Source organism: Aythya ferina, assembly GCF_964211825.1.
Source record: "Aythya ferina genome assembly, chromosome: 16".
In the NCBI taxonomy this organism is placed as follows: domain Eukaryota; kingdom Metazoa; phylum Chordata; class Aves; order Anseriformes; family Anatidae; genus Aythya; species Aythya ferina.
In genome coordinates this window covers 9,851,108-9,993,495 of record NC_140315.1, presented here as the reverse complement: position 1 = coordinate 9,993,495, position 142,388 = coordinate 9,851,108, and the positions used below count along the sequence as shown (strand labels likewise).

General features: G+C 47.4%; 3 protein-coding genes and 1 long non-coding RNA gene across 5 annotated transcripts; 1 reads left to right on the top strand and 3 right to left on the bottom strand.

The window, feature by feature from the left end:
* Positions 1 to 53,089: 53,089 nt before the first annotated feature.
* Positions 53,090 to 58,437, bottom strand: LOC311445865. Its single transcript, XR_014698656.1, has 2 exons — positions 58,132 to 58,437; positions 53,090 to 53,487 (listed from the first exon to the last, which is right to left on the bottom strand). It is a non-coding gene; the product is annotated as an uncharacterized lncRNA (long non-coding RNA).
* Positions 58,438 to 59,425: 988 nt separating this feature from the next.
* Positions 59,426 to 109,907, top strand: MMP24 (matrix metallopeptidase 24). Of its 2 annotated transcripts, XM_084538327.1 has the most exons (9): positions 59,435 to 60,245; positions 62,112 to 62,260; positions 65,987 to 66,103; positions 68,033 to 68,337; positions 84,183 to 84,344; positions 97,480 to 97,694; positions 99,353 to 99,491; positions 101,412 to 101,678; positions 103,905 to 109,907. In XM_084538327.1, exons 1-9 carry the CDS (start codon positions 60,153 to 60,155, stop codon positions 104,240 to 104,242), a joined length of 1,785 nt encoding a protein of 594 aa, XP_084394453.1. In that variant the 5' UTR covers positions 59,435 to 60,152; the 3' UTR covers positions 104,243 to 109,907. The 2 variants fall into 2 exon arrangements, with proteins under 2 accessions (XP_084394454.1, XP_084394453.1); XM_084538328.1 differs by lacking the exon at positions 62,112 to 62,260 and having other exon boundaries at positions 59,426 to 60,245.
* Positions 108,823 to 115,078, bottom strand: EIF6 (eukaryotic translation initiation factor 6). Its single transcript, XM_084538329.1, has 6 exons — positions 114,877 to 115,078; positions 114,697 to 114,782; positions 113,458 to 113,633; positions 112,013 to 112,189; positions 111,206 to 111,387; positions 108,823 to 110,095 (listed from the first exon to the last, which is right to left on the bottom strand). Exons 1-6 carry the CDS (start codon positions 114,981 to 114,983, stop codon positions 110,086 to 110,088), a joined length of 738 nt encoding a protein of 245 aa, XP_084394455.1. The 5' UTR covers positions 114,984 to 115,078; the 3' UTR covers positions 108,823 to 110,085.
* A 1,010-nt stretch (positions 115,079 to 116,088) lies between these two features.
* On the bottom strand, positions 116,089 to 140,771 carry FAM83C (family with sequence similarity 83 member C; the record flags this gene model as incomplete). Its single annotated transcript, XM_084537779.1, is given in 5 exon segments — positions 116,089 to 117,485; positions 127,011 to 127,135; positions 131,102 to 131,269; positions 140,090 to 140,716; positions 140,718 to 140,771. Coding segments are annotated over 5 exon segments (1,893 nt in total). The 3' UTR covers positions 116,089 to 116,566.
* Positions 140,772 to 142,388: the final 1,617 nt, after the last annotated feature.

Below are 142,388 nucleotides of genomic sequence, written 5' to 3'. Positions count from 1 at the left end.
GAGGCAAGAGTAAGCTAAAACCTGCTGTTCCCTTTCAGGAAAAGCTTCAGCAACAGCTCGGCAACTTGACGCAAGACTGATGGCAGGGAGTGACCGTTCTCGCCAGAGCTCCTCTAATAACGTGTACTTGGTCACGAAAGAGAAAGGCAGCCTACTGCAGCCTCAAAAACCAGCTGGCGCACCTTCCCGCAAAAGCAGAAGAAACTTTCTCCACTCTTGCCACTACAGAGGGCTGAAAGTGACTCCCTCCAGCGTTGAGTTTGGCAGGGAAGATGCCAAGCTCCCTGGCAGCATCCATCCTGTGAGGGAGCCTGAGAGACACCCGTCCCCGCAGACGGTGTATTCAAAGCTGCCTCGGAAGAACAGGCTGCTCGAGAAAACCAGAGGATTGAAGAGGTGGCTCGGGTTGTGGTGCAGCAAGTGTTTGAGAGGGTGGAGGCACTGGACCAGTCTGTCTGCATCTTCAAGAGGTCTCCCCATGGGATCCAAGAAAGACCATGTGCAAGTGCTGAAAGCGAGATGCCTTCAGAGGCATCTCCTCTTGACAAAGAGCAGCAAATTGCACTTCTGGCTAAGAAGGTTATGGTAAATGTGATGAAGGTCTTTGAGAAGTCCTGGGAACCTGGCACGCCCAGTGCATCTGAGCCAAGGCCAGAAGCCAGGCAGAAGGAGCAGCCCTTGGCCAGGAGAGCGTCCCAAGTGGGGAAGCCAAAAGAAAAGAAACTGAGGGAAGCCCTTGAGAGAGCATTCTCACAGGCTTCCCTTGACAAGGTCACCAAAGGAGCTCTTGGAAGTGTCTGCAACACTTTGGAATCCTTCGTGGCTTCCCAGTTTGAGCAAGACTTGAACTGCAACTATTCTGAAATCTTGGCACTTCCCGCTGTCAGTCCCTCTAACAGGCAGGCACAGCCATCCCAGGTGCCTCTCTCAAGGGAGGGCATGAGGGAAGGACGGGGACTACAAAGAGGACCAGAAGAGCAGAGCCCAGAAGCAAGGCCGAGAGACAAGCTGCCCATGATCCCACCAGTGCCAGACACTGATGAGGTCTCACACCTGAGTCACAGGATTGTGAGGATTGATTGCATCCAAAAGGCTGTCTCCGAAGTTCAGCGTCTGCACGCAGAACTGCAGGCCTATGCCAGAACCATCGTCCTTAATGTGACTGAAGAAGTGAAGGACAAGATGGAAATGAAAGCAAAGGCCTTAGACGCCACTTCAAGCAGCAAAACCATGGCAAGCAGGATGACACGCTCCTTATCGGAGCAGAGCTCTCAGTCCGCAACTGCACGGAAGATGAAGAAAAACTTGGGAAGGCATGTCAGCCAGCAGCCTGTCCCAAGAAACGGGAAGGAGAGCTGTCCCTCGGAGCACCTCCAAAGAGGCTGTGAGCAAAGTGCTCCCCTGGCAGGCTCTTCTGCCTGCAGAGGGCAATTCCAGACCCAGCTGAGGTCCGAGAGCACCACAGGCACCATCCCTCCCACAGGCCCACAGTTTCTCAGGCAGCCGGCTCCTCCATCTGTTGTGAAGCACCGTGTCCAGAGCGGAGCACGGAGCCTACGCGTGTGTGTCAGGCCGATGCCATTCAAGCCTCAGTAGCCTGAGGCGGAAGCAGAAAATAAAGAGCTTACATCCAAGTGCTTGCTTGTGCCTCCATTTCCTCAAGCCAAGCCGTGCTGTGCTTGGGGCTTTTCCCTACACCGTGTGGTGGTGTCACCCAGCTGGGCAGCTGAACTCCACCACAACTCTGGCCACTACAGAAGGCTGAAAGTGACTCCCTCCAGCCTTGAATTGGGCAGGGAAAATGCCAAGCTCCCTGGCAGCATCCATTCTGTGAGGGAGTCAGAGAGAAAGTCACCCATCCCAGCAGACGGTGTATTCAAAGCTGCCTCAGAAGATCAGGCGGCTAGAGAAAGCCAGAAGATTGAAGAGGTGGCTTGGGTTGTGGTGTGGCAAGTTGGGACGCCAGAAGAAATGACACCAAGGAAGCCCTTGAGGGAGCATCCTCGCAGGCTTCCTTTGACAAAGCTATCGAAGAAGCTGTTGGAAGTATCTGCAACGTTTTGAAATCCTTTGCAGCTTCCCGGGTTGAGCAGAAATTCAACTGCAAATATTCTGAAATCGTGGCGCTTCCCACTGTCGATCCCTCTAACAGGCAGCCACAGCCATCCCAGGGGCCTCTCTCAAGGGAGTGCGTGAGGGAAGGGCGGGGACTACAAAGAGCATCAGAAGAGCAGAGCCCAGAAGCAAGGCCGAGAGAAACATTGCCTGTGACCCCACCAGTGCCAGACACTGATGAGCTCTCACGCCTGAGTCGCAGGATTGTGAGGGAGAACATCCAAAAGGCTGTCTCAGAGGTTCAGCAGCTGCACACAGAACTGCAGCCCTATGCCTAAACTAAAGAAACTGGGAAAATTCAACTGCTTAAATTCCCATTGTAAAGACAGGTAGAGCATTGAAGAGGTTTTCAGGGCAGGGTGCAGCTGCATGAGCTGAGTGTTCCCCAGGCTTTTAACCTTTGATGCTACCACGCCAGGGGACCAGGGGAAGGTGGTGCGCTAACTCTAAGAAACAATAGGGAGTGTAGAGTGGAGTGGAGACACTGTGGCTAGGCTCTGTGACAAGAGGGGGACTCGGTTGTTCTTGTGCACAGCGAAACTGATAAAGTGCACCTTTGCCACTCTGAGCCAACAACCTGTCATGTTTTTGGACAAAATGCTGTACCCTAGTGCACTTTTGCTCATTCTAGTATCATTATGATACCAAAACACACCTCCATCCCAAAAGCTACCCGCCTCCAGGTGCGACCACCCTCACTGAGCATGCTCTCTGAATTTCTCAGATCCTATACCTTTAAGCAAAGGCAAGACAGCTTTTCAGCCATCACAAGTAAGATCTGCTTGACTACAGTCACTCAAGCTCCACCTCAAGGCTAGAAACTAATCAATTGGCTTAAGAGAGAGGGGACGTTAGGGAAGATGCCATCACAAAGGAAGATACCAGATAGCATCCTGACTTCTGGAGCAGTCTATGGGCTGAGCCTCCCTTCCCCTCCCTCCATCGGGATGCCTTTGGGTGAGACTGTCTGCCTCTGGAGTGAGAGGTGCTAGCAGAGGGTTGCAGCTCCCGCAGAGCTCTTGGAAGGAGCCATGGAGCAGCATGTCACTGCGGGTTTCCAAAACCCAGACGCACTGCTGGGCATAGCTGAGAAGTACGGAGAGGTGAGCACTGTGCCCGAGGAGAGGGCTCAGAGTGCCAGAGTGTCCCCGTCTTTCTAGCTCTGGCCCAGATGGGGACTTGGAGAAGGAGGTAGCGGGCTGCTGGAGCTCCCAGTCGGAGTCCAAATCCCTCTGCTGCCAGGCACCAAGCCTGTCTTCTGCAGACAAAGCTGGGGGAAAAGGTAAGAGAAGGAGGAAGGGGTGGAAGGGGTGGCAAAGGTCTCTTGTGTCACAGGCTCCCCCCCCATCGTTCCAAGAAGGCCTTGTGGCCACCTGTGCTATGGTTGGAGCTCCAGCACTTTGGTCCAAGTGGGTTGAGGAGTCAGGGACGGATGCTCGCGGCTCCGCAGCACAGAGACAAAGGAGGAGGCGCCTACAGCAGTGGCCTGCGCTGGCCAGAAGTCAGGAGAGGGTGTTCCACAGCTGGGCTCTCCACAGGGACATGCTTGCCAGCACCAGGCTGGGGGGCTCTTAGGGGAGGGTGCAACCTTCTCCTGCTTTCCCTCTCAGATGTAGAACTGTAGAAAATCCCAGGCTTCTCTGCTTGGGATCCGCATGCAGTGTCCTCTTCCTCTTCCCCCAGCCTGGGGGAGGGAGCACTGCTCCCGAGGCAGAGACTTCCTGGAGGCAGAGGAAGGAGGGAGGCAGGCTACCCGCCCCTTAGGCCTGCCTAACCCTGAGGAGGCCGTTTTCTGTGGATTTTCCGCTGTTGACGTGTGAAGCAGCGGGCTTGAAGTTTTCCATCTGAAGGTTCATTTCTGGCATGGAAAGCTCTTGCATTTCTAGCCGGTGGCCCAAGATGCCTACTTTGCTGGTGGGGTTTGGCCTTCTCTCCCCAGCCCAGGCCGGACCCTCAGCCCAGGCCTGGTGGGGGTGTTTTTGATGGCTTCAGAAGGAAGGTCCAGCCGGGAAGTAAGCCTGGAATCAGAAACCTCTAGCAGCAGCCTACGTGTGCGTGTCAAACCGATCCCATTCAAGCCTCAGTAGCCTGAGGCGGAAGCAGAAAATAAAGAGCTTACATCCAAGTGCTTGCTTGTGCCTCCATTTCTTCAAGCCAGGCCGTGCTGTGCTTGGGGCTTTTCCCTACACCGTGTGGTGGTGTCACCCAGCTGGGCAGCTGAACTCCAGCACGAGCACTCTCTCACTCGCCCCCCTCAAGCAGAAAGGGGGAGAAAATAGGATAAAACGGGCTCAAGGGTTGCGATAAGGACAGGGAGACCACTCACCAATTAGCATCACGGTCAAAACACTCAGCATAGGGAGATTAATATAATTTATTACCTATTAAAAGGGGCTAGAGCAGTGAGATACTAAAAGCAAACTAAAATCACCTTCTCCCTTCCACCCACTTCTACATCCACCCTCCCCCCAAGTGGCTCAGAGGAACATGGGAGTGGGGGCTATGGGATGAGGCTTAACAAGGCCAAGTGCCAGGTCTTGCACTTCGGCCACAATAACCCCCTGCAGTGCCATAGGCTTGGGGCAGAGTGGCTAGACGACTGTGAAGAGGAAAGGGACCTGGGAGTGTTGATCGATGCTTGGCTGAACATGAGCCGGCAGTGTGCTCAGGTGGCCAAGAAGGCCCATGGCATCCCGGCCTGTATTAGAAAAAGAGTAGCCAGCAGGAGCAGGGAGGTGATCGTCCCCCTGCACTCAGCTTTGGTGAGGCCGCACCTCGAGTGCTGTGTTCAGTTTTGGGCCCCTCAGTCCAAGAAGGGCATCGAGGCCCTGGAACTTGTCCGGAGAAGGGCTACAAAGCTGGTGAAGGGCCTAGAAGAAAAGTCCTCTGAGGAGCGGCTGAGGGAACTGGGGTTGTTTAGTCAGGAGAAGAGGAGGCTCAGGGGAGACCTTCTTGCTCTCTACAACTCCCAGCAAGGAAATTGTGGGGAGCCGGGGGTCAGCCTCTTCTTGCAGATGACTAGGGATAGGACTAGAGGGAATGGGCTCAAGTTGCGCCGGGGACGTTTAGGTTGAAAACTAGGAGCCATTTCTTCTGAGAAAGAGTAGTCAGGCCTTGCAACGCGTTGCCCAGGGGAGTGGTGGAGTCACCGTCCCTGGGGGTGTTTAAGGAAAGCTTGGAGCTGGTGCTTAGCGACATGGTGTCTAGTGACATTGGTAGTAGGGTGGTGGTTGGAGCAGATGATCTTGAAGGTCTTTTCCAAGCCTGCTGATTCTATGATTGCCAGCGCGCTTGCTGCAGCCGCTTGTTGCTGGTGGGGGGCACAGGGCTGCTGCGCTGCCTTCCATGGGAGCAGACGTCACCCCAGCGCCCTGCTGGCAGTGCCCACTCCTGCTCTTCTCAGGCTGCCTCGCGCTGCCTGTGCATTGAGGAGGCAGCCGCTGTGGGGCCTGGTGCAGAGCGAGGAGTCCACTCGGCCCTGGCTCGGAGGGAGGCAGCGTCCCCAGCGCTGGGGAGGGGAGAGGATGGAGAGGAGCTGCTCCCCTGCAACTGCGCAGCTACCTCGACAGTTCTCGGGAGCTTTCTGCCCTTGTCTCTCCATAGGTGGTCTGCTCTCTGAAGCAGTTCAATAAGTACAGGCAGTACTCATTGGGCGGCAGGAAACCTCAGCACGCAGGGACGCGAGGCATTTCTGAGGCAAGAGTAAGCTAAAACCTGCTGTTCCCTTTCAGGAAAAGCTTCAGCAACGGCTCGGCAACTTGACGCAAGACTGATGGCAGGGAGTGACCGTTCTCGCCAGAGCTCCTCTAATAACGTGTACTTGGTCACGAAAGAGAAAGGCAGCCTACTGCAGCCTCAAAAACCAGCTGGCGCACCTTCCCGCAAAAGCAGAAGAAACTTTCTCCACTCTTGCCACTACAGAGGGCTGAAAGTGACTCCCTCCAGCGTTGAGTTTGGCAGGGAAGATGCCAAGCTCCCTGGCAGCATCCATCCTGTGAGGGAGCCTGAGAGACACCCGTCCCCGCAGACGGTGTATTCAAAGCTGCCTCGGAAGAACAGGCTGCTCGAGAAAACCAGAGGATTGAAGAGGTGGCTCGGGTTGTGGTGCAGCAAGTGTTTGAGAGGGTGGAGGCACTGGACCAGTCTGTCTGCATCTTCAAGAGGTCTCCCCATGGGATCCAAGAAAGACCATGTGCAAGTGCTGAAAGCGAGATGCCTTCAGAGGCATCTCCTCTTGACAAAGAGCAGCAAATTGCACTTCTGGCTAAGAAGGTTATGGTAAATGTGATGAAGGTCTTTGAGAAGTCCTGGGAACCTGGCACGCCCAGTGCATCTGAGCCAAGGCCAGAAGCCAGGCAGAAGGAGCAGCCCTTGGCCAGGAGAGCGTCCCAAGTGGGGAAGCCAAAAGAAAAGAAACTGAGGGAAGCCCTTGAGAGAGCATTCTCACAGGCTTCCCTTGACAAGGTCACCAAAGGAGCTCTTGGAAGTGTCTGCAACACTTTGGAATCCTTCGTGGCTTCCCAGTTTGAGCAAGACTTGAACTGCAACTATTCTGAAATCTTGGCACTTCCCGCTGTCAGTCCCTCTAACAGGCAGGCACAGCCATCCCAGGTGCCTCTCTCAAGGGAGGGCATGAGGGAAGGACGGGGACTACAAAGAGGACCAGAAGAGCAGAGCCCAGAAGCAAGGCCGAGAGACAAGCTGCCCATGATCCCACCAGTGCCAGACACTGATGAGGTCTCACACCTGAGTCACAGGATTGTGAGGATTGATTGCATCCAAAAGGCTGTCTCCGAAGTTCAGCGTCTGCACGCAGAACTGCAGGCCTATGCCAGAACCATCGTCCTTAATGTGACTGAAGAAGTGAAGGACAAGATGGAAATGAAAGCAAAGGCCTTAGACGCCACTTCAAGCAGCAAAACCATGGCAAGCAGGATGACACGCTCCTTATCGGAGCAGAGCTCTCAGTCCGCAACTGCACGGAAGATGAAGAAAAACTTGGGAAGGCATGTTAGCCAGCAGCCTGTCCCAAGAAACGGGAAGGAGAGCTGTCCCTCGGAGCACCTCCAAAGAGGCTGTGAGCAAAGTGCTCCCCTGGCAGGCTCTTCTGCCTGCAGAGGGCAATTCCAGACCCAGCTGAGGTCCGAGAGCACCACAGGCACCATCCCTCCCACAGGCCCACAGCTTCTCAGGCAGCCGGCTCCTCCATCTGTTGTGAAGCACCGTGTCCAGAGCGGAGCACGGAGCCTACGCGTGTGTGTCAGGCCGATGCCATTCAAGCCTCAGTAGCCTGAGGCGGAAGCAGAAAATAAAGAGCTTACATCCAAGTGCTTGCTTGTGCCTCCATTTCCTCAAGCCAAGCCGTGCTGTGCTTGGGGCTTTTCCCTACACCGTGTGGTGGTGTCACCCAGCTGGGCAGCTGAACTCCACCACAACTCTGGCCACTACAGAAGGCTGAAAGTGACTCCCTCCAGCCTTGAATTGGGCAGGGAAAATGCCAAGCTCCCTGGCAGCATCCATTCTGTGAGGGAGTCAGAGAGAAAGTCACCCATCCCAGCAGACGGTGTATTCAAAGCTGCCTCAGAAGATCAGGCGGCTAGAGAAAGCCAGAAGATTGAAGAGGTGGCTTGGGTTGTGGTGTGGCAAGTTGGGACGCCAGAAGAAATGACACCAAGGAAGCCCTTGAGGGAGCATCCTCGCAGGCTTCCTTTGACAAAGCTATCGAAGAAGCTGTTGGAAGTGTCTGCAACGTTTTGAAATCCTTTGCAGCTTCCCGGGTTGAGCAGAAATTCAACTGCAAATATTCTGAAATCGTGGCGCTTCCCACTGTCGATCCCTCTAACAGGCAGCCACAGCCATCCCAGGGGCCTCTCTCAAGGGAGTGCGTGAGGGAAGGGCGGGGACTACAAAGAGCATCAGAAGAGCAGAGCCCAGAAGCAAGGCCGAGAGAAACATTGCCTGTGACCCCACCAGTGCCAGACACTGATGAGCTCTCACGCCTGAGTCGCAGGATTGTGAGGGAGAACATCCAAAAGGCTGTCTCAGAGGTTCAGCAGCTGCACACAGAACTGCAGCCCTATGCCTAAACTAAAGAAACTGGGAAAATTCAACTGCTTAAATTCCCATTGTAAAGACAGGTAGAGCATTGAAGAGGTTTTCAGGGCAGGGTGCAGCTGCATGAGCTGAGTGTTCCCCAGGCTTTTAACCTTTGATGCTACCACGCCAGGGGACCAGGGGAAGGTGGTGCGCTAACTCTAAGAAACAATAGGGAGTGTAGAGTGGAGTGGAGACACTGTGGCTAGGCTCTGTGACAAGAGGGGGACTCGGTTGTTCTTGTGCACAGCGAAACTGATAAAGTGCACCTTTGCCACTCTGAGCCAACAACCTGTCATGTTTTTGGACAAAATGCTGTACCCTAGTGCACTTTTGCTCATTCTAGTATCATTATGATACCAAAACACACCTCCATCCCAAAAGCTACCCGCCTCCAGGTGCGACCACCCTCACTGAGCATGCTCTCTGAATTTCTCAGATCCTATACCTTTAAGCAAAGGCAAGACAGCTTTTCAGCCATCACAAGTAAGATCTGCTTGACTACAGTCACTCAAGCTCCACCTCAAGGCTAGAAACTAATCAATTGGCTTAAGAGAGAGGGGACGTTAGGGAAGATGCCATCACAAAGGAAGATACCAGATAGCATCCTGACTTCTGGAGCAGTCTATGGGCTGAGCCTCCCTTCCCCTCCCTCCATCGGGATGCCTTTGGGTGAGATTGTCTGCCTCTGGAGTGAGAGGTGCTAGCAGAGGGTTGCAGCTCCCGCAGAGCTCTTGGAAGGAGCCATGGAGCAGCATGTCACTGCGGGTTTCCAAAACCCAGACGCACTGCTGGGCATAGCTGAGAAGTACGGAGAGGTGAGCACTGTGCCCGAGGAGAGGGCTCAGAGTGCCAGAGTGTCCCCGTCTTTCTAGCTCTGGCCCAGATGGGGACTTGGAGAAGGAGGTAGCGGGCTGCTGGAGCTCCCAGTCGGAGTCCAAATCCCTCTGCTGCCAGGCACCAAGCCTGTCTTCTGCAGACAAAGCTGGGGGAAAAGGTAAGAGAAGGAGGAAGGGGTGGAAGGGGTGGCAAAGGTCTCTTGTGTCACAGGCTCCCCCCCCATCGTTCCAAGAAGGCCTTGTGGCCACCTGTGCTATGGTTGGAGCTCCAGCACTTTGGTCCAAGTGGGTTGAGGAGTCAGGGACGGATGCTCGCGGCTCCGCAGCACAGAGACAAAGGAGGAGGCGCCTACAGCAGTGGCCTGCGCTGGCCAGAAGTCAGGAGAGGGTGTTCCACAGCTGGGCTCTCCACAGGGACATGCTTGCCAGCACCAGGCTGGGGGGCTCTTAGGGGAGGGTGCAACCTTCTCCTGCTTTCCCTCTCAGATGTAGAACTGTAGAAAATCCCAGGCTTCTCTGCTTGGGATCCGCATGCAGTGTCCTCTTCCTCTTCCCCCAGCCTGGGGGAGGGAGCACTGCTCCCGAGGCAGAGACTTCCTGGAGGCAGAGGAAGGAGGGAGGCAGGCTACCCGCCCCTTAGGCCTGCCTAACCCTGAGGAGGCCGTTTTCTGTGGATTTTCCGCTGTTGACGTGTGAAGCAGCGGGCTTGAAGTTTTCCATCTGAAGGTTCATTTCTGGCATGGAAAGCTCTTGCATTTCTAGCCGGTGGCCCAAGATGCCTACTTTGCTGGTGGGGTTTGGCCTTCTCTCCCCAGCCCAGGCCGGACCCTCAGCCCAGGCCTGGTGGGGGTGTTTTTGATGGCTTCAGAAGGAAGGTCCAGCCGGGAAGTAAGCCTGGAATCAGAAACCTCTAGCAGCAGCCTACGTGTGCGTGTCAAACCGATCCCATTCAAGCCTCAGTAGCCTGAGGCGGAAGCAGAAAATAAAGAGCTTACATCCAAGTGCTTGCTTGTGCCTCCATTTCTTCAAGCCAGGCCGTGCTGTGCTTGGGGCTTTTCCCTACACCGTGTGGTGGTGTCACCCAGCTGGGCAGCTGAACTCCAGCACGAGCACTCTCTCACTCGCCCCCCTCAAGCAGAAAGGGGGAGAAAATAGGATAAAACGGGCTCAAGGGTTGCGATAAGGACAGGGAGACCACTCACCAATTAGCATCACGGTCAAAACACTCAGCATAGGGAGATTAATATAATTTATTACCTATTAAAAGGGGCTAGAGCAGTGAGATACTAAAAGCAAACTAAAATCACCTTCTCCCTTCTACCCACTTCTACATCCACCCTCCCCCCAAGTGGCTCAGAGGAACATGGGAGTGGGGGCTATGGGATGAGGCTTAACAAGGCCAAGTGCCAGGTCTTGCACTTCGGCCACAATAACCCCCTGCAGTGCCATAGGCTTGGGGCAGAGTGGCTAGACGACTGTGAAGAGGAAAGGGACCTGGGAGTGTTGATCGATGCTTGGCTGAACATGAGCCGGCAGTGTGCTCAGGTGGCCAAGAAGGCCCATGGCATCCCGGCCTGTATTAGAAAAAGAGTAGCCAGCAGGAGCAGGGAGGTGATCGTCCCCCTGCACTCAGCTTTGGTGAGGCCGCACCTCGAGTGCTGTGTTCAGTTTTGGGCCCCTCAGTCCAAGAAGGGCATCGAGGCCCTGGAACTTGTCCGGAGAAGGGCTACAAAGCTGGTGAAGGGCCTAGAAGAAAAGTCCTCTGAGGAGCGGCTGAGGGAACTGGGGTTGTTTAGTCAGGAGAAGAGGAGGCTCAGGGGAGACCTTCTTGCTCTCTACAACTCCCAGCACGGAAATTGTGGGGAGCCGGGGGTCAGCCTCTTCTTGCAGATGACTAGGGATAGGACTAGAGGGAATGGGCTCAAGTTGCGCCGGGGACGTTTAGGTTGAAAACTAGGAGCCATTTCTTCTGAGAAAGAGTAGTCAGGCCTTGCAACGGGTTGCCCAGGGGAGTGGTGGAGTCACCGTCCCTGGGGGTGTTTAAGGAAAGCTTGGAGCTGGTGCTTAGCGACATGGTGTCTAGTGACATTGGTAGTAGGGTGGTGGTTGGAGCAGATGATCTTGAAGGTCTTTTCCAAGCCTGCTGATTCTATGATTGCCAGCGCGCTTGCTGCAGCCGCTTGTTGCTGGTGGGGGGCACAGGGCTGCTGCGCTGCCTTCCATGGGAGCAGACGTCACCCCAGCGCCCTGCTGGCAGTGCCCACTCCTGCTCTTCTCAGGCTGCCTCGCGCTGCCTGTGCATTGAGGAGGCAGCCGCTGTGGGGCCTGGTGCAGAGCGAGGAGTCCACTCGGCCCTGGCTCGGAGGGAGGCAGCGTCCCCAGCGCTGGGGAGGGGAGAGGATGGAGAGGAGCTGCTCCCCTGCAACTGCGCAGCTACCTCGACAGTTCTCGGGAGCTTTCTGCCCTTGTCTCTCCATAGGTGGTCTGCTCTCTGAAGCAGTTCAATAAGTACAGGCAGTACTCATTGGGCGGCAGGAAACCTCAGCACGCAGGGACGCGAGGCATTTCTGAGGCAAGAGTAAGCTAAAACCTGCTGTTCCCTTTCAGGAAAAGCTTCAGCAACAGCTCGGCAACTTGACGCAAGACTGATGGCAGGGAGTGACCGTTCTCGCCAGAGCTCCTCTAATAACGTGTACTTGGTCACGAAAGAGAAAGGCAGCCTACTGCAGCCTCAAAAACCAGCTGGCGCACCTTCCCGCAAAAGCAGAAGAAACTTTCTCCACTCTTGCCACTACAGAGGGCTGAAAGTGACTCCCTCCAGCGTTGAGTTTGGCAGGGAAGATGCCAAGCTCCCTGGCAGCATCCATCCTGTGAGGGAGTCTGAGAGACACCCGTCCCCGCAGACGGTGTATTCAAAGCTGCCTCGGAAGAACAGGCTGCTCGAGAAAACCAGAGGATTGAAGAGGTGGCTCGGGTTGTGGTGCAGCAAGTGTTTGAGAGGGTGGAGGCACTGGACCAGTCTGTCTGCATCTTCAAGAGGTCTCCCCATGGGATCCAAGAAAGACCATGTGCAAGTGCTGAAAGCGAGATGCCTTCAGAGGCATCTCCTCTTGACAAAGAGCAGCAAATTGCACTTCTGGCTAAGAAGGTTATGGTAAATGTGATGAAGGTCTTTGAGAAGTCCTGGGAACCTGGCACGCCCAGTGCATCTGAGCCAAGGCCAGAAGCCAGGCAGAAGGAGCAGCCCTTGGCCAGGAGAGCGTCCCAAGTGGGGAAGCCAAAAGAAAAGAAACTGAGGGAAGCCCTTGAGAGAGCATTCTCACAGGCTTCCCTTGACAAGGTCACCAAAGGAGCTCTTGGAAGTGTCTGCAACACTTTGGAATCCTTCGTGGCTTCCCAGTTTGAGCAAGACTTGAACTGCAACTATTCTGAAATCTTGGCACTTCCCGCTGTCAGTCCCTCTAACAGGCAGGCACAGCCATCCCAGGTGCCTCTCTCAAGGGAGGGCATGAGGGAAGGACGGGGACTACAAAGAGGACCAGAAGAGCAGAGCCCAGAAGCAAGGCCGAGAGACAAGCTGCCCATGATCCCACCAGTGCCAGACACTGATGAGGTCTCACACCTGAGTCACAGGATTGTGAGGATTGATTGCATCCAAAAGGCTGTCTCCGAAGTTCAGCGTCTGCACGCAGAACTGCAGGCCTATGCCAGAACCATCGTCCTTAATGTGACTGAAGAAGTGAAGGACAAGATGGAAATGAAAGCAAAGGCCTTAGACGCCACTTCAAGCAGCAAAACCATGGCAAGCAGGATGACACGCTCCTTATCGGAGCAGAGCTCTCAGTCCGCAACTGCACGGAAGATGAAGAAAAACTTGGGAAGGCATGTCAGCCAGCAGCCTGTCCCAAGAAACGGGAAGGAGAGCTGTCCCTCGGAGCACCTCCAAAGAGGCTGTGAGCAAAGTGCTCCCCTGGCAGGCTCTTCTGCCTGCAGAGGGCAATTCCAGACCCAGCTGAGGTCCGAGAGCACCACAGGCACCATCCCTCCCACAGGCCCACAGTTTCTCAGGCAGCCGGCTCCTCCATCTGTTGTGAAGCACCGTGTCCAGAGCGGAGCACGGAGCCTACGCGTGTGTGTCAGGCCGATGCCATTCAAGCCTCAGTAGCCTGAGGCGGAAGCAGAAAATAAAGAGCTTACATCCAAGTGCTTGCTTGTGCCTCCATTTCCTCAAGCCAAGCCGTGCTGTGCTTCGGGCTTTTCCCTACACCGTGTGGTGGTGTCACCCAGCTGGGCAGCTGAACTCCACCACAACTCTGGCCACTACAGAAGGCTGAAAGTGACTCCCTCCAGCCTTGAATTGGGCAGGGAAAATGCCAAGCTCCCTGGCAGCATCCATTCTGTGAGGGAGTCAGAGAGAAAGTCACCCATCCCAGCAGACGGTGTATTCAAAGCTGCCTCAGAAGATCAGGCGGCTAGAGAAAGCCAGAAGATTGAAGAGGTGGCTTGGGTTGTGGTGTGGCAAGTTGGGACGCCAGAAGAAATGACACCAAGGAAGCCCTTGAGGGAGCATCCTCGCAGGCTTCCTTTGACAAAGCTATCGAAGAAGCTGTTGGAAGTGTCTGCAACGTTTTGAAATCCTTTGCAGCTTCCCGGGTTGAGCAGAAATTCAACTGCAAATATTCTGAAATCGTGGCGCTTCCCACTGTCGATCCCTCTAACAGGCAGCCACAGCCATCCCAGGGGCCTCTCTCAAGGGAGTGCGTGAGGGAAGGGCGGGGACTACAAAGAGCATCAGAAGAGCAGAGCCCAGAAGCAAGGCCGAGAGAAACATTGCCTGTGACCCCACCAGTGCCAGACACTGATGAGCTCTCACGCCTGAGTCGCAGGATTGTGAGGGAGAACATCCAAAAGGCTGTCTCAGAGGTTCAGCAGCTGCACACAGAACTGCAGCCCTATGCCTAAACTAAAGAAACTGGGAAAATTCAACTGCTTAAATTCCCATTGTAAAGACAGGTAGAGCATTGAAGAGGTTTTCAGGGCAGGGTGCAGCTGCATGAGCTGAGTGTTCCCCAGGCTTTTAACCTTTGATGCTACCACGCCAGGGGACCAGGGGAAGGTGGTGCGCTAACTCTAAGAAACAATAGGGAGTGTAGAGTGGAGTGGAGACACTGTGGCTAGGCTCTGTGACAAGAGGGGGACTTGGTTGTTCTTGTGCACAGCGAAACTGATAAAGTGCACCTTTGCCACTCTGAGCCAACAACCTGTCATGTTTTTGGACAAAATGCTGTACCCTAGTGCACTTTTGCTCATTCTAGTATCATTATGATACCAAAACACACCTCCATCCCAAAAGCTACCCGCCTCCAGGTGCGACCACCCTCACTGAGCATGCTCTCTGAATTTCTCAGATCCTATACCTTTAAGCAAAGGCAAGACAGCTTTTCAGCCATCACAAGTAAGATCTGCTTGACTACAGTCACTCAAGCTCCACCTCAAGGCTAGAAACTAATCAATTGGCTTAAGAGAGAGGGGACGTTAGGGAAGATGCCATCACAAAGGAAGATACCAGATAGCATCCTGACTTCTGGAGCAGTCTATGGGCTGAGCCTCCCTTCCCCTCCCTCCATTGGGATGCCTTTGGGTGAGATTGTCTGCCTCTGGAGTGAGAGGTGCTAGCAGAGGGTTGCAGCTCCCGCAGAGCTCTTGGAAGGAGCCATGGAGCAGCATGTCACTGCGGGTTTCCAAAACCCAGACGCACTGCTGGGCATAGCTGAGAAGTACGGAGAGGTGAGCACTGTGCCCGAGGAGAGGGCTCAGAGTGCCAGAGTGTCCCCGTCTTTCTAGCTCTGGCCCAGATGGGGACTTGGAGAAGGAGGTAGCGGGCTGCTGGACCTCCCACTCGGAGTCCAAATCCCTCTGCTGCCAGGCACCAAGCCTGTCTTCTGCAGACAAAGCTGGGGGAAAAGGTAAGAGAAGGAGGAAGGGGTGGAAGGGGTGGCAAAGGTCTCTTGTGTCACAGGCTCCCCCCCCATCGTTCCAAGAAGGCCTTGTGGCCACCTGTGCTATGGTTGGAGCTCCAGCACTTTGGTCCAAGTGGGTTGAGGAGTCAGGGACGGATGCTCGCGGCTCCGCAGCACAGAGACAAAGGAGGAGGCGCCTACAGCAGTGGCCTGCGCTGGCCAGAAGTCAGGAGAGGGTGTTCCACAGCTGGGCTCTCCACAGGGACATGCTTGCCAGCACCAGGCTGGGGGGCTCTTAGGGGAGGGTGCAACCTTCTCCTGCTTTCCCTCTCAGATGTAGAACTGTAGAAAATCCCAGGCTTCTCTGCTTGGGATCCGCATGCAGTGTCCTCTTCCTCTTCCCCCAGCCTGGGGGAGGGAGCACTGCTCCCGAGGCAGAGACTTCCTGGAGGCAGAGGAAGGAGGGAGGCAGGCTACCCGCCCCTTAGGCCTGCCTAACCCTGAGGAGGCCGTTTTCTGTGGATTTTCCGCTGTTGACGTGTGAAGCAGCGGGCTTGAAGTTTTCCATCTGAAGGTTCATTTCTGGCATGGAAAGCTCTTGCATTTCTAGCCGGTGGCCCAAGATGCCTACTTTGCTGGTGGGGTTTGGCCTTCTCTCCCCAGCCCAGGCCGGACCCTCAGCCCAGGCCTGGTGGGGGTGTTTTTGATGGCTTCAGAAGGAAGGTCCAGCCGGGAAGTAAGCCTGGAATCAGAAACCTCTAGCAGCAGCCTACGTGTGCGTGTCAAACCGATCCCATTCAAGCCTCAGTAGCCTGAGGCGGAAGCAGAAAATAAAGAGCTTACATCCAAGTGCTTGCTTGTGCCTCCATTTCTTCAAGCCAGGCCGTGCTGTGCTTGGGGCTTTTCCCTACACCGTGTGGTGGTGTCACCCAGCTGGGCAGCTGAACTCCAGCACGAGCACTCTCTCACTCGCCCCCCTCAAGCAGAAAGGGGGAGAAAATAGGATAAAACGGGCTCAAGGGTTGCGATAAGGACATGGAGACCACTCACCAATTAGCATCACGGTCAAAACACTCAGCATAGGGAGATTAATATAATTTATTACCTATTAAAAGGGGCTAGAGCAGTGAGATACTAAAAGCAAACTAAAATCACCTTCTCCCTTCTACCCACTTCTACATCCACCCTCCCCCCAAGTGGCTCAGAGGAACATGGGAGTGGGGGCTATGGGATGAGGCTTAACAAGGCCAAGTGCCAGGTCTTGCACTTCGGCCACAATAACCCCCTGCAGTGCCATAGGCTTGGGGCAGAGTGGCTAGACGACTGTGAAGAGGAAAGGGACCTGGGAGTGTTGATCGATGCTTGGCTGAACATGAGCCGGCAGTGTGCTCAGGTGGCCAAGAAGGCCCATGGCATCCCGGCCTGTATTAGAAAAAGAGTAGCCAGCAGGAGCAGGGAGGTGATCGTCCCCCTGCACTCAGCTTTGGTGAGGCCGCACCTCGAGTGCTGTGTTCAGTTTTGGGCCCCTCAGTCCAAGAAGGGCATCGAGGCCCTGGAACTTGTCCGGAGAAGGGCTACAAAGCTGGTGAAGGGCCTAGAAGAAAAGTCCTCTGAGGAGCGGCTGAGGGAACTGGGGTTGTTTAGTCAGGAGAAGAGGAGGCTCAGGGGAGACCTTCTTGCTCTCTACAACTCCCAGCACGGAAATTGTGGGGAGCCGGGGGTCAGCCTCTTCTTGCAGATGACTAGGGATAGGACTAGAGGGAATGGGCTCAAGTTGCGCCGGGGACGTTTAGGTTGAAAACTAGGAGCCATTTCTTCTGAGAAAGAGTAGTCAGGCCTTGCAACGGGTTGCCCAGGGGAGTGGTGGAGTCACCGTCCCTGGGGGTGTTTAAGGAAAGCTTGGAGCTGGTGCTTAGCGACATGGTGTCTAGTGACATTGGTAGTAGGGTGGTGGTTGGAGCAGATGATCTTGAAGGTCTTTTCCAAGCCTGCTGATTCTATGATTGCCAGCGCGCTTGCTGCAGCCGCTTGTTGCTGGTGGGGGGCACAGGGCTGCTGCGCTGCCTTCCATGGGAGCAGACGTCACCCCAGCGCCCTGCTGGCAGTGCCCACTCCTGCTCTTCTCAGGCTGCCTCGCGCTGCCTGTGCATTGAGGAGGCAGCCGCTGTGGGGCCTGGTGCAGAGCGAGGAGTCCACTCGGCCCTGGCTCGGAGGGAGGCAGCGTCCCCAGCGCTGGGGAGGGGAGAGGATGGAGAGGAGCTGCTCCCCTGCAACTGCGCAGCTACCTCGACAGTTCTCGGGAGCTTTCTGCCCTTGTCTCTCCATAGGTGGTCTGCTCTCTGAAGCAGTTCAATAAGTACAGGCAGTACTCATTGGGCGGCAGGAAACCTCAGCACGCAGGGACGCGAGGCATTTCTGAGGCAAGAGTAAGCTAAAACCTGCTGTTCCCTTTCAGGAAAAGCTTCAGCAACAGCTCGGCAACTTGACGCAAGACTGATGGCAGGGAGTGACCGTTCTCGCCAGAGCTCCTCTAATAACGTGTACTTGGTCACGAAAGAGAAAGGCAGCCTACTGCAGCCTCAAAAACCAGCTGGCGCACCTTCCCGCAAAAGCAGAAGAAACTTTCTCCACTCTTGCCACTACAGAGGGCTGAAAGTGACTCCCTCCAGCGTTGAGTTTGGCAGGGAAGATGCCAAGCTCCCTGGCAGCATCCATCCTGTGAGGGAGTCTGAGAGACACCCGTCCCCGCAGACGGTGTATTCAAAGCTGCCTCGGAAGAACAGGCTGCTCGAGAAAACCAGAGGATTGAAGAGGTGGCTCGGGTTGTGGTGCAGCAAGTGTTTGAGAGGGTGGAGGCACTGGACCAGTCTGTCTGCATCTTCAAGAGGTCTCCCCATGGGATCCAAGAAAGACCATGTGCAAGTGCTGAAAGCGAGATGCCTTCAGAGGCATCTCCTCTTGACAAAGAGCAGCAAATTGCACTTCTGGCTAAGAAGGTTATGGTAAATGTGATGAAGGTCTTTGAGAAGTCCTGGGAACCTGGCACGCCCAGTGCATCTGAGCCAAGGCCAGAAGCCAGGCAGAAGGAGCCGCCCTTGGCCAGGAGAGCGTCCCAAGTGGGGAAGCCAAAAGAAAAGAAACTGAGGGAAGCCCTTGAGAGAGCATTCTCACAGGCTTCCCTTGACAAGGTCACCAAAGGAGCTCTTGGAAGTGTCTGCAACACTTTGGAATCCTTCGTGGCTTCCCAGTTTGAGCAAGACTTGAACTGCAACTATTCTGAAATCTTGGCACTTCCCGCTGTCAGTCCCTCTAACAGGCAGGCACAGCCATCCCAGGTGCCTCTCTCAAGGGAGGGCATGAGGGAAGGACAGGGACTACAAAGAGGACCAGAAGAGCAGAGCCCAGAAGCAAGGCCGAGAGACAAGCTGCCCATGATCCCACCAGTGCCAGACACTGATGAGGTCTCACACCTGAGTCACAGGATTGTGAGGATTGATTGCATCCAAAAGGCTGTCTCCGAAGTTCAGCGTCTGCACGCAGAACTGCAGGCCTATGCCAGAACCATCGTCCTTAATGTGACTGAAGAAGTGAAGGACAAGATGGAAATGAAAGCAAAGGCCTTAGACGCCACTTCAAGCAGCAAAACCATGGCAAGCAGGATGACACGCTCCTTATCGGAGCAGAGCTCTCAGTCCGCAACTGCACGGAAGATGAAGAAAAACTTGGGAAGGCATGTTAGCCAGCAGCCTGTCCCAAGAAACGGGAAGGAGAGCTGTCCCTCGGAGCACCTCCAAAGAGGCTGTGAGCAAAGTGCTCCCCTGGCAGGCTCTTCTGCCTGCAGAGGGCAATTCCAGACCCAGCTGAGGTCCGAGAGCACCACAGGCACCATCCCTCCCACAGGCCCACAGCTTCTCAGGCAGCCGGCTCCTCCATCTGTTGTGAAGCACCGTGTCCAGAGCGGAGCACGGAGCCTACGCGTGTGTGTCAGGCCGATGCCATTCAAGCCTCAGTAGCCTGAGGCGGAAGCAGAAAATAAAGAGCTTACATCCAAGTGCTTGCTTGTGCCTCCATTTCCTCAAGCCAAGCCGTGCTGTGCTTGGGGCTTTTCCCTACACCGTGTGGTGGTGTCACCCAGCTGGGCAGCTGAACTCCACCACAACTCTGGCCACTACAGAAGGCTGAAAGTGACTCCCTCCAGCCTTGAATTGGGCAGGGAAAATGCCAAGCTCCCTGGCAGCATCCATTCTGTGAGGGAGTCAGAGAGAAAGTCACCCATCCCAGCAGACGGTGTATTCAAAGCTGCCTCAGAAGATCAGGCGGCTAGAGAAAGCCAGAAGATTGAAGAGGTGGCTTGGGTTGTGGTGTGGCAAGTTGGGACGCCAGAAGAAATGACACCAAGGAAGCCCTTGAGGGAGCATCCTCGCAGGCTTCCTTTGACAAAGCTATCGAAGAAGCTGTTGGAAGTGTCTGCAACGTTTTGAAATCCTTTGCAGCTTCCCGGGTTGAGCAGAAATTCAACTGCAAATATTCTGAAATCGTGGCGCTTCCCACTGTCGATCCCTCTAACAGGCAGCCACAGCCATCCCAGGGGCCTCTCTCAAGGGAGTGCGTGAGGGAAGGGCGGGGACTACAAAGAGCATCAGAAGAGCAGAGCCCAGAAGCAAGGCCGAGAGAAACATTGCCTGTGACCCCACCAGTGCCAGACACTGATGAGCTCTCACGCCTGAGTCGCAGGATTGTGAGGGAGAACATCCAAAAGGCTGTCTCAGAGGTTCAGCAGCTGCACACAGAACTGCAGCCCTATGCCTAAACTAAAGAAACTGGGAAAATTCAACTGCTTAAATTCCCATTGTAAAGACAGGTAGAGCATTGAAGAGGTTTTCAGGGCAGGGTGCAGCTGCATGAGCTGAGTGTTCCCCAGGCTTTTAACCTTTGATGCTACCACGCCAGGGGACCAGGGGAAGGTGGTGCGCTAACTCTAAGAAACAATAGGGAGTGTAGAGTGGAGTGGAGACACTGTGGCTAGGCTCTGTGACAAGAGGGGGACTCGGTTGTTCTTGTGCACAGCGAAACTGATAAAGTGCACCTTTGCCACTCTGAGCCAACAACCTGTCATGTTTTTGGACAAAATGCTGTACCCTAGTGCACTTTTGCTCATTCTAGTATCATTATGATACCAAAACACACCTCCATCCCAAAAGCTACCCGCCTCCAGGTGCGACCACCCTCACTGAGCATGCTCTCTGAATTTCTCAGATCCTATACCTTTAAGCAAAGGCAAGACAGCTTTTCAGCCATCACAAGTAAGATCTGCTTGACTACAGTCACTCAAGCTCCACCTCAAGGCTAGAAACTAATCAATTGGCTTAAGAGAGAGGGGACGTTAGGGAAGATGCCATCACAAAGGAAGATACCAGATAGCATCCTGACTTCTGGAGCAGTCTATGGGCTGAGCCTCCCTTCCCCTCCCTCCATTGGGATGCCTTTGGGTGAGATTGTCTGCCTCTGGAGTGAGAGGTGCTAGCAGAGGGTTGCAGCTCCCGCAGAGCTCTTGGAAGGAGCCATGGAGCAGCATGTCACTGCGGGTTTCCAAAACCCAGACGCACTGCTGGGCATAGCTGAGAAGTACGGAGAGGTGAGCACTGTGCCCGAGGAGAGGGCTCAGAGTGCCAGAGTGTCCCCGTCTTTCTAGCTCTGGCCCAGATGGGGACTTGGAGAAGGAGGTAGCGGGCTGCTGGACCTCCCACTCGGAGTCCAAATCCCTCTGCTGCCAGGCACCAAGCCTGTCTTCTGCAGACAAAGCTGGGGGAAAAGGTAAGAGAAGGAGGAAGGGGTGGAAGGGGTGGCAAAGGTCTCTTGTGTCACAGGCTCCCCCCCCATCGTTCCAAGAAGGCCTTGTGGCCACCTGTGCTATGGTTGGAGCTCCAGCACTTTGGTCCAAGTGGGTTGAGGAGTCAGGGACGGATGCTCGCGGCTCCGCAGCACAGAGACAAAGGAGGAGGCGCCTACAGCAGTGGCCTGCGCTGGCCAGAAGTCAGGAGAGGGTGTTCCACAGCTGGGCTCTCCACAGGGACATGCTTGCCAGCACCAGGCTGGGGGGCTCTTAGGGGAGGGTGCAACCTTCTCCTGCTTTCCCTCTCAGATGTAGAACTGTAGAAAATCCCAGGCTTCTCTGCTTGGGATCCGCATGCAGTGTCCTCTTCCTCTTCCCCCAGCCTGGGGGAGGGAGCACTGCTCCCGAGGCAGAGACTTCCTGGAGGCAGAGGAAGGAGGGAGGCAGGCTACCCGCCCCTTAGGCCTGCCTAACCCTGAGGAGGCCGTTTTCTGTGGATTTTCCGCTGTTGACGTGTGAAGCAGCGGGCTTGAAGTTTTCCATCTGAAGGTTCATTTCTGGCATGGAAAGCTCTTGCATTTCTAGCCGGTGGCCCAAGATGCCTACTTTGCTGGTGGGGTTTGGCCTTCTCTCCCCAGCCCAGGCCGGACCCTCAGCCCAGGCCTGGTGGGGGTGTTTTTGATGGCTTCAGAAGGAAGGTCCAGCCGGAAAGTAAGCCTGGAATCAGAAACCTCTAGCAGCAGCCTACGTGTGCGTGTCAAACCGATCCCATTCAAGCCTCAGTAGCCTGAGGCGGAAGCAGAAAATAAAGAGCTTACATCCAAGTGCTTGCTTGTGCCTCCATTTCTTCAAGCCAGGCCGTGCTGTGCTTGGGGCTTTTCCCTACACCGTGTGGTGGTGTCACCCAGCTGGGCAGCTGAACTCCAGCACGAGCACTCTCTCACTCGCCCCCCTCAAGCAGAAAGGGGGAGAAAATAGGATAAAACGGGCTCAAGGGTTGCGATAAGGACAGGGAGACCACTCACCAATTAGCATCACGGTCAAAACACTCAGCATAGGGAGATTAATATAATTTATTACCTATTAAAAGGGGCTAGAGCAGTGAGATACTAAAAGCAAACTAAAATCACCTTCTCCCTTCTACCCACTTCTACATCCACCCTCCCCCCAAGTGGCTCAGAGGAACATGGGAGTGGGGGCTATGGGATGAGGCTTAACAAGGCCAAGTGCCAGGTCTTGCACTTCGGCCACAATAACCCCCTGCAGTGCCATAGGCTTGGGGCAGAGTGGCTAGACGACTGTGAAGAGGAAAGGGACCTGGGAGTGTTGATCGATGCTTGGCTGAACATGAGCCGGCAGTGTGCTCAGGTGGCCAAGAAGGCCCATGGCATCCCGGCCTGTATTAGAAAAAGAGTAGCCAGCAGGAGCAGGGAGGTGATCGTCCCCCTGCACTCAGCTTTGGTGAGGCCGCACCTCGAGTGCTGTGTTCAGTTTTGGGCCCCTCAGTCCAAGAAGGGCATCGAGGCCCTGGAACTTGTCCGGAGAAGGGCTACAAAGCTGGTGAAGGGCCTAGAAGAAAAGTCCTCTGAGGAGCGGCTGAGGGAACTGGGGTTGTTTAGTCAGGAGAAGAGGAGGCTCAGGGGAGACCTTCTTGCTCTCTACAACTCCCAGCACGGAAATTGTGGGGAGCCGGGGGTCAGCCTCTTCTTGCAGATGACTAGGGATAGGACTAGAGGGAATGGGCTCAAGTTGCGCCGGGGACGTTTAGGTTGAAAACTAGGAGCCATTTCTTCTGAGAAAGAGTAGTCAGGCCTTGCAACGGGTTGCCCAGGGGAGTGGTGGAGTCACCGTCCCTGGGGGTGTTTAAGGAAAGCTTGGAGCTGGTGCTTAGCGACATGGTGTCTAGTGACATTGGTAGTAGGGTGGTGGTTGGAGCAGATGATCTTGAAGGTCTTTTCCAAGCCTGCTGATTCTATGATTGCCAGCGCGCTTGCTGCAGCCGCTTGTTGCTGGTGGGGGGCACAGGGCTGCTGCGCTGCCTTCCATGGGAGCAGACGTCACCCCAGCGCCCTGCTGGCAGTGCCCACTCCTGCTCTTCTCAGGCTGCCTCGCGCTGCCTGTGCATTGAGGAGGCAGCCGCTGTGGGGCCTGGTGCAGAGCGAGGAGTCCACTCGGCCCTGGCTCGGAGGGAGGCAGCGTCCCCAGCGCTGGGGAGGGGAGAGGATGGAGAGGAGCTGCTCCCCTGCAACTGCGCAGCTACCTCGACAGTTCTCGGGAGCTTTCTGCCCTTGTCTCTCCATAGGTGGTCTGCTCTCTGAAGCAGTTCAATAAGTACAGGCAGTACTCATTGGGCGGCAGGAAACCTCAGCACGCAGGGACGCGAGGCATTTCTGAGGCAAGAGTAAGCTAAAACCTGCTGTTCCCTTTCAGGAAAAGCTTCAGCAACAGCTCGGCAACTTGACGCAAGACTGATGGCAGGGAGTGACCGTTCTCGCCAGAGCTCCTCTAATAACGTGTACTTGGTCACGAAAGAGAAAGGCAGCCTACTGCAGCCTCAAAAACCAGCTGGCGCACCTTCCCGCAAAAGCAGAAGAAACTTTCTCCACTCTTGCCACTACAGAGGGCTGAAAGTGACTCCCTCCAGCGTTGAGTTTGGCAGGGAAGATGCCAAGCTCCCTGGCAGCATCCATCCTGTGAGGGAGTCTGAGAGACACCCGTCCCCGCAGACGGTGTATTCAAAGCTGCCTCGGAAGAACAGGCTGCTCGAGAAAACCAGAGGATTGAAGAGGTGGCTCGGGTTGTGGTGCAGCAAGTGTTTGAGAGGGTGGAGGCACTGGACCAGTCTGTCTGCATCTTCAAGAGGTCTCCCCATGGGATCCAAGAAAGACCATGTGCAAGTGCTGAAAGCGAGATGCCTTCAGAGGCATCTCCTCTTGACAAAGAGCAGCAAATTGCACTTCTGGCTAAGAAGGTTATGGTAAATGTGATGAAGGTCTTTGAGAAGTCCTGGGAACCTGGCACGCCCAGTGCATCTGAGCCAAGGCCAGAAGCCAGGCAGAAGGAGCAGCCCTTGGCCAGGAGAGCGTCCCAAGTGGGGAAGCCAAAAGAAAAGAAACTGAGGGAAGCCCTTGAGAGAGCATTCTCACAGGCTTCCCTTGACAAGGTCACCAAAGGAGCTCTTGGAAGTGTCTGCAACACTTTGGAATCCTTCGTGGCTTCCCAGTTTGAGCAAGACTTGAACTGCAACTATTCTGAAATCTTGGCACTTCCCGCTGTCAGTCCCTCTAACAGGCAGGCACAGCCATCCCAGGTGCCTCTCTCAAGGGAGGGCATGAGGGAAGGACGGGGACTACAAAGAGGACCAGAAGAGCAGAGCCCAGAAGCAAGGCCGAGAGACAAGCTGCCCATGATCCCACCAGTGCCAGACACTGATGAGGTCTCACACCTGAGTCACAGGATTGTGAGGATTGATTGCATCCAAAAGGCTGTCTCCGAAGTTCAGCGTCTGCACGCAGAACTGCAGGCCTATGCCAGAACCATCGTCCTTAATGTGACTGAAGAAGTGAAGGACAAGATGGAAATGAAAGCAAAGGCCTTAGACGCCACTTCAAGCAGCAAAACCATGGCAAGCAGGATGACACGCTCCTTATCGGAGCAGAGCTCTCAGTCCGCAACTGCACGGAAGATGAAGAAAAACTTGGGAAGGCATGTCAGCCAGCAGCCTGTCCCAAGAAACGGGAAGGAGAGCTGTCCCTCGGAGCACCTCCAAAGAGGCTGTGAGCAAAGTGCTCCCCTGGCAGGCTCTTCTGCCTGCAGAGGGCAATTCCAGACCCAGCTGAGGTCCGAGAGCACCACAGGCACCATCCCTCCCACAGGCCCACAGCTTCTCAGGCAGCCGGCTCCTCCATCTGTTGTGAAGCACCGTGTCCAGAGCGGAGCACGGAGCCTACGCGTGTGTGTCAGGCCGATGCCATTCAAGCCTCAGTAGCCTGAGGCGGAAGCAGAAAATAAAGAGCTTACATCCAAGTGCTTGCTTGTGCCTCCATTTCCTCAAGCCAAGCCGTGCTGTGCTTGGGGCTTTTCCCTACACCGTGTGGTGGTGTCACCCAGCTGGGCAGCTGAACTCCACCACAACTCTGGCCACTACAGAAGGCTGAAAGTGACTCCCTCCAGCCTTGAATTGGGCAGGGAAAATGCCAAGCTCCCTGGCAGCATCCATTCTGTGAGGGAGTCAGAGAGAAAGTCACCCATCCCAGCAGACGGTGTATTCAAAGCTGCCTCAGAAGATCAGGCGGCTAGAGAAAGCCAGAAGATTGAAGAGGTGGCTTGGGTTGTGGTGTGGCAAGTTGGGACGCCAGAAGAAATGACACCAAGGAAGCCCTTGAGGGAGCATCCTCGCAGGCTTCCTTTGACAAAGCTATCGAAGAAGCTGTTGGAAGTGTCTGCAACGTTTTGAAATCCTTTGCAGCTTCCCGGGTTGAGCAGAAATTCAACTGCAAATATTCTGAAATCGTGGCGCTTCCCACTGTCGATCCCTCTAACAGGCAGCCACAGCCATCCCAGGGGCCTCTCTCAAGGGAGTGCGTGAGGGAAGGGCGGGGACTACAAAGAGCATCAGAAGAGCAGAGCCCAGAAGCAAGGCCGAGAGAAACATTGCCTGTGACCCCACCAGTGCCAGACACTGATGAGCTCTCACGCCTGAGTCGCAGGATTGTGAGGGAGAACATCCAAAAGGCTGTCTCAGAGGTTCAGCAGCTGCACACAGAACTGCAGCCCTATGCCTAAACTAAAGAAACTGGGAAAATTCAACTGCTTAAATTCCCATTGTAAAGACAGGTAGAGCATTGAAGAGGTTTTCAGGGCAGGGTGCAGCTGCATGAGCTGAGTGTTCCCCAGGCTTTTAACCTTTGATGCTACCACGCCAGGGGACCAGGGGAAGGTGGTGCGCTAACTCTAAGAAACAATAGGGAGTGTAGAGTGGAGTGGAGACACTGTGGCTAGGCTCTGTGACAAGAGGGGGACTCGGTTGTTCTTGTGCACAGCGAAACTGATAAAGTGCACCTTTGCCACTCTGAGCCAACAACCTGTCATGTTTTTGGACAAAATGCTGTACCCTAGTGCACTTTTGCTCATTCTAGTATCATTATGATACCAAAACACACCTCCATCCCAAAAGCTACCCGCCTCCAGGTGCGACCACCCTCACTGAGCATGCTCTCTGAATTTCTCAGATCCTATACCTTTAAGCAAAGGCAAGACAGCTTTTCAGCCATCACAAGTAAGATCTGCTTGACTACAGTCACTCAAGCTCCACCTCAAGGCTAGAAACTAATCAATTGGCTTAAGAGAGAGGGGACGTTAGGGAAGATGCCATCACAAAGGAAGATACCAGATAGCATCCTGACTTCTGGAGCAGTCTATGGGCTGAGCCTCCCTTCCCCTCCCTCCATTGGGATGCCTTTGGGTGAGATTGTCTGCCTCTGGAGTGAGAGGTGCTAGCAGAGGGTTGCAGCTCCCGCAGAGCTCTTGGAAGGAGCCATGGAGCAGCATGTCACTGCGGGTTTCCAAAACCCAGACGCACTGCTGGGCATAGCTGAGAAGTACGGAGAGGTGAGCACTGTGCCCGAGGAGAGGGCTCAGAGTGCCAGAGTGTCCCCGTCTTTCTAGCTCTGGCCCAGATGGGGACTTGGAGAAGGAGGTAGCGGGCTGCTGGACCTCCCACTCGGAGTCCAAATCCCTCTGCTGCCAGGCACCAAGCCTGTCTTCTGCAGACAAAGCTGGGGGAAAAGGTAAGAGAAGGAGGAAGGGGTGGAAGGGGTGGCAAAGGTCTCTTGTGTCACAGGCTCCCCCCCCATCGTTCCAAGAAGGCCTTGTGGCCACCTGTGCTATGGTTGGAGCTCCAGCACTTTGGTCCAAGTGGGTTGAGGAGTCAGGGACGGATGCTCGTGGCTCCGCAGCACAGAGACAAAGGAGGAGGCGCCTACAGCAGTGGCCTGCGCTGGCCAGAAGTCAGGAGAGGGTGTTCCACAGCTGGGCTCTCCACAGGGACATGCTTGCCAGCACCAGGCTGGGGGGCTCTTAGGGGAGGGTGCAACCTTCTCCTGCTTTCCCTCTCAGATGTAGAACTGTAGAAAATCCCAGGCTTCTCTGCTTGGGATCCGCATGCAGTGTCCTCTTCCTCTTCCCCCAGCCTGGGGGAGGGAGCACTGCTCCCAAGGCAGAGACTTCCTGGAGGCAGAGGAAGGAGGGAGGCAGGCTACCCGCCCCTTAGGCCTGCCTAACCCTGAGGAGGCCGTTTTCTGTGGATTTTCCGCTGTTGACGTGTGAAGCAGCGGGCTTGAAGTTTTCCATCTGAAGGTTCATTTCTGGCATGGAAAGCTCTTGCATTTCTAGCCGGTGGCCCAAGATGCCTACTTTGCTGGTGGGGTTTGGCCTTCTCTCCCCAGCCCAGGCCGGACCCTCAGCCCAGGCCTGGTGGGGGTGTTTTTGATGGCTTCAGAAGGAAGGTCCAGCCGGAAAGTAAGCCTGGAATCAGAAACCTCTAGCAGCAGCCTACGTGTGCGTGTCAAACCGATCCCATTCAAGCCTCAGTAGCCTGAGGCGGAAGCAGAAAATAAAGAGCTTACATCCAAGTGCTTGCTTGTGCCTCCATTTCTTCAAGCCAGGCCGTGCTGTGCTTGGGGCTTTTCCCTACACCGTGTGGTGGTGTCACCCAGCTGGGCAGCTGAACTCCAGCACGAGCACTCTCTCACTCGCCCCCCTCAAGCAGAAAGGGGGAGAAAATAGGATAAAACGGGCTCAAGGGTTGCGATAAGGACAGGGAGACCACTCACCAATTAGCATCACGGTCAAAACACTCAGCATAGGGAGATTAATATAATTTATTACCTATTAAAAGGGGCTAGAGCAGTGAGATACTAAAAGCAAACTAAAATCACCTTCTCCCTTCTACCCACTTCTACATCCACCCTCCCCCCAAGTGGCTCAGAGGAACATGGGAGTGGGGGCTATGGGATGAGGCTTAACAAGGCCAAGTGCCAGGTCTTGCACTTCGGCCACAATAACCCCCTGCAGTGCCATAGGCTTGGGGCAGAGTGGCTAGACGACTGTGAAGAGGAAAGGGACCTGGGAGTGTTGATCGATGCTTGGCTGAACATGAGCCGGCAGTGTGCTCAGGTGGCCAAGAAGGCCCATGGCATCCCGGCCTGTATTAGAAAAAGAGTAGCCAGCAGGAGCAGGGAGGTGATCGTCCCCCTGCACTCAGCTTTGGTGAGGCCGCACCTCGAGTGCTGTGTTCAGTTTTGGGCCCCTCAGTCCAAGAAGGGCATCGAGGCCCTGGAACTTGTCCGGAGAAGGGCTACAAAGCTGGTGAAGGGCCTAGAAGAAAAGTCCTCTGAGGAGTGGCTGAGGGAACTGGGGTTGTTTAGTCAGGAGAAGAGGAGGCTCAGGGGAGACCTTCTTGCTCTCTACAACTCCCAGCACGGAAATTGTGGGGAGCCGGGGGTCAGCCTCTTCTTGCAGATGACTAGGGATAGGACTAGAGGGAATGGGCTCAAGTTGCGCCGGGGACGTTTAGGTTGAAAACTAGGAGCCATTTCTTCTGAGAAAGAGTAGTCAGGCCTTGCAACGGGTTGCCCAGGGGAGTGGTGGAGTCACCGTCCCTGGGGGTGTTTAAGGAAAGCTTGGAGCTGGTGCTTAGCGACATGGTGTCTAGTGACATTGGTAGTAGGGTGGTGGTTGGAGCAGATGATCTTGAAGGTCTTTTCCAAGCCTGCTGATTCTATGATTGCCAGCGCGCTTGCTGCAGCCGCTTGTTGCTGGTGGGGGGCACAGGGCTGCTGCGCTGCCTTCCATGGGAGCAGACGTCACCCCAGCGCCCTGCTGGCAGTGCCCACTCCTGCTCTTCTCAGGCTGCCTCGCGCTGCCTGTGCATTGAGGAGGCAGCCGCTGTGGGGCCTGGTGCAGAGCGAGGAGTCCACTCGGCCCTGGCTCGGAGGGAGGCAGCGTCCCCAGCGCTGGGGAGGGGAGAGGATGGAGAGGAGCTGCTCCCCTGCAACTGCGCAGCTACCTCGACAGTTCTCGGGAGCTTTCTGCCCTTGTCTCTCCATAGGTGGTCTGCTCTCTGAAGCAGTTCAATAAGTACAGGCAGTACTCATTGGGCGGCAGGAAACCTCAGCACGCAGGGACGCGAGGCATTTCTGAGGCAAGAGTAAGCTAAAACCTGCTGTTCCCTTTCAGGAAAAGCTTCAGCAACAGCTCGGCAACTTGACGCAAGACTGATGGCAGGGAGTGACCGTTCTCGCCAGAGCTCCTCTAATAACGTGTACTTGGTCACGAAAGAGAAAGGCAGCCTACTGCAGCCTCAAAAACCAGCTGGCGCACCTTCCCGCAAAAGCAGAAGAAACTTTCTCCACTCTTGCCACTACAGAGGGCTGAAAGTGACTCCCTCCAGCGTTGAGTTTGGCAGGGAAGATGCCAAGCTCCCTGGCAGCATCCATCCTGTGAGGGAGTCTGAGAGACACCCGTCCCCGCAGACGGTGTATTCAAAGCTGCCTCGGAAGAACAGGCTGCTCGAGAAAACCAGAGGATTGAAGAGGTGGCTCGGGTTGTGGTGCAGCAAGTGTTTGAGAGGGTGGAGGCACTGGACCAGTCTGTCTGCATCTTCAAGAGGTCTCCCCATGGGATCCAAGAAAGACCATGTGCAAGTGCTGAAAGCGAGATGCCTTCAGAGGCATCTCCTCTTGACAAAGAGCAGCAAATTGCACTTCTGGCTAAGAAGGTTATGGTAAATGTGATGAAGGTCTTTGAGAAGTCCTGGGAACCTGGCACGCCCAGTGCATCTGAGCCAAGGCCAGAAGCCAGGCAGAAGGAGCAGCCCTTGGCCAGGAGAGCGTCCCAAGTGGGGAAGCCAAAAGAAAAGAAACTGAGGGAAGCCCTTGAGAGAGCATTCTCACAGGCTTCCCTTGACAAGGTCACCAAAGGAGCTCTTGGAAGTGTCTGCAACACTTTGGAATCCTTCGTGGCTTCCCAGTTTGAGCAAGACTTGAACTGCAACTATTCTGAAATCTTGGCACTTCCCGCTGTCAGTCCCTCTAACAGGCAGGCACAGCCATCCCAGGTGCCTCTCTCAAGGGAGGGCATGAGGGAAGGACGGGGACTACAAAGAGGACCAGAAGAGCAGAGCCCAGAAGCAAGGCCGAGAGACAAGCTGCCCATGATCCCACCAGTGCCAGACACTGATGAGGTCTCACACCTGAGTCACAGGATTGTGAGGATTGATTGCATCCAAAAGGCTGTCTCCGAAGTTCAGCGTCTGCACGCAGAACTGCAGGCCTATGCCAGAACCATCGTCCTTAATGTGACTGAAGAAGTGAAGGACAAGATGGAAATGAAAGCAAAGGCCTTAGACGCCACTTCAAGCAGCAAAACCATGGCAAGCAGGATGACACGCTCCTTATCGGAGCAGAGCTCTCAGTCCGCAACTGCACGGAAGATGAAGAAAAACTTGGGAAGGCATGTTAGCCAGCAGCCTGTCCCAAGAAACGGGAAGGAGAGCTGTCCCTCGGAGCACCTCCAAAGAGGCTGTGAGCAAAGTGCTCCCCTGGCAGGCTCTTCTGCCTGCAGAGGGCAATTCCAGACCCAGCTGAGGTCCGAGAGCACCACAGGCACCATCCCTCCCACAGGCCCACAGCTTCTCAGGCAGCCGGCTCCTCCATCTGTTGTGAAGCACCGTGTCCAGAGCGGAGCACGGAGCCTACGCGTGTGTGTCAGGCCGATGCCATTCAAGCCTCAGTAGCCTGAGGCGGAAGCAGAAAATAAAGAGCTTACATCCAAGTGCTTGCTTGTGCCTCCATTTCCTCAAGCCAAGCCGTGCTGTGCTTGGGGCTTTTCCCTACACCGTGTGGTGGTGTCACCCAGCTGGGCAGCTGAACTCCACCACAACTCTGGCCACTACAGAAGGCTGAAAGTGACTCCCTCCAGCCTTGAATTGGGCAGGGAAAATGCCAAGCTCCCTGGCAGCATCCATTCTGTGAGGGAGTCAGAGAGAAAGTCACCCATCCCAGCAGACGGTGTATTCAAAGCTGCCTCAGAAGATCAGGCGGCTAGAGAAAGCCAGAAGATTGAAGAGGTGGCTTGGGTTGTGGTGTGGCAAGTTGGGACGCCAGAAGAAATGACACCAAGGAAGCCCTTGAGGGAGCATCCTCGCAGGCTTCCTTTGACAAAGCTATCGAAGAAGCTGTTGGAAGTGTCTGCAACGTTTTGAAATCCTTTGCAGCTTCCCGGGTTGAGCAGAAATTCAACTGCAAATATTCTGAAATCGTGGCGCTTCCCACTGTCGATCCCTCTAACAGGCAGCCACAGCCATCCCAGGGGCCTCTCTCAAGGGAGTGCGTGAGGGAAGGGCGGGGACTACAAAGAGCATCAGAAGAGCAGAGCCCAGAAGCAAGGCCGAGAGAAACATTGCCTGTGACCCCACCAGTGCCAGACACTGATGAGCTCTCACGCCTGAGTCGCAGGATTGTGAGGGAGAACATCCAAAAGGCTGTCTCAGAGGTTCAGCAGCTGCACACAGAACTGCAGCCCTATGCCTAAACTAAAGAAACTGGGAAAATTCAACTGCTTAAATTCCCATTGTAAAGACAGGTAGAGCATTGAAGAGGTTTTCAGGGCAGGGTGCAGCTGCATGAGCTGAGTGTTCCCCAGGCTTTTAACCTTTGATGCTACCACGCCAGGGGACCAGGGGAAGGTGGTGCGCTAACTCTAAGAAACAATAGGGAGTGTAGAGTGGAGTGGAGACACTGTGGCTAGGCTCTGTGACAAGAGGGGGACTCGGTTGTTCTTGTGCACAGCGAAACTGATAAAGTGCACCTTTGCCACTCTGAGCCAACAACCTGTCATGTTTTTGGACAAAATGCTGTACCCTAGTGCACTTTTGCTCATTCTAGTATCATTATGATACCAAAACACACCTCCATCCCAAAAGCTACCCGCCTCCAGGTGCGACCACCCTCACTGAGCATGCTCTCTGAATTTCTCAGATCCTATACCTTTAAGCAAAGGCAAGACAGCTTTTCAGCCATCACAAGTAAGATCTGCTTGACTACAGTCACTCAAGCTCCACCTCAAGGCTAGAAACTAATCAATTGGCTTAAGAGAGAGGGGACGTTAGGGAAGATGCCATCACAAAGGAAGATACCAGATAGCATCCTGACTTCTGGAGCAGTCTATGGGCTGAGCCTCCCTTCCCCTCCCTCCATTGGGATGCCTTTGGGTGAGATTGTCTGCCTCTGGAGTGAGAGGTGCTAGCAGAGGGTTGCAGCTCCCGCAGAGCTCTTGGAAGGAGCCATGGAGCAGCATGTCACTGCGGGTTTCCAAAACCCAGACGCACTGCTGGGCATAGCTGAGAAGTACGGAGAGGTGAGCACTGTGCCCGAGGAGAGGGCTCAGAGTGCCAGAGTGTCCCCGTCTTTCTAGCTCTGGCCCAGATGGGGACTTGGAGAAGGAGGTAGCGGGCTGCTGGACCTCCCACTCGGAGTCCAAATCCCTCTGCTGCCAGGCACCAAGCCTGTCTTCTGCAGACAAAGCTGGGGGAAAAGGTAAGAGAAGGAGGAAGGGGTGGAAGGGGTGGCAAAGGTCTCTTGTGTCACAGGCTCCCCCCCCATCGTTCCAAGAAGGCCTTGTGGCCACCTGTGCTATGGTTGGAGCTCCAGCACTTTGGTCCAAGTGGGTTGAGGAGTCAGGGACGGATGCTCGCGGCTCCGCAGCACAGAGACAAAGGAGGAGGCGCCTACAGCAGTGGCCTGCGCTGGCCAGAAGTCAGGAGAGGGTGTTCCACAGCTGGGCTCTCCACAGGGACATGCTTGCCAGCACCAGGCTGGGGGGCTCTTAGGGGAGGGTGCAACCTTCTCCTGCTTTCCCTCTCAGATGTAGAACTGTAGAAAATCCCAGGCTTCTCTGCTTGGGATCCGCATGCAGTGTCCTCTTCCTCTTCCCCCAGCCTGGGGGAGGGAGCACTGCTCCCAAGGCAGAGACTTCCTGGAGGCAGAGGAAGGAGGGAGGCAGGCTACCCGCCCCTTAGGCCTGCCTAACCCTGAGGAGGCCGTTTTCTGTGGATTTTCCGCTGTTGACGTGTGAAGCAGCGGGCTTGAAGTTTTCCATCTGAAGGTTCATTTCTGGCATGGAAAGCTCTTGCATTTCTAGCCGGTGGCCCAAGATGCCTACTTTGCTGGTGGGGTTTGGCCTTCTCTCCCCAGCCCAGGCCGGACCCTCAGCCCAGGCCTGGTGGGGGTGTTTTTGATGGCTTCAGAAGGAAGGTCCAGCCGGGAAGTAAGCCTGGAATCAGAAACCTCTAGCAGCAGCCTACGTGTGCGTGTCAAACCGATCCCATTCAAGCCTCAGTAGCCTGAGGCGGAAGCAGAAAATAAAGAGCTTACATCCAAGTGCTTGCTTGTGCCTCCATTTCTTCAAGCCAGGCCGTGCTGTGCTTGGGGCTTTTCCCTACACCGTGTGGTGGTGTCACCCAGCTGGGCAGCTGAACTCCAGCACGAGCACTCTCTCACTCGCCCCCCTCAAGCAGAAAGGGGGAGAAAATAGGATAAAACGGGCTCAAGGGTTGCGATAAGGACAGGGAGACCACTCACCAATTAGCATCACGGTCAAAACACTCAGCATAGGGAGATTAATATAATTTATTACCTATTAAAAGGGGCTAGAGCAGTGAGATACTAAAAGCAAACTAAAATCACCTTCTCCCTTCCACCCACTTCTACATCCACCCTCCCCCCAAGTGGCTCAGAGGAACATGGGAGTGGGGGCTATGGGATGAGGCTTAACAAGGCCAAGTGCCAGGTCTTGCACTTCGGCCACAATAACCCCCTGCAGTGCCATAGGCTTGGGGCAGAGTGGCTAGACGACTGTGAAGAGGAAAGGGACCTGGGAGTGTTGATCGATGCTTGGCTGAACATGAGCCGGCAGTGCGCTCAGGTGGCCAAGAAGGCCCATGGCATCCCGGCCTGTATTAGAAAAAGAGTAGCCAGCAGGAGCAGGGAGGTGATCGTCCCCCTGCACTCAGCTTTGGTGAGGCCGCACCTCGAGTGCTGTGTTCAGTTTTGGGCCCCTCAGTCCAAGAAGGGCATCGAGGCCCTGGAACTTGTCCGGAGAAGGGCTACAAAGCTGGTGAAGGGCCTAGAAGAAAAGTCCTCTGAGGAGCGGCTGAGGGAACTGGGGTTGTTTAGTCAGGAGAAGAGGAGGCTCAGGGGAGACCTTCTTGCTCTCTACAACTCCCAGCAAGGAAATTGTGGGGAGCCGGGGGTCAGCCTCTTCTTGCAGATGACTAGGGATAGGACTAGAGGGAATGGGCTCAAGTTGCGCCGGGGACGTTTAGGTTGAAAACTAGGAGCCATTTCTTCTGAGAAAGAGTAGTCAGGCCTTGCAACGGGTTGCCCAGGGGAGTGGTGGAGTCACCGTCCCTGGGGGTGTTTAAGGAAAGCTTGGAGCTGGTGCTTAGCGACATGGTGTCTAGTGACATTGGTAGTAGGGTGGTGGTTGGAGCAGATGATCTTGAAGGTCTTTTCCAAGCCTGCTGATTCTATGATTGCCAGCGCGCTTGCTGCAGCCGCTTGTTGCTGGTGGGGGGCACAGGGCTGCTGCGCTGCCTTCCATGGGAGCAGACGTCACCCCAGCGCCCTGCTGGCAGTGCCCACTCCTGCTCTTCTCAGGCTGCCTCGCGCTGCCTGTGCATTGAGGAGGCAGCCGCTGTGGGGCCTGGTGCAGAGCGAGGAGTCCACTCGGCCCTGGCTCGGAGGGAGGCAGCGTCCCCAGCGCTGGGGAGGGGAGAGGATGGAGAGGAGCTGCTCCCCTGCAACTGCGCAGCTACCTCGACAGTTCTCGGGAGCTTTCTGCCCTTGTCTCTCCATAGGTGGTCTGCTCTCTGAAGCAGTTCAATAAGTACAGGCAGTACTCATTGGGCGGCAGGAAACCTCAGCACGCAGGGACGCGAGGCATTTCTGAGGCAAGAGTAAGCTAAAACCTGCTGTTCCCTTTCAGGAAAAGCTTCAGCAACAGCTCGGCAACTTGACGCAAGACTGATGGCAGGGAGTGACCGTTCTCGCCAGAGCTCCTCTAATAACGTGTACTTGGTCACGAAAGAGAAAGGCAGCCTACTGCAGCCTCAAAAACCAGCTGGCGCACCTTCCCGCAAAAGCAGAAGAAACTTTCTCCACTCTTGCCACTACAGAGGGCTGAAAGTGACTCCCTCCAGCGTTGAGTTTGGCAGGGAAGATGCCAAGCTCCCTGGCAGCATCCATCCTGTGAGGGAGCCTGAGAGACACCCGTCCCCGCAGACGGTGTATTCAAAGCTGCCTCGGAAGAACAGGCTGCTCGAGAAAACCAGAGGATTGAAGAGGTGGCTCGGGTTGTGGTGCAGCAAGTGTTTGAGAGGGTGGAGGCACTGGACCAGTCTGTCTGCATCTTCAAGAGGTCTCCCCATGGGATCCAAGAAAGACCATGTGCAAGTGCTGAAAGCGAGATGCCTTCAGAGGCATCTCCTCTTGACAAAGAGCAGCAAATTGCACTTCTGGCTAAGAAGGTTATGGTAAATGTGATGAAGGTCTTTGAGAAGTCCTGGGAACCTGGCACGCCCAGTGCATCTGAGCCAAGGCCAGAAGCCAGGCAGAAGGAGCAGCCCTTGGCCAGGAGAGCGTCCCAAGTGGGGAAGCCAAAAGAAAAGAAACTGAGGGAAGCCCTTGAGAGAGCATTCTCACAGGCTTCCCTTGACAAGGTCACCAAAGGAGCTCTTGGAAGTGTCTGCAACACTTTGGAATCCTTCGTGGCTTCCCAGTTTGAGCAAGACTTGAACTGCAACTATTCTGAAATCTTGGCACTTCCCGCTGTCAGTCCCTCTAACAGGCAGGCACAGCCATCCCAGGTGCCTCTCTCAAGGGAGGGCATGAGGGAAGGACGGGGACTACAAAGAGGACCAGAAGAGCAGAGCCCAGAAGCAAGGCCGAGAGACAAGCTGCCCATGATCCCACCAGTGCCAGACACTGATGAGGTCTCACACCTGAGTCACAGGATTGTGAGGATTGATTGCATCCAAAAGGCTGTCTCCGAAGTTCAGCGTCTGCACGCAGAACTGCAGGCCTATGCCAGAACCATCGTCCTTAATGTGACTGAAGAAGTGAAGGACAAGATGGAAATGAAAGCAAAGGCCTTAGACGCCACTTCAAGCAGCAAAACCATGGCAAGCAGGATGACACGCTCCTTATCGGAGCAGAGCTCTCAGTCCGCAACTGCACGGAAGATGAAGAAAAACTTGGGAAGGCATGTCAGCCAGCAGCCTGTCCCAAGAAACGGGAAGGAGAGCTGTCCCTCGGAGCACCTCCAAAGAGGCTGTGAGCAAAGTGCTCCCCTGGCAGGCTCTTCTGCCTGCAGAGGGCAATTCCAGACCCAGCTGAGGTCCGAGAGCACCACAGGCACCATCCCTCCCACAGGCCCACAGTTTCTCAGGCAGCCGGCTCCTCCATCTGTTGTGAAGCACCGTGTCCAGAGCGGAGCACGGAGCCTACGCGTGTGTGTCAGGCCGATGCCATTCAAGCCTCAGTAGCCTGAGGCGGAAGCAGAAAATAAAGAGCTTACATCCAAGTGCTTGCTTGTGCCTCCATTTCCTCAAGCCAAGCCGTGCTGTGCTTGGGGCTTTTCCCTACACCGTGTGGTGGTGTCACCCAGCTGGGCAGCTGAACTCCACCACAACTCTGGCCACTACAGAAGGCTGAAAGTGACTCCCTCCAGCCTTGAATTGGGCAGGGAAAATGCCAAGCTCCCTGGCAGCATCCATTCTGTGAGGGAGTCAGAGAGAAAGTCACCCATCCCAGCAGACGGTGTATTCAAAGCTGCCTCAGAAGATCAGGCGGCTAGAGAAAGCCAGAAGATTGAAGAGGTGGCTTGGGTTGTGGTGTGGCAAGTTGGGACGCCAGAAGAAATGACACCAAGGAAGCCCTTGAGGGAGCATCCTCGCAGGCTTCCTTTGACAAAGCTATCGAAGAAGCTGTTGGAAGTGTCTGCAACGTTTTGAAATCCTTTGCAGCTTCCCGGGTTGAGCAGAAATTCAACTGCAAATATTCTGAAATCGTGGCGCTTCCCACTGTCGATCCCTCTAACAGGCAGCCACAGCCATCCCAGGGGCCTCTCTCAAGGGAGTGCGTGAGGGAAGGGCGGGGACTACAAAGAGCATCAGAAGAGCAGAGCCCAGAAGCAAGGCCGAGAGAAACATTGCCTGTGACCCCACCAGTGCCAGACACTGATGAGCTCTCACGCCTGAGTCGCAGGATTGTGAGGGAGAACATCCAAAAGGCTGTCTCAGAGGTTCAGCAGCTGCACACAGAACTGCAGCCCTATGCCTAAACTAAAGAAACTGGGAAAATTCAACTGCTTAAATTCCCATTGTAAAGACAGGTAGAGCATTGAAGAGGTTTTCAGGGCAGGGTGCAGCTGCATGAGCTGAGTGTTCCCCAGGCTTTTAACCTTTGATGCTACCACGCCAGGGGACCAGGGGAAGGTGGTGCGCTAACTCTAAGAAACAATAGGGAGTGTAGAGTGGAGTGGAGACACTGTGGCTAGGCTCTGTGACAAGAGGGGGACTCGGTTGTTCTTGTGCACAGCGAAACTGATAAAGTGCACCTTTGCCACTCTGAGCCAACAACCTGTCATGTTTTTGGACAAAATGCTGTACCCTAGTGCACTTTTGCTCATTCTAGTATCATTATGATACCAAAACACACCTCCATCCCAAAAGCTACCCGCCTCCAGGTGCGACCACCCTCACTGAGCATGCTCTCTGAATTTCTCAGATCCTATACCTTTAAGCAAAGGCAAGACAGCTTTTCAGCCATCACAAGTAAGATCTGCTTGACTACAGTCACTCAAGCTCCACCTCAAGGCTAGAAACTAATCAATTGGCTTAAGAGAGAGGGGACGTTAGGGAAGATGCCATCACAAAGGAAGATACCAGATAGCATCCTGACTTCTGGAGCAGTCTATGGGCTGAGCCTCCCTTCCCCTCCCTCCATTGGGATGCCTTTGGGTGAGATTGTCTGCCTCTGGAGTGAGAGGTGCTAGCAGAGGGTTGCAGCTCCCGCAGAGCTCTTGGAAGGAGCCATGGAGCAGCATGTCACTGCGGGTTTCCAAAACCCAGACGCACTGCTGGGCATAGCTGAGAAGTACGGAGAGGTGAGCACTGTGCCCGAGGAGAGGGCTCAGAGTGCCAGAGTGTCCCCGTCTTTCTAGCTCTGGCCCAGATGGGGACTTGGAGAAGGAGGTAGCGGGCTGCTGGAGCTCCCAGTCGGAGTCCAAATCCCTCTGCTGCCAGGCACCAAGCCTGTCTTCTGCAGACAAAGCTGGGGGAAAAGGTAAGAGAAGGAGGAAGGGGTGGAAGGGGTGGCAAAGGTCTCTTGTGTCACAGGCTCCCCCCCCATCGTTCCAAGAAGGCCTTGTGGCCACCTGTGCTATGGTTGGAGCTCCAGCACTTTGGTCCAAGTGGGTTGAGGAGTCAGGGACGGATGCTCGCGGCTCCGCAGCACAGAGACAAAGGAGGAGGCGCCTACAGCAGTGGCCTGCGCTGGCCAGAAGTCAGGAGAGGGTGTTCCACAGCTGGGCTCTCCACAGGGACATGCTTGCCAGCACCAGGCTGGGGGGCTCTTAGGGGAGGGTGCAACCTTCTCCTGCTTTCCCTCTCAGATGTAGAACTGTAGAAAATCCCAGGCTTCTCTGCTTGGGATCCGCATGCAGTGTCCTCTTCCTCTTCCCCCAGCCTGGGGGAGGGAGCACTGCTCCCGAGGCAGAGACTTCCTGGAGGCAGAGGAAGGAGGGAGGCAGGCTACCCGCCCCTTAGGCCTGCCTAACCCTGAGGAGGCCGTTTTCTGTGGATTTTCCGCTGTTGACGTGTGAAGCAGCGGGCTTGAAGTTTTCCATCTGAAGGTTCATTTCTGGCATGGAAAGCTCTTGCATTTCTAGCCGGTGGCCCAAGATGCCTACTTTGCTGGTGGGGTTTGGCCTTCTCTCCCCAGCCCAGGCCGGACCCTCAGCCCAGGCCTGGTGGGGGTGTTTTTGATGGCTTCAGAAGGAAGGTCCAGCCGGGAAGTAAGCCTGGAATCAGAAACCTCTAGCAGCAGCCTACGTGTGCGTGTCAAACCGATCCCATTCAAGCCTCAGTAGCCTGAGGCGGAAGCAGAAAATAAAGAGCTTACATCCAAGTGCTTGCTTGTGCCTCCATTTCTTCAAGCCAGGCCGTGCTGTGCTTGGGGCTTTTCCCTACACCGTGTGGTGGTGTCACCCAGCTGGGCAGCTGAACTCCAGCACGAGCACTCTCTCACTCGCCCCCCTCAAGCAGAAAGGGGGAGAAAATAGGATAAAACGGGCTCAAGGGTTGCGATAAGGACAGGGAGACCACTCACCAATTAGCATCACGGTCAAAACACTCAGCATAGGGAGATTAATATAATTTATTACCTATTAAAAGGGGCTAGAGCAGTGAGATACTAAAAGCAAACTAAAATCACCTTCTCCCTTCTACCCACTTCTACATCCACCCTCCCCCCAAGTGGCTCAGAGGAACATGGGAGTGGGGGCTATGGGATGAGGCTTAACAAGGCCAAGTGCCAGGTCTTGCACTTCGGCCACAATAACCCCCTGCAGTGCCATAGGCTTGGGGCAGAGTGGCTAGACGACTGTGAAGAGGAAAGGGACCTGGGAGTGTTGATCGATGCTTGGCTGAACATGAGCCGGCAGTGTGCTCAGGTGGCCAAGAAGGCCCATGGCATCCCGGCCTGTATTAGAAAAAGAGTAGCCAGCAGGAGCAGGGAGGTGATCGTCCCCCTGCACTCAGCTTTGGTGAGGCCGCACCTCGAGTGCTGTGTTCAGTTTTGGGCCCCTCAGTCCAAGAAGGGCATCGAGGCCCTGGAACTTGTCCGGAGAAGGGCTACAAAGCTGGTGAAGGGCCTAGAAGAAAAGTCCTCTGAGGAGCGGCTGAGGGAACTGGGGTTGTTTAGTCAGGAGAAGAGGAGGCTCAGGGGAGACCTTCTTGCTCTCTACAACTCCCAGCACGGAAATTGTGGGGAGCCGGGGGTCAGCCTCTTCTTGCAGATGACTAGGGATAGGACTAGAGGGAATGGGCTCAAGTTGCGCCGGGGACGTTTAGGTTGAAAACTAGGAGCCATTTCTTCTGAGAAAGAGTAGTCAGGCCTTGCAACGGGTTGCCCAGGGGAGTGGTGGAGTCACCGTCCCTGGGGGTGTTTAAGGAAAGCTTGGAGCTGGTGCTTAGCGACATGGTGTCTAGTGACATTGGTAGTAGGGTGGTGGTTGGAGCAGATGATCTTGAAGGTCTTTTCCAAGCCTGCTGATTCTATGATTGCCAGCGCGCTTGCTGCAGCCGCTTGTTGCTGGTGGGGGGCACAGGGCTGCTGCGCTGCCTTCCATGGGAGCAGACGTCACCCCAGCGCCCTGCTGGCAGTGCCCACTCCTGCTCTTCTCAGGCTGCCTCGCGCTGCCTGTGCATTGAGGAGGCAGCCGCTGTGGGGCCTGGTGCAGAGCGAGGAGTCCACTCGGCCCTGGCTCGGAGGGAGGCAGCGTCCCCAGCGCTGGGGAGGGGAGAGGATGGAGAGGAGCTGCTCCCCTGCAACTGCGCAGCTACCTCGACAGTTCTCGGGAGCTTTCTGCCCTTGTCTCTCCATAGGTGGTCTGCTCTCTGAAGCAGTTCAATAAGTACAGGCAGTACTCATTGGGCGGCAGGAAACCTCAGCACGCAGGGACGCGAGGCATTTCTGAGGCAAGAGTAAGCTAAAACCTGCTGTTCCCTTTCAGGAAAAGCTTCAGCAACAGCTCGGCAACTTGACGCAAGACTGATGGCAGGGAGTGACCGTTCTCGCCAGAGCTCCTCTAATAACGTGTACTTGGTCACGAAAGAGAAAGGCAGCCTACTGCAGCCTCAAAAACCAGCTGGCGCACCTTCCCGCAAAAGCAGAAGAAACTTTCTCCACTCTTGCCACTACAGAGGGCTGAAAGTGACTCCCTCCAGCGTTGAGTTTGGCAGGGAAGATGCCAAGCTCCCTGGCAGCATCCATCCTGTGAGGGAGCCTGAGAGACACCCGTCCCCGCAGACGGTGTATTCAAAGCTGCCTCGGAAGAACAGGCTGCTCGAGAAAACCAGAGGATTGAAGAGGTGGCTCGGGTTGTGGTGCAGCAAGTGTTTGAGAGGGTGGAGGCACTGGACCAGTCTGTCTGCATCTTCAAGAGGTCTCCCCATGGGATCCAAGAAAGACCATGTGCAAGTGCTGAAAGCGAGATGCCTTCAGAGGCATCTCCTCTTGACAAAGAGCAGCAAATTGCACTTCTGGCTAAGAAGGTTATGGTAAATGTGATGAAGGTCTTTGAGAAGTCCTGGGAACCTGGCACGCCCAGTGCATCTGAGCCAAGGCCAGAAGCCAGGCAGAAGGAGCAGCCCTTGGCCAGGAGAGCGTCCCAAGTGGGGAAGCCAAAAGAAAAGAAACTGAGGGAAGCCCTTGAGAGAGCATTCTCACAGGCTTCCCTTGACAAGGTCACCAAAGGAGCTCTTGGAAGTGTCTGCAACACTTTGGAATCCTTCGTGGCTTCCCAGTTTGAGCAAGACTTGAACTGCAACTATTCTGAAATCTTGGCACTTCCCGCTGTCAGTCCCTCTAACAGGCAGGCACAGCCATCCCAGGTGCCTCTCTCAAGGGAGGGCATGAGGGAAGGACGGGGACTACAAAGAGGACCAGAAGAGCAGAGCCCAGAAGCAAGGCCGAGAGACAAGCTGCCCATGATCCCACCAGTGCCAGACACTGATGAGGTCTCACACCTGAGTCACAGGATTGTGAGGATTGATTGCATCCAAAAGGCTGTCTCCGAAGTTCAGCGTCTGCACGCAGAACTGCAGGCCTATGCCAGAACCATCGTCCTTAATGTGACTGAAGAAGTGAAGGACAAGATGGAAATGAAAGCAAAGGCCTTAGACGCCACTTCAAGCAGCAAAACCATGGCAAGCAGGATGACACGCTCCTTATCGGAGCAGAGCTCTCAGTCCGCAACTGCACGGAAGATGAAGAAAAACTTGGGAAGGCATGTCAGCCAGCAGCCTGTCCCAAGAAACGGGAAGGAGAGCTGTCCCTCGGAGCACCTCCAAAGAGGCTGTGAGCAAAGTGCTCCCCTGGCAGGCTCTTCTGCCTGCAGAGGGCAATTCCAGACCCAGCTGAGGTCCGAGAGCACCACAGGCACCATCCCTCCCACAGGCCCACAGTTTCTCAGGCAGCCGGCTCCTCCATCTGTTGTGAAGCACCGTGTCCAGAGCGGAGCACGGAGCCTACGCGTGTGTGTCAGGCCGATGCCATTCAAGCCTCAGTAGCCTGAGGCGGAAGCAGAAAATAAAGAGCTTACATCCAAGTGCTTGCTTGTGCCTCCATTTCCTCAAGCCAAGCCGTGCTGTGCTTGGGGCTTTTCCCTACACCGTGTGGTGGTGTCACCCAGCTGGGCAGCTGAACTCCACCACAACTCTGGCCACTACAGAAGGCTGAAAGTGACTCCCTCCAGCCTTGAATTGGGCAGGGAAAATGCCAAGCTCCCTGGCAGCATCCATTCTGTGAGGGAGTCAGAGAGAAAGTCACCCATCCCAGCAGACGGTGTATTCAAAGCTGCCTCAGAAGATCAGGCGGCTAGAGAAAGCCAGAAGATTGAAGAGGTGGCTTGGGTTGTGGTGTGGCAAGTTGGGACGCCAGAAGAAATGACACCAAGGAAGCCCTTGAGGGAGCATCCTCGCAGGCTTCCTTTGACAAAGCTACCGAAGAAGCTGTTGGAAGTGTCTGCGACACTTTGGAATCCTTCGTGGCTTCCCAGTTTGAGAAAGACATCAACTGCGAATATTCTGAAATCGTGGCACTTCCCACTGTCGATCCCTCTAACAGGCAGAGCTCTCAGTCTGCGACTGCATGAAAGCTGAAGAAGAAATCGGGAAGGCATGTCAGCCAGCAGCCTGTCCCAAGTAATGGGAAGGAGAGCTGTGCCTCGGAGCACCTCCAAAGATCAGCCAACCTACTCCAAGCTGTGCAGCAAGTCTCTGAGCAAGGTGCCCCCATGGCAGGCTCTTTTGCCCCCACAGGGGGATCCCAAAGTCAGCTGAGGTAGGTCCGAGAGCACCACAGGCACCATCCCTCCCACGGGCCCACAGTTTCTCAGGCAGCCGGCTCCTCCATCTGTTCCGAAGCACCCTGTCCAGAGCGGAGCACGAAAATAAAGTGATCGTCCCCCTGCACTCAGCTTTGGTGAGGCCGCACCTTGAGTGCTGTGTTCAGTTTTGGGCCCCTCAGTCCAAGAAGGACATGAAGGCCTTAAAGAGCCCTGTGGGACTCCAACCACAAACATGTGGTTTGCCAGACAGTGAGGGAGCTGCGGGCTCCTTTACTGATCCGACTGCTACGCCATCGGCCCCTCTGCTGCTACAGCCATCTCACGCCTTTGCTGTTTGGCCCCCTGCTGACCTGGATGTGCCTTTTGACCCAGGCCTCTTGGCCTTCACAAGGAGATGGATATGCTTTTCTTTGATCCGGGAAGAACGGGACAAATAAGGCCCGAAGGCCAAGTTGTTTGACAACTTAAAGCAAGTCATATTGTTCAAAATGAGTGGAAAATGGCGACTTGTTTGTAATCAAGAAAAGGAATGGAAAATGGACACCGTTATGTCATGGAACTTAAAGGATTGCTTGTTACCTTTCCTGATTGTACATATGTGTAGGCATACTTGGGTTTAGTATTTAAAGAAATGTTCTGTATATTTAGAATGTTTGATGTTCGTGTGTGCATGTTGGTGGAGCATAGACTCCCCACACACCCAGCACTGTTTACTATCCTTTTATACTTTTTATAAATATTTCTTTTATAAATATTACTAAATTCAGATTGAGTTGAGACTTCATTTATAACCGGCCTGTCTGCGTGGCTGTTGGAGGGGGGTCGGCCTGGAGGCACAGGGGCCAGTCCCAGACAGTTCCAGCCAGCTCAGCAAGGGCTGCCCGTGGCACCGGAGCTGAGAGCGATCAGAGGAGCCCCTGGCACCACTGCTTTCTCCTGTGTGACAACGGGTGGCAGCGGCTTGGGCAGCAGGCAGGAGCAGAAATGTGAGGATGCGTGGGCTGGGCCAGGAGGGCACTCAGAGGGAGGAAGACACAGGAGGGGACAGCAAAGACACAGGAGGAGGCCTGTGGAAGGGGACCCTGCAGAAGTGAGGCCAGGGAAGGCACTCTGGGCAGGAGGCTCTCCATGCTTCTTGGGGACTGCGGCCGTGAAAAAGGCACCCCGGAGCAGAAGAAACAGGTAGGAGGGAAGAGGCGGCAGGACAGAGGAGAAAGCTAGGAGCGTTAGCGAGAAACCCTTGCGTGCTGCTGCAAAGCCTCCTGCATTGCCTGTTGCCTCACAGGAGGGATGGGGAGAGCCCAAAGGAGACGTATGGGAGAAGGCAGGTCCAAGGGGAGTGGGAAGCCCAGCAGCTACAGGCAGCAGCCTGATTCCACAGGTATTTTCCTGAGAAAATCAGGGCAATAGGTGAAGACATGACCTGCCGCCAAAACTGTCTCTCAGAGCTGCTGAAGGCTCCATCACTGAACATACGGCCAAGAAGCAAGCATTTCTGGTACGGACAATAGTAAATATTTCTGCAACTTTAGAAATCATAAGCAATGCCACTACTGATGCTCTTGGTTGAATACAAACAGAAATAGAACAAGTATCCCAAGTAGCCTTAGAAAACCGTCTTGCCTTAGATGGGCTACTGGCAGCCCAGGGAGGTGTTTGTGCTGTGATAAACTACAGCTGCTGTGTCTATGTAAATGAGAAGAAGCAAATTAAAACAGACATTAACCAAATCTGGCAAGCATCTCACCTGTTTCACCAAATATTTCAGGATGCAACCCTTGGTAGTGGACCAGATTTTTCCTGGCTGTGGTTGTGGTTGCCAGCTTTTGGATGGTTAAGAGAACTGTTTTTAATTATTATAATAACTGTAGCAATAGTAGTGATATGTAGTTGTGTTCTGTGATGCACGCCTACTTGTTTGAATTCATGTAGTACTTTATTCAGCAAGCGCACACCTCACCAGGTAATGATAGTGAAACAAGATATAGGTAACTGAGTATTTCTTCAAATTAATTGAAATGGACAAGAACTATGCAGTGAGAACTATGAAGCCTAAAAGTGAGGTTCATAGTCTCAAAGGGGGGAAATTGTAGTCCCAAAGCTGGGAAGAAATAAGAAAACTTTGAAGGAAATTGGGAGGCCTGTAGCTTTTGTAGTCTTTCTATAGCTTGTGTAGTCTTTTAACTGAAAGTAAGAGACAGGTAGCCTTGAGCTAGCAGAAGCAAGGAAGATAAGGGATAAAAGGTAAAAACAAGAAGGAGAAAAACAGTCCCAGGCTGACCTACAGTAGCCTTTTGCTCATTAAAGGTCATTATCATATTAAAAATCACACTCATCAAAATGCTAAGGTATGGTAATGTGGGATTTGATGTCACCCAAAACTCACTCTGCACTTTCTCTCTCTCCACACAGTAACAACACTAACCCTAACCGTAACTGGGACCATAACAAAACTGTACGTCGCCAATTTCTCCCATCAAAAGAGCTCACAAAGGAAGTCTTTCGTTGGACCTGAACTCCCTTATCAACCCTTTCAACAATCCCAGACACAACAGGACTCCGTGCTTTCTCCCTCTCCAAACACTAACAGCCCTAACCCTTACCCTAATTAATAATCCAGGCTCGGCTGCAGTGGCTTGCCCGCCAGCATGACCAGCAGCGCCCGCAGGCAGCCAGGGCATATGACGTCATAATTGGTGCCATGGCAACGTGATGATGTAACAATGCTCGAGCGCTATATAAAGCCGCTCGCTGGGAAACCGCCTGGGACAGACGCATCTGTCTGCCTCTGGAGTGAGAGGTGCTAGCAGAGGGTCGCAGCTCCCGTAGAGCTCTTGGAAGGAGCCATGGAGCAGCATGTCACTGCTAGTTCCCAAAACCCAGATACACTGCTGGGCATAGTTGGGAAGAACAGAAAGGTGAGCACTGTGCACATACTGCTAGCAAGTGGGAGGAGAGATGCAGGGGGGTGCGGGGGTGGGCTGCAGAAGGGATTGGAGTGCCTGAGTGTCTCAGTGTCCCTGTCTTTCTAGCTCTGGCACAGATGGGGACTTGGAGAAGGAGGTAGCGGGCTGCTGGACCTCCCACTCGGAGTCAAAATCCCTCTGCTGCCAGGCACCAAGCCTGTCTTCTGCAGGACAAAGCTGGGGGAAAAGGTAAGAGAAGGAGGAAGGGGTGGAAGGGGTGGCAAAGGTCTCTTGTGTCACGGGCTCCCTCACCATTGTTCCAAGAAGGCCTTGTGGCCACCTGTGCTATGGTTGGAGCTCCAGCACTTTGGTCCAAGTGGGTTGAGGAGTCAGGGACGGATGCTCGCGGCTCCGCAGCACAGAGACATTTCTAGCTGGTGGCCCAAGATGCCTACTTTGCTGGTGGGGTTTGGCCTTCTTTCCCCAGCCCAGGCCGGACCCTCAGCCCAGGCCTGGTGCGGGTGTTTTTGATGGCTTCCGAAGGAAGGTCCAGCCGGGAAGTAAGCCCGGAATCAGTAACCTCTAGCGCAGAGGTTGGCAAAGGCTAGCCCGTGTGCATGAGGAGCTTGGAAGTGCCTTTGTCTCTCTGCTGCTTTCTCCTGCCCCATTCATACTCTGGAACACCTCTCTTGCAGCTTCACCAGCCTTCCGCTCAGTTTCATCTGGAAGATCCATATTGTCGCCTACTGCGCACAGAGTACAACTGCCTGCATGACCCGCATCTGCAGGACTACTACAGTCGCAAAGACAACTTGCAGCGCCTGAAGAGAAAGGGCTTCATCACCAGAAGCGGCAAAGTAGGTTTGGACGTTGCGCTGACCAGCACAGGTCTCCTCTGGCAGAGGCCAATGGGATGAGGTTTAACACGGCTAAGTGCCGATTCCTGCACTTTGGCCACAATAACCCCGTGCAGCGCTACAGGCTTGGGGCAGAGTGGCTGAAAAGCTGTGCAGAGGAAGAGGATCTGGGGGTGCTGATTGATGCTTGCCTCAACCTGAGCCGGCAGCGTGCCCAGGTGGCCAAGAAGGCCAACAGCATCCTGGCTTGTCTCAGGAATAGTGTAGCGAGCAGGAGCAGGGAGGTGATGGTCCCCCCCTGCACTCTGCTCTGGAGAGGCTGCACTTTGAGTGCTGTGTTCAGTTTTGGGCCCCTCAGTCCAAGAAGGGCATCGAGGCCCTGGAACTTGTCCGGAGAAGGGCTACGAAGCTGGTGAAGGGCCTGGAAGAAAAGTCCTCTGAGGAGCGGCTGAGGGAACTGGGGTTGTTTAGTCAGGAGAAGAGGAGGCTCAGGGGAGACCTTCTTGCTCTCTACAAATCCCAGCAAGGAAATTGTGGGGAGCCGGGGGTCAGCCTCTTCTTGCAGATGACTAGGGATAGGACTAGAGGGAATGGGCTCAAGTTGCGCCGGGGACGTTTAGGTTGAAAACTAGGAGCCATTTCTTCTGAGAAAGAGTAGTCAGGCCTTGCAACGGGTTGCCCAGGGGAGTGGTGGAGTCACCGTCCCTGGGGGTGTTTAAGGAAAGCTTGGAGCTGGTGCTTAGCGACATGGTGTCTAGTGACATTGGTAGTAGGGTGGTGGTTGGAGCAGATGATCTTGAAGGTCTTTTCCAAGCCTGCTGATTCTATGATTGCCAGCGCGCTTGCTGCAGCCGCTTGTTGCTGGTGGGGGGCACAGGGCTGCTGCACTGCCTTCCATGGGAGCAGACGTCACCCCAGCGCCCTGCTGGCAGTGCCCACTCCTGCTCTTCTCAGGCTGCCTCGCGCTGCCTGTGCATTGAGGAGGCAGCCGCTGTGGGGCCTGGTGCAGAGCGAGGAGTCCACTCGGCCCTGGCTCGGAGGGAGGCAGCGTCCCCAGCGCTGGGGAGGGGAGAGGATGGAGAGGAGCTGCTCCCCTGCAACTGCGCAGCTACCTCGACAGTTCTCGTGAGCTTTCTGCCCTTGTCTCTCCATAGGTGGTCTGCTCTCTGAAGGAGTTCAATGAGTACAGGCAGTATTTGACCACACTCAAGCTGGAAGCGGAGAAAATCAGGAGGCAAGAAGAGGTAGGCAAAGCTCAGCAGACACATGTCAGTGTCACAGTACAGAAGGCTGGGGCTTTCCTTGTTGGATCTGAGGGAGGCGGGTTATGCAGAAGATGTGCTGGAGGGCAGGTGTTTTGGTAGGGAAAGGATGACCCAGCCCCAAGCTCAGCTAGTGCAAGCTACTAGTGGGGGGGTGAGGTGTGTGTGTGTAGGGAGGAGTGGATCAGGAAAGCCACTTGCAAGCACACAGAGCCGTGAGGGAAGCCCTTCTCTTCAGCCCTCCTTGCATGGCAGAAGCAGGGTGCTGGCATGGGCGGCATGAAAGCTCAGCACGCAGGGACGCGAGGCATTTCTGAGGCAAGAGTAAGCTAAAACCTGCTGTTCCCTTTCAGGAAAAGCTTCAGCAACAGCTCGCCAAGTTAAAGAAACTTGACGCAAGACTGATGGCGGGGATTGACCGTTCTCGCCAGAGCTCCTCCAGTAATGTGTACTTGGTCTCGAAAGAGAAAGCCAGCATACTGCAGCCTCAAAAACCAGCTGGCCCACATTCCCGCAAAAGTAGAAGAAACTTTCTCCACTCTGGCCGCTACAGAAGGCTGAAAGTGACTCTCTCCAGCGTTGCCTTGGGCAGGGAAAATGCCAAGCTCCCTGAGAGCATCCATGCTGTTACTGAGTCCGAGAGAGAGTCACCCGTCCCCGCAGACGGTGTATTCAAAGCTGCCTCGGAAGAACAGGCTGCTAGAGAAAGCCAGAGTATTGAAGAGATGGCTCAGGCTGTGGTGCGCCCAGTGGAGAAGCCAGAAGAAACGAAACGGAGAGAAACCCTTGAGGGAGCATCCTCACAGGCTTCCCTTGACAAGGTCACCAAAGAAGCTGTTGGAAGTGTCTGCGACACTTTGGAATCCTTCATGGCTTCCCAGTTTGAGCAAAACTTCAACAGCAAATATTCTGAAATCGTGGCGCTTCCCACTGTCGATCCCTCTAACAGGCAGCCACAGCCATCCCAGGGGCCTCTCTCAAGGGAGTGCGTGAGGGAAGGGCGGGGACTACAAAGAGCATCGGAAGAGCAGAGCCCAGAAGCAAGGCTGAGAGAAATGTTGCCCGTGATCCCACCAGTGCCAGACACTGATGAGCTCTCACGCCTGAGTCGCAGGATTGTGAGGGAGAGCATCCAAAAGGCTGTCTCCGAAGTTCAGCGTCTGCACACAGAACTGCAGGCCTATGCCAGAACCATTGTCCTTAATGTGATTGAAGAAGTGATGGACAAGATGGAGAGGGAAATGAAAGCAAAGGCCTTAGACGCCACTTCAAGCAGCAAAACGGTGGCAAGCGGGATGACGCGCTCCTTATTGGAGCAGAGCTCTCAGTCCGCGACTGCACGGAAGGTGGAGAAGAACTTGGTAAGGCAGGTCAGCAAACAGCCCGTGCCAAGCAATGGGAAGGAGAGCTGTCCCTCAGAGCACCTCCGAAGAGGCTCTGAGCAAGGTGCTCCCATGGCTGGCTCTTCTGCCCCCACAGGGGAATCCCAGACCCAGCTGATGTCCGAGAGCACCACAGGCACCATCCCTCCCACAGGCCAACAGTTTCTCAGGCAGCCGGCTCCTCCATCTGTTCCGAAGCACCCTGTCCAGAGCGGAGCACGGAGCCTACGTGTGCGTGTCAGACCAATCCCATTCAAGCCTCAGTAGCCTGAGGCGGAAGCAGAAAATAAAGAGCTTACATCCAAGAGCTTGCTTGTGCCTCCATTTCTTCAAGCCAGGCCGTGCTGTGCTTGGGGCTTTTCCCTACACCGTGTGATGGTGTCACCCAGCTGGGCAGCTGAACTCCAGCACGAGCACTCTCTCACTCGCCCCCCTCAAGCAGAAAGGGGGAGAAAATAGGATAAAACGGGCTCAAGGGTTGCGATAAGGACAGGGAGACCACTCACCAATTAGCATCACGGGCAAAACACTCAGCATAGGGAGATTAATATAATTTATTACCTATTAAAAGGGGCTAGAGCAGTGAGATACTAAAAGCAAACTAAAATCACCTTCTCCCTTCCACCCACTTCTACATCCACCCTCCCCCCAAGTGGCTCAGAGGAACATGGGAGTGGGGGCTATGGGATGAGGCTTAACAAGGCCAAGTGCCAGGTCTTGCACTTCGGCCACAATAACCCCCTGCAGTGCCATAGGCTTGGGGCAGAGTGGCTAGACGACTGTGAAGAGGAAAGGGACCTGGGAGTGTTGATCGATGCTTGGCTGAACATGAGCCGGCAGTGTGCTCAGGTGGCCAAGAAGGCCCATGGCATCCCGGCCTGTATTAGAAAAAGAGTAGCCAGCAGGAGCAGGGAGGTGATCGTCCCCCTGCACTCAGCTTTGGTGAGGCCACACCTCGAGTGCTGTGTTCCGTTTTGGGTCCCTCAGTCCAAGAAGGACATCGAGGCCCTGGCTCGTGTCCAAAGAAGTGCAACAAAACACTTCTACATCCATCCTCCCCTCAAGTGGCTCAGGGGAACATGGAGTGGGGGCTGCGGTCAGTCCTTAACGCTTCATCTGCTACGCTCCTACACCATCACTCTCTGAGTGTGGCTGAGCACAATCTATTAGGAAGGGACTTAATAATAAGATTAGGGTTGGAAATCAAGAGCCAGGGGGGAGAATTAAAAGTTCAGCTCTATACCCTAACCCAAGAAGATGAGGGAGAAATAGACCCACAGGTATTGCGTATCAACCATTTGAGAGAATACAGGTGGAATTTACTGAACTACTAGTTGTTTTGGAAAAGGACTGCTGTGGGGAGAGGGGTATAAGAGGAGAGCCTGTCCTCAAGATATATATATATAAAAAAAAAAAAAAAAAAAAAAAAGAAACCTCTAAAAGAACTAAAGAACTACAACATAACTGCGTAGAAGTGATTGAATGGCAAACCAAAATCCAACCCGATCTCGAGGAAACAGAATTAGAGACAGGGGAAAAAATATTTTTTGATGGATTGTCCAAAGTAGTAGATGGACAAAGAAGATCAGGGTATGCCATTGTAAATGGGGATATGGTCCTAATAGAATCAGGGCCACTCAGCACTGCCTGGTCCGCTCAAGCGTGTGAACTTTATTCATTATTACGAGCCCTAGAACTACTGAAAGGGAGAAGTGGCACTATTTATACAGACTCTAAATATGCTTAGAGAATAGTCCACACATTTGGGAAAATTTGGGAAGAAAGGGGAGTCGCAGGCACACAGGGAAAAGGGCTGATTCACCAAACTTTAGTTACTCAAATATTGCAGGCATTGAGAGGACCTAGGGAGATTGCTATGGCACATATCAGAGGACATCAAAAGGGAACTGGCTTCCACATAAGAGGGAATAACCTGGAGGATAGAGAAGCTAGTGTTATAAATGAGGTCTCAACTCATTCTGAATTTTTTAATATTTATAAAACAAATATTTCTAAAAGGTATAAAAGGCAAGCAAACAGCGCTGGGCGTGCAGGGAGTCCACGCCCCACCAAAATGCACACACGAACATCAAACATTCTAAATATACAGAACATTGCTTTACATACTAAACCCGAGTATGCCTATATATATGTACAATCAGGAAAGGTAACAAGCAATCCTCTAAGTTCCATGACTTAACGGTGTCCATTTTCCACTCCTTTTCTTGATTACTAACAAGTCGCCATTTTCCATTCCTTTTGAACAATAAGGCCTGCTTTAAGTTGTCAAGCAATTCGGCCTTCAAGGCCTTATGTGTCCCGTTCTTCCCGGATCAAAGAAAAGCATATCCATCTCCTTGTGAAGGCCAAGAGGCCTGGGTCAAAAGGCACGTCCAGGTCAGTAGGGGGCCAAACAGCAAAGGCCTGAGATGGCTGTAGCAGCAGAGGGGCCGATGGCATAGCAGTCGAATCAGTACAGGAGCCCGCAGCTCCCTCACTGTCTGGCAAGCCACACGTTTCTGACTGTGGTCCCACAGGGCTCTTTAAGGCCTCAGGGACTGCTTGCCAGGTGCCGAGCAATCCCACTGCAACCTTGTCGTTTTTAGTTGCAGAGTCCCACACCTTGACCTCAGTTTGGTCCCATGTTTCAGGCTCATAAACTGTCCGATTGTTAATAACGAGAATAAGCTGTGTTATAAGTTGCCCCCTTAATTAATTTTCAGAGAGCATTGCATTAATAATAGAAAGGAATTTATTGAGTAAGCAACAGCAAGCAAAACAGCGCTGGGCGGCCGGGGAGTCTCGGCTCCACCAACGGCGCGCACCTCACCCCCGCCAGGGTCCCTTTTTATATCTTGGTAATTCTGGGATTACGTAGCACATCCTGGTATATTCTGCGACTGCGCGCACTGTTGCTAGGGGGTCGTCTCTGTCCCTCTGGTGGTCGTGAAGATGAAGGCCGTAGTCTTCCTCCGCGTTGTGGTTCAACTTCTTTTTTTTTATTTGGTCATGTTGGCCCAGCGTGAGACAGGAATGCAGGATGTTGATACACTAGTTTAGCAACTTATCAGGAGATGGTTACATGAACTTTGCAGCAGTGTCTTTGAACAAAAGAGGCAACTGAGATGCAGAAGGAGAGAAGGGGAGGGGGTTCTCTTTTTTGTTACATTAAGCAACAGAATTTTCATAGTGTCTAGCCAAGTATTATACATCTTACTTCAGCAGGGAGCTTTTGCAACTCCTGCTCCTCAAACGGAACTCCTTGTTTTATAATACAAAAGACAATGAACAAACATTTATTGTGTATTACAATCCCTCCTTTTTCTTTTAGTTACTCATTTTGTTCATTGAAGCTCTGCAATGCCTGGCTATTAAGAACTAATGTTTCCTTGATTCCTTCGTTGGTACTTATTGGCTCGTATTTGGCATGTATGAGCATTAGATGTGCCGCTTCTAAACATCCCTTTACAATCGCAATCAATTTATTAAAAATACATGGTCCAAAAGTTAGTGCTATTATTAATAACAACAAAGGTCCTGCTATTGTTGATAATAAAGTAGTAAGCCAAGGTGAATAATTAAACCAAGATTCGTACCAGCTCTGTTGGGCTTCATTCTCCTGTTTCCTTTTTTCCAACCCTTCCCTGGGTCTTGCCATTGTATCTCTTACCACTCCAGTGTGATCAGCATACACAGCATTCCTCTTTCAGGGCTGCAAACAGCCCATCCTGTTGAAAAATACCAAATCTAATCCCCTACGATTTTGTAACACTACCTCTGAAGTGACCTGATAGATTTTCCAGGGCCGAGATGGATTGTTCAGTTTGGGTCAGGTCCTCGTCCACAGCAACGCGTAAGGAAGTAAATTCTTGATTTTGTTTAACCAATGAGGCTACCCTGGTCCCCACTCTAGCTCCTCCCAGGATTATTAGGGTGGCCAAAGTTAGAGCCGTGAATGGTTCCCGTCTTTCCAGATGATAACTTGCCACTGTGTGCTGGGTATACATACAATCCTCAGGGTGGTATAGAATCCTTGGTATAATTATCACCTGTATACAAAAATCACGAGACGCATTAAAGAGTTTTAGTGATAGACAAAGAGTTACGCCCACTCATGAACAAACCCACCTAGCGTTGTTGGCTGGGATTAGCCACTCGGTTGATTGTTTTCCATTCTCCATGGTATTACATAGATGACACTTCCCACTAGGAACCGTGCCCACACACCTACCACCTCCAGTGACTTGTGTTAGTGTTACCCTTATGTCTTTTCCCCAACTGCAATGTAGAGGGCTGTTCTTGTTTGTGCGGGTGGGCTCCCCAGGATCCCCAATAGCATCATAATATGAAGGCCTTATACTAAAGCATAATCAACAGTGTTTTGTTACATTTGGGCTTGTTTTGTTTAATAATTGGTAGCTGGCATTCATGACCCCCCCCCATATGTTATTCTCAACTATGTTATCATTCTCAGCTTTACCTGAGCTTGTAGGGCTGCCGAGGGTTGGCACTGTAGTATTTTCCACAGGCTGGATTCCCTGGACATTTTCTGACAATACCTCATTTGTTCCTACTGCCTGGGGCCTATCAGCATCCTCCTTTTTATTAGTATGAGTCCTCCCCTATCTGTTCTGTGTTCGTAAAATCTGACATTTTCCTAGTACCCAGCTAGTATCGTCAAGTTTGTTATATTTATATATAGAACCTTGCAAATTTCTTTATTTCCGTGGAAGGTTCCTGTATACCCTATACCATGCCCTTGCCACCTGTAACGGGGATCCACTTGTCAGTTACAACCTTGCGGCCCATATCCCACTTGTAAGAATTTATTCCGACCAGCCCCGAGTGTCCAGTCCGTAGCAATGGTTTCACACCCCCAGTATGCACAATAATATGCGTTTGGATAATTACAGTACCCCTTTCCTGGGTTAGAACTTGGGCAGAAATAAAATCCTGATAGGTTAAAGCATGGCTGCACTGACGCCAAGTCACATAATGTGATGCGGAAACTGGGAGCACCCGCTGTCGTTGTTTGCTGGATGATGAATTGATCCTCCCATCTGATTAAGCTCCATTTAAAAGGCTGGTGAGGATGCGCAGACCCATAGCTGACCAAAACGATGATACTGACTCCCATGTATCGTAGGAGGTGGTCGGAGCCCATCTAAATTGTCGGCCCCTCAGTCCCCCACCGTTTTCACTTCTCTGCCTCACTTGTCAGTTCGGTTGCAGCGAACTACAAGGTATCGGTTCTTCTTGGCAGCAGCAGTGTTCTTCAGGGGAACCTACTAGGGAGCCTTCGAAACAGGGCCTCCTCCCCTTCCCACGATACACAGATAATACACAATACTTATCGAGTCCGTCTTAGTGTCAGCTTCAAGTCGTCAGGGCCTGGAGCTGCCTCCCATTTACCTTCCCAGACTGGTCCTTTCACTCGGCCGGCATGCGTCCATCCTTTCTGCGCAGTTCGAATAGCCGTTTCTGTGGTAAGCAAAACAACATAGGGGCCTTCCCCATCGTGGTGTTAAAGAAGTCTCTTTCCAAGTCTTAATTAGAATTGAGGGTGATCAAGTGGCAATTCCGAGTCATAGGGCATACCATATAGCATTTCAAAAGGAGAAATTCCTATATCAGTTCTGGGCTGTGTCCATATGTTTAACAGTGCAAGAGGTAAGCATTTTAACCAAGAAGCCTTAGTTTCCAGCACAAGTTTTGTTAGTTGTTTCTTAATTTCACCATTCATTCGCTCTACCTTTCCAGAAGAGGAGGGGTGCCAGGGGCTGTGAAAATCCCACTCAATCTCTAAGGCCTGCTTTAATCCTTGCAGTAAAGCTTTACACCCATTCAGTCACGTGGTCGATTAGGACAAACAAGTAACTCAGTAAAATCTACCTGTATACTTTGGAAAGGTCAAAGCCCTGGCTCCCGTCCCCCTCTAGATAGGTTACAGAAGACCTTTTTATTTACCCTTTGACATATAGTACATCCTCTGCATGTGTGCTTCCCTAAAGTATATATTCCTACACAGACATGCTTTCTTAGAACAACATCACACATTGCTTGCACCTCCCAATGATTCTTCTGATGTAAAACAGTTATTTGCCTCATTATCACTTTATTCAGCATTTCTCTCCCATCAGGGAGTATCGATTTTCCTTAAAATGATCCACATATTTATAACATTAATACCTCCTTGGGAGGTTGTAATTGCTCCAAAATCTTGTTTAGAATTTACCCAAATAGATAGGTGGCCCTGTAAACCCCTGAGGTAGAATTGTCCACCTATATTGTTGCTTCCGCCCCCATTTCAGGGGCTTTCCAGTCAGAGGTGAATATACATGTACGTTTGCTCTCAGGGCCAGAGAGCACTCCATTAATAACACTGTTATTCCAGTCTAACAATTTACTATTTGAATGCCCAATTTAATCATCAAATCCCTTCCCAACAAGTTAGTCTCCGCCTTGGATACATACAATAATTGCCCAGTGATCATTTTATTCCCTGGTCTCAGCTTGGTATCCCCCAAAAGTGGCACTGTTATCCCAGCCCCTTCTACCCCCATCACATTTAGGGTTTCATTAGTTAATTTAATCCCTGATACTTTACAAGTCAGTAATGACTTAGCTGCTCCAGTGTATTGGGTTTGATGGCAAGGTTTGAGGGTGTGTGAGGGGTGTGGGGGTGGGAAACTGCAGTGGCAGCCCCCGTGAAAAACAAAACAAAACAAAAACAGAAACCTCCCCGTGGTAGATAAGGGACAATTTCATCTGGCCCTAAAGGGGCCCACTGCTGCCCAGAGCCAAGCCATAGCAACATAGTCCGTGCCTCTGTGAGAGCACATCCACGAAAACAAACAAACAAACAAACAAACAAAAACCTGCTGCTCAACAGCAGCTGGGAGAGCGAGAAACCCCCCGGCAGACACCAAAGTCAGTGCAGAAGGAGGGGGAGGAGGCGCTCCAGGCGCTGGAGCCGAAGCCCCCCTGCGACCGCTGGAGAGGCCCCTGGTGGAGCAGGCTGTTCCCCCCTCCCTGATACTTGGGAAACTGAACAAACACCACAGCAAATATGCAAATATACCATAACTTCTAGACTGTTACTTAGATAATACCTACATCACCTTTCCCTGCTCATTCAACTTCGAATACCTTTAACACTTTCCACAAACCTTTTAACACTTCCTTTATCTTTCTCTAGCCTTTACTTTTCTAATGCCGACATCAAAGGCTCAGTCAGGGGCCAACTTAATTCCGTACCTTTTCCCTCCAAGATGCTGAAACAACATCAATATACAACATTTCATCCTGTTTTCCTTCTTTCCACAAAAACAACATTGACTGTAATATGGTGTTATAATTAGTAGTTCCATTTAGGGGCCACTCCGCTCCATCCTCTAGTTTATAAAGTGGCCACCACTGATTACAATATTTGATAAGGGCTCTTTTACTCTCTGTACCCTCTCAGCCCACTATATCCCTCCAATGTGTTAGTATACATCCTAGGAGGCTTTTCCTCGGGATTTCTTTGCTTTGAACTTTTCCTATTGTAATCTACAGTGGTTAATATTCCACCGTTTTCCTAGAACCTCTTTACTAGTCAATCCCAATCCCTCCAAAATCCACAATATACAGATACACAAGTAAAATCAAACCACTGTAAATTAACTGCCTGTAGACAATTACACTGGGGACATTTAAACCTGATGAGCCGATAATATGCCTGGGCAAATTTTGTTCCCTTAGACATACACCTCAATGGCAGTTCTTATATTTACATATTAACATATTAACATATGTATAAAAGAACACTTTAACAAAAATGCCCGGGCTTTTATATATACAATATACAATGTGCAGTTATTATTCCAGTTAGAATTATTCCTCAGCAGCTGCAAACATTATGCCAGTTGCCATTAAAGCTCGCTTACCCTCCTCCTGTCTCTTTCTTAAAATCTCAGACGTCCCCGGAGTTAATGGGGACTGCCACATATTCCTAGTCACTGGTCCCTGAGCGCTAGAGTCAGAGTTGTTATTGGCATCTCCCTGGGGTTGCAGATAAAGAAGCCCGGGAGTCAGAGGGGCTGCAGGTGGGCGTGGTGGAATATAGGGAGGCAGTGGGGCTGGGATCTCTAATTCTCGGTTTTTCTTGTGCCTCCCATCCCCTCCTTTTTCTTTTAGAGGATATAAATTGGCTCGAGTTTCCGAGCTGATCCACAAATGTGCATATTCACTTTCTTCCAAACTAGAAGGTTCTTTTGAGTTTACATAAATATTTAGGGCCTGGCAAACCCAATCTTCAAAGGACCCAAATACGGGCCAGTAAAGGTGGTCTCCTCGAATCTGTTTACCACCCCAAACTTCAACACAATAATGTATCATTTTTACTTTATTCCTTCCCCGCCTAAAAGGGGAATCCTGCCAATTTTTAATCATTAATCCTGGGGTAACCTAACACCAGACGTTACCCCGCCCATGGGACCAGAAGGCTTACTCTTCTTCTGTCCCATCTTCTGGAGCGCCTTCACACACACACACACTAATCGCTTCCCCCTTTTCGTGGCCCAGTCCCTCGCGGGATGTGGGAACCGCACTACCGAGGGGTCCGCACTCGCTTCGTCCGCAATTGGACGTCTCACAACGACACGCTCCAGGATACCCAACCCCAACCGAACGGATCACCGGCCTATACTTACTCACTCCTGAGTCTTCGTTCGGTCTTCGTGCACAAAGATTACTAGGGGTTGCCGGCTTTATTTGCTTGCTGCCGAATTTAGGGTTCGTCGGTGAAGGATTTGAATGAAAGTAATCCTAGCGAAGGCCGCTGAAATCAGCGGGGCGCCCCCTCCGAAGGTCTTTCAATCAGATTGCCTTCATCCGAGTCACGGCACCAAATTTGTTATAAGTTGCCCCCTTAATTAATTTTCAGAGAGCATTGCATTAATAATAGAAAGGAATTTATTGAGTAAGCAACAGCAAGCAAAACAGCGCTGGGCGGCCGGGGAGTCTCGGCTCCACCAACGGCGCGCACCTCACCCCCGCCAGGGTCCCTTTTTATATCTTGGTAATTCTGGGATTACGTAGCACATCCTGGTATATTCTGCGACTGCGCGCACTGTTGCTAGGGGGTCGTCTCTGTCCCTCTGGTGGTCGTGAAGATGAAGGCCGTAGTCTTCCTCCGCGTTGTGGTTCAACTTCTTTTTTTTTATTTGGTCATGTTGGCCCAGCGTGAGACAGGAATGCAGGATGTTGATACACTAGTTTAGCAACTTATCAGGAGATGGTTACATGAACTTTGCAGCAGTGTCTTTGAACAAAAGAGGCAACTGAGATGCAGAAGGAGAGAAGGGGAGGGGGTTCTCTTTTTTGTTACATTAAGCAACAGAATTTTCATAGTGTCTAGCCAAGTATTATACATCTTACTTCAGCAGGGAGCTTTTGCAACTCCTGCTCCTCAAACGGAACTCCTTGTTTTATAATACAAAAGACAATGAACAAACATTTATTGTGTATTACAAGCTGTAAGGTTACCAGGACAGTCTTTGTTCCTAAGGACGTATGATTCCCCATAATGCGCAGCTGCTTACCAGTGAGGGGCAGTTGTGTGCACGGGTCCACTTCTCTCAGCTCGAGCTTCTCTCCAGCTCCAGTACGCCTTTCTCCAGAGACTTTCTGCACAAGCTTCTCTGAGCAGTTTGCTGAGTTTGGCCAAACCTCTCTTCATGAGGCAATCAAAGTGCCTGTTCCCATCCTGGTCTCCATTCTGCCAGACTGTTCCTCTTCACTTCTTTTTCCTGCTTCTTTATTGATGTAACTTCATCACGTTGCCCTTTTTTTTTTTTTCTTTATTCTGAGGACAGGCTCCCCTCTTACACCCTTCACCCCACAGCAGTTCTTTTCAAAAACAACTTTTCATTGGTCAGACAACTTTGAATGTAACAACAACAGCAAACAATCAGAAACATCCATGCCTTAATGGCTGGAGAACAAGAAACCGGAGAATGCATGGAGTCTCCTGAATCACCCTTCTTTGTTCCCTCTAAACTCTTTTATATTCCTGATGTCCTTGTCGTTAAGAGTCTAATGTTATCTCAACCATGGGGTTTTCCAAACCCCATGGCCACATTCCCAAATCTCCCCCTTCTTTATTAATATCAACCATTTTCTCGACACGAATTACCACTCCATATATAACACTTTTACGCCTAAGTATAAATATTACTAAATTCAGATTGAGTTGAGACTTCATTTATAACACAACCTTGTGTTTCTAGGACTCCTGAGCCTCAGGCTTGCTCGAATTGGTGCATGCAGCTGGCCTCCTGCACCTGGGACTTCTACACCCCTATCTGCTGAAGGTCCTTAGACTGGGGCCAAAGAACGGACGCGCTAGGCACCCTTGGCGACCCCACCTGTCCCTGGGGAGTCCGCCCACTAGCAGGATCTCCAACAGCGGGCAACAAGCCCGTTCGCTGAGAAGGCAGCAGAGGAAGACCTGGCTCCTCCTGCAGCAGCTTTGGTGCTGCAGAGGAACACTCGGCGGCCGCCGCCTCCTCTGCCTGCCGGCACCGGGACCCCGCGGCAGCCCCGCCGCCTGCCCCGGCCCCGCGGAGGAAGAGGCGTAGCCCCGGCCGCCGCCTTTCAGTTGCGGCCTCCCCGCGCAGCCGCAGCCCGAGCCGCCGGCCCGGAGCGCTGGCCGGAGGCCCGCCGCGCTGCCATGGCGCCGAGGCGGTGCCGGGGCCTGGCTGCGGCGGGCTCCCTGCTGCTCTGCGCCCTGCTCCGCGCCGCCGCCGACACCAGCACGGGCCGAGTGGGTGTCAGGGCGCGGGGGCTGGGGCCTGGCCGGGCCGGGGTCTGGTGCTGAGGGGAGCGGGGCGGCTCTGGGGCCGGTCGTGCCGCGGCTGGGAGGGGAGCGGAGCGGAGCGGCCCGGGGGTGGGCTGGGGAGCGGGGCGGCGGCTGCCCGGCCCCGCTGCGCCCGGCTTCGGCCACGTCGCTGCTGGCCCGGCCGGAGCACCCTGGTATGTTCCTTGTGTAGGCCCTTGTCCGGCTGCTCTCCGAAGTGGCCGCTCTGGGGGCTCAGGGGCGCGGTGTCTGTCCCTGGCAGCTTCTGTGCCTGCAGCCGAGCCGGGTCTTTGGGGAGAGCCGGCCCGCGAAGGCAGCTGTGCCTCTTCTTGGTGCTCTGGAGCATCGGGCTCCCGGGAGGACCTTGGTGGTGTCCGCGCAGGAGTCGTGTTGTGGCCCTTTCCGTCGCGCCCGTGTCCCGTGTCCCGTGTTGAAGCCTGGCTGGGAAGGAGGGGGATGCGTAGCAGTGCTCGGGGCTGCTTTGGTGCCGTGCTGCACCCTTGCAGCCCAAGGGCAGCTTGTTTTGGTGAGGCTGCTGGTCTGTGCGTGCCAGTCCACTGTGTGGGTTAGAGGCCGGCTCTAGAGCTTTAGTTGCCAAGACGGACGTAGTCTGTTCTCCCAGCGGTTTGGCAGCTGGGGCTGTTGGTGCTGCATGTCCATTGACTCGGTGAGGTTTGGCGTGGCTGGCCCTGTGCTGTTACTCAACAAGATCTGTAGCTGTTGTAGTAATCATGGGCTAAGTAGTAAGCATTGAATCGGCCAAATGGGTTTTCTAAAGATTGTAGAAATCTGTCTTTGGAATATGGAGCGCATTGTGCCTGTAGGAGAACACCAAAGCAGTTGGATGTATTTCTGCTTGATGATAAGTATCCCAGGTATCTTGTCAGTGCTTGGGGAGCTTGTCAGCTGTCGTATGTTAATTCCTGTTGGGTATTGGCCAGGAAAAAAAAAAGAAAAAAAAAAAAAAAAAAGCTCCGGGACAGGTGAATTAAAATTTACCACAACAGCAAGCCTACGTTGATGGCTTGGTGTTTTTTGGTCTTTGCACTTAACAGTGACTGAATGCTCCTTTTTCTCGTGGTATTAAAACGACTCAAAAGAAAGTCTTGAATTACTTGGCTGTTTTGGGAAATGCAGGCCTTGGCCTGTAAGTTTGACGTGGTTTTCTCTAAAGCTGTGTGTTTTGGGGAGGGTGGGGGGAAATAAAGCTCGGTGAGGAGAGCTGTCTGTTTTTGTGATCTGAAAACTTGCTAGATATCTGGTATTCAAGGAAGAGTCCACCTAGTAAGGGTCTATTTAAATGTTGAGCTTGTTTCTGTAAGAAATGCCTTCTGTGTCTGGTGCAAACATAAAGCTGAACTTTTGTTTGTGGGGAATTGTCCAGGCCTGTTAAGCCGTCTGCTTGGAGCGCTGGTCCAGAAGCAGCAGTAGGTGGGCAGTGGGTTCTTTGGAGCGTATTGCTGTGGGGGCTGAGAAAGCTTGTGATGGCCTGGGGATAGGGTGCACGGGAGGACCAAGAGAGGAGCTCAGCCTGTGCAAAGAATGGAGGTTCTTTGGCATTTGTGTTGTACCAAAGAGCTATGTCTGCCCCGGTTCTATTCAGTGGGGCTGCTGGCCGTTTTTAACCAGCAGGCCTGTATCATCCAGGTAGGACAGTAGATAGGAAGCTGGGTCTTCCTGGAGTTCAGTCAGCATTACCAATCCTAACTGATAAAGAGAGGTGGTTAAATGGAATGGGCTAGTTTGTCACCTTTCTTTTGAAGAAATGTTGTAATGTGTGAAGTTGCAAGCTGAAGATGGCAGAAACTTACGATCTGTTTCTTTCTTTTTCAGGGTTGGTTAAAAACTTATGGCTACTTGCTTCCATCTGACAGCCAGATGTCCGCCTTGCAGGCGGGAAAAGCTGTGCAGTCTGCAGTGGCCACTATGCAACAATTCTATGGGATCCCAGTAACGGGCGTTTTGGACCAGACAACTCTGGAGTAAGATGATCCTAGGCTAATTTTGTCTTTCCATGCTCAAAGCCTTGTCTATTAGCTGGGTAGTTATTCCAGGAGCCAGAGGTCCTCCAAAGGGATAGATTTCACTGTCTCAGGCCAGTCAGAGAAGTCTTGGTGTTTGTGAAAAGGCGTACCTAATGAACACACGTGGACAACTCCATCTCGCTCCTCTTGTCAAGATTGTTTGCACGCGTGAGAAGCTCTTGTTAAATGTCATTCCTGTTGCTGGTGCAAAGGTGAAACAGGAGTGCTGTGAGTTTCTGAAGGCAGTAAACATCAAAGGTTTTATTGATTGCTGTCTGTCTGGATGTAGGTAAAAATCTGACTTGAGAAATGATTTCTGATGTAGTATTTCTTAATTAATGGGAGTTGTGGATCTGCATAGCTGCTGCTTGTGGAGAGCTGCAGTTTGGAGTTGAAGAGAGTTGCAGCAGTCTAATGAGGACAGTCAAGACCACTCAGCTGTTGCTTAGTTGATGTTTGCTGGACATTAGATGTTATCTGCTGTATGTTTTTTGTAGCTTGCGATCGGTTTCTTAATAGCACAGAAGCATAGGCCTAAAGTGCTTAAGCTGGAGGGAGTCTGTTCCTTGAAGGCTGTTGCCGCCTCCAAGGTGCGACCACCCCTCACTGAGCATGCGCTCTGAATTTCTCAGAGCCTATACCTTTAAGCAAAAGTAAGACAACTTTTCAGCCATCACAATTAAGATATTCTTGACTACAGTCACTCGAGCTCCACTTTAAGGCTAGCAAATAATCAATTGGGTTAAGAGAGAGGGGACATTAGGGAAGATGCCATCACGAAGGAAGATACCAGATAGCATCCTGACTTCTGGAGCAGTCTATGGGCTGAGCCTCCCTTCCTCCACTTCCCCCCTATTGGGATGCCTTTGGGTGAGATTTGAACACTTGAATAATCTCTACAGTCTTTGTGCCTTTTAACGCCTTCATAGCCAGGCTGTGTACCTGTGTATTTCATGCATGCTAGCTTGTTTTTGCAGACAATAAATTACCAACAGCAATCCAAAGAACTTGTGTACCTGTTGCTGTAATATATTGTACTTAATTACATTATTCCTAGCCATAATAGTTCTCATTGAACGAAACAAGATTAAGGGCATGTTAAGTTGTTGGAGAATCCGTGTCTGTGATAGCTCAGTACCCTGAATCCGACCAGACCCATAACGTTAATCAGCTACACCCCTTAATGCGACAAGACCCCTTGTGTGTCTGTGCAAAGTCTTGAGCCTGTTGCCCACCTCAGGTTCCCAGACACAGCTGTCTAATTTTGTTTCTTAACTTAGAGATTTTAAAGATACCACTCCTACCAGCTCAATGGTAGGCAACTGAGAGTGATAGCTTCCTCTGTTTAGGAGTCTTGTGGAGGACTTGGAGCCTGACTGGGGGAAGCAGCTGTGTCTGGTCAAGGACTGGATGTCACTGCTGTTGGAAATTACCTATTTTTCTGCATGCCAAGTAGCTGGAGGAATGCAGTAGTTCAATAGCATTGAACAATGCCACACAAACTTTTGAGGGTCCAATGCTATTGGCACTCCGAGTGAAAATAAATATTTTTTTTCAGTGGTTATTTATCTATTTGAATCCTGCCTTAAGTAATTGCCTTTTGTTATTATTTGTGATGCATTTTTATAAATCCCCTGGAAGAAGTAAGGAGCTATCCAAAGTGCTCAGTAGAGTGCAGCTGGCAAAAAGCTGCATGTAAGAAGATCAGTGGCTGCAAGTTACAGCTCTGTGACTATTTTGACATAAATCTGCCCTGCTGAGAAAAGGAGAAGAGAGAGCTGGAATTGTACTGTAGTCCTTGTGGTTAGACTAGGGCCCATATTTCTCGAAAGGAAGTTGAACTAGGAAACCAGTCCAGATAAACCTCAGCTTGACATTAGTACGGGCTATTGATGGCCTGGGTGTTGCCTAGCTGTAAGTGGGTGTTGTGGTGTAATGTGGCAGGCAGCTAAGCACCACAGAGCCACTTGTATCCCCATGGGATGGGGAAGAGAGTCAAAAGGGTGAAAGTGTTAGACCTGGTGGGCTGAAATAAAGACAGTTTACTAGTTAAAGCAGAAGCTGCACACAAGGTAAGCAAAACAAGGAATTCAGCCATTGCTGGGAAAGCAGGGTTTCTTGGGAATATAAACACCATCACTCAGAATGTTCCCCTCTCTTCCCCCTTTTTCTCCTTATCTTTTCTTGCTGACTGTGACGTTATATGGCACAGAATGTACTTTGGCTAGTTTAGGTCAGCTGTCCTGTCTATGTCTCCCCCTGCTTCTCGTGCACCCCCAATGTCCTCGCTGGCAGGGCAGCACAAGAAGATGAACTAAAACATTGATGTGTTATCACCACTATTTTCATTTTAAAAAATAAAAATAAAGCATTATACAAGCCTCTGCAAAGAAAATTAACTCTATCCCAGCCAAAACTGAGATACCAGGTAATCAGGCTTTTTGTACTAGACCTATTTCAGACATTCTGTAGTTGAGGTCTGGAACAAGTATAATGGGTTTGAAAGAGGAGTTAGGCAGCTGTGCATATGGAAAGCAGGGACAGCTCTGAAAATGATGATGCCATGGAAGCTTTGGCTCAAGAAGTCCTTAAAGCCCAGAGTACTGATACTGCAGCCTGTCTCTGTTTTCTAGGCGATACTTGTAAAGATAAAATGGAAGATAATTCATGAGTTCTCATGAAGCTCAAGAGATGCAAACTGCATTGTGAATTAGGTTTTTGTAAGGTTAAGCTAAATAGTCTGTACAATTATATGACTGGAATTAAAAAAAAAAAATACTCAGAAGATACCTAGGAAATTGAGAAATATCTAGGTAGAAACAACACAAAAGAGCACAAGTAAAGGATGTTTGAAAAAACAGTATTTTGAGATTGAGTTAATATGGCTTTTGTAAATGCGAATCTCAAATGTACCACTTTTCTTTGAAGGTGGCAGCAGATGTGTGGGCATACTGTACCAATAAATGTAAGGTAAAGGAAGTGGGGAAGATGAGCACTAGCTTCATAATACAAAGCCTGCATTCTTGTCAAGTCCAGTACAATCTGTAGAGGAGGAGGCCTGACTTCTCCAATAATGGTGCATGGATCCCTCTGCAAGGGACAGCATCCTTTGATCTCTGAGTTTATGTGGCCATAGAAGCCAAACTGTCCTATATCATGAGTGAGATCAAAAGAGTCAAGGGGTATGGGGAGAATCTGACAGAATTTGGTGACTGTGACTCACAGATTGCAGTTACCTGTTTTGGTGGTTATAGAAAGTCATATCCATTTAGGTTGGAGGGTTGTGTTGCTTTCGTTCAATCTTATCTAGTGAATTCTGGCTTGGAAGGTTTTGTTTTATTTTGTTTTTACCAGCATAGGAACACTAAAATAAGAGTAAGTAATAAGAAGATTTGATCCCAGAGTATGTGTATGTGCCATTTGGGTCTGTGTCTCTTCTGGCATTATCATCATTAAGCTTTCGTCAAGAATAAGGGCTGCCTGGCCCAGTATCTGTATTTCCAAATGGAAAAAAAATGAAGCCTTTTTTGTGTGCAGAGGTGTGTGGAATGTCAACAGAGGTGGAGCCCTTCTTGGTGTCTATGTTGGTCATCTCTCATCCCTAGGAGGTCTTCTGATCACTGAGTTCTTTTTAATTTCTGTTTTTAACTCATTAGCTTTCTTTTTTGCTCTTTTCCTCCCTAGGTGGATGAAGAAGCCTCGATGTGGAGTTCCAGATCATCCGCACCTAGGCCGTAGCCGGAGGAAAAAGCGTTACGCGCTAACTGGACAAAAATGGAGGCAGAAACATATAACCTACAGGTAGGTACAGTATACTCCATAACACTTTTAGTTTTTTTGGGGGGGGAATGTTCTGTATTTGTTCAGTATGCAAATTTTTTAGTTAGCTTTAAAAAGTGGGTTTTCATTATGAAGCCCAGTTAAGGCTTTCAGACTTGAGGATATGGTGGAGCAGTATATTTTCAGATCCCTGGAGCAACTGAGGAGTGTTTTTCATTAGGAAATAACTGGTTAGTAATCCCAACCATCAGTTGTGTAACTTTGGCAGGAAAATCCTACTAAGCCCCTTTCTGTTCCCTGAGAAATCTAAATGCTAATGAAATCTAACCCTTGCAACTGGAACTACAGATGGAGACAGCAGGACTCTAACCCTTAAATCTTTTGTCCTCTTTAATAAATAGTACCCTTAAAGCAGAAGGAACATCATTGTCTAATGGAGTGTTGCTTTGTTCCTCCACTGATTTGCAACGTTTTACTGTTTATTTTTGCAGAGTTTTTCCTTTTAGTGCTGTAGTAAAACACTTGCTTTTATCCTGGTTTAGACCTGCCAAGGCAATATGCTGAAGTGACCTACTAGTGTAAAATGAGTGTTGCATACTTACAGTTGTTTTCCAGAGAGGCCTTTGTGTTAGAATCATTTAGGTCCTTAGGTTTTGAAAAGCAATGATGCCAATGAAAGTTTGACACTAAGGATGTTAATTGAAAATAAAATTAATAAACCCTCTTGATGAGAGTCTCTGAAGAAGAGCCTTCTAAATTTGGAGAGAAGGGGACTTTGCAGAGGAGTAAAACTTAGGAATGTAGATGGTAAGGAGAAGATAGCGGTGAATAAGGCTTAGATGGAAAGAAAGAAGTCTGTTAAGAAGAGAGAGAAATCTGAGTGACCAACATGGGAAATACACCCAAGTGTGAGGTAGTACTGAGACGGGTAGGAGGGACTCATTCTGGGGACTAGTTCAAAGCTTCCACCAATAATTACTCCTTTAACTGAGATTACAAAGGCTTACCCTCTATATGTAAAAATGTAAGAGTCAGATCTTGCTTCTGACCTTTTCTGGACCTTAGGGAAAGCTAGTATATAATCATCTGTGTAAAACATAACTTAAACCACAGCTTATTGGCTTCACTCTTGCCATTGTCAAGCTGTTAGGTATTTAACTTTCCAACTTCAGTATTTGTAGAGTGACTTTCCAGTGATGGATATATCATTTTACCACTAAATATAATACAGGATATTTCATCTCTCATCATCAGATTAAACTGAGCTAAGTTTCATTAAAGGCTGAAAGCTGTTTCTGTGACATAGATGTTTCATATTCCTTGAGCCAAGTTTAGTAGGTCTTGAGTCTGTTATATATCCACCAAAAATATAAAAATCAGTATTTTTTTTAACCTGAAGTTTACCATTATGGGAAATTTATGTGTAGTTGAGCTATTTTTCATGAAATCCATCATGGATTGACATGCATAATATTGGCCTATCAATCTTAAATATTCAAGGACTTCTGAGAATGAAGGTGCTAATCTAAGTAAAGTTGTATAATTTACTGAAAAGTTTATTTCTCAAAAATAATTTTAGTAGCCAGGTGTTTTCATACACTGGAATTTTAGTGTGATATTTTCACACAAAATCTGGAATAATTTACATTCTTTAAACTAACTTTATATGTGAGGATTTGGAAGGTTGCCAGGCTTTCAGAAAGCGATATGAGATAAACCAAAGTATTGGGATTATTTTTACTAAGGAATGTACTCTCTGCATCAAGGCTGTTGGTGGTGGTGGCTTTATTTGTAAGAGCAAAACTTTGCATGCACAAAGTAGAGTCTTCAAAACAATAAATACATTTCAGAAATGGAAACTGTGTAGAGGTGGCTGTGTATTGGAATTATAATAAGAAGTCTTGAATGGAATCTGCACCTTTAAACAACCCTTCTCTCTCATTCACACAGTGTACACAACTATACCCCCAAGGTCGGAGAGCTTGATACAAGGAGAGCCATTCGTCAGGCATTTGATGTTTGGCAGAGAGTGACACCACTTACCTTTGAAGAGGTCCCTTACCATGAAATTAAAAATGACAGGAAGGAGGCAGATATTATGATTTTTTTTGCTTCTGGTTTCCATGGAGACAGTTCTCCATTTGATGGAGAAGGTGGATTCCTAGCTCATGCATACTTTCCTGGACCAGGAATAGGAGGAGATACTCACTTCGATTCAGATGAGCCATGGACCCTGGGAAATTCTAACCACGATGGTAAGGGTACAAATCATTTTTTAGAATAAGAGTAAGTTGAATGTAGACAAGTTGACAGGCTTTTAACTGGGAAGTGGTTAGCAGAGCCTTCCTCTCCCATACAATGGTTCAAATGCTTTCTAAAACATGTATTCTATCTTAAATGGTTAAAACATTTCGTTACTAGGTTTGTGACTCTGCATGCCTCTGTGCACATTTGCAAATGCTGAGGAATAAACAGAAGTGTGTATCTAGTGGCTTTATACATATTTTGAGATTTGGACCACTGTTGCTGCAGAAAGCAATGTCTCTAGATGATCTTGAGGTCTCTTCCAACCTAGAAATTCTGTGATTCTGTGATTCTGTGAAGATGAACAAGAGGGTGTTGAAGATTAAACTCTGTCTTGTGGAATTATTAGCATGATTAAATAGAGCCATTTGTAGTGGTGAATAGAAAATTGAATGAGTTAAGGCATTTGTATTTCAAATAGTTTAAATCTGTATTTATTTGTGCATGATCTGAGTGTGGTCATAATTTCTCCCATCAGAGGATGGGGCTGGCTAATTTCTGAAGGAGGACTGATGATTAGGAGAATTGCTTTTGTGACACTAAGCAATATAGAGTTTTTGTGTCTTTCTGGCTTTGTCTTACTCTCAAATGACAATGAGCACTTTCAGATTTATTTTAAAATCTTTGAGGATAATGGTGACTTGTAAAAGTTTTAAACTGGAAAACCAAATTGAGTATGTGGCTGATGAGAGCTCTTATTTAGTCCACATAATTTTGTTATAAACCAGCATGACTTGAAAGTTTGCTTTTGTTGGTCTACATCTGTCTTTCTGTGTTGTGGCATCTGAAGAGTTTCAGTAAATCCATAATTGGATGCAACTGTCTCCCCACAGAAGAACTATTTTGGAGTCTTTGCTAGCAGTGCCAATTGTGTGGATAAAAGTGAAATATTTAATGTAAAGTCTCATCCGGTCAGAAAAAAATGAAGAATGGTTTGAACAGATCCTTCTAGGAAAACAACTCTGATTCGTACATGGAGAATGCGATCTATCCTATAGAAGTTTCTGGTTTTGTAAAAACACCCTGTTGGTTGTGACTGTGGTAATAGGGGCAAGTGCGCCAGCACATCTGTATCATCTGCTGTGAAGAATGATCCTGTATAGGACTTCAAAGTGAATGCAAAGTTTCCTTTTAATGAACTTTAATTATAGTTCCACTCATGCATACAGTTCTATTAGCCAGTACTTAGCTTAGTACTTTCAATTAATGATTGCTGATTTGTTAATACTACTATGTTCTCTGACAATCCCATAGGCAAGCTATGGAAGTTAATTGTTTAATATTATGATGAGAATGTGTAAAACTAGGTAGGAAATTGAACTCATGGAGCAGTCCTTATTATCTCGGATCATGAGGTGCAGAATTCATTTGTTAAATTTTCAGATGAGAGTGTCGTTGGGAGCAGCTACAAGCATGAGGCAGAATATTGGAATTCAGAAGGACCAAGGCAAACCAGAGAAGTGATGGGCAGGTGTCCCTCTCCTGTGGCAGGGGCGTTGGAACTAGGTTATCTTTAAGGTTCCTTGCAATTCAAACCGTTCTGGTGATTCTGTGTTATAGCAAACAGGATGCAACTGAGAGAGAAGGTGTGGTTTTGCATCTGGAGATAAATTAGCTACACAACAACACGATGAGGAGCAATTGGTATGGTCAAAGTAGGAGGCAATATCTCTTTTTTTTTTTTTCCCAAAAAAAAGTGCTTCTGAATAGAAATGAAAGCAGCACTCATCCCTTAGTCTGTCCCAGACTTGTAGCAGCAAGGGCTGCAGTTTATTAGACTTCAGTCTATGGGCACTTGGAGGCAGTTGAAGCTTTTTTGGATTCGTTGTCCTTTAACAGTACATGGTGTATGTTGCTCATGGGCCAGGTGACCCCTGCTGGCTGCTTAGAGCATTTGGTCACTGAGTTACCTGTTCGTGAAGACAGCCTCGGTATCCCAGTTGCTTGTATTTCCAGAAGGCACATAAAAGGTGACTTTGCTGTGCTTTCTGCAAGTCCTGGGCCATTTTTTACATGTAATAAGCCATATGTTGTCCACTCTAGGCAGCAAAGCCTGTGCCCAAAAGAGGGTAAGCAGATTTGGCTATGCTGTGATCTCTCCCTTGGCTGTCTCAGTATCTTACCGAACTTGGATCAAGTGTGCATGGTCCATTAACTGGACTAAATCAAGTATCTCCCAGCCTTTATATTAAACTATTAATAATATACATATGTATGTATATATTTCCAAGAATGGCTTGAAAATATATCCTATCAAGTGTCTGAAATTAAGTTCTGTCAGTCTAAATATCCACATTAACCATGACTGCTCTTATATCTCTCTAAGAACTCAAACATTTGTTTAATCGAGGTTGATTACAGGAAATCACTTTTAATCCCCAGATTAACATTATAAATAGTACCATAAATAATCCCTAGCAAATCTTCTTCACGGTCTTTTAAAAGATCATTGCTGTTTGTGCATGTGTCAACACCATACCACTAAATGTGAGGTGCCTGCCAACCTGTTGCAGCTGTTAGCTCTATAGCTATATAGATAAAGCTGGATAGCTGTATATAGCGGTTAGGTCCTCTGTTTGTAGTGACACAACTTGCTTTTGTTGCCATCACTGTAAATGGCAGTGCCTGTGTTTTACCAGCTCTGCTGATGGCACCATCTCTGCTGTTGCCACCCATGAGCAGAGTGAGTATTACTGGGGCTGTCCCATCTGTAGTGGTAATACCACTGTCAGTTTTTCTGTGCAGTCTGGATTTCATTCCAAAGCTTATATGTACCAAGCACTGTCCTGGTCAGGAAATACTCTGAAACAGTGGTTGAAGGCTTGAAGTGGAGCAGGGTTGATTTAGGCAAGAAGTTTAGAGAAGCTTTTTAATGCTAAAGCAAGGTAAGTACTGAGTTAATGATGCTCTGCCAGGGATCACCAGAAGTTTTTTCTTTCAGCAAGCCTGGAGTTGAATTATAAGATCCTCCCTATCATCTGCTTGTTGTGTGGCATGCAGGTGGGAACGTGCCCAAGTTCACCCACTTCATCTTCCTCAGTAAACAACCCCAGCTGACAAGTTATTCCTGGAGCCACTGTGGTGTAACTCAACTTCACATCACATTTGATCATTTTGCAGTTCACAGGATGCACGTTCAGCATCCTTTCTTCCAGGTACTCTCCCAGCTTCACACCTGCATCAAGTTCTCTTTTGAAAGCGTAGGATGACCACCGCTTCATATTCAGCGAGACTGGATGTGACCCATCTCTAACTATTGGCAGGAAATGCTGGTCTTTGGTAACAGGAAGCAAACAGATTTTGCAATCATTACAATAAACATGTTCCTATGCATCCCAGTGGTTTTCCTCTAGAGGCTTCTCTGGAAAGCTTCCTGTTAAAGCCTTCCGAAGACAAGCCAGATTAGTGTCAGCGTTTACAAGCCACTGCCAGAACTGATACAGGAGATGAGATTTCTTGGATCTCATTTGGTGACAAATCAATGTAGGAGCTATTGAGAAAATTCTGGAAGAGAAGGACCTGATCCAGCTCCCAGAAAGGCTTCTGTTAGCAACAGCGAACTGGACAGACTTCCTTGTGTGATTCCACACAAGAACTAGCACTGTTCCAGTAAATAACTCTTTGGACAGCAGAGCAAGCACTTCTAAAGCCACTATCTGGACATCACATTTGTTCAGCAGATTTTTCAGGGCAGCCAGAAGCCATCAAAGCTGGTGAATGTAAATGTTCAGCAGGGATCTCAAGGAACAAGTTCCGGTTAGAGTAGCTAATTTTGGAGCAGAATCTTGCTGATGGACAGTGAGTATTACAGCCTGTAAGGGAGAATTTTGCCTGTTGTTGGGGAGGGGCTCTATAGCTTTGAGTTGGCATTTAATTGGCAATGCCAGTGTGTTCAAAGTATGCTGACACAGACTGGGAGACACGTAGTTGGAGAGCAGCTCAGCAGGAGGAGCAGCGCCTTAGGGTGTTGGTGAGAGCAGCTCAGCACGAGCCAGCAGTGAGCCCTGGCAGCCAAGGGGGCGAGCTGCATTTTGGGATGCATTAAGCACACTGCAGCTACCCAGTTGAAAGATGTGATTCTCCCTTTAGCATTGGTGCGACCTCACCTGGAATATCATGTGGAGCTCTGGACTGCACAGAATAAAAAGAACGTTAAGGTCCTTGAAAGCATCCAGAGGAGGGCAACAAAGCTGGAAAAAGAGTCTGGAAGGCCTGTCCTGTGAGAAGAGGCAGAGGTACCTGGGTGGTCCAGTCTGGAGGAAAGGAGGCCAAGAGGCGACCTCGCTGCTCTCTGCACCTTCCCAAGGAGGTGCCGGTCTCTGTCCCCTGGGGACCAATGGCAGGATGTGCGGGAAGGGCACAGAGCTGTGCCAGGGTCAGACCGGGCATCGGGAAAATATTCTGGACTGTGTGAGTGGTCAAAGACTGGAAGAGGCTTCCTAGCAAAGCATGGTTGAACCCCATGCCTGTCAGTGCTCAAGAGGCATTTGGACAATGCCCTCATTACTATGCTTTAACTTTTGGGTAGCCCTGAAGAGGTCAGGCAGTTGAACTCTGATCTTTGCAGGTTCCTTCCAACTAACTGTTCTTCTCTTCTCAAGTAGTGTCTTCCACTGGAATTTTACTGTTTTCTATTTTGGCAGTAGGAATACCCCAAACCTTCCAGATTCTTGTGACAATTGTATCTCCTTTCTTAAAGGGATTCTGCCTCTTATCTCCACTTCTGTGGAATTCAGTTGCTCAAAGAAAGACATACAGTCACTCTTTGAGAGATCCAGTTTACTCATGGATTCTGTGCTTTGTCTCTTCTTCTTTCTCTGTTGTCACCATTTTCTTCTAGAAATCTTCTCTTGTTCCTTAGCTAAATATTTTGCAAAGCCAGCTTCCCTTTTGTCAGTACTACATGGTTGAAACCAGTCAAATTTTGAGTTTAACAAAAATGGAGTGTGATGTCTGGGGACCCTGCTACAAGAAAGGTGTCAGCAAACTGGGAAGAGTCCAGTGCAGCAGCACTGAGGTGAAAAGGAGTTGGAGCACTTGGCACACAAGGAGAAACCAGGGGAACTGGACTTGTTCAGCCTACTGAGGAGGAGGACTGGGGAAGAGGGAGGTCTAATAGCAGCCTTCTGCCACCTGTGGAGAGATTATAGAGAAGAACTACACTTTTCTTGGAGGTGCACAGAAAAATGAACAAGAAGTGATGAGCACAACATGCAACAAGGAAAATCTGACCTGGGCATGACAGGGACAACTCTTCCCCAAGAGAATGGTGCAACTTTGAGATAGAGTCCGGAGAGGTTGTGGATGCTCCATTCTGGGAGATTTTCAAAATTTGACTGTATGAGACCTTGAGCAGCCTAATACAGTTTTGAGATTAGCCTTGCTTGAAATAGAAAGTTAGGCCTAATGACTTTCAGATGTGCCTTTTTTCCATAATTCTCTATAATTGCTAAGAAGACAGCATTTCAGTACCTGGAAGTTCAGTAAATTGCAGTTACTTCTCATGGCAACTCTGAGCTGTAAGAAGATATTCAGCTCATAAAATTCTGTCAGCAAATCTCTTCTTAAAAACAGGTATTTTTTAATACCAAGATTATTCACAATGGAGTACTGATTTGTATAGGTGCATAAAGGTGGTTGGCAAGTTTTTTTTCCAGGTACTTTAAAAGTACCATGTCTTACTGTTACTTTTTTGAAATGCGAGAATATAAAAGGTTGCTGTAAGCATTCACTGGATTAATGGTATAAATATATTGGATGTAAGTTAGGGTATAAGTTTGCCTAGTATTAAGTGATATGTACAAATAAGTTTGGCTATTTTTTTTTCCTAACACGGTCAGGTAGTTCTTTATTATAAAAGGCATCATTTTGGAAACATCACCTACTAAACAATCCTGATTGTATTTGATGTCTTCAGTTAAAATAGCAATGTTTTAGGTGGAGAAAGGGGACTAAGAGGAATGAAGAGTATCCAGTTTTTGGTTTTTGTTTTGATTTGCATTGTTATTCACTTTTCTAGGACGACTGTACTGTCTGCTTGCAGCCCAGTTACCTGAATTGTACAGGTACAGTGCATGCTTGCTGAAAAAGAAAATATAGCTTCCTTTAACCCCCGCCCCTTCACCCAGCATAATGCCACAACTTGGTACAATCATTTATCCTTAACTTACTCTGAAATTTAATTCTGTTTCCTCTATGTTTTGCCTTGCTTTCTGTCTATTTCTCTTTCATTTTACTACTAATTTAATATCTGTTTTCTGGGGAAATGCTGAGGACAGCAAAGAAAATCTACAGAGTATCAATGAGCAATTTGACAGCATATGTACTCACAATATAATACACCCATAATGTTGCTTTTTGGCTGTTAAATACTTTTAAAATTTTCTTTCTCTGATTTCTCAGGTAAAGAACATCTCCACATCTAAAGAATTTTGTTCTAATAAATGGCATTTTGAATCTATCGTTATTTCTAGGCTTCTGACATTGTTGAAAGTAAGCATCAGAATTTTTCAGAGCAAAAATCAGAGCTGCTTTGATACTACTCACCTATCTTCTGTTGCAGAAGACCTGTTATCTGAAAGACTAGAAAATAGATGTTGGAAATTTGGGGGCATAAGTTTGCATTAAAATTTAAACTTACTCTATCAGACTTTCCTGTAGTAGTTCACTGCACCAGATCATGCTGTTGGTCAGTACTTTTCTTCATTGAAGAAGATCAGTTCAGTTTTTAGTCTCTAAAACATACCTATTTAATGTTGGATTCATCCTGTAACTTCTCAGAGAGATCTGTTCCTGTAAGTCAGAGATCTCTAAAATCATATTTTAATGTTGAACTGAATTTGAGCAAGCATGTAGATGCATGGTTTCAAAACAGCCATCCATGGTAAAAAGACATTACATTGGCTTGCTTAAGTAAGCAAGAGTTTGAGATTACACCCCTGTCATGTCAAACCACCAAAGCATAGAAGGCCTTAAAAAAAAGGACCTGAAAAATTTATATTTTTTTTTAAAGTGAATTCCACCAGAGAAGCTGGTCAGTCATCGTAGCCACTCATGGAAAAAATGTTTCATTTAGTGTGTGAATTACAAAAGTGAAGTGAAGAGAGAAAGCCCACCAGCACACATGGAAGACTTCTGTCTACAAATTCTTCTTCGTACTGGACAGCATCTCTGTAAGTAGTGCTTTCTTTTGTGTTATATGCTGTCATTTATACAAAGATAGAAGTGGCATTATGGTAGTGCTGTGCTAGTGCAGTCTGGATTTTGAAGCTTTGCTATGTTGACAGTGATAGTTGTTGATCACAGCTAAAATTCTTGAATAAGGATCACCTGCAAATTCTACTTTCAAAGCAATGTACTTTTAAATACACCTTATGTTCACAGTGTTCTGTGAAAAGATAATTAGTATCCATTGCTTTTGTCAATAGTTGTTGGATACGTAGAGTATAAATATAGCTCTGTAGGTATTGGGAATCCTATTGATTTCTGTATAACAAAATTAAAATATTTTACTTCATTCCGCAGAGAATCAGATACTCTGAGATTTGTAGGAAGGAGCCAGTAGGGATCAGAATGATGTCATTCCCATAAAAAGAAAAAGAAAAAAAAAAAAAAGAAAGAGGCAGAACATGAGAATCAAGGTGAGATAAAACCTTTGTGTCTTCTGACCCAGTGAAAACAGATGATGTGAAGCAAGCCAAAACACAGTAGTATCTGTAATAAACTTGCTGCATTCCACTGAATGAGGAGATAAATAATATGCCAGATGTTAACTAGGAATATCACACGGCTGACACAAGCAGGTCCAGGAGGTTCTTAAAGCTCGTCGATGATAGCTTCTTGGTGCAGGTTCTAAAGGAGCCAAGTGGGGAAGGTGCCCTCCTAGATCCCTCTCTTGAGACCAGAGAGGGGGTAGTGGCAATTGGTGGCCGTCTTGGTCATTGTGACCATGAAGTGCATGAGTTTAAAATTTTTGGTGACAGAAGGAAAACTGCCACCAAAACTTCAGCCCTGGATATGGGGAGAGCAGACTTCAGGCTGCTCAGGAAATTAGTTAGTAAGGTCCCTTGGGAAGCTGCGTTTGAATGCATTAGTGTCCGTCAGTGCCGGTCAGTCTTTAAGCACTGTCTCCTAAAAGCACAGGATCAGGTAATTCCAGAATATCAGAAGTCAAGCAGGCGGGGCAGAAGGCCACTTTGTCTGACCAGGAGTCTTCTTCTGGAGCTTAGGTACAAAAAGAAAGTGTATGGCTGTTAGAAGCAGGGTCAGGAAACATGGAAGGACTACAGGGACATTATTCGCCTTTGTAGGGAGAAAATTTGTGTGGCCAAAGCCCAATTAGAGTTGAAGCTGTCCAGGTCTGTGGGAGACAGCAAAAAGGAATTTTTTAAATATGTGAACAAAAAAAGGAAGAACAGAGAAAACATAGGTCCACTACTTGATGGGAATGGTCACCTTACAAATAAGGACATAGGCAAAGCAGAGATGTTTAATGCCTTCTTTGCCTCTGTCTTCAATGCTGATGATGGGCTTCAGGACCCAGGGTGTCCAGAGCTGGAGGGCTGTGATGGTGGGAATGACAAACTCCCAGCCAACCCTGAACATGTGTGGGATTTGCTGCTCCACCTGGATCCATAAAAGTCCATGGGTCCAGATGAGATTCACTGCAGGGTGCTCAAAGAGATGGCTGACATCATCGTGGGACGTCTCAATTATTTTTCAACGGTCTTGGGAATCTGGAGGGGTCCCAGTTGACTGGAAGCTGGCAAATGTTGTGACAATTTTCAAGAAGGGCAAGAAAGAAGACCCTGGTAACTACAGATCTATCAGTCTCACATCAGTGCCTGGTAAAATTATAGAGAAGATTATTCTGGGTGTTACTGAAATGCACCTGGGGGACAGTGCAGTCATAGGTCCCAGCCAACATAGGTTCATGAGGGGTAGGTCCTGTTTAACAAATTTGATTTACTTTTAAGATAAGACCACCCATCTTGTTGATCAAGGAAAGCCAGTTGATGTAATCTTTTTGGATTTCAGTAAAGCTTTTGATACAGTTTCTCATAGGATCCTTCTGGACAAAATGTCCAGCATACAGCTAGATAAAAACATCATGCGATGGGTGAGCACTTGGCTGACAGGTAAGGCTCGAAGGGCTGTGGTAAATGGGGTTACATCAGCCTGGCAGCCAGTCACCAGTGGGGTCCCCCAAGGCTCCATTTTACAGCCAGTTCTTTTCAGTGTTTTCATAAACAATTTGGATGTAGGACTGGAGTAAATGGATGAAGGACTGAGTAAATTTGATGATGATACTAAACTGAGAGGAGTTGTTGACTCTGTTGAGGGTAAAAAGGCCTTGCAGAGAGACCTGGACAGACTGGAGAGCTGGGTGATCACCAACTGTGTAAAGTTTAACAAGAGCAAGTGACGGGTTCTGCACTTGGGAAGTGGCAGCCCTGGCTATATGTACAGACTGGGCAATGAGATGCTGGAGAGCAGCCCTGCAGAGAGAGATCTGGGGGTTGTGGTTGACAGCAAGTTGAATATGAGCCAGCAGTGTGCCCTGGCAGCCAGGAGGGCCGACCGTATCCTGGGGTGCGTCAAGCATGGCATCGCTAGTTGGTCGAGGGAGGTGATTGTCCCGCTCTGCTCTGTGCTGGTGCGGCCTCACCTCAAGTACTGTGTGGAGATTTGGGCACCACAGTAGAAAAAGGATGTCAAACTATTAGAGTGTCCAGAGAAGGGCTACAGAGATGGTGAAGGGCCTAGAGGGGAAGACATACGAGTACCGGCTGAGGTCACTTGGCAAGTTCAGCCTGGAAAAGAGGAGGCAGCTGTAAACTTCATCACGGTTTACAGCTTCCTCTTGAGAGGGAGTGGGGGGGCATGTGCTGATATGGATATTCTATGAATAAGCATTCAGGGAGAGAATAAAGGAAAAAGAGGTGATTTTAAAAATAAAAATCTACTAAAATCTTTCAGCTGGCTGAGTAGCCAGCTGAAAGCAGTTACTGCTTCCCTCTCCCTGGGTGTCCACTCTTGCCTTCATACCCTTTGGTCAGTTACAGTGTTACCACTCCAGAAAAGTGTTTTATATTTTTCCTGTGAATTTCTACACAAGCGTGTTCTCATCTGTACTATGCCAGATGAAGTACAGCTTACAGGATTAATTAGGTCTGTAACACCACTAACAAACATAGTTTGCATGCTGTCTTTTGGAGCCAATAAGGCAAGCTGCCTCTCTTTTGTGCTGATTGATACTGTAATGCAATTTTGTCCTCCTGCAGTCGCTTGATCTTACAGAGATCTGAGTGTCTTAGTGGAATGATGGCTACAGAGATGACACCTTTACTTAATTGTCTTCATTGAGATACCCAGTCCATGACAACAGTTTGAAATAGACTGTTGCAACCATGCTGAATGTAACACCCCAGACTGTGCTGTGCTTCCCTGAACAGGAGTCCTAAGGGCTAATGTTGATGTGTTTGTACACAAAAAGTACAATGACTCATATACGAAAGGTCTGCCATGCAACCTGAAGACCTTCTCTATGGGAGCCAAAAATCCCACACGTAGCGGCTTTAAAAAGTTGAGTTGTTTGCCCTGACCTGGATTATCTATCCACCTTGAATTGCTGGCAAAAGGTTAGTTCCTCCAGGGTGAGGTCAAATGAATGCTTATACCTGCAGCTCACCTGCCCTGAAGAAACTGATCAGCTGCAATCTTGTTTGAGAAATGGTCTATTCAGAAAAGTCAAGTGAGAACTTGCATTTAAAAAGAAGAGGTAGGGGAGGTGGGAAACTATCATAAAGGAGAGCATCTCAGATCTTGTATGAGTTAGTACTGCAGTTGCTCGATGTGTTTGCACTGTAGACAAGAAAAGAGTCAAATTGCCCTTATAGGGGGCATCTCTCTTAGCAATATGAATTAGTTAAGTTTGTTACGTATGCATACATACATACATGTTGTGCAATTTCTTTCAAGATTGTATATCACTCTCTATTCTTTCTCCAATTAAGCTGTCGTAAAAGTTTTCATTAAATCCTTAAGATGTATCATATTCATTGCTAAATTTACAACTGTCAGAGTTCATTAACCAAATGAAGCTTATTTTTCTTTTTAAAGTGCATTTTTTTCCTTTGCAGATCGAAGAGCTGTTTTTCACATCCCTTGCTTGATACAATCAAATGGTAGAGCAATATCACCACTTCTTCAGGGTCTTTATGTGCAAGACTGAAAGCTTTTCTCAAGCAGAGCATGTTGTGGAGGTGAATGGAGGAGCACAAGACAAATTGCATGTTCTTCTGTTTGACAGTTCAGACCTAGCAGGTCAGGTCTGTAGATGGAAGTACCAAAGCATAGCTTAGAGTAGCCCTAAAGCTTCTTTAAGTTGTGCTTGGAAAACAGTTACTGGACTTGAAATTTATTTTAAAAGCATGTTAAGTTCATGCCATCTTTTCTGTAATTATGGTATGCATGGTATTGTCACAACCAATGATTTGACTTCTTCAGTATTGTTTATACTTCAATAAAATTCCAAAATATAACCTTCGTATGTCTATTAATTGTCTGAGTAAACTGCAGTAAGTAGATCAGGGTTAGCATGATGGTGCAGTTGATAAAATATAAAACTAACAAGATAAAGATCAGAGATTCACAGTTGCTCTGGTATTCTTAATCAGATGTACAGTATTATTAAATTGTACTTCTGCTGTCTTACAAGCTCTGGAGTTACACTTCATTGTGCTAGGTGCTCTACAGAGTCTACCTACGCTCATTACAGCTATGTGTACAGCTATCATGTTCAGTGGTAAATACTGATAGTAATATAACAATTTCCATAATAGTAGCCCTGGGAACTGTTATTGTAAACTGATAGGCATTTAAATAAATGTTTTTTGCTGACTTACAGAACTTGGACACCTTAATATATAAAAACATTTGCCTAAGAAATGCATTGCATGAATGTTGGTAGTTAAAACGAATAAAACTATAAAAGAAGGCACGTGCTAGCAGTTTCATGAAAACCTTTCCCAGAATGTTTCTTAGCTGATTTAATAGCTGTTTCTCCAGCTGAAGATGCAAATAAAAGAAGCATGAGTGGTGGAGTACACGTCTAGAAGGAAGATCATTCATAAATCTGTTTATTTGTGTCTGTAGTGTTTTTTGTGTTGTTGCAATAAAATCATGGGTTTCTTATCTCTTTAGGAAAGGGCGGTATCTTATAAACAACTGGAGATCGCTTAACCAGAGAACTGCTTTTGATATGTGTCTATATTGCAATTTATCTTAAATCAGTCTGCTAAGAGGGGGTTATTCTAAACATATATATAGATATCTTCTAGTTAGGAAAATTCAACTTAAATTTACTTCTAAAGTTGTGTGTATTCTTTTTCTGGTGTCTGGTTTTTCATGGAAAGTAATAGAATTGTTAAACCAAACATAATTCTTAACCTCTTTTGGCATGATGATAATGAGCAATGCTTTTATATTGTTGCAGGTGGGCTGTCAGATATAACTTTATCTGCTGATAGCATAGTTTTTGTAAGGAACATGCACCAGCTTTAAAGCTAATTTAACTGTGTTTATTTATGTTTTAGCATAGCAAATCAAACTATTTCACTCAGTGAGCCAACTTACAAAAATGCCCTTAGTCTTGGGGGCTTATCCTCTACCTGGTAATTTTTAGTGAACTTTGGGATGCCTTGTGAGAATCAGGAAGGAGATGCTTCAAGCAGGTGATGCTTGGTCTCTGACCGAGCAGATTTTATGGTACAAATTAGCAAAAAATGTTTTATTTCTCTGGAAAGCTTTCACTGCAAATGCAAATTAAGGGTAGCCAGTTCCTTCTTCGCCCTGCTTTATGACACAGGTGGCTGGTGTATACTGAATACAAGTTTAGTTTGTTCTTGTTGGCTTGGGGAGACAAGGACTGAACAGGAAATTAAGGAGCTTTATCTGATTGCCTGATCTTTCTGTATGAACAGACGAGTATCAAGCTAGTCTAATGGTCCTCCCTCCTGAGTTTTGCTCCAAAAAAATGGACATTAATAGAAGAGTACTATTCAGACAAAAGCTGTGCAGAACATAGTCAGAGACCTTACTGCGTACTCAAGAACTGACAAACAATCTGAGAGGTCCAGGCTTCTTTGAAGGCTGCTGCAGATCAGCTAGATTTCCACACAGTAATGGGTAACAGTGCACAATGAGACATTGCAAGTCCAACCTAAGGGTGGAGATAGGACCACCATCAGGCAACAATTTTAAAGCTTGATGCCTTCTTTTTAAAGTAGATCATAGCCCACTTTTGAAAAGGAAAATGAGCAGTATGTTTTCTTTCATGCTGTGAAATTCCCTACCTTTTACAATGATAAAGAGGACTTCTGCAAGTTTGCAGATAATGTACAGTTTTGGGGGGTGGTTGATACACCAAACGGTGATGACCTGGATGACCTTCTTTACTTGACCCTGCTTGAGTAGGGAGGTTGGACTAGACAATCTTCAGAGGTTCTTTCCAACCTTGACCATTCTATGAGTCTGTGCAGTTCTGTTTTCCAACTGTAGAGTGGGCTGGTATTTGTTTTGGGCAGAAACAAGTAAATAAAGGCTAATAAAACTGAATTTAAATAGTATCAGATATTATGCTCCTGATAAAGCAGCAAGGGACTTACGTAGATTTGTATGCAGACTTACAGTGAGGTAAGTTCTAGACGTGCTGTCACTACAAAGACTTTAGATACTTCAACAAGAGATAGAATGCCACCATTTTGATGAGGAGAGTGTCTAAGCACTTAGCATGCACACAGCCCTCTTCTCATTAAAGTCAGCTCTCTGCTGAGTGACCTTTAGTTGGAATCCCATGTGTGAATAGTTGTGGCGATGAAAATTATGTTTTCACAAGCATTTAAGTGATACAGGTAACTAGGTCCTTTTATGGTCAATAGGACCTTGAGTCATTTAATCACTTTTGAACATTGGGTACATCTTCTAAGCTTGAATATTTTTGAAAACTCATGAAGAATGATCAGTCCTTTACTATGAAACTACTTCATGAATTTTATAACTAAGGTGTTGAACATTTTATTGACTTGTTCTGCACACATCAAATTTTCCAGCAATGGATTACAAAAAGTAAGTCCCCATTAGGATTTTTAGAATACAGAAAGGCTGGTATTTTAAATACTTATATGGCTAGATTTTAGCCCACCTATTTTTTTGTATGTTTTTATTTGAACATTTATTTGAAATGTGTGTTTTAACATGGCAAATGCATATTCCTTCCAACTCAAATGTTCCGATGATTTAACCATTTTGGTGTGGTACGTATAACCAGATAAACATTATTTGCTACTTACTTTTGGTAAGATGTCTTGAGATTCTGGCAAAGTACCCTGCTGTGAAGATTCACAGGCCCCTGATTCAATGTTACCAGATTTTCTTGGATTACATGGAGCAAAAAGTGGAGATAGTTCTACGCTAATCACTGTTCTACTCTCCTGTCTGGGGAAACTGGGACAACTCCTGTCTCAGGGACACCTCAGCCATGCACACAAATCTGAAGATTTTTGCCGCTCTGAGATAGGTGTGGTTTGAAGATGCATGAAATGGAGATGTGCAGTTTGGAGATGCTGCAAAGCAGCCACAGAGCTGCCACCACCGTGTTTTCCTGTGTCTGATTGCCAATGCTCTTGGTCTGTGCCTTGCAAAAACAAACAGACAAACAAACAAAAAAAAAAAAAACAACAACAGAGAAGGTCAATTCAACAATTCAGGCAGGGGGAAAGGCTCAGGCATTTTATTGACAGGGAAGCTCTTATTGTTGGCTGTGTCTTCACCACCTCACACAGACATTGCTTGTGTCACCTCCCATGTCAAGATGCCCTCAGGACATCCAGGGACCACTCTAGATCAAGGAGATGGGTGGCCCATATCCATGGGGCTGAAGAGGAGTGTATGTCTGTAACAGAGAGCTTAAGGTACCCCAAATTCACCCTTCTACCAGATAGGGCTCCTCCACCTTTTCTTTTCCTGTCAGGAACATGTTCCTTCTCTTCTCCGTTCTTCTCTCTCCTGCCTTTGAGATTCAACTGAGTGTCACCAGCATTTTCCTGTGTGGCTCTGCCAGTGCTCACCTGCTGCTGCTGACATGGCAGTGCCAGGAGTTTAGCAAAGCAAAGCACACTGAGAGAAGCCTGTGCTAGAGGAGAAAGGGCTGTCCCTTGTACCACAAGTATGTGGTGGTGAGTGTTAGCTCTAGTCTTCTGTGTCCCGCCTCCTCCCTTCGTCAGCCTGGCTGGTGCATTACAGATGTCCATTAGGATTTGGCGGTCCAGATCAGATTAGAGGACAGCACGGGAGGACCCAGAAGGGGTACCAGGCTCCCTTCCTGCCCTATGCCTTTGCTGATTAGCAGACTGGCAGTGCTCTCACCTTTCCTGGCAGCACTGGGATAAGGAAGCCATGGTATCTGAGCTGCCTATTTTATTGGCCCTTTTCTGTAAACTCTACAAAAGAGTCTACAGCCAGTATCCATACACTCCAGGCAGCTGCCTGTTTTAACTGCTCTGAAGGTGCTCCATGTGGCCATCGGTTAGGAGTCTCCTGCCCATTCTGTGATGATGACTGTTAAAGCCACACAGGCTTTCAGGACTGAAGCCATCTCCAGGAGTTGACACTGACACTGTGACTTGCTGTGCAATAGAATAGAAAAGCAGTTGCTTCTTATGTGATGAGCAAGCAGGGCTTGGGATTGTGTTGAGCTGTGGCTGCATACTAAACCAGGTGTGCCTTCCTTCCACAGGGAACGATCTCTTCCTGGTCGCAGTCCATGAGCTGGGACATGCACTGGGTCTGGAACACTCCAATGATCCCAGCGCTATCATGGCTCCTTTCTACCAGTACATGGAAACACACAACTTCAAACTGCCCCAGGATGACCTCCAAGGAATTCAGAAAATCTATGGTGAGCAACACTATCCACTCATCTATTTACACTGAGCCTGAGTGTAACATGTAGTTTATAGATGCAAACAGGTATCACTCAAAATCTTTCCAGTCTGGATGGATTTCCTCCTATGGCTTAATGAGACCTGTTTAAAACCCTTAATCCACAGACAAATATCAGATGGTTGTTCCAATGGCAGTATCTTTGCACAGGCCAGGATAACCATGATCTCACTGCTGCTCCATCCACTCTGTCTGTAGTATCAAGGACCAGAAAAAAGGAAAATTATGCAAACTGCTGTACCCAAGGGTTTTCTGTTAGGAACAGCCAGCACAAATAGAGGGGAAGAATTTGAAGAACATGAAATATCAAGGAAAGCAAAAAGTATTTATGCCACCATTTTTTTCTCCATATACAGAAGGCAGGGAAAAGTAGTTTGGACCCACTTAGGGAACACTTCTTTCAGTCTCCTGCTGAAATAAAAGAACATCATTGTATAACATGCCACAAAGTTGTGGGTCAAGGAAATGAGAGAGAAAAGGAGATGGAGGGATTATGGGAAAAAGCCAAGGGGTTGGGGATGATATGGCACCATGTGATACAATCATGGATATCAGGGTATGAGGACAGGGATTTCAGGGCGGGTTGGCTGGAGTAAACGGGGAGCAGGGGGAGATGCAGTTTGGAGGAGCCACTGTTGAGGGCAGGCTGAGCTGGAAGATGCTCGCTGTGAGGCTGTGAGGCTATGAATCTTATGTAGTCCATGGTCGTTTGTGGACAGTGCTTTGTCAAACATGCCTGATTTCTTTCTTTGAGGAAAGTACAAGTTTATCCTTACATTTACCCTACGTAGCTATGGAATATTCACAGCTGCATAACATCTGAAGTAAAATACTGTCTCCCAGTACCATTAGATATTATATGAATTAGACATAGGAAAAAGAAAACAAACAAACAAACAAACAAAATGTTAGATGGTTGTCAGTGGGAAATCATCACTGAAAGCTGGTGTCTCTAAGGGATTGCTGCTGGGGTCAGCAGCAGACCCAATACTAGTCAGCCTTTACATGAATAATCTACCAATGAATTTTAAATTGCTGCTAATAGAATTTGTGCCAAGACCTGTAAGACTCTAAAGAAGTGCAGAGAGACTTCAGAGATCTAAACTGTATGTCAGTTGTTTTAGTCTGTGTTTTTTTTTTTGCTTGTTTGTTTGTTTTGTGACTGGAATGAGATTCATTTGTCCAAATGTAGACATATGGCTATGTCTCTGTCTGGACTAGTTTCCCTGACTCCTGCCTAGGCAGTGGGAAAAAACAAGCATTTGTATGAGTGCAGTTCATCCCCCCTGTAAGGCAGATAGATATTCAAGTAAAATCCAACATTTAAAATAAGATGGCTTGAAGTACACTCAGGGGGAGCTGCCTTTTTCCATTAGTGCAACTGAAGATTTCTCTTCAGTGTTCATTAACAGGATGAAGTTGTATGGCAATTGTCAAGTGGTATAATTTAATTATGCATACTTACACACACTATGTACACAGATACTCTGGATGACAGAGACTCTGCATGGTTTTGAAATAAAGTGCTGGGGTAGTAGGCATTAAAGCTTCATTAAATATTATACCTAAGCTTTCATTTCTGAAAGCTGCTATAATGTCACTACACTGTTTCTATTTTGAAATACTGATTTACTTCCTGTGAATTAGAAAGGGGGGAAAAAAACTTTATATCTGACAATGAAAGTGCAATCAAGAAAATATGACTGGTTTCTCTATTTTCAGATACCTTTTTGGAAAGGAAACAGATGAGGAATTGACAGCGATATTTCTTCCACATTTGTGGTTCAAGCCAATATCAGTATAGGTCAGGCAGGGCCCCAGTGCCCAGGGCTGGGCTGCAATGGGGGTCCTGAGCCCATGGTTGGGGTGGGCCTGGAGATCATGGATGAGGCTGGTCAAGGACATGAAGGCCTAGTAGTGTCCTTTGGGGGCTGACAGTTTGTGAGAGCACTGCGTGACCTCTTGTGTAATAGAGCAAAGAGCTCAGCACTCTACTCCCCATGGCTTAACACCACCACTAGACTTCAAATGAGTTTTCACTTACCTAGTGATGTTAAACTTTAGCCAACAACTATGTTTAAGATTCTCCTTATGCAACATAATATGTTTAAAATTCAAACTCATGTTGAAAAAAGCAGTCTGAATGAATTACTATCTAGTTCAAGTGGTAATCAGGAATGAGTTTGTTGACTATCATGAAATCATGAAAGGCTTATCTCTGAGGTCTGTGAACTGGAGTGCATTGGGGTTGGTGTTGCTAGTTGTAGAAATACCTATCCCTGTAGGGAGAAGGAGTAGCTTCTGCATTAAGATCTTTGCTTCTCCAGCAAGAGATTTCATCCCTTAGCACAGAGTTCTGGACTGGAAACTACAGATTAGTTTACGTCTAGGTCTTACTCTTATGGGTCACAAAGAAAAGATGGAAGATGCAGGTTTATGTTTCTCCCTGGAACAGGAGATATGAGAACAAATCCTTTCATCGGAGCGCCTTAGAACTGAGAGGGGCCTGCTGAAATATCTTTCTTTGTAGCTTTAGCAGGAACATTCAACTAATGTGCTTTATTTCCACAATGCCAATCTGCCTCATCTTGCCTTGGGGATGTCAAAAGCTTGTCTACCAAGCACCTATCCAAAAACCAAAATGTCCTGCTTTGACATTTGACAATGTGATGCTTTGACATTATCTACAGAGCAGCAGTATGTGCTCAATACATATTATGTAGGAGCATGCTATGCAAAAGTCATAAGTCAAAAGTCAATAAGACATAGAGCTAATGCCTTGCATGTAGCATCCTTTTTTTTCTTTAAAAAGAAATTCAACTAAAATCTCCGATTTGTCATTCTACTGAATTTGCTAGAAAAAAAAAGAACAAGGCTGTACTGAAATTTAAGTTCACTTTGTCTTCTTTTGACAATGATGCACTTCAAATGTGTTTTTATGTTGTATCTCTATTTTCTATCCATTAGAAAAGTATATGTCTGAGTCTCTCATATAATGATTTGTCGCATGATTAAGTTATTTTCTGATGGATTTATTTCAAAACTCACCTGGAAAAACAGCAGGTGATAGGAAATCTGATTTGTGCTTTTCTCTGGTTGGTATAAGGTCGATGTTTAAAATGTTATTTCCATTTATGAGCTAATGATGAAAGGGGTAGCAGCTCACCATGCGTAACAGAGTGGACTGTAAAACAAGTCAGCAGGATTTCCATCTTCTAACAGGTGCTTTTTGAAGCTTGCGCCTTGACAAAAAGAGGGAAATACCATGACTGTCCTTTGTATGTCTTTTTCAGAAGGATATCTCCCACTGTACTTTTGTGCCTGTGTTATGAGCATCATGGCCAGGAAGGAATTAAACCGGAAGTAATACTAGTATGTAGGTCCTTTGGATATTCAGTTAAATTGACTGCCTCTTTTACTTGTTCTAGTGTTGAAGTCAGGGCTGCATGCAGATACCATGCAGATGGAGAGATGAGGCATACTCAGCCATAGCATTGTCACATAACCTGAATCGATCATCTTTCAACGTTGTTTCTTCTGTTCTTCATGTCCTGCTTTAAGCACTGTTTTGCAGTGGGCTGTGAAGCAGGCTCTTATATTAGAAGTGACCTTCCTAACACCATGCCTGGGGTACAGAGAGGTCAACATGAGGTGCAGAAAAAACTCCTATCTATATGGATACTTGAGCTGGTAAACCAGGCCATTACTTTCAAGGGCTTTTTGAAGCCTAAGGTCACAAATGAAAGGTCTGCTGTCCTCTCAAAGACAGACCAAAGCATTAAGCCTGGAGACAACCTCAAGGATCTCAATGCTCCCAAGCCCTGCTGAGGACATTAGCCTCACACATTTTTTCCACAGCCCAAGAGAAGGTCTTGTAGTCAGTGCATGTGCTGCATCCCATGAGGGCTGAAGTCTAGGGTGGTAGTGAAAACCCTGCCAATGGCTGTCCAAGGAACAGATTAATCACCACTGGACAGTGCCACCTCTGACATCCAGGTATAGATGATCAGCAGGTCCTGAGCAAGTAGCACCTTCTTCTGGTCCTTTTACTCCTGTGCAGCAAGCATAGGTTTCACAGCTTAACTCACCTTTTTCCCAATGGCTTCCCATAGAGCAATCCTAGATCTATATAACCTACATTTATGTGACAGGTGGCTTGTGATGAAACAGCAGAAAGACCTGTTGCAAAAGGCTCTAAGCTCCATGTGACAACACTGCATTCTGAGCGGGACCATCTGAGCAAGCTTTGCTGTCATGCAAGATCTAGAAACATTCGTATTAGGACCATTTTCTGATAATGGCCTCTGAAGGTGGTAAAAGTATGGAGTAACACTGAAGACCCCTATGTATAGAAGGTGATTTTAGTGATTGTGAGATAGAGAAGCATGTTGTGCGTGATGAATTTGCATGCTTATAGTGTATCTCCCCATGCCAAAAGATCAGTAATGACAGTCCTCTACAGCATTGTGATGGATGTTCGTCTCCTGAAGGACAAGTGCCAGAAGACAGAATTTGGAAGGGTAATTTTCACATGCAGAAATGAAGTACCTACTCGGAGAGATCCCAGCTCTTGAGGACAGAGTGATTCTCCCTGTGACTGCTCATTCCATCTAGAGCTTCTGCTTTGCAGGGGCGAAGAAGGTGAGTTTCTGTGCTTGGTGAGCAGGTGGATGAGCAGTGGCAGGGACAAAGGTGGTAAGGTCCAGGTGAGTTGGAAGCAGACTGCACACTATCTTACAGGTGAGCCCAAGGTCACACAGTTCCCAAAATCCAAAGGCACTGCGAGCCCTGGAGTCCCAGCAGTGTGGGCTTCAGAAACATCAAGGGCCACACAGATGCCACCACTGAGATCACTGTTCTGTTTGTACTAAGGTATCAGTCCTCAAGACAGTAGTACAGAGGTTTCCAAAAATGTTCATCTTAGTATTCCTTTCAAAACCTGTTACCATCTCTCCACTTCATTGGCAAACTGACAATACTATTTTCTTTCAAAGCAAAGAAGATGAACAGGTTTTTTTCACTGTGTCATAAAAGAACTAAGGCGTGCAGCTGATCAGATAGTAGTATTATCTCTCCCTGTGTTATCTGTATTGGAAGACTGACTGGTAATGGTACAAATAATAGTGCTGCTTTTATTTTCTCCTTTTTTTTTTTTTTTGGATGGTACAATTAATCCTGTGTCCTTGCACTCTTGTACTCTGCTGAGTGCAGAGAATAGAGACAAACTGTATCCTCATTCCCAGTGACCCTCCATCCTGTGTACTTATGCAGCATCAGCAGCTAGAAAAGCAATTGAAATGAGCATCTCTTTGAGGACTTAGGGGTTTCCTATACCACCATCAGCCTTTCTACAGCCTCACTTGTGTTCTTCCAGCATCCCCGAAATAACACAAAATGCTACAGGATGCTCCCAGATCTGGGACTTTTAGATCCATGCTCCACAGAGGGCAGGAGAAGGACAACATTTGTCAATAAGAGAACTGAAAAGATCTGCCATGATTACACATCTCTGGCATGCTACAGAAATACCAGATTCTCTCTCTCTGTTGCTTCCCTTCATGTTCACCTTTCCTTCTTTCTAGCGACTCTGTAGGACCCAGAACAAAACATCGGATTCCACCTCTGGTGCATCCACTGAGTCTCACCTGCTATACACCAGATCTCCATTCCCATTCTTACAAAATGCAGGCAGGGAGTAACCACCTGGTCCCCTGTGGTATCCCTGAGGCCCACATGACCCATGAAGGTCTCAGCCATGATGCAGGGACTCACCTGCAACCATGCTGGCCCTGGAGCTGTACACCTTGGGCTTGAGAGGAGGGAGCTGGCCCACACTGACTAGCTGTCCCCTGGAAAAGCGGGGAGCCCCACCCTTCTTAGGCACTTTCTGAGCTAAAGGAGGAGCACTGCTTTATGGTATGGCTGGGCAGGAAAAACTTCTTTCATCCTACAGATTTTTTGGAGTACAAAAAAGTGCTTTGTTTTGAAGTGGAGTGAATGTCAGGCTTCTTAATGTTTGTTTTTTTTCCAGAGGGAAACTGGGCTGCAGGCACCACATCTGGAGCATCTTGCAGAGCCCTAAACTCTCATCCTTCTTCTGCCTAAGGTCAGCCCAGGAATTTTGGACCCACTTTTATTGACCCCAAAGCAGAGAACTCAAATGCAAGGTGAATCACCTTGTTACAGAGCCCAGGAAAGCATTTCTTTTTGTTTAGAGCAAGGATTTCAGCCATGGACTCCTGGAGTCCTTCCTGAGTGTTGAGCTGTTGTGGGTGGACCACCTCTCCTCCCTGAGATAGCTCATTGGCAACTAGCTTGTTTAATATGAGCAGGAACCTCTCTCTGTGGGGTCTGCAGAGCATCCCAGTGTGTTTCTGTCACTCTCCCATGCTCCTTTGGATTATACATTTTGATTTTCATCTGAAAAGCCTTTCCTTTGTACCTGCATAGATGGCAAAGTCCTGCAAAAACATGTACCTCACTGTTTTACAACCCTAAGTTCCCTGTATTTTATTCAAAAGCCTAACTTCCTGGCTGTAGTCCTGTTGGTAGTCTTATTCCTGGAGTGAATATTAAGAGAATAAAGAAACACCTTTGTTTGCAGGTGGATTTTTCTCTCCCCTGACCTGCAACAAAGGATGTCCTCTGCACTGGCAGGCTTGGAGAGCCGCTTGGCTCATGCAGAGCTGGCCCTGATGGATGCCAAGCCGTGCAGGATGCCTCCAGGCGGGTGTTGTGCAGTTGAGGGAACACTCTGTCAATAGCCGGGAGGACAGTACAATTATATTTTGTCCTCAACTATCGACACAGTGGCTCCTAAATGCCTCCTCTCTCTGTGTTATCTTCACAGGTCACCTTGGTATTCAGATGGTCTGCGACAGAGGAAGCATGAAGGGAGGAGGCTAAGTGCCAGTGGCGGAAGTCACACTCCGAAGGTGATCTGCTGTGACCCAAAAGCTTTCTGACATTTTTTTTTGCCTTGGTTGTAATAGAGAGGAAGAAAGTCTTCTTCTCCACACAGTGTCTGTAAAGTCCCAGCAAGGTGCCTCCCTATGGAGCAGAGTTTCTGGCTCCAGGGGGTTTCTTGCCTGCTTCTTGTGTGGGAATGGCTGTAGGGTCAGCCCCAGGGGAGGGTTCGGCCCCGGTGCTGGAATCACACACAATAAATAGGTGCAGACCCAATGACCGGGTTCAGGCTCAATAGCAGACCCAAGCAACAGCCTCTCACTTAATTTTCTCTCAATGAGATTTGCTCTGACTGATTCTCTGAAGTTGTTTGGAAATGTAGTGATAGAGGCTGTGATTTGTGTGCAATACTGCCTAGTTAGTCATATCAGTGGGTGTAATTAGGTGGGTGTAATCAGTTTCCATAATAAATACCAGGGTGCCAGCATCTGTTAAGTAACTCTTTGTTCACGGTCATCTCTGCTGCTCATAAAGCTGTTATATCCTGCCCTTAGCCATCTATTTTGAAAGCAGGTTACAGTCATGACACTAATGTAATAGCAATGATTTGCAAACTATATAGGGTCTGTTCATTCTGCTTTTGTGCCAGGTTTGGCTCCAAAAGTGGCTCATATCTTACAAGAGAGCATCTTTCTTCAGCAATGGGCAGGCTGTGCTACTGCTTTCCATCCCCCTAACTGTAGACCAAATTTCAGTGGCATCTCAGGATTAATGAAAGCCTTTAAGAGTTGCAGGGGCTATTTTAACTTTCTTCTTCACTACAGAAGACTGTGACTTTGGGGACATAAGCCTTAAGAGAGTTGAATGTGACTGCTGTTGTGCAGCATGGGTAGGGTAGCTGTAGCCTGGTGTACGAGTGGTCCTTGCTTGTGAATCTGAGCCCTTGGTGTAACAGAAAAAGCACCCCATGTAAACCTTCATCCCCATGGGAAGGCCCTCAAGCCATCCTTTTGCACAGCAACATTCTGTACTCCAGAGACCTGCCTTTAAAGCATCTAAGTGGGGCATCACACTTGTCTTATCCCTTGTTTAGGGAGAAGAGAACCAAAGCCCAGGGATGCCACCCCTTGGCCTGGCACCTTGAAGTGAGGTGTGGCAACAGTCAGTGCTGACATCTGTGTATTTGATTGTGGATCAAGGCCAAGCACCTGCTCCGAAAACCAAACTACAAGAATGGCCTCTCACGTTCCTTGGGAAAGATGAACAAATTCAAGTTCTCCAAACCCCAGCTGTAAATGAAAGGCAGTACTTTTAATTCCTGGGGTACCTTTTGGCTGGAACAGTTTTACTAAAGATTGCAGTGAGCTTTTCATTTCTGGCTTTCCCTCTTTTTAATATTAAATATGTTTAAAACTAGCATGGTTTGAACAGGAATGAAGTATGGATACATGCTACACAGCAGACAACACAAGATGGTTTCTTAGTCTTGCCTGGTGCTGCAAATCTGTGAAACAAGAAAGGGATTGTTTTTACCAGCTGCAGTCACAAATACAGCTACCGGGTGTCCAGCAGCAGGTATACCCTGCAAATCTTTGCGAATGCTGAAACTGGAGTCCACAGCTTCTCTGCTCACAGCACATCCCCTTGTCCCCTCTCATTGTGCACATTGCTATTTCATTCTTACACAGCTCTCTTTACCCTGGGAAATGAAGCAGTTTTACTTCCTCTGTCACTTACACTGTTGGTCTTTTTCATAGCGGTATAGAAAGCATTTGGGCTGGAAGCGTTCTCCTATGTCTGTAGTTGGAACTTCCACCTGTAGCAGACTTGCCAACACTACTTGGCCCCATTCATGGCTTTCTCTAGTGAGCCCTGAAAGCCTCCAGGCTGGAGAGTCCACAAACATCTTGGGACAATTTTTCCCAGTGCTGCTCCACCATCCTGTCTTGCTGCCTTTCTGCCCGTCCCAGTACCTATCGCTAGTCCATATGATGAACCAGAATAGCCCATTCCCAAATTTCCTGAATTTGCAGAGTTGCCTGTACTCCTATAGTTTTAACCCATTTCATTAATGCTCTGTTTTGTTATGGTTTTGATTCTTTCCATGACAATTCAGCTGTTCTAACAATTTAGAGATACTCATCTAAAAAAAGACTGTTTTGTTTTGCGTTTTTTTTTTTTAATTATCTCTGTAAAAAGGATTTACATGCCAGAAACAAAAAAACAAAAAACAACAACAACAACAACAAAAAAAACAAACTCTAATTCATTGAATCTTGAATACCTCCAATGATTGATGAAACATTAAATTATAGCATATGATTACAAAACTATAGTCTGTATTCTGCACAATATATCAGCTTATGTCTTTTTGACCTGTCAGACACATTTAACATTAGTGTCTTTAGATACTATTCCTGTCTCAGCCTTTTTTGCTTTGAAAGAGAGTTTTAAAATATTTTCATCTCCTTATCTTATTACAGTCATCTCTATAAGACTGTATTCTTGCTCTCTTCTCTCAAAGTGTGGATTTTTTGGCTTATTATTTCTGGAAATCCAAAATGGCTGTTGGTTTCAGCATTTCTGTCCATTTGCTGTGTCTGAGAAGCAGAACAGCCCTGACTTGGCATTCACTCCCTTTCTCGCTAGGGGTCTTTCCATCAAACAGTTTGAATACAGCACACACATACATAACACAGCGACTTCTTGGGTCCCTCCCAGACAGTTCCCTCTGGCAGCAGGTGTTCCTCTCTGCATTGCAGACTGCTGCCCATCTCACCCTGTTTAAAGGCAACAGTAGTCCTTGGAGCCCTCCCTACAGTCATGTGGGTTTACTTCTAACTGCTTCTTAAAATACAGGGATCTTTCCAGGTGTAGACTTTGTGCTGAAACAGTTGGTGGTCCTTCACAAACTACCAAATAGGTGTCTTATGAAGATGCTCCACCATATCAATTAAACTGGCAACCAAAGAAGCTTTTCTGATCCATAAATGGCAACAGAAATGCATCTTTGATTTGGTCAGCATGTTAGCCTCTTGCAGAGCGGGGAACAAATAAGTACACCTCGGTTGCACTGCTGTAGCAACATGCTGCAATCTCTTTTAGAAAGGTGAACTTTGCAGTAGTCTGCTAGCACAGGAATCCAAATGAGATTTTGCAACATATTCGGGTAGACAAAACAGGTCTCCAGTTTCTTGGCCCATTTAATTTGTCAAAGCAAGAGCTGAGGACCATGTTCCCATGTCACAGCTGAACAAACCAGAACTCTGGCCTTCAGTGTATAGGATCAGCCTGGGACCTTTCCACATTCCCATCCCTTCCTCTGGCATCATGTCCCACTGTACCAACTCAGTCCTACTTCCATGAGCTTTCCAGCCTAAATCAGAAGTGCCAGCTAGTGTGTAGCTCATTGCAGGAGTTGCTTTTGCACATACTTCACATGACAATATGTTACCTATGGCTATATTAGCAAACAACATCTATGGCTGTTAGCAAGAATAATACTAGCACATCTGTAGATGCAGCAGTTATTTAGGGATGGTGTTATAGAGTGCTGAGGACTTGACACTTACTCTGACAGCATCTGGGGGAATGGGGTTACTGCAGATTATCTCTAGTCTTTCCCTGTGATGCCCATTTGCAGCTGCAGTATCCTAGATGTGCTCCTGAAATGCATTTTTCAAACTTAGCTTCATCCAAAAATAGTTTAATGTGTTTTGATGTGAACCAAGGCACAGATATTGAAAATAATTGAGAAATTCTCTTCAAAAGCACACACCTGAGCTCACTGGAAACACTAGTGTAGATGCACCCATACTGACATATCCAACAAGAGGGGGACGCTAATCCTGTTGGCTCCTATGACAGGCAGTACCTGGAAATATTTACTGCATACCAGTAGGGGAAGAAAATCACAGATCATCAGTAATAGCAGTATCACAGTTTGGGAACTTGATTTAAGAGAAATTTATGGCCTGCTAAGATACAGGGCACTAACCAGCTAAGATTGGAGGAGAACGAGAAATACAAGGTAACAGAGTAGTATTTTTATTCATTTAATGTAGGCAAATTATCTGACAGCTTTCCAAGAATAATCTTACACTGTGAATCCTCATCTAAAGAGTTTCCATGAACAATATTCAATGTCTTTTATCATAGTTCTGGAGTAAATAAAAACAATTGTTATTAAAAATTAAAGATGGCACAAAATACAACATGGTAAGGACAAGTCATCATATAGAAATACTGTTATCCATTTGCAACACTTTGCAAAACAGCTGTAAGACAAGTTTCAAGATCTCAAAACCAAAAGACATTGTAGGAACAGGTGGAATTGGGCCATTTAGCTCATTAAGGGAACTTTAAAGTTCATCCTTATCAAGATCTATAAACACCTAAATGTTGAGAGACTAGAGATAGAAAAGGAAAAAACAAAACAAAAACAACAACAAAAAAAAACCAACGAATCTAAACCTGCACAAATTCAGACAGTAAGTCAGACAGATTTCAGAAATGACAGGGGCTTAATGACTGGAACAATTTGTGCATTACATATTTTATGTAATGTCTTGAAGTTTGTGAAGTTTGAAGACTTGAAGCCCAAACGAGATGTCTCTTCCTGGAAAATATCCTGTATCTGCACAAAAACCACTAGATTTGTCACAGGATTAGCAGCTGGAGGTTTCTGGCCTAATTATACAGGAAGTTGGACTATACTATCGGAGTGGCACTTTCTGAACATAACATCCATGAAACCTATGGACATAATTCTTGTTAGAATCTCAATAACAGTTAAATGTGATGACTTTCTCTGATGACTTCTTTGTCACTATCTGTAATGATTTTCACTGACCCTGTCACCCTTCTAGGCCATGTTAAGCACTTGATCATTATAGGAACCTTTTGAAAATGTAACATTTAAGATCTAAGTTGATATGTGAGCTTGGACACCCAACTATCATTTTAGGCATCATAGTTCAGAGTGTTCATCTGCAAAACTGTTCTGATCCCACAGGTGCGTAGCCTCCATGAGTATCTATATCCTTACTAGTAGATGCCTTCTCTGGGTTTGAGCAAGACAATCGTACACAACAGGATAGCTCTTCTTGCAGTGGCCTGTGAGGACAAGCTTCACCCAGTAATACAGCTGATGTGAAGCACATCAGTGCTTGAACCCCTAAGACAGTGAGACTGATAGCAGTTAGCCCCTGTTCTGCCTGGTGATGAAAGTTTTTTTCCTGCAATCTCTTTACATAGCTGCTTAAAAATCACTTTTCAGAAAGAGATGGAAACCATGATCTATAAACAATCAAATCAAATCCTATTTAATTACATCAAATGTAAAACTTGCCAAATCTCTTGCTTCTTGTAGCCTTTTGTTTATTTTCATGCTAACTTGGGGCTGTCTCTGAGAAACAACAAGAAATCTTACCATGATTTTCTTAATTAGGTATGGACCAGATTTTATCACTGTTAATGAAATTTTCCTGTGGGACAGTCATTTCAAAAGCAGACCTTTGCTCCAAGTCTCAGCTGCTTATATTTATTATAGTTCTTTACATTCTTGCAGCCCTGTAAGATCCCCAGAATAATCTGGGTAAGGATCGAAGGCAAGAGCTGTGCTTGTAGGGGGGAAGGCATCATCTGAATGATGGAATGAGAGCAAAGGCCCTTATCACAGTTGTTTGTTGGAGTTCCTATGGTGTTCTGAAGAGGAAGATTAGTGACTAATCTGCAATAAAGTAATTGCCTTCTAATTTCTAAATTCCTCTGCAGTTTCCCTTAGTTTGCAGCAGTATCTTCAATATAACTTTGTTCTGGTTGTTGTTGTTGTTATGGACTAATAAACATTTCTGTTCAATGGCTATTACCTTTAATCTCATTTGGGAATGTGATTGGTGTGCATCCTCCTTTTATCTACAGCCTCCTTGGAAAGACCTACACAAACACACTGTCTCTTCTTCAGTTCGTATCCCTTGTTTGTTCTGGGACCTCTTTCATGTGTGTATACATTTTGTTCTGCTTCCCATTTCTAGGGAATGATCTCTTATGTGTACATAGTTCATAAAGAATATATACATTCCTCACAACACACTTCATCCAGCCTGTTGCCTTTTAAAACCTGAGGAAAGTACAGAAAATCCAAAATTGCCCACTTCACTAAACATTTTTCTTTTCAATTCTAGGTCCTCCTGTTGAGCCCTTGGAGCCAACCAGGCCTTTACCGACTCTTCCTGTTCGCAGAATTCACTCCACTTCGGAAAGGAAACACGAGAGACAGCCACGACCTCCTAGTCCTCCTCTAGGTGACAGGCCATCTCCTCCTGGCATGAAACCCAACATCTGCGATGGCAACTTTAACACTGTGGCTCTCTTTAGAGGAGAAATGTTTGTTTTCAAGGTACTAAAAATTCTTACTTATCTCATGGATGGTTTTCTTTAGTTTCATTACTGGAAAAGATGAATAAAAGTATAAGGTAGTTACCGTTACATTTGAAGTGTCTCTAAAGGTAGCTCTGTTCCTCTGAGGCTGCTAAATGAGTAATGTTAGAGGGAACTGTAAGCAGACTGGCTTTGTAATATTTTGAAACAGTGCCTAATGGGATTTACAGACTAAACAGAATTTTGGTGTCTGTGCACCAAAAAGTGAACTCATCAGTCTCACATCAGTGCCTGGTAAAATTATGGAGAAGATGGTCTTTGAAGTTATTGAAGTGCACCTGGGGGACAATGCATTCATTGGTCCCAGCCAACATTGGTTCACGAGGGGTAGGTCCTGTTTAACAAATTTGATTTCCTTTTATGGTAAGATCACCCATCTAGTCGATCAAGAGAAACCAGCTGATGTGATCCTTTTGGATTTCAGTAAAGCTTTTGATGCAGTTTCCTATAGGATCCTACTGGACAGAATGTCCAGCATACAGCTAAACAAAAACATCATACAATGGGTGAGCAATTGTCTTACGGAAGAGCTCAAAGGGTTACGCTAAATGGGTCCACATCTGGCTGGCGGATGGTCACCAGTGGGTTCCCCCAAGGTTCCAGTTTAGGGCCAGTCCTCTTCTATGTTTTTATAAACGATTTGGACGTAGGACTAGAAGGTGTTTTGAGCAAATTTGCCAATGACACTAAACTTGGAGGAGTTGTGGACTCGGATGAGGGTGGAAAGGCCTTGCAGAGAGATCTGGACAGACTGGAGAGCTGGGCAATCACCAACCACATGAAGTTTAATAAGAGCAAGTGCCGGCTCCTGCACCTGGGAAGGGGCAACCCTGGCTACATGTGCAGACTGGGCAATGAGGTGCTGGGGAGCAGCCCCACAGAGAGGGATCTGGGGGTTGTGGTTGACATCAAGTTGAATTTGAGCCATGTACGTTAGATCACCTTGCATCTGAAAAACCATGGTCCTACTCCCAAAATACCCAAGGCTTTCACTCTGCCCACTGGGTATGAATGTGGAGTGGGAAATATGGAAGGTTATTAAATGTACGGAACACATCAGCCACAGAAAATGTCTGAATTGAAAATTGTTGAAGGTATTTGGAGAAGTATCAGAGACTCTGTCCTCCTCTTACTCTTCCCTGAGCATCCACTATGTCTTTAACTAATGATCTTATATCTAAAGGGATATTTAATAACTCCTTCGGGCCTATGGATGTTGTGTGTTTCACACAGTCACCATATGTGGTGGTATACATAGTGGTATACACTGTATGGCTGTCCTAAGGTCAGATAGTTGAGCACCAGCTCTCCTGGGAGGTCATATAACTGTAAACTTGCTTCCCCCTGCTTCTTTTTCTTCTCCTTCTGTCCACCCTTTTTCACAGTACCAATAATCATCTTGTTACCCTTTTGGCTGCCATCTTCCCCATGAAGTGCTTCCCTTGGGATTTCACTGGAAATGCTTTCACTGGGATTGGTGTTGGGCAGCATTGGAGCTCTCATCCAGACCAGGACTTCTACCTTTAATGGCTACAGGCTTAGGCATGGATTAGTAGTGCTTGATGCCAGACTGCAAGATGAAAGTACTCAGTCTGAAGAGCTTTCTGATTTTCTCAGGATCGCTGGTTCTGGCGTCTGCGCAACAACCGGGTGCAGGAAGGATATCCCATGCAAATTGAGCAGTTCTGGAAAGGTCTTCCTGCAAAGATTGATGCAGCCTACGAGAGGTCTGATGGAAAGTTTGTTTTCTTCAAAGGTACAGTATATTTCAGTATGAGCCTGCTACACCTGCCTCACATCACACAATTAAAGCATTAAGATGATGAAAATGGGTTCACTGAATCCCTGTCCTTTTCCAAGGGGGCACTTCCAGCAACTAAAGTTTCCTGTTCCACTGACCAGCTTAACAGCTTTGATTTCAAATCAAAGAGTCAGAAAAGATGTGTCATTGCACAGCAGAACCAGCGCCTCTCCTTGCTCATTTGCCAAGTGCAAACTGCTGCAGAACAGTGCAGATCACTGGTGCTGCGCAGCCTCCTGAGGCTTTACTGCTGGCCTATATACCATCATGTTCAGGGACAGATCTGCTCTCCTGGGTCAAAGTCTGCTACAAAGGGAGTTCAGTGAGTCAGTCAGTTGCAACTTGGGTTGAAAGTTCAGCTACAGGACCTCCTGCAGTCTTGAAAAAAATCTCTATCCCCGTGTAGAAGTGCTTGGTTGACTATTTGCCATGCAGCTGAGTCACAGAGGGCTCATCTTCTCTGCCCTAGAGGCACTAGCAAAGGTAGTTGCTGTGACAACACCCCTAAAACATTTTAGTCCAGTAAGCAATGTGGGCTGTACAAGAATAAATGGAACAGGGAGGCTGTTAGCACAGACCTGTCTTTTTCTTACATATTTTTGCTAGATTTTTACTAATGGTTGTTAGTCCTTCTAACAACTGAGCCATACATAAAAGTTCTCCTTTGATTTTCACCTTCCAATGTGATAGCCAAGCCTTAACATATTCCTTAGTGTGGGTTGGCCTTGCCAGTACAATCTCTGTATAAAGCTAATATAGTTCAGTAGATATTGGCTTCCATGTAATTCCAGGTAATGAGAAACAGTTCCTGTTCCTCAGGGAGTGTGAGGCTCCTGCCTGTCTCCTTGAACATGTTGTGGCATCATCTTGGAGCTTCTCCAGATACAGGGCAACCCCAAACCACACTTCTAGACAATTATGAAGGTTTTGACACCTTGATCGGAAGAGTCTGGGGAAATATTAGGAAGAACGTAGTCAGTATCCTTGAAGAAGACCTTTAATTGTGGCCACTGCCTATTAATCAAAGGCTTCCATTAAACATCTGTAACAAGAGGTTGTTCATAATGAGATCAGTGAGGCATCAATATGGCTAGTTGACTTAAAGCATGTTGGTGGCTTTTATGGAAGGTACATGGCACTTGATTTATAGTCCCGGTCCTTGTTCTAGTCTAAGAGGGGCACACTACTGTTTCCTACATATTGTTTCCTGTCAGTGCAATGTGAGCTTCTGTGTCATGATCTGCTCACATCTTTTCGAGGTGCTGGAAAAATGTGTTATGGGTGTTTTCTCTGAAGAGTCCATATGGCCATCTTTATGTGAGGCCCATATCATCTCCTTGCGCTGTGACAGTTTCTGAGCATGATCAAATTGTAAGCAAGGAAGAGTAGCTGGAAATCATCACCATGCCCCTGTACAGATGCAAAGTACATGTGGTCTTCTAATATACTGCATGCGGCTTCAGTCCCTCAGCTCAGTAAAATGTATTAAAACTAGAGAAGGCTCTAAGAAAGGCAATGGAAATTAGCAAAAAGTATGGACTGGCCTTCTACAAGGAACAATTAAATATCCTAGAACTCCTCAGCCTCAGTGAGAGCTGACGAAGACAGGATGTGAGAGAAGCCTTTCAAATCAAGACTGGCCTAGAGTATGTGAATGGGAAAGCATTGTTTAACATTTCCAAAACAAGAGCTAGAGTGTCAAATAAAATCAAGAGGCTACAGGTTTAAAATGCCAAGGAGGAACTTTTCACATAATACATTTAAGCCCAGAAGTCACCACCATGCTGTGGTTCAGTGTAGGTGTTTTGCATTTGTATCACTTTAACTACTAATTAGGCATACTCATATGTTGCTTGTATCCCTGTTCGTCTCCAGGAGATAAATACTGGGTTTTTAAAGAAGTGACAGCAGAGCCTGGATACCCACACAGTTTGGTGGAGCTGGGTAACTGTCTGCCCCGGGAAGGCATTGACACGGCTTTGCGCTGGGAGCCTGTAGGCAAAACCTACTTCTTCAAAGGAGACAGGTATTGGAGATACAACGAGGACAAGAGAGCAACGGACCCAGGATACCCAAAGCCCATCACTGTGTGGAGAGGAATCCCTCAGGCGCCACAGGGAGCTTTTATCAGCAAAGAAGGCTGTATGTATCTGTAATCATTATACAAGTTAGACCAATAGTATCTTACCAAGCTCAGGAGTTGCGTTGTTGGGTTTGGGGTGTTTTAAATTTTTCCACTGAGGTAGGACTCACATCTCAGGCTGCCCAAGGCCACAGTGACACCTGCAAGCACAGGCAGTCTACAATTCTTCCTGACCCTCATCCCAGCCCAGGTACCTCCAAGCCACTAAACCACATTACTCTAATACTAGCCATTTGGGATGGGAAAAGGACTTTTTCTGGTTTTGCTTCCACAAGAGTCCCTAACCAAGCATTCCCAGGCTGTGACTGTGGGGATGCCATACCTTATTGTTTTTTTTCTCCTGTTCTCTTAGCTGTAGCTAGCTCAGTTGCTCTCTTCCTATTACAGGCTCCAACCTTCTGGATGTACTTTGAAGTTAGACATGCTCTGAGCATGGGTTTGGACCTCTAGAGGCTCCTTCTAGAGCATTTCTTTCTCTGACTTGAAGATTTCTTCCTTTTCCGCCAACTAGGGAAGAACTAACAGAAGGGGTTTGTCCATTGAGCCCTTGTTTAACTTGAGGGCTGTGGTGTGGGACAAGGGCTCTGGGGTTGGGCTTTCCAATACATCTGGAATACTGCAGTGACAGCCAGCTAAGCAGGAGGCTAGATAAAGGAGAGTCACTTTCACTGGTGTTCCTTTCCCTTTCCTTTCCCCCCCCAAAAAAAAATAATCACTTAAGAGTGATTAAAAAAGGAAGCTTGGAGTCCTCTGTAGAGATGAAGGATACTTCAGACAACATGTAGCATAAACCATCTGCCTGTTACTAGCAGCAGGACAAGACTGTTTCTTAACGAAGTCCAAATCTTTCAGATTCTGTCATCAAAAGGACTTATTTTATTCAGTATTTGCTTTCTCAGGTGGGGTAAAGAGAAACACCTGTGTATCCATCCAAATACTATCACACCAAGGCAAACACTGTCAATATTCAGACTGTTAACAGCTTGGTAATGATGAGTAAATATTACAGATGCTTTAGTAAAAAACAAATCACTGCAGAACACTTACGTTAAAATTTAGGTGGAGAGAAGTGAGCTCAGTATTTTTGTTATTCACAGCTTAAATCCTGCCATCAGCTTGTCTTGGCCAAGGGGAATGGTGTTCTGTGAGCAACATTGCCCCCACAAGCCAAACAAGAAGTTAGGGCTTCTCAAATCATAGAATCGTAGAAAAAATCAGGATTGTTTGGGTTGAAAGTGGTCCTTAAGGATCATTTAGTTCCAACCCCCTGCCATGGGCAGGGACCCCTCCCACCAGCCCACGCTGCACAAAGCCCCATCCAGCCTGGCCTTGGGCACTGCCAGGGGTGGAGCATCCACAGCTTCTCTGGGCAGCCTAGGCTAGGGTCTCGCTATCCTTAAAGAATTCCTTCCTTACATCTAATCTAAATCTACCCTCTTGTAGTTTAAAGCCATTACCCCGTCTCCTTACTACAGCCCCTGACAGAGCCCTTCCCCAGCTTTCCTGTAGGCCCCCTTAAGGTATCGGAAGGCCACTGTAAGGTCTTCCCAGAACCATCTCTCCCCCAGGCTGAACAACCCCAACTCTTTCAGCCTGTCTCCATAGGACAGGTGCTCCAGCCCTCTGATGATCCTCACAGCCCTCCTCTGGACGCACTCCAACAGGTCCACATCCTCTTTATGTGGTGGGAACCAGAGCTGAACACAGCACTCCACATGGGGTCTTGCAAGAGCAGAGCTGAGGTGGGCAATCCCCTCCTTTGCCCTACTGGCCCCACTTCTTTTGATGCAGCCCAGGATATGGTTGGCTTTCTGGGATGCAAGCACACATGTTGAGCATCCCATCAACCAACACCCCCAGGTTCCTCTCCTCGGAGCTGCTCTCAATTCATTCTTCACCCAGGCTGCATTTGTGCTTGGGATTGCCCCATCCCAGGTGCAGGACCTTGCACTTGGCCTTGTTGAGCCTCATAAGATTTGCACAGGCCCACATCTCAAGCCTTTCCAGGTCCATCTGGATGGTATCCCTTCTGTGTTTCTGCTTTTAATCAAGCTCTAAAAATGTCATCTTACTTCCATGGCTTTGGAATGCCCTAGATGAATGCACTATTGACCTAGACAGCTACCACCCTCCAGCCTTTCAGGCTCTCTGTATACCCTCACATGTGCACAATTTAAGCTGTTGGAAATGGTGTGATGAGAAATATTCTCTGTTTTGTCTCCTAGTTTATACCTACTTCTACAAAGGGAAGGAGTATTGGAAGTTTGATAACCAGAGGCTGAGTGTGGAGCCAGGCTATCCCCGGTCAATCCTCAAAGACTGGATGGGCTGTAATCAGAAGGATGTTGAAAGAAGCAAAGACAGGCGCCTCCCTCACGATGATGTGGATATTATGGTGACAATAAACGATGTGCCTAGCACTGTAAATGCAATTGCAGTTGTGATCCCTTGCATTTTGTCTCTGTGTATCCTTGTCTTGGTGTACACAATCTTCCAGTTTAAAAACAAAGAGGTGCAGCAAAACGTTGTGTATTACAAAAGACCTGTCCAGGAATGGGTATGACACAGTCAGCTGCACATTTCAACTCATTGATCTGATGAGGATATGGACAAAAAAAATAAAAGCATTAAAAAAGCCTACCAAACAAAACTACTTCAGTGACTTACAAGTTTTGGACATCCTGGGACCGAAAGAAGCAGAAAAACTGGAAAAAATGCAGGCAACCTTGCAATGTGGAGCCTCATTCCTTCTAACTGCCTCAGTCGTGTCAGTCTTGGCGTGCCATTCTCCACAGGCTCACTCTGCAAACATCAGAGACTTGAGACTTCAAGACAGATTTTCTTCAGATGTTTCAACTGACCTGGGAAACTTCCTTCAGTTCCCTGCATCAGTGCTCCCTGTTAAACCCAGCATTCTCCAGTGTAGCTAAACCACCTCTGAACAGAACCATTTTTTTTAATAGCTGTCTCATAAATGAATTAAGATCATGGAATCTATGAACAGGAACAATTCAGTACTGTAAGAAGACATTCTGATGCTGAGCCATTCTAAAAGATCTTCTTTGTTTATTACAAAAAAACAGGGAATTACCTGGAAACAATTTTCCAATACCTGCTGGTCAGATGTTTTGTACATTCATAACTAATCGATGCTGCCACTCAGCACAGTGCATGAGGAACCATTAAGTACTCCGAGAGGTAAACGAGTGCAGAGCAGAAGCTCAAGAAGCACCAAAACAGTAATGTTACTTGGTGATATCAAGTCCTAGATTGGGACAATCTAAAGACAAAAAGTAATTGAGTCTTAAAAAAAAGGGGGGGGAGGGGGGAAGAGAATACGCTTTTGTTTTGGGAGCCATTAATGAAATATTTAGATGTCATATGATGCTGTTTTAAGCTCCCATCAGCCAGAAACAATGAACCAATAATTACCAGTATAACAAAAAATGTACAGACGTAGACTGCACTCTGCCCCTGTAAAGATGCTGGGAAAAGATGAATTGTTGTTATGTGGCATGTGTAACTAGACTGTAGAATTTGTATGTTGGGTTTCAGGAAAATGGAAATTTTTTTTTTTTTGGAGTGAGATCGTCAGTATATTTTGCTGAAATAGTCAAGATACAGTAAGGATTAGGCCTGTTTATAAAACTAAAACCAATCCCTGTAGATGTTACAAACATCGTATGCCTTTGAAATTTGTTGTTTGTTTGTTTTTGCTCACTTCTTCACGTGCAAGAATTTGGCGAGGACCAAAGGAAGCATGCTACACAGTAGAATGAGTTCATCACTAGCCACATTTGACAGAGCCATAAAAATCAGGTAAACACTAAATAAAAACCTGAACTTTCAGTTAGTAACTTTTCATGACTCTCTTCCCACAACAGTAGCTTCTGCTTATCCCTGTTACAATTGTAAATGGTTTAGGATTTTGTGTCCTAACCACAAACTTAGTCCATTTTCTTATTGATGCCAATACTCCTACCATGTTAACTAGAAGCAGAAGAGTCTCCTGCAATGCAATCTAATGGTGAAGTCCTGCCCAGTACAAAAGTGCCATTCATGTAAGCATATGAACTGCTTTGCACGCTCACTATAGGGAATAGGTGATTAGTGTAAGCCCTCTGCCTATAACTGAATTTTATTCAGTGCAATAGAAGTTCAATGCACAGAATGTCCAACTAGTATAGAAAAATACAGCTCCATGTCAGCTATGGAAAAAAAATCCAAGGATTTTTATTTTCTTGACAAACATGCTATAAATATTTGTAATTACAATGATGAGGAATGAAGAAGCAGAAAGATTGTCAGCATTCTGAATTTCTAACTAGGATTCAACTATTGCTATGATGAAGCCAGATAGACAAATAGATACTTCTTAGTGAAGCCCACTAGGACTGCATAACATGTGGTCTCAAACTGTATTTTGTCTTTCATAATTAATTTCCATAGCCACGCTGTTTATTGTGTTTAAGAAGTATTACAAACATATTATGAAATAAGTGAGAAGCTAGTAGATGCAAAACTGAATTTTAGTGAAAAAATGTGGTTATGTCTCATGATGGATGAAGGAGTGCAAAGGACCAAATGAAATCAGAGCAATTAATTAGACACTCCCCCCTACATGCTATTCTGTATGTTGCTATGTGTACTATATATGTGGTAGAATGCACACTATGAATGCCACAGCCACATGGCACATCAAACTCATCTGTACGCTGCCATCTCTTCTGGGACTGTGACAGCCCAAACCTTTGAGCAACTTCCAACAGCCATCATTAAAAAAAAAACAAAACCAACAACCAAGAGAAATGTCTGTTTTTGGGGTATGAGGGAGGGGTGTTTTTTTTTTTCTCCTAGTGCCCAGCTGTAGATATTTTTCTTCAAAATCTTATACTTAGTGCCAAGTTGTACAAGCAGCATGTGCATGATGCTGGTCTGAAGCAAGCTCAGCTGTTTCCTCAGACAGCTACATATTGCCCTGTAAAATCAGGCACCCTGCTGCAATAAGGTAAGCCTTCTGCCCTATAGTGCCAAAGTCCAGTGTTCCATGAAGAACTGATGCTATAAAGAACTGGAGAAATAGTTTGGTGCCTTTTATCACCACCTCGTAACTGGCTGCTGATGCACACTGAACTGCTTTTTCAGTGCACCTCTGGGTGCAGGTAAATGTTATAAATTTGTCCGTGATTTCCAGGGGCATAAGATGTTTCTGTAAGCATTTTAGTTGCTGAGAAACAGCCCTCAACAGCTACAAGCGTTGGCACTTGGGGGGGGCTGAGGCAGGTAGATGAGCAGTTGGCCCATTTACTCTGCAAGTACAACCCAGTTCACTCCGTTGTCATCTCACTTTTAGTTAGATTAACACCTGCACAATCCTGGAGTGACCTGGATCCAGACACAAACGTTAATATTCACATAGGGAACAGTTCCTTATATTCCCATGTCTGAGCTTTTTGCTGAGATCCTGTCCAATGCAAAACAAGCACATCACCTGAGTACTGACTCAGCACGCTTTCCATCAGCACCTCCAGGGACAGGTGGCCACATTCCAGTTTTTGTCCGGACACACAGAACCAGGACACATTGCCACCACAGGGGAGCAGGGAACATCAGTGCTTACTCAACTGATACACACTGCCCTGCAGTATGTGCCATCTGTACAGAAGACAGTCCTGGCATGCTTACCTTGAGCGCAGCAGTTTCAGCTCCTCCAAGGTGCAGCCCATTTTTTGCATTCTTTTTTTCCTCCACATTTTGACTGGGAATAATTTGATCACCAGTAAAGTACATTCATTTTTCCAGATAAATATGCAGGGAAATACAATCAGCAATTAATCACTAGTCATACAATCGCTACAGTCTTAACAGAGGTGGACCTCCACTCTAAGAGGGATCAGCTTCTGCCTTGTAATTGGTCATTACACCTCAACACAAGCTCCCATCACCACATCAGGTAGTCCTCATCCCTATTAGTCAGAATGAATCATTTTGAGTAAACTTTGCTCCACTAATCCACTGCCTGTCCTAAACAGGACACAATAAGCTGAACATCATGGCTTCCAGCTGAGCTCCCTATAAAAATGCAGTGAAAAATTCAGCCTTTTGCTCTATTTCCCCCCCATCCTGTAACATACGAAAGAGCCTCCCTCTCATTCCATAGGATTATCCAGGGTCTTTAAAAGCCTTTGGCACAATACCTTGCAAATACCTTTTGGAAGTTCAGATAGATTACAAAGAAACTTCATATTTAAATAACTCCATAGGCTTTGTTGGACTTGCCATTAAAGCACCAGGTTTACGCTCTCTCATGCTATCATGTATCCACATTTCTACTACTTTCACTCTTCACTAGTTTCTGATAGTTTTCCTTGTACACAGGTCCACCTTACTAGTTCAGAAATCCCACAAACCCTTTGTTTAGAAGTGATAACATGCTTGCCACCTTCCAGTTCCCAGGTTTCAATGCAATACTCATAGGAGGTCATACATCACAGTTAGTAATACCTTATTCTTCTGTCTGTCTCTCACTCTTTGGCATATTTCTATCACCAACATTGTCCTAGTATCTTTCTTATTTAAGGATTTGGATTTCACAGAAACTGGATTAATGTATCTTATATATAAGCAATTTTTAACACGTGTCAAGTTCATTAATACAAACTAGGATTTCTGCATAATGACTGTAATTAAAAGTAGAGACAAAAAACACAGTTTTACTCATTTCACACTTGATGAATATATGCTAACACCCACAGCGATGGTCAGACTACCATTTATTCCTTATCAGAGCCCTGTGAGGTGACCAAAGAAAAACAGTGTCTAACTCTAAATACTGAGACTTGCTAAGAGGAAGAAACCTGAAATGAGTGACAAAAAAGGTTGTCCACTGCATTAAAGGGGCCACAGACACCAGAAATTGTTAGCCAAATTATATGAAGAGCTGTAACCTGCTTATAGGCTTCCCCAGCGGCAGAGAACAAGTGAGCTGTCTGGAAATGGCAGCCCCTGCCTGTCACCGTTCTAGACAAGCTAGATAACAGGGCTTGCTATTACCAGAGACAATCCTATGGCAATCCTCACTTAAAACTCTGAGGAACAACCTTTAATCAACCCAAAACTTATAAATTGTTCCCCAAACATCCAGACAGTCCAACATATGCGGAGGTTTATTTAATATTCTACAGAGCCTGAACCACCAGGGCCAAAAAAAGAGTTCTGCCCTAACTGCCTTCAGGACTTAACTCCTCAAGAGAATCCAGCTGAGAATAATACAGCTACACGGAAGCAAGCAGGCAGCTTCCATATACCCTTTGGATAGGAAGTAGAGACATTTGTATGCGTTCAGCATACCTGTACGAAGCAAGCACAAGAAAAGCAACTGAAATGAGAGGTCAAGGAGCAACAGCTCTGTTTAGAAGTAAATGACTATCTTCTACCTGAAAGCAGCATTTATGTCACTGTCACTGCTAGACAAAGGCAGAACTCTTCATTAGCAAGCTCCCAAACCCAAAACATATTACTGAATGCAGTAACTGTTTACAACTGCGTTACTTAACCTTTGTCACCAAGGTAACTCAAGATGACATTCTTCAACCCTTTTTGATGTGCTGACTTTTAAGAGCTTTCCAGTGTAGGTGGCCAACTCCCGTACAGCACATTTAAGCCTACTGGCAACTCTATGTTTTTCCAGGCTCTTTTGCAGATGCCTCTGAAGTAGCATATATGTCACCAGACATCTGCAGACAACAGATCAAATACCACTGCTTTGGAAGCAGTTACACTTGGCTGTTAAGTCCCTGTATTGACTTCTTGGAGAAACTCCATTTCTAATCTGAGCTAATCACTTCAGAATCACCAGCCCTATGAGAATAGCTGCAAGTCAGGTCACAAGAACAGGTGATGCTTTCCGAATTATTTTTTGGCAAGTAAACTACTATATTTTTGGTATACAAAATGCAAAGGGCTCTTAAGTTCACTTACAGCAGAAATATTACTCTTTAGCAAGACTGTGAAAAGAGAAGGCAGTGCCATATACGTGCTTAAACAGTCTGCTGCGCAGCAGAACTCTGATCTGCTATTTAAGGCAAAACAATCTCTAGTGATCAATATCCAAAAGGCAAAAGTATATGTGGGCTAAATTGAGGACTTCGGTCAGCATCACAAAGAAAGCACAACTGAAGAAAAACTGGAGAACATTAGCAAAGGGTTAGAAAGTATTCCATATTTGCAACTTATATATGTTATTTGTCACGTTTTGCAACAATACTTAGTTTACAAAACACTACATTTTTTTTTGTAGCCTCTTCCTGGTGCTGGGCCTGCAGAAACAACAGAAGATCTAGATGTCTGTAATCCAAACTGCTGCTTGACACTTCACTCCTTAGGAGCTTCCTGAACCAACACTGCTCATGTCAAGCTAAAAAGACAAAACAGAAATGAGATTTAGAAAATGAGTGCCACAGTGCAGAAGACATTTCCAAACACCAGTATAGTCAGTTCTCAACCTCCAGCTACAAAGGACCAGTAGCAAATTTCCCTTCCTAGAACATATGAGTTTGTGAAAAGAGTGAAGGACACCTGGTGACTGCTAACAGCTAGCTCTAAGAACACATTCGTCAAGTTGGCAAAGGCAAGAAAATCAGTCTTGTCTAAGCAGTTATTAAAAGCTTAGCACAGGTTTAATTATGGTTTTACGCTGTGCTCAGAAGCACAAGGCCTTTACATAGGAACTGTGAAGGTAAGAATAACTCTTTCAAACAGTTCTTCATTGGAAGAAATTAAGGAATTCCTTATTCTTTCTCTATGCCATAAACCATTCCCATACATTTTTATGAGAACTGAGAACTCTGTAAGTAAATTACAGTGGCCTAAGCAGCTCAAAAGCACACCTCTAGCATTACTGCAATGATAAGAGTTACAAACAGTTGAAAGTCCAAATGAAGTTCGCACTGGACATTCACCTATAGCCATGCCTAAACCCTGTAAAAGTTTTTGTATATATCAACAAGTGAGGAAGGTCCTCTATCACTACCAGTCCAGGCAGAAAAAAAAAGATAACCTGCATTCCACTTGGACAAAACCTTTGACATAAAGGTTTAAAAAACAAAAAAGCCAAGATGTTAAAATGCCAGTAACTTCGCTTGAGTTTTAAAACAAGATTTGTTTTCCATTAATAAATAAATAAGTAAAAAAAAATCATAGGTGTCATAAACTTAGCACTGGCATTTAGAACAAAAGTATCTGAAAGTTGAAGTGGCTACTTTTACGTTTCCTCAGAAAAAAAAAATCTTGCAATTCTAAATGCAACAAGAACTGTTATGCAGTCATGATTCATGACTAAGAATGCTTATCAACTACATAAACCAAACCTTTCTGCAACAAGGTAATTCTCGTCAGTAACCCAACAAAAGCAAAGAGGAAGCAAAGAGAGAAATCAACTTTGAGAAACAGCTAGTGTTATAGCCTCCTTATCGTAAGATCTTGACTGTTTTCATTATGATTATAGATGAAGCTGTATCCTCCTTACCTGTCAATCAAGGAATCTCTCATATTGGTAGCAATGGTACTTGGCTGAGCTTCGTTCAACCTGAAGATACTCTCAATGACGGAGAGCTCTGTGCTAGTTGTGTCCAGTCCACAGAAGGCACACCAGTCATTTACAACCATTCCTGCTGCAATGACCTCACTGCCACGATTCACTGTTCCAGCCTAGGGAAGAAAAAAAAAAAAAAATGATCAGCAGTAGTTCGCAGAGCACACTGACATCACCACATTTTGTTACATTTCCTTATTACTAGGTCTTAAGTAGAGGGCCTCAACTCACACCCCTGAAAAGATTAAAGCTTCTGGCATCAACAAAGATTTTACTTAAACACTTAAAAGTCAACAGATAGCCTGCAGTAGCTGGAAAGAACATTTTGTGACATTCAGTTTAAAATAACAAATCTAGCAAACAAGCATAAAGGCACAGCAATCTTGAAATTAACGAATCCAACTGAGCCAGCACAGGATTTTATTACTCGATTTTTTTGAAATGTGCCTTTAGCCAAACCAGACTATTTCGTATTCCATATGAATGAATCAGCAAATCTTGCATAACCTCAGCAGAGCAATGTTTCAGAAGCAAACTAAAGCCTCTATGCAGCTTATTCAAACTCAGAAAAGGTGGAGAAAACATCTCAGAAGACTGGCCTCCTTCAGGACTTCGCCTCATCTCCCTTTTGGAACAGCCCTGCAGTGAAAACAGTACCTAGGAGACCATGAGACTGCAGAAACTTTAAAACCATAAAATAGAAATGGAAGGGAGCAGCAAGAAAAAACACAAATGCCTTACCACAAGTGGAACCTGAAGCAATGAAGACAGTTCATCCTGATCATCAATTGATGTTTTGGGGTGCACAATTCCTCCTTGGTTACTAAAAACACAGTAACTTCCTACCAGGACCTGATCTGCTACAGTCTGCCTGAATACTTCAACCTTTAGTACATCTGCCAAGATCTCTTCAGTCTCCTGCAAACAGAGAAAGAGAACAAAATCCTCAGCAAAATGGTATTCTAGAATTTGAAGTCAAGCTATTCTTGCAAAGAACTAGCTGGGATCCTTTCACCACGCATTGCAATCAAATCATCATAAAATACTCTCACTCTTCTTGATCAACCTCTGTACTCCAGAGGTGTTTCCACTTACTTGTGCACACTTGAGCTGGAAGCAAGGCTCCTATAACTAAACACACCACCACTGAGAAATGCTCTTCCTCCCCTTTTTCTCAAAGATGTTGGCAGTACACGAACTGTGTCAACACCTGTTGTGTAGGTATTCCCCTGTGAATCAGTCCTTTTTTGTCCCAGACTTGAGTACTGTCTTAACCTTCTGCATAACTCTAAGAACTTCCTTCCCTTCCAGATAAAGCTCAGCAGGTTTTCATTGTAACTGGTTTTGATTTCTCCCTTTCTGGCCATCTTACCATACTTTTTACACTTAAAACATAGTATGCTGCAAAGACTATTGCCTGCGAAGGCTTTTACCTTGACCTCTTTTTTGTCTTTGCACTCCTTACACCATTTCCGTCACCTTTAGCATAAACTGAAAGAAAACATCAGGACCTTCAGTTGCTGTAGCCACACAACTCACCTCTCTAGTGCTATTGAAGTATCAGCTCTCAAACATAAATTGGCAGTAACTTCATGTCCCCTGCCCTTGTTTTTAACTTTCATACAGGAGCTTCCATTTTTCTTTTACCTCACTGTAAACACACACACTGCATCATCTATGATCTCTTCCAACTCTATTAGAAATTTCAACGTGATCAGCAGCATTTTGTAACTACTGCTACAGTCCTGATCAAATTTGTTATGCTCTTTATTACACACATAGATACTCTTTTTTCGGTCCATTTTATATACACATAGCAAACTGCACTTGACAATTAACTTCGACATCCCACGGCTTCCCACCATTAACTACAGTATGCCAAACAAGAGCACACACTGAATTTACAGCAGGCTCCACATTAACAAATAAGGAAAATTATAGGAGAAGAAGAAGATCAACTGAAACAGAGTCAAAAGTCCCAAATTCAGTTCTGTGATTTCTCTCCCAAAAAGAAAGGAAATGTGAGGCAGCACAGCTTCCTACATGATATTAGCTTAACTGTTAGCATAACTCTTCTGAAATTCATGCTACTTATAGTATGCCTCAATAGCTACAAACTCCAATTGCAGCTTCAGAATAATTTCAGATGCAACCATAATGAATGTAAAAGCGTAACAGCCGTATACCCTGTCAAGATCTGGATGAACAAGAGCTACGTAGTCATTGCAGGTAGTGACATTGCCTAGTGCTGAGAGACGCTCTTCTACTCGCTGAATTCGTACAGAATCTGGAAGGCTATTGCGGATATGTTGAAGCTCTTGGTCTGTTGTACTGCTTGGGACCAACAGCCCGTGCCTGTTCCCTAAAATGACCAAAAAAAGGAAAGTAATACATAAAAAAGAAAAACAATTCCACATTACAGTAATTTTAAAAGCAACTATTTCCATTGTGCTTATTACTTTACTGCAGTTCAGAAAAAGGCTGGAACTGCCCCGCCCCATCTGTTCATTTCAAGCCCACAAATCAGCCCAAACAAAATAACATGGCACCACAGGTGAGGGAAAGCCATGATGAAGCACAAACTTAAAGAATGTAAATGGGTAAATGACACTACTTTTATTCACTATTCTTTTTTAACAGAACTGAAGGAAACACAAGGTTCTCAATGAAACACTTTATTATGAAATTTCCCCCAGTAGATGCTGGTTGTTCTCACAAAGCCTACAAATTCCACTTGATTTTGTTACTCTCCTTTAGCAAATTGGTAACATAGGACAAATATATTTTTATTTTTTCAGGAGCAAAAAAAAGAAAGCACAAAGCATGCTCTTCTGAATAGTACACCACTAGCTGGAGACAAGTAAAAGAATTTTCTTTGACCTTCACATCTGTAATGCCTCCCTTGCCCTCACCCCTCCAGTCCTGGCCCTGAACCATTAACCTTCAGAAAAAAAATGGAATGGTTTCTCCCAGTTTACCAGAAAGCAGATTTATGTGCATCAATAACCTGTCTTCAGGCCTTGAGAAGAAGATGCTTTTTATTACCCTTGCTGTCTTTTTTTTTGTTTGTTTGTTTGCTTTTTAGCAAAGGAGGAAATCCTTCACTGTAAGGGTGGTGAGGCACCGGCACAATCTGCCCAGAGGAGCTGTGGGTGCCCCACCCGTGAAGGTGCTCAAGGCCAGGCTGGATGGGGCCGTGGCCAGCCTCACCTAGTGGGTGGCATCCCTGCGTGTGGCAGGGGGGGGTTGAAACTCGGTGATCTTTAAGGTCCCTTCCAACCCGAGCCATTCTATGATTTTTAACCGGGTGAGCTTCATTTCCTACAGCTTTGCTGTAATCCCGGATGAGGGGAGCCACGCGTCGGCCTCCCCAGCCCTGCCCGCCCACCTGCGGGCCCCGAGGCCGGGTGCCCCCCGCCACCTACCCACACACATCCTGCCGATGATGCGGCAGCCGGCGATGGAGGCGTGCACCACCGGGATGGTCCCGAACAGCTCCCCCTCGAACACGCTGCAAGGAGAAGGAGCCGTTAGGGGTCAGCCGCGGGGGGGTCCCGCCGGGCCGAGCCGAGCCGAGTCGAGCCGGGCCCTCGCGGCTCCCTCACCTGTAGAAGTTCTCGGAGCCGCCGATCGCCACCAGGCAGTAGGCGTTGGTGAGCTTGGCGAAGCAGCCCAGCTCGTTGTTGTTCTCGAAGCTGGCGCGGACGGCCATGGCAGCGGCCCCTCGCCGAACGCACGCGGGCTCCGCCGCTCCCGACCCCGGCGGAAGGCAGAGGGCGGGGCGGCCCCGGCAGCGCCCCGCGGAACAGCGCCGCCCGCCCGCCGGGAGGAGCGGGCGCTCTGCCGGCCCCTCCCCGCCCTGTCGCCATTTTCCGGGGCTTGGCACAGCGCCTCAGGGCTCCGCAGCCAGCTCAGGGCTCCGGCATTGCGCTGGGGGAGTTGCACAGTGCCGCGGGCCTGGCCCTCGTAAGGCCACCGTGTACACAAAGATGGCACCGTGGGTCCAGGCACGCCGCTGTGGGCTCAGACACAGCGTTGGCATCCGCGTAGTTGGATGCTGCACCGTCCCTGTGCCTGGACCTGTCACCTCATGCCATCACCATCTGTGATGGACCTGTGCCTGGACCTGTCTCCTCATGCCATCGCCATCTGTGTTCTCAGACACGCTGCTGTGTGCTGGCACCGCCTGTGTGCCCAGGCACACCACCACGTGTCATCGCTATCCCCGGACACAGACATATGTTGTGGACTCAAATGTGCCACTGTGTGCCATCACTGTCTGCGTGCCTGGACGTACCACCATGGTCTGGACCATCACCGTGGGCCAACACTGCCCACATGCTGGAAAAAAACGTGTCTAGATGCCACCGATGTGCGGGCATAGCTTCCCCATCCAGGCATGACTGAATACCACCTTTGTTCTGCCACCACCAGTGTCCCAACAGCCCAATGAGCAGACATGTCACCTGTGTGCAAGCATACACCCAGCGATCCAGACACCATCCATGTGCCTGGGCATGCCACCCATGTCCAGGCACAACCCATGTCAGCTGCAGTCTGTGTTCAGATACAATCTGTGTGCAAATACTGCCCGTGTGCTGGCATCACCCATGTGCAGACACCACCTACCTGCCATCACCACACATTCGCAGGTGTCACCCATGTCCCCAGACATGCCACCCATGTGCAGCTACCGTCCGTATCTTCCTGGCATGGCACAGATCAGCACTGCTGGGGCCTGGCCCCAGGACAGGGTCGCAAGAGGCCCTGGCCAAGCTCAAGATGCTCACCACCTTAGGAGGGACCCAACACAGCTCTTTCCAGTAGAACAGTGCCTTTATTTTTTAACATCACCCTGCATTTGACCATTTCATTTTCAGCAAATGGCTACAGGGAGAGGAATTGCTCCATACAAAGAGAACCTGGGTTCATCCTGAAAACCTCAGTAGCCAAACAGTTTCCAGTTATAGCAGTGGTTTTTCTGTAAGTTTGGGGGGAAATAGTTCTTTTCCAAATGAGTAAAAAGTATATAGAAGTGTGCGTTCTGTTTATGTCATTTTTTTCTCCCTTGCTATCAACTCGTAATTGAAGAATTGAATTGTACTTGCTAATCTCATCTTAATCAGTCATTTATGTATATTAGAAATTGCAGCACAACACAAACACCTTTTGATAGGAACAGGACTAATTTGCCACCTGTACTTTGATTTCAAGCCCCAGATATGTTGATTGGTAGGGAAAATCAACCACTTGAAAATAAGACCAAAGGACACACCAAGGCCCAGGAGAACCAGGTCAGAGTTCAAACCGACTGTGTATGTGTTTAGATTTTAACTTGTTGTATTTGGTGATCAGATCCAGCTTACTGTGCCCAAGAGTCATTCTTTTCTCAGCCCCGTATGCGCTGCTCTTTTCCGTCAACATGTCCTCAGTAAGTTTATCATAGGAAGGAACTGCAGGCTTTTTTGTGCGTTTGAGCTGGTTGTATGGTAATAACAGGTCCAATTTTCCTTGTCCAAGATTCTGTCTTTTTTCTGTCCCATAAAAGTTATCATTTTCTACTGTTGGTTCCCTGGAGGTAGCAGCAGCTTCCTTCTGCTTTATGCCTGTCCCAGTGCAATTGGCACCCTCTGAAGGGAACTGTGGTGTCTGCTCCTGTGTCACTGGGGAGCAGTGGCCGCTGTTTGTTTTGTCATCCCCTTGATAATTAGGTTTGTTGGAGCTGAGGACAGGGGATGGCTCCGGCTGCAAAAATGTCCTTGCTGTCACGAGATTTGATTTATGATACAAGGTGGACTTATTTGAAGGACTGTTAGGTGAGTCTGGTGGTTCCCCTTGCTGCACAGGGCAAGTGGACTTCAGAGATGTGTCTTCCTTCCCCTTCTTATCACCAGAATCAGGGCTCACATCATGCTTCTCCTGGTGAGCACTGCAGCTGGGGTTTTTCATAAAGGGAGACATTTTTATGCTTCTGATGCTTACATTGGAGAGGCTGCTGGAGGCACTCAGGGTTTCAGCATCGTTCTGGATGGGCTTCAAAAAGGATTCAGTACCTTTTGAGGTGTTCTGACACACGGGATCCAACACAGAGAAGCTGGTCACTGCTTTGGACTCCGCATACAAGTACCGAAATTCCTTGTCAAATTCTGCAACTATTTGACCACGGAAGTGGGTCACCAGGCTGGTGTGGACTTGGCTGCAAAGCCAGGTGAAACTACAAAAAAGGAAGAAAAAAAATCACGTGTAACTTTTGTTCACAGAGTACTGAGACAGCTGGCATTGATTTTTACACGAGTGATTTATCACTACCCAATTTATGTTATTAAATTAACGCTTCCTCTGAAGTATGTAAATTGAGATTACTTGTAGTAATAGCTGTACTCATTACATATTTATTTTTTTAATGGTCATTTAATTTTGGCTCGGTGATATAATGACCTGTATGAAAATACAAACAACAGACAAGAATTACACTGTACAGTCAGTGTAGAAACCATTAATACAGTAACACCAGGTTTTCTTAGCCTTATGAAAAGTGCAGAACAGCAAATGGTTCCCGTGCTAAAAAGCACAGCACTGTGTTTCAGGCCTTTTCTTCTCCAGCTTCTTACTGCCAGCACTCTGCCCACAGACAAGGAAGCATCATTTCCAACTCCCATTCGAGTGTTGGAGAGTACTAGCCTTACATCTGTCAGCAGGTTTGTCAGTCTGCCCAGGGGCACTGCAGCATGCATGGTTTGTCTGAAGACGGAGAAGCTATGGGTCATTGCAAGTGCAAGTGGCTTCCACAGAATATTCCAAACTGGAAGGGACCCACAAAGATCATTGAGTCCAACTTCTGGCTCCACACATGACCACCCAAAAATCAAACCACGTGTCTAAGAGCTTGACCAAACACTTGAACTCAGTATTGAAAGGCTCTTTCTGTCCAACTTGTATGGCAGATCTCCTAGCACAGCATTTGGCCAGTACAGGACACTGCAACATCACCTTTCATAGAGGACATGGAGAGTGTTTTGGGGGGATATCAACACATGCCTGGACTTCTCCTCTCATCCCTTGTATTGGCAGGTCCTGTGTTCTCCATAAGAGCTGCAGCATGGTGGACTCAAGGGCACTACACAGACATGCAGTAGGGTGAGGAATGGAGATTTCAGGCACTATCTTGAGGTGCAGAAGATGTTTCTAGAGCTCCACATGGATACCACAGGACAGGAAGCGCAATGATGTTTTCCATAAGTATTGGTGCGAGATTCCCCAGAATCTTTCTGTATGCACTATGTTTTGGGACCTCATCAACGTTAATGTCACAAGATGGGTATTTGGGAACTCAGAACAGGAAGAGCATCTTTTGGCTTAGTCCTGAGCAGTACACAGTTGTTATGGTTCATAATGTTAGTTTGAAAAAAAGTAGTATAGCTACATTCAGCACACACACTCCCCGAAGAGTATGAAGGTTATTCAAAAATACTATACTGGAGGATGAAAGCAAATGCCTACACTTTACAGGAAGAGGGAAGGGAAGAGAAGGGGAGGGAAGAGGAAAAAGAAAATATCTGGGATGGTTAAATTATAGAAGAGAAGCTATTAAAAGCAGAAAAGGCATCCTTCAAAAAGGTTGGGTCACACACTGCAAAAGCTGTAAGAAATAATACTCATCTCTCTGTGGGGCTAATGCATGGCCCATGTGCAATAGGCATGTTCAGAGAATTCCTTTGGATTGGTGTTTAACTGTGAAGGGGCTTGGAATGATCCCTGCCCTGAACACACCTTTATACAGAATATGAGAGGATTAGTCTCATATTGAAACCTTTGTAGAAGAGATTAGAAAATGTATCATCAAAGCAGAGAGTAACAAATTGGCAGGACCTCTTAACATTAGTTCAAGATTGTCAAAGGAATGCAAGGATGAAGTATCTTAACAACTTGGTGATCAGGTGCTGGAACGTCTGCCCAGGGAGGTGGTGGAGTCACTGTCCCTCACGGTGTTCAAGAAGCACCTGAACAGTTGCTATGAAATATGATTTAGTAGCTTAGTGGGTAGTATTGGTGATAGGAGCATGGTTGGACTAGATGATCTTGTAGGTCCTTTCCAACCTTGTGTTTCTATGATTCTATGAACTAACCGGGATGTATAATCTCTCACTTGAAAGTGTCTTCTTTATCAGAAGGATGGAAGGTTGCTAAGGAGATAGAATTCTTTTTAATGTTCCAGACCAATAAGCCTTGTGACTGCACAGCACTAATTAGCAGAAACTCTTCTAAAGAATACAATTAATGGCCATATAGGTAAATATGATATAATAGGAAAGGTGGCTTTTGCAAAGGAAAGTCATCTCTCACAAAGCTGTACAAGTTCTTTAAAGAAATCTGAGAGCCCAGACAGTGGAGATTTCATGTATCCCATGTCTACATCCGGGGGGGGGGGTGATAATTACCCCAAGGGGGTGATAATTGCCCCAGGGAAGGGGTTAATTACCCCAGGGAGGGGGTTAATTGCCCCAGGTGGGGATAAAACTACCCCATTTGGAGTCGAGTACTCAGCAGTCTATCAGCTCCTGCCTATGTGCTCTGACCACAGGCCATGAGGATGGTTCAGGACAGCCACAGGATGCTCACTCAAACACTTGTGTTCACTTGGACTCCTCAGAACCTCAAGTCTACTTAAGGGGCTGAGCACCCACTTCTCTGGAGGGGCAGGCTTGCATCTCTCTCACTGTGAGCATCATCCCATGAATATGGAGAGGTCCCAGCCAGCTCTCTTGCTGAATAAAGCCTGACATCCCTGTTCATCTAGCCTGAAACTGCTATTGCCAGCAGAGCTGGAAACAGAGCTGGACAAGAGGCCATGTCTGCCCACCTTGTTCTAGCTAGGAGGTTTCATGTCTCATAGTCTCACATGGTCCAGCAAGAATATCACAACAGATATACTCTGGCCTCACCTTAGCAGCAGGCAAACAGCAGGTCTTGCTTAGGTTTTCCTTCCATCTGTGGACCCAGTGGCTTCCACCTTCTGCTTCTGTCTTTTCAAGCACCCTTTGGCCCAGGTTCTGCCTCCCTTGATACACCCAGCTTTCTGCTCTCAACCATATGAACTTGGCTTTCCCCCACAGAGAGCAACCTCAGATCCAGCAATGAGCTCCCCTCGCCTTATGACTGTCCCCACCACTGGTGCCTCCTGTGGCTCTTCCCCCAGTCCAGCTGGGGTGCTGCAATTTCCCATGCTGTCCCAGTGGGACCCTGCCCAGTCCACGTCACAACAGGACCTAGAAGGAGGCATCCAAGTACCCAAGACACGATGTAGCAGCTATGGATTTGTGCTGAGCACAGCTCTCCTCCTAGCCATGATACAGGTTTCCATGGCAAGATGACATGGCCTTGTCAGCCATGGATGTACCACCATGACAGCTTCCCCCCAGCCCTGTGCCAAAAAACACGCTCTTCAGGCTCTGGTGGGATGTGAGCTGAGCTCTAGTGTCTCCATATGAAACAGGAACACTGGGAATATGACAGCCATTGACAATACCTGGCCAGACACTGCCCTGCTGCCCAAAGCCATCCTCCTAGAGACGACTGCATGCCAAGGACACGTGGAGGAAATAGCTAGGGAATGATCATTCCTGGTCTCTTCTGGTATAAAAATGAGGCACTGAATGAAGTTAATGGGTTACATATTCAGTACAGGCAAGAAGAGGCATTTCCCCATGCAACACAATACACAGGCTAGCTCAGGAGCTCTTTGCTGCAGAGCACTGTGGATGGTAAAAGTTCATGTGGGTTCAAAAAACATAGGATTGTCCTTCCATTTTTTCCATAAGGGACTGTTGCATACAGAGATGCCATCTCCAGTTTCCTATCACTCTGGGGCACAAATTGCAGGAGTCTGTGTAAGGCTCTCTGTAGGATAGGCCCTTCCCTTCCCTTCCCTTCCCTTCCCTTCCCTTCCCTTCCCTTCCCTTCCCTTCCCTTCCCTTCCCTTCCCTTCCCTTCCCTTCCCTTCCCTTCCCTTCCCTTCCCTTCCCTTCCCTTCCCTTCCCTTCCCTTCCCTTCCCTTCCCTTCCCTTCCCTTCCCTTCCCTTCCCTTCCCTTCCCTTCCCTTCCCTTCCCTTCCCTTCCCTTCCCTTCCCTTCCCTTCCCTTCCCTTCCCTTCCCTTCCCTTCCCTTCCCTTCCCTTCCCTTCCCGCCTGACGCCCGTGCAGCTGCTCCTTTGGCCAGGAGGTGGAGGTGCAGCACCAGCTCTCAGGCTGGAGTCCTGCGGCCACGCCGGCCTGGCCTGGGCCGAGCAGTGACAGGAGCACCCCCAGGTACTGGGGACTAGGTCTCAGTGTGCCCCTCTGGAAAAGGGGGGGGCGGCAGTTCATGGCTGCATTGTGCAGGTGGCTTGCAGTTCTTCACACTCAGCTCCTCTGCTTCAGCTGTCTCCAGCTGATGACATGCCAGTTTGCAGCAGATTTTTTTCTCCTCAGTAATTTCTGTTACTCATTTTTATTGTTTTATTGCTTGACTCTGGCTGTCAGGGCATTCTGATCTTTCTGCATTCCAAAGCAAACCTTTGTGTATCATTTTACTCGTTAAATGCAGATATTACACAGAATGCAGTACTAGACTGTTAATTTCATGTTACATTTTCTTTCTAATATCTGAGGAGATAATCTGATTTTATTGTAGTAAGCTCTTTAAGCTTGCTTCCAGTGCATTTGTAGTAATTTCCATTCCTCTTTTTTCATCTTCTTTTTCATTACAAACAGTGCAATGCATTCAGTTAATTTGGGCATGCCATCTCAGTTATCACTTATTTCTTACTCATCCTTACAGCATTATGCCTTGTCTCTTCCTTCTGGATTCAGTTTTTATTTTTATACACCTGAGAATTCCTCCTCTTTGTTGTGCTCTGCAAAGTGTTATATAACTTATTGTTTGGCAGTGCTCACTTTATTCCTATATATTTCATCCAGGGGTTTCTTGGCTGATACAGTGGTCTTTCCTTTCCCTGTATGTTCACTTCCTGCTTCATTATGATTTCTTTCTTAAGGTAACTGTACATTGGGTTAGATCTGGAACTCCCTCTTAGAAGCTCCTTTTTGTTGCGTGGGGCATGGACACCTGAAAGTATGTGGTTTCTTCTGAAGAAATCCAAAGCTTTCTTCAGCTTCCCTCCCTCCCTCCCCCCAGTTTTACCTGTCCTTTCCCAAACACTTTTGTACTTAGTTTCTTCCTTTGTGCTGAAGCCAGATGTAGAGTGTTTGTGACCATCTCTTAGCTTTCTCCCCTCATTTTTCAGTTTCATTTGTCAAGTCAGCTTCAACACCAAAAACTGAGTTCCTTTCAGTACAATGCAGCAAACAATGAGCTCCTTCCTTTCTATGTCAGTGGCAGGATGTATATCCGTACTTTGACTGCCTCCCTTTTTGAGCTGAGTTGCTCTAAGGCAACTCAGACACACAAAAAATGCCTTTCAGGCTGGCAATAACACACCTTTTTTTCTGCTCCTAGTCTGGCAAACATTTACTCAAGTTTTCCAATTCAAGATCCTGTTTAGCTCTAGTCCCATTTGCCCTTAGGCTCCTCTCTCATCTGCATTAGTAAATGTCTTCATATCCTTCCCTCTGTTATTTTAATATGCTCAAGGAAACATATTAATTCTTCTGGTGCTCAGAATAATACTAAGTAACTAGATTTTCTAAACTAAAGAAACAGATAGATGTTGTGGAATACCTGAGCTGAAATGATGGCTAACACAGGAGGCATCTCAGACACTTACTGGGTAGAAGAAAATCAAGGAACAATTGCAAGGGCAGAAACTATACAGAAAGAATAAATAAGGGATATGTTGCTGGGACAATAGCACAACATGTTAAAGAAAAATAAGTCAATGTAAATGATATATCATCAAATGAAATATATTCCTGTTGGATTAAAATTCCAATCCCAAATATGGAAACCATAATACCAGGACTTGCCTGTGAACTTTCTGAGCAGAGTGCTGATGGTAAATATGGCATGCTAAGGGGCTATGAAGGCAGAAAGCAGAGGAATAAAGAGACACTCAGTTATATCCATGTTGAATAGGGGCCATGACTAGGAAAGTTGCAGAAAAGGCATTTTGCACACTATAAATGACTGCTTTGGGGAAGAAACTAACCAGAAAACCAAAAAAAGGAGAAATAACATTTCAGTTCAGAAAGTTCCTTTGGAAAGGCCAGTCGGCAAAAAATAACGATGATGCACAAGTATCAAATATTCCTTCAGGAGCAAAATAATCCACAACAGTAACATTCAATTTATAAGAGAAAGTGAGGGATGCTATTAAAAAGAAATTCAAAAGAGTAACTGAAAAGGTTAAATACTTGAGGCAGCACAGATTGTTTGAAGATGCTATATTAGAGGCTCAGAGCAAACATACCTAACAAAATAAAGACATTTAAAAACATCCCAAAAGTCACCATAGTTAAAAGGCACAGTAAAGGAAAATATTAAAATAAAGAGCCTTCAAAAAGTGGAAGTCAGCAATTTTCCAATTATTAACCAATGATTACCCTATAATTTAAAATTGAACATGGTAGCAGAGGAATGGAAATTAGTGAATGTGAACCTTTTAAAGAGCTCCTGGAAAATACAAACCAGCCACTCTTATTTCCATACTGAACAAACTGGTAGAAGCAAATAGAGAGTAAAATGATTAGATGCATAAAGAACTTTACTCATAATGCTGAAGACTCAGCATATTTTTGTGGAAGGAAGCCATGCCTCAAAAGCCTGTTGCAGTTCTTTGAAGGAGGCAGCAAGCACACAGATGCATACAAACTGCTTGATGTAAGATGCTTGGATTTACAAAGAGATTTTGACAGAGTCTTTCACCAAGGACTCAGCCTAAGTGATGAGTATAAAAGAAAGTCTTCCCAAAGAGTAACAGTTGATTATAGATGGGGAAAAATGCTAGCAATAGTTTTAATTTACCCACTGGAATCCCACAGATTTTGTGCTGAGATATGTGCAGTTCAACACATTCAGAAAAGTTCTGAAAAGTAGTGGAAAAAAGTCATGACAGGGCTCATAGGAAACAAAATTGTCCTGAGTGGTCAAAGAAAAACTGGATAATAAGAAACTATGAGAGTATTTTATGGTACGGGGTGAATAAGTGACAAAATGATAGACAAAATCCAGCATCAATAAATGCAAACTGTTGTAAAAATCCTGATGATCTCTGAATATTTACTAGTTCTTAGATATTAACACTTAGGAAGGAGGTCAGAGTTCCCTTGAACAATTCAAAACAAGAATAATTTCAGTATTTAGCACTAGTCAAAAGAGCAAACAGCAGACTAGGAACTGCCAGAATGGAGACAAAGGAAAAGACAGAAGTCACGCTTACACCACTACATGTATGCTGAAGGATATAGTGAGTGGGGATATGTTGACCACTTCGTGCAGTTCTAATTAATTCATCTCATGAGAGATAGACATTATGGCTAAAGGTCTGGAAGTTCTGCATGAGAAATGACTGAACAACTGAGGATACTTCAGTTGAGAAGAGCTTGTATTTGATTGGACTAGATGATCTTTCAAGGTGCCTTCCAATCCCTAATATTCTGTGATTCTGAGAAGAGATGATTCACATGAGGGATTATAATGGAGGAGGATGAAATCATGGAAGCAGTCAAGAAAATAAATAGGAAACTGTGATTTACTGTTCCCAGGTTATGGAAATTTGGGGGCATCAAATATAATTGTACAGCAGCAGGCTTAATGTAAATAAATTGGATCACTTCTTCACACAAATCATAAATTAAACTGCATAACCCATTGCCAGAAGGTATCGTGGAAGCCAAAGACAGAACAACCAAGGTGGGAAAAATTCTCCTATGGGAAACCAAACGCAAAGAAACACACAACATACAACCCCAGAGGTCCTGAAACCTCTGATTCTTACACACAAGGCTGCTGAACTATGTAAGAATGCTCTTACCCACTTCTCTGTATCACCCCAAGATACAGGCATATATGGATCTTTGGCTTTACTCGGTAATTATACTCTTCTTTTGAATCTAGCTTTCCCAACTGCAGGGAGACTAACCTAAATATCTGCTATACTACATATAGTACCAGGCTGCAGTATACCTGACTTTCTCCTGTGGAAATTTTTCTGTTCACTGTTAAACAAATTCCACAGAGAGAAACTGGTTCCTGTAGTCCAGAACATCACATGGATAGTGGGACAGCAGAGAACCAGATACGAGGCCCCTATTCAACTGAATTATTATCTTCCAGAACTTGAGAAATTACAGCTACGGATATCTAGAGAGAGCAAGCATATCACAGACCCAAATCCCTGCTCCAAAACAGCAGAGGGAAGAATTGACACAGAGAATTGAATGTGTGTTTCGAGCAGTAACCTGACTCAGGGCTATTCCTGACCCTCTGATCTGAACGTGATGGTGATCATACAATGTTAAGTGAGATTACAAAAACTGCAAAATTAGGAGAGGTAGTAATAGTGAAAGAATTCTTCATCCAGTCATATACAGAGAAGGTTAGTGCTTCACTGGAATAAGCAGTGGAGAAAAACTTTTTGGAAGCAATAAATTATTACTTTCCAGAATTAACTAGTCTAAATTTTTTGACCCACAAGAAAAGGTGCTATTCAGGATGTGGTCTGGAATGATGCATGAGACTCAGTTCAAGAGGCAGCAGTGGAAGAGCCATTTTGTAATAATGCTCACAACCCAATTTTAACCCTGTAGTGGGAGAGAGCATCTAAATAAATGTGGCACATGGATATTCAATGTCAGGAAAGGTAAATATTTAAACTGTCCAATGTGCAATAGCAGAAAAAATCAATCAATCAATCAATGCTAGTCACTGTCAGCAAGGCTACAAAGCAGAAAGCATCATTTTGACAGTCTGTAACACCTTGGTGCCCTGCCTTGGGGGCTGCATACAGTTGAGGTGTCTGCATCTCAAGAAGGGCATAGTGATGTTTGAGAGGATGCAGAGAAAGACTACTAAAATTACCAAGAGATTGTGCATCTGCCTTAAGAGGAGAGACTGAAAAGGCCAAAGTGTTCGATTTGGACAGGAAAAGGGGTGGGGAAGGGGCTAAGATGAAGGCTTGGAAAGCTGTGAACACAGTGACTTCGCTGAAGGTAGGACATAAATTCTACCTATGTACAGCACTAGAACTAGGGGTACTCATGAAATTAGTACGAGATTGGTTTAAAATAGACAATGAGTTTGGACACATTCATGTACAGTACATTCAAAACTGATAGGGAAGGGAAGAAGTAGAGAAGTACTCTCTTAACATCCCTAATTGTTTGTTCTGTGGGAGGACAAGGGAAATGCCCTACAGATAGCAGTTTGGGCTGCTCTCCCTAAAAAGCATCTTCTACTACTGGAGACAAAATCTAGGCTAGGTGGAGCATCATCTGATCTGGTAGGGCATTTTTTACATTTTCAAGAATTTCAGTGATACTTGTAGACAGATGTGTCCAGGAAGCATCAGTGTTGGCAGGCAGGCAGTTAATGCTATCTGAATGTTGAACAGCAAAGTAAAGGCAAGAGGATGGGGTGGAAGGTAAACCACTAAATTGAAAAAGGATGTTTATAAGGGTGAAATGAAGAGGAACAGCAGTGCATCTTTATTGTGCAGAAAAGAAACTTGGAGTTACTCAGTTATTTGGAAACGCGTGTTTTTGCAGTGTCACCAATCTTTGTATTGGTAGTCACTGTTTTTTCTCACCTGTATGTACCAGCTAGAACTTGGTCGCAATCTATCAGGATAAACTTCTCCAGAACCTGGCCTGCAAATTTCTTGCCTGCTTTGCTGTAATATGTGTCTCCACTCAGACATCTTATGCGCATGTTCTGAAACCAAAGAAAGTAGAGATGGTAAGGGGATGTGTGTTGGACAAAACTGAAATATTTCCCTATGCATCAATGATTAGACAGTCTCAAGCAGAAGCTCTGGTTCTAGAGGTAGAATGCAGCAAGGCATAGCACTATTTTCTCTATTTTCTGACTTCTACATATGAAGTATTTTGGAATAATGCCTGTTTATATAGAATAAAAATTCCAGCAAATATTAAAAAGCTGCACTCAGGTACAAATGCTGTTTCAAAAAAAAAAAAAAAAAAAGAATTCTATGATCCTACAGATCATCTCTGAAGTATGCAAGACTATAGAGTTTCTTCCAGGTTATTGCTAATATTTTTAATCAAATTAAATATGCTCTTCTGTTTTTATACAGTGACAGGCTTCCTAAAGCCAAAGTATTGCTCAATATAAAAGACTTACAGAACAGTATGCCTACATTTTAAGAACGACCTTTTACCAGTATTTTTTCAAATGGTATTAAGTTTCTGCTGCTGTACTCAGGTGAAACCAACCTGATCCTCACCTCTTTTAAAGACTGCAAAGAACTTCTCTGATCCAACTTCAGCCTGTAGAACTGATTGCCCTGTTCAAAATAGGAAACAAGGCTCCCAGTGTCCAACAGGAGTCTCTTTCATAAGGTGAAATTTTTGCCCATAATAAAAGTTATTTGCACCTCAGCTGGGGCAAGCAGAAGAGGAGAACAGTCACTGGAAACAGTTACTGGGCTGGTCTATATAATACAGTGCCAACAAAACATCTCAAGCGTAAAGAAAGATTTCCAAGGCTGCACCTACAGGGGCCTGCCAGATCATCCCTTCTGCCCTTCCATGCCAGCTCGTGGCCACCTGTAGTGGCCTTGGCACACCAGGAGCTGTCACAAACTGTCCCCACCTGCATTTGAACAGGTCAATTCCTTCATGGGCAGCTCATCCCTGCTTGGCATCAGTACCCCAAAAGGTGAAGACCCGTGGCAGCAGAGGTAGGTATGGGTGGCACAAATTGATGGGGCTGTTTTGCCCCTCCACAGAGGTGGGTACCATTCTCCACCATGCTGTGGATTTCAGTCTGGCCAAACACGGCAGTTTTTAACAGCCACTGCCAGGATGAAACAAAAGACACAAATAGTTTTCATTTGCCTGCAGACATTCTTCGCAGGTCACAGATTCGTGTCCTTTCCCTGTTGCTCCCCAGGAGCTGCTCACGAAAACAGCTGTGCTCCCTTCTCCTTCCCTCTTCCCTGGCAGGATGACCATGAATGGGCTCATGGGGCTGCCTGTACGCAGCCAGGGACTGGCTTGCCCAGTGTCTGGCCTCACGTGTAGCTCACAGCACAGAAGTTGTGCCTCGGGGATGAGGAGCTAGAGGCAACCACCCTGCGGGAGGCCCAGCTCAGCACTGCTCCTGCCAGCCTTCCTCTTCCATCAGAGCCCCTGGAGGCAGGAGGTTGGCTTCACAGAAACATCTTCTGGGGAGCTCAGTGCAGCAGGTCAGGAAAGTCTTGACTCATACATCATAGTGAGGAAGTCTCACCACCCATGCAATGTCCACCATTGCCTTCAGGGCTCCTCTACGCAGGTGTCCATCTAACCCAACACTATCTCTTGCTGCAGGCCATGGCATCTCTGGCAATCATTTATGACACTTTCCCCTAATATCGCTGAAGCCTCTGTTTTCTGCTAAGGGAAATTCTTGAGCCTCTTGTGGCTTGTCTCAGTGGGCACCCCACCTGGCCCTATTCTCTTCTCATATTTGTTGAGTCTTCTCTTGAGCTCATGGAAAATTTTAGCAGGGACAGAGCTGAAGTTTCATAGTCTTTGTACTTTGCACTTGGCTCTCATTCATTATCTTGCAACCCAGAACATGTTCTGATTTGTCACCCATTAGAAGGGATGAAATCTTTCCCCATGAAGACAGTTAAGCATTAGAACAAGTTAACTGGGAAGATTGTGCTGTCTCCATGCCTGGAAATTTTCAAGACCAGACCTCCCAGGTGACTCTGCTTTGAGCAGGAGGTTGAACCTAATGACTTCCTGAGGTTTCTTCCAACATGGATTATTCCATGATACTATGAAAAGCCACAACGAATTGCTGAAATAGAGAAAGATACACTGGATGCTTGGGGAGGTGTTCACCTAATCCTGTTGCCATTCAACACAGGTATTTTTTTCTTCCAATGCTAAAATTCTAGTAATAGTAATTCTCAATGGAAAGAGCCCACCCTTCCCCTGTGGAAGTTAAAACCACTCCAAGTAAGGGTTATCGTGTAGATTTATTTTCATAGCATATCTTTACTCCCTCTCTCCTTTCCAAGGCTGGGTGAGTTTCTGATACCTATCTCATTTTTTCCATCTTCTTCTTCTTCATGACAATCCAGGCCCTGAATTGTCCAGGCAAGATGAGAATACTGCACTCTTGAAGGAAAGCCAGGACAATGTGTATCATTCTCACTCAGCTTAGTAGTCTTAAGTTTAATAGAAGGTCATTTGAAAAAAAAAAGTCCAAAAATCTTCTGCTGTGGCCACTGGGAATTCCTGATGAACTACTGCAGGATTTGTTGATGCTCAGCAGTAAGATATGACACAATTAAGCTCACAGAATGTTCTCAGAAGTAAGAAGCTACAGGAGAAATTGTCCCATAATCCTCATTAAACTCCATATCATCACCAATTTTTTACAAATGGAGATTTACCATCATATCCAGTCTCAACTCAGAACCAGGAATAAAATATGTACATTCATTGAAGTGACTATCAATCATGTATGTTAATGTACTGCTTAAGATGCAGAAGCCTAAGAGGGACTTGACATTGAAACCTGAGGATGAGTCACTGAATGGGTGAGGCAAGTGTTAATTAGCCATTAAAGCACAAGACATCACATCAGGTCTAACAAAGAGACATAGACATTTCCATGGATGTAAACCAATGTTAATATTAAAAACAATGGCCATACTTTTGGATAAGAAGCAAACAAAATACATTTTGGAGAGGTTGAATTTATCTGGATCCACTAGGTGACTTCAGTGATGCTGTTAAATGTTTATGAAACCAAACACACATGAAGCATATTTTCTCTAACACTTGCCATCTCAACAGGCAGGATGAAATGGGGTTGGCTTGTGATTAGCAAGAAAGGACAGTGCATCACCAACATGAGGAGAAAAGGATGCATGTCTAAATTAATCTTTGTGTAGACAGATTAAACTTTATCAGAAATTCAGACATTTGCAACTGTATCTATTCTGAATGCTGTAAAATATTATTTTTGCATTTTCCCTATATGAGGGGAAAATTTATGAAATGGATGGCTGGAAGTCTATCAGCTTCATGATTCTAGGGAAGGCACACAATGCAGAGCATAGCCCCTAGGTGTTGGCCTTGCAGAACTAACAAATGATATCAAAAATCATCCTCCATTGGTAGGTGTTAACCAGAAAGGTTATATGAGGGACAGCATGCCACTGGGGTAAATTTCTGAGTCTGGGAGTTCCCAAGAGAGCTTGTCTCACTGTCACATTAATTTTCAGTGTTTGCCTTGCTCGGGGTACCTCACAGCATTGATGATGGACACCCCAATGAGTGGGGAATCAGGCTCTTCACAAATCCTTCATGAACCCAGGTGCCAAACTGATTCACAAGCACAGAAGCAAATCCTACATTCACCAGTGCAGCAAAGCTTCCAGTAATGCATTGCATCTTACTGGCTTGACTTCACACCTCTTGAGTGTAAATCTGAAATGAGGACCACAAGTCATCAAGACATGGGACTAGAAGGGCTTTTCCACTCTAACCCCCATGTTTCCATAAAGATTTCAATTTACCAGACCTCAGTCCCTTAGCCTGGGGCAATGGGAAAACAGGTCCTAGAGATCAGTCGAAGAGAACAGAACAAAGAGTTCATGTGTTTTATCAATTCCAAGACTCAGTTGTTACATTCAAAGTGTGATTAAAAACTTACTGGAAAGCTGTCCTGAGTAAGAGACATTTTATTGCACATTTCCACAAAATGTTTCAAGTATTCTTCATCCAGGATCAGGTAAACAGGGACATGCCGTCTGCTTGAGGCCTCCAGTAGGTCACACAGTATTTCCATGTCTGTAAACAGATCCATCACAATTGCTATCACCTAGCCAGGAGAAGGGGGTGGGGGGACGGGAGAGAGGAGGGAAAAAAAAAAAAAAAAAAAAAAAAAGACGAGTATTGAAACTTCATGCCCAAGTGAATTGTACTTCAAACCATGAATTAAGTAGTCAAACTTCCAGACTTACAGAGTGTCAATGGCCATAAGTGGAGATAGCTTCTGGACCTTTGTGTTTAATAGTCCTTACCCCACCATGGCAGATAAAATCACTCTTAATGACTCTGAAGACATTCCCTGTCCTGCTACCTCCTGCCTCATCCATCTGTCATTCACAGAAAGAAATAGCTGAAAGGGTAATGTGTGTGCAGAAGCTCTCAATGTCATTGGTGCAACAATTACATATTGCCTTAAGCAAATGCGTCAGAAACATAGCATACAAACAGGAAGAACTGAGACTGACCAAAATCACGACTCAATTTAAAGAGTGATTCCATAGATGACTAGCATATTAATCTCAAGAAGTATAATTTCTTCATGAAGTACACACTGACAGGTAAGGGAGAAGGTATGTTGCTCAAGTATGTACATGTCCTTGATCACATCCTATGGGCAACTAGACAGAATCATAGAATAAAGAACCCTTCTGCTTCCCTGCTGGTGCCAGTCCTGCTAACACAGCCCAGGATGTAGTCAGCTTTCTTCGGCACAAGGCAAGGCACATTGTTGACCTCTTCCCAGGACCCCAGAGCTTTCTTCCAGAAAGCTGCTTTCTAGGCTGTTGTCCCCAGTGCGTCCTGCTGTATGCAGTTATTCCCTCTTACATGCAGGACTGTGCATTTGTCTTTCTTTTCTGGGGTTTCCATCAGCCAAATTCTCTAGACTGCTAGCATCCCTCTGAACAGAAACCCCACCTTCCAGCACATTAACTGCTCTTATTTTGGTATTGCTTGCAAGCCTCCTCAGGTTGCACTCTATCCCATCATTCAGATCATTAATAAAGAGGTTAAGCAGTACTGGCTCCAGTACTGACCCCCTCGGGCCATTAGCTAGGCTTTGGACCACCTGAGTGCAGTGATAAAACCAATTTTTTTTCACCTATCTTGTGGTCCAACTATCCAAACCACGTCTCACCAGTTTGGCTATAAGTAGACTATGAGACACCATGTCAAAGTCTTTGCTAAAGTTAAGGTACCCAGTGTCCACTGCTCCTCCCCCATCTACATGGCCTATCATTGACTCACAGAAGGGAATCAGGTTGGACAGGCACACTATGGCTTTCATATTCATATTTTATTCTTCATTTACCTGGATTTACTTTCCAGGAGGACTTGCTCCACACTTTTTTCCTAGGGAGTAGGGTGAGGCTAACAGACCTGTAATTCCCTGGACTTTCCTTCTTGCACTTTTTGAAGATGGATGTGATGTTTGCCCTTTTCCATTCATGAAACTTCCCCCAAATGCAATAACATTTCAGACGTGTTCAGAGAGTGGCCTTAATGATGACATCAACAGGCTGAAAGAATCTGTCTCATAAATAATGTGGAAAAAAACATACACATCATTATACCAGGGATTGCCCTCACTGGGTCAGAAAGATCAAGTGGATAGTCTTTTTACAGGCAATTGGCAGTTGCCCAGATCTCAGGCTTTTGTGACAAAGATGAATTATTAACTGTCCAGTCATTTTTTGGCAAAGAAACATAGCAGGGCAGATATTGTCTATGAAGACCTTGGAATGCACTACTGATTTGTTTTCATAGAAAATGAAAAATTTCTATTTCAACACAGAGAAAACTGACCAATTGGAGAGCTCTTCTGAATTTGACTTTCTGATAAGCAAATAGATATTTTAAAGCATGTTAGTAAGAGTCACCATAAAGAGACAGTTGAGAATTCTAAGGGTAGAAAGAAGGTATAACACTAAAATTAAACAAACAAACAGAACAGATTTTTTAAAAAGATCTGCAAGGGATGTGGTTTTAAAATTGAAAATAAAAAAAAAAAAAAAAAAGAGAGAGAGAGAGAGAGAGAATAAAGAATACAATGGCAACCCATCCAATGGATGAATGCATTCTTGAAAAAAGTAGAAGGAAACCACAGAAAGTAGAAGGTACATCTTTACAAGAACCTAGTACAAGTGAGTTATCCCAGAACTAGAAAATTCATATTACAGTATGACCTGCAACAAGGACAATGGATCAAGGGAAATCAACCATAAGTAGACTAAAATGTAACTGGAAAAGCTGTTCCACTCTTCCTCAGAGTGACGTTGCCTGCAGACACCATCAAGAAGGCTATTATTTGGATCAGGAGGGGACTGCTGGGATCCATCCATTGGCCATCACTATAGGGTGATATCTTGGAGACAAAAGGATAGCACTTGCTGAGCTGAATGATTAGCACCAGGCCTGATGCACTTCACCCAAGAGTGCTTGCAGAGCTATCTCATGACTTAGACCAGTAACAGTTAACACTGAGAACGCAGGGAAGTTGACATCACACTGAAGAAAGTAAAGTAGCGAAAGATATACAGACAGGCCAGCTTCATTTCAAAAGCTGAAAAAATACTGGAATTAGTGATCAATAACTTTAGTTTTGGTCCTTACCATACCTTAGCATTAAATAAGATAACTGTTACTTGTAAGTTGCATGCTTAAGGAGAATCTTGAGTTTCTCCACCTACTAGAGAATCAGAGAATGGCTGAGGTTGGAAGGGACCTCTGAAGATCATCTATTCCAACCACCCTGCCAGGCAGGATCACCTACAGCACATTGCACAGGATGGCATCCAGGCGAGGTTTGATTATCTCCAGAGAAGGAGACTCCACAACCTCTCTGGACAACCTGTCCCAGTGCTCCGTCACCCTCACAGTAAAGAAGTGCCCCCTCATACTCAGCCGGAACCTCCTGTGCTTTGGTTTGTGCCCATTACCTCTCGTTCTATCACTGGGCACAATTGAAAAGAGACTGGCTCCATGCTCTCAACACCCTCCCCTCAGATATTTATACACATTGATGAGGTCTCCCCTCAGTCTTCTCTTTTCCAGACTAAATAGGCCCTGTTCTCTCAGCCTGTCCTTGCACAACAGGTGTTCCAGTCCTCTGATCATAAGGATGCCCAAATATATACATCCCAAAAGCTCTGAGGTTTGGAGTGACTCTCCCATGGCCTTCTTTTCCCTGCTACTCAATGTTTGTGCCCTGCACTACACTTTGCACACAAAATCCACAACATAGCATATTTCTGATGCTAATCATACACCCTGGGAGAGTGGGAAGCCTGTTTCCAAACACTTCTTCTGCCCCTGTTAGAGCATGGCCATGAATACAATTCTCAATAGCCCAAACCACCCTATGGAGCAGACCATATAGGCTGAGCGTCTCTCTGCTGCTTCTGCTCAGCTGCTCCTCTTTAAATAAAGAGTTATACGCAGAAGACAGCAGTGAAGCTGACTTTCATGTGTGCAGTGGTTCAAACTTTAAAACAGGAGCAGGCTGAATCATGTTCACAGCTTAGACAAAGAAAAGAGTTGAGGAGCTCTATTGCTGTCCTTGGATGTGAGGACATGCCCATGTCTCTGCCTTATAGACTCATAGAATGGTCAAGGTTGGAAGGAACCTCTGAGGATTGTTTAGTCCAACCTCCCTACTTAAGCAGGGTCAAGTAAAGATGGTTGTCCAGGACTGTATCCAGTTGGGTTTTGAGTTTCTTGTACTGTGAAGCCCAGAACAGGCAAACTGTTCCAGATCGTCTGCCACCCAGTAGCTCTCCTGTGTGTTTTCATGACCAAACGGCCTCTTTCCAAGCCCACACTCATGGTTCAGGTGCTGGTTGGAGGCAGCTGCCGTAGACAGAACAGGGCCTTGCTGGCCTCCCCATGCCCTCATGCCCAGTACTTTGTCAGGCTTGTTCCTCTCAGCCCTGCTGTGTCCTTACAAGCCATTGGACCGTCTGCACCAGGACCACAGCAGAGGTGGGCAGCAATGCCAAAAGGTTGCTATCTGAGTTCTTGGGGATTTAACACTTTTGTGGATGGACAAGGTTTCTGGCTCTATCTGAATTGTCCCCAAAGACCATCTTGGTGACATACCTCACAATGGCTTTGGTCATCTCTGTCTTGCAGGAGACCTCAGGCCCAGCCCACCACAGAAGGATTTGGGGGAGTACCTTCCTGGAGGGTGTGATCCCAGGCATCCACATGGGACACAAGACAACTGTCAGAAAATGACAGGTGCTTTCAACAAGCTCCTCAACACGCACTAAAAAACATTCCTACTGCCCAGGCCAAAATTATGTCTCCTCCACCCTCTCGCCCTGGCAGATATGGGCTTCAGAGCCTGACTCCAAAAAGTACTTTTCATGGCCTTTGTTGCTAATGTCTTTTAGAAGCCTTATGATGTTCTGGCAAACTATTCTCCCTTCCTGAAATCCCATCATCCAGCAGAGTCAGTCCTGAGAGCATCCTGAAGTTAGCAAGAAGCATTTTCAACTTTCCAAATCAAAATTACTGCTGGGTTGTCAGCATTAGGTACTACTGAGACCTACGCAAAAGAGCAGGACTTCACCCTGTCTTTCCACAGTAGCCTTCAGCCAAAGACCAAGGGTTACAAGACCAGGCAATTTAGCCAAATGACTTTCATAGGCCACTCATTCTTTAACGAGGAAGAACCAGGAAAAAAATCTATAGCCCAAACCTTGTGTAGAGCCCCAGGCAAGTCCCTCTGAGCCACACTTGCTTCTTGATAGCCCAGCTCATCTCAGACATAGTTCCTGGGGCAGGCTTCTCTCTGGAGACAATCTAAACATGCCTTGAAAAGTCAATATGATGGAGTCAAGAGAGACTGATGCTCCTTTGGCTCCAGACCCTCCAAGCTCAGGGGCACCACATGCGCCTGAAGGGCACAGAAGGCCACACCAGTTTGCATTTCCCTACCAGTGCTCACAGGCTTTGGGGTTGTTGACTGCCCCAAACCAGTACAGCCAGTCTATAGTACTCACTGTAAGAGGGATATAGCTGAGCAGGTGCTATTACAGCTTTGTATGGCAGCATGGGGACACCGTGGCACCGAGTGCTCTGGGCTGGGGTGCAGCCAGCTGCCAAGCAGATCTGCATCTCCTGGCAGCGTTGTGGCAGGGCTCTGATGTAGCTGTGGGAGCAGGCACCCCAGGCAGTGGGACATCAGCTTGTGCAAGCTGGGTGGAGCCCCATGTGATCGTCAGACTCATGTTTTCTGACGTGGGTCTTCACTTGGCATCAGGAGGTAGAATGGGTGCTGGCTCTGTTCATGGCCTCCTCACATGCAGTCCCTTCACTGGAGGGATTTGGGTAGAGTTGTTCCTGGTGGCGCTGGTGTGCACCCACAGCTGATGTCAGGGGAGAAAGCTGGCAGCCCCTCACACACTGTGCATTGCAGTTGGGAGAGGGGAGGTTGTGCCCTACTACAGCCTCATGCAGTGGAGGAACAGGTACCTGCGGAGGGGCTGCTTGTACCAAGTGTGGGTGCCACAGGACAACTGTAAGGGCCACTCAGATTGATGTATCCTCCTGATAAACAAAACAGGCAGCTTAAATAATAACATCAGTTAAAACCCAAAGACAAGATATCTTGGGGGATGAAGACACTGGAAGTCTTCCCTTTGAAACATCCTAAGAATGTATTGTCACAAAAGTGAGGTCCAAACCCTCAAAGATAATTTCCAGCAGCTCTCTGCAGCAGTGGAACTTAGGTACCTAAAACCCATCTCCAATTCACGCTCCTGACAACTCATATCTCAAGTTTAAAAACATTTAAGTCACTCTGGGGTAATAATGGACCCTGCGTGTCCAGGGCCCAGCTCCTTGGCCTCAGTGGTTGTTAGCTGCGAAGCTGGAGCTGGCTCAGAACCTCCTTGTTCCTCACCAAGACACCGTAAAGACACAGCTGTCCTAAAGGCTCTAGAAAAGTCACACCTTGCCATTGTAGGGTTAAAGCAAGATGTTTCTGGATCTGCTTCTGGAAACTCACAATTCAACAATTACTGCAGTCATCACTTTGGGAATTACAGCATTTAACAGCACCCCACTGGGGTTGCCATCTGTCTGGTTTCTAACCAGCACAGCTGGTTTTACTGGTATTTGCCAATAGCAGTGTGGTTTTGGTTATTACTATAGTGTTGCCATTTGCAGCAATACATTGCTTCTCTGGGGGACCACCAAGGACCCTTCTACCATCACTTGCAAATGCAAACACACAGCCAGTGTCAGAGCTGTACAAGAGGGGCAAAAGAAGAAGTATGGACCCTACCCCTACAGTTGGATAGCTTGGAGCTCATCCAACAAAAGTATAATTATAATAGTATTATCAAGTGAAGGCTAAGGTGTGGCTGCACTGCAACTTCTTATGTCTGCAAAGGGAAAAGCTCAAATCTGAAAATACATCTTCAAAGACAGCTGGTTAAATACAGTAAAGTAGAAAAACAAACCACACCAGGAAAAGGTACCAATAAAACAAATGCCTATTTTGATAATTTGTCAGTACAAATATGCTGTTGCAAAATATGTCAGCTGATGTTGTTCACTATGACTGTACAGGAGAAAACAGCAAACAACATTTCAACACATGCATTCCGGTCTATAGGACCAATGAAAAGCATTCAGAGATCTCAGCATCTTTCCTACATCTCACTGGCACTGTTTCCCTCTTTTATGTTACCTGTAAGCACGTAGGAGAACAAACACTCTGAAGGAGGAATATGAGAAGAATTTATGTCTAGTGGAGAAAATATTTGCTAACTATTGCAAAATAGGAAGCTGCTCTCTGTGCAGTTGCTACTGGCTCTTCAGGCAAAAGATGTTTCTTACCTTTGGTTGCCCTTTTGGTATTAGAAAACATACAAATAACATCCTTTTGGATGGTTTGAAGGGCAAAATGACTAGTTTGCAGAGCAAAATGACTCAGTAACGACTTAAAGATGTGTAACTGGGGTTGTGGATGAGCTGGAACTGCTGTCAATCACAGAGTTAATCATGGGAAGCACTGGCCAGAGCTCCTAACACAGAAGCCAGTAAAACACCAGTAGGGAACCAATAAGATGATTGAAAACTCATTATCACATTTCACACGAAAGTCAAAAACACTATGAGAAAATCCCCAGTTTGAAAATAAAGGGCTGAAGATCATCAGTGCTTTTTCAAGCCAAGCAAAAATAAAAAGCTCAAAAAGTACTCAGAGCACAATAAAGCACCTGATATCCAAGCAGCCTCTCTGCAGCAACAAGGAAGTTCCTCTGAACCGAAAAAGCAGCAGGATATTTTTCACATGGTTTAAAGGATCAAAATGTCATCAGAGATCCGGAGCGTGCTAAGAAACAAGGGGACATTTCTCGGTAGTCATTTACTTTGTGCATTCAGCCATGACTGTCTTAATCCCCACTGCTGGAGTGTCACAGGATTTATCAGATCATTTAAAATGTTATAAACTGGCTGCCTGCAAAGACAAACAAAGCTTTTTGTTTGTTACTTCCTGGAAAAAACTTCCCATATTTGCCTAAAAAGCCCCATAGAAATTCAGGTATTAAGCAACAGCTGCTTACGACTGAGCCAAAATGGCCTACTATTGGATAAAAATTGAAGACGTTCATTTTCTTCATGTCATGCCTAAATTTCAATTATATGTGGTTGTTCAACAATGTTACAAAGCTACACAGCAATTTGAGCTGCTGCATGGCCCCAGTTTCATCTACTGAGGACAACATAACTATGTTTGCTCAGTTCTGTGGGTGGTGGTATAAGACAGCACTTTCCTTCAGTCTGCCTGGAAATGACTCGTGTTCTTGACAAAGCTAAAGTCCAATTCTACCAATTCTCTAGTTCCTACTTTATGTACTAGGCAGTGATGGATTTAAGGAGTGACTATTGAGTTAAATATAAAATGACTAGAGCAATAAGAGAAACTGCCTACGAGCTGACCGATTAAAAGAGAAATATTTGCACTGAAAGTTAACTCAATATCACTACACTACTGGAACGAAATTGTATGAAAAAAAAAAAAGGATGTGAAGGATGTGGAAAAATTGAAAAGAACAACGAAGAGGACAAAGCTAATAAAAGCTAAAAATGTGTCTGCGTTGCTCGTTTAGTACACAGTATAATGGCAAAGTAAAAAGAAGCAACAAGTGAGAAGCATAGGTCAGTGAGTATATCCAAGCCAGGATTATGCTTCATATACCAGTATGGTAGTTGTCCAGTTATGATTACATCCACGGGCTGGCAATCACCACTCAGCAGAGGCTGTGTGATGGGGCAAAGAGAGCTAATCTTACTCATCCTCAGAGAGACACAGACATCAAGTCTAGAAGACACAATGATGTATTCTGAACTATTTCAAACCACAGGCAGGGATTTTCAGTCCCACAAGTTTACTCAGGTCCTGTTCTCCCACAGCAACTCACCAGTGCCATCCTCTTGCTCTGCCTGACATGGTATCCAGGGGTCAAGGCCAGCCCTGGCCATGTAGACTCCCTGGTGCAGGGCAGAAGGGCCAGCAGGTGCATGACTGCTGCTTGAGGACAGCGAAGCTTTAACACTGTACACCCTGCCACTTGCTCCAGGCTTTGGTACCATGCTCTGCATACCCACAAATACAGACATGAATGCCTTAAAGCATATTGCCTGGATGACATGAAATCTGAGGTGGAAAGAAATTACAGGAAAGGAAAGAATCAGAACAGTTACAGATGTGCTAGAGAAAGAGCAACCACATCATGCCAGACATCTAGACAGCAGCACCAGCTTGGAGCATGTGCTGTACAGCTGTAGGACCAGCCACCAGGACTTGGGGGCTGGAGCAGAAGACCCCACTGGAGGGACACAGTTCTATACATACCGTCCGTGCCCGGCTGATCAGAGACCGGAACAAATCCTTAATGCTGTTAGCTTTGTTTCTTTGGAAAATCACAGTGGCTTGAGTCTGGCCAGACACTGTGAGGAGTGGGATTCCTGGCCACCCCAGCTCCAGCTCAGGAGGGTGCACATCAGACATGAGTGGGAAGTAGGTGCCAGATGTTAGTTCGGAGCAGAGGGAGGACCTGTCTCCAGTATCTGCATCACCGGGGTCACCCTCTTTGTCTTTGATTGTGTCGAGTTCTGGATAGCTTAGGTTTCTCTGGTGGCTCATATATTCCATGTCCAGGGTGGAAAGGAAAGGCAGCTCCCGTTCCTCAGTGATGGCACTCAGGTAGCCACGTTCCCCCTGCTCAAGAAAGGCGTCAACGGCAAGCCTGGCTGTTTCACTGTGCTGGAGCACCAGGGGGGTGGGCTCCCTCCACCACGGCTTCTTCAGCTGCTCCAGGCGGTTCCTTAGTGGCCCAGACATCCCTTGCTGGCTCCCATAGCTGCGGTGGAACTGGGGTCTCACCTCTACTGCCAGGTAGTTGAACATGACCAGAGCTATTGTTGCTAAGAAGAGCCTCTCCAGCCGTGTCAGTCCTCCGGCTGATTCCAGGTATTTTCTGTCCCTTTCCTGCACTCCTGTGTTCCTCCCAACAGGTTCCTTCAGGACTCAGCATGAGCTCCACTCCTCTGGTTGGAAGTGAATCACGAGGTACAGCCTCCCACCCTATGGGAGGAGCAGGCTCTCAGCTCCCTCTCGCAGCTCCGCCAACTGCACACTTGATAACTGGGACTTAGAGTATCCCTTTTGCAAGGGGAGGAAGATCATCTCTTCAAGCTGCTCCTTCCCTTTCCCTGTAACTGATTCATGCACTGCCCTCCCTTTCTCTCCTGACAGGTCCCCACCCTTGGCCAAGCATGCTCTAACCTGTTTTGTCTCTCATTGTGCTCTCAGTGGAAATGCAGATGTTGAAACTTGTTCCTGCTTGAATTTTGTTCCAAATCAAACATGCTTCTCAGTGGCAGCTATAATGAAATACATATATCCCAAGTGGGTAACGAGACTTGGCCAAGAAACTAATTAATCCTTGAAACATAGCTCCTGTTTAGCATTTCCTGGGAGCCTGGGCTCTGCTACACTGGCATCCAGCAGGGAATCCAAACCACCATCTTTTTGTTATCACAGGACCATAGTATTTGTCTGAAACTCAGCAGGAATCTTAGCACAGTTCACATCATTAGATACCACAAGAGCAATAGCTCATATGGTCTTTTAGCATCTCCCTGTAAATTCCTCATGGAAGGGACAGTGCAAATCAAGTCTGAGTCTGGTGCAGTGTGAACAAAGATACTGTCCACATGCCACATAGTTGGGGAGTTGTTAATTCCAGTTTTCCCAGAAGTATCATTAAGTTACTTTTGGAAAATAACAATACAGACAAACATTAATATGGGATTTAAAACACTGTGTTAGAAATGCACCCAGACCACAGAAAAATCGTCCACAGGAGGAGCACAGAAGTCCCCAGACTACAAGCCAGTCCTCCCCCACCTCACTCATCCCACTTACCCTGGAGCTACTGAACTCCACAGAGGCTAACCAGAGAATGATGTTAAAGCACAGGATGAAGAACTGGCTACATAGCTGATCTCATCAGTTTGTCTTTTATCTGCAAGTCACAAAAACCCAGTAGATTAAACTGATCCAGGCTAAATTAAGTCATCAAAACATTAAATGTCTACTCTCAAATAATCAGCAGGCTATAGTCAATGGAGATAGACAGCCGTGCCTAAGTGTGAACCAGCACATTAAGACACTGGGTTCTAAGTCATCTGGGATGAATCACGTCCCAAAGGACTATCACTCCCTATCGACTGCAGCTAGAGTGAGATGACTAGTTTGGATGAGCTGTCTGTCTGGTCCTTAGACTGCTGAAATCAGAACAAACTCTTACTGGGACTGCACAAACTGCAAGAACAGAAGAAAAAAACACATTTGATTAGAAAATTTGAGTTGCCTGTCAAGAGCTGTGCTGCAATGTAGCCAGCAGCAAGCAGGAGCAGAGTTTGCCGCTGCAGATAATAGATCTAGGACAAAATTGTAACAAAGCTGCTGAAAGGAAGTTTATAGGTGTGAATAAGCGTTAGAGCAGTTTAAAGAATGATATTAACTTAAAATGGTGAGGTGAATAGTTAAATTAAATGTAAAGAAATTTAGGGGGAAAAGGAAGGAAGTAAAGAAGGAAAGAAGGAAGTAAAACATTTGATGGTTCTTCTCAAGGTGCTCTGTCAGG

Coding starts and splice junctions, on each gene's coding strand:
- EIF6 (XM_084538329.1), bottom strand. CDS start 114,983: ATGGCCGTCCGCGCCAGCTTCGAGAACAACAACGAGCTGGGCTGCTTC. Junction 114,783..114,876: donor GGCTCCGAGAACTTCTACAG/GTGAGGGAGCCG, acceptor TTCTCCTTGCAG/CGTGTTCGAGGGGGAGCTGT. Junction 111,388..112,012: donor TGCTTCAGGTTCCACTTGTG/GTAAGGCATTTG, acceptor TTTCTTCCCTAG/GCTGGAACAGTGAATCGTGG.
- MMP24 (XM_084538327.1), top strand. CDS start 60,153: ATGGCGCCGAGGCGGTGCCGGGGCCTGGCTGCGGCGGGCTCCCTGCTG. Junction 68,338..84,182: donor GGGAAATTCTAACCACGATG/GTAAGGGTACAA, acceptor TTCCTTCCACAG/GGAACGATCTCTTCCTGGTC. Junction 97,695..99,352: donor GAGAAATGTTTGTTTTCAAG/GTACTAAAAATT, acceptor TGATTTTCTCAG/GATCGCTGGTTCTGGCGTCT.